We start from the raw sequence: 144,179 nt of genomic DNA on the forward strand, positions 1-144,179 counted from the left end.
CGGCTGCGCGTGACCGGCGTCGTTCCGAACGGAGTATAAGATAACGCGCTTCAGAGCATTTCCCCAGCAGAAGGGTGCTGCGTCTTCGGCAGTGTTGTTTACAAATGATCACGTCAAAGTTATCGGCGAGGCCGCAGAAGCGATAATCTGGCAACACTGATAAGCACCAAAATGGCCGCCGTTGCTCCCTTCCGTGCCTCAGTGACGGCACTCTGTACCTTATATAGTCACGCTCGCGTAGCGTCTTGCTGTCGCCCTGGAGCCACTATATTTTCGGGCAGTGGGCTACCATCAGAAAAAAAGAAACCGACCTGCGGCGCCTTTACTCTGGTTAGGGGATTGCTTCATAATCTCACTTAATGGATTCAGAATCTCAATTACCCCGAACACTTTGGAAGACGCGCCGCACGCAGCCTACCGATAGGCAGGCTATAGGAAGGCAGAACAAAAGGGCACGCAGCTCATGTGTTAATGGCTTTTTAGCGCAAAATCATTAAATGGCCCATTGAGAGAAAAATCTGGCGTCAGTGTCAGCGTCGGTAAGAGCAATGACAGCGAAACTCCCATTCGTTGCCATAGAGCATGCATCCGACATAAAACACAAAGAAAAGGAGCGTGCCCATAGGCTGCGACGCAGAGCATGCATCAGAAATAAAACACAACACATGGCCATGACGTGGCACCCAAAAAGGGAGCATGCTTTAGCCCGCAGTCTCAGTTGTCCGCTACCTGCTGTGGAAGTCCCGGCAGCACGGATAAGTGAATTTGCAACAAGGTAGCTGCAGTGAGTCCGACGTCGAAATTGCAAGTTAATTGGCGTCGATATCAGCAGAAGACTCGTCAACGAGAAATCCATACAAAATAATCGTTTTTGCGTTATATTTTTGTTGGATGACGTAATTTGTGACATGCAGTTCCAACGAGGGAGATCGCGAGCTTTCCTGACGCCTTTTGCGGACGCCAGTTGGGCAAGCGGTTTTGCCAATCTAGCCAATAAACGCTTTCTCGTCAAAACATACGCTGATATAACACAAATAAGCTCAAGTTCAGATACGAGGGCCCAAATGCTCGCTGTTACTCACATCACCTTACGTCCGTCGCACCTCTCAACGCAAAACAAGTTTGAAGATCCCGACCGAGAGCAGGCCAAACAGCTTCGTCATTCTGTTGCGGGTTTTATTGTTTTCTTTCTTCTTTTTTTACACCTCTTACAGCCGGAAATGCGCTTTCGTCATGTGCATATGAGGCCAGAGGCAACAGTCGACGGCCACAAGCCCAGAACCTGTCTTCAGAAAAATCGGTTCGAGAGCAACTTAGACAAGCGCTTCTAAAATGACCCGATTTTAGTGCGTAATTGCGAAACCTGGTCACAGTGGCCGAAAGTGTGCCTCTGTTGGGAGGAGTAAGGCTGGCAACCTTCCTCTTGAGCTTTAAATTTCGTACAACGTTAAAAAATCCACGGAATTTCAAGTTGTCCTTACGTTAGGATACGGTGCGCTGAAAACAAATGATCTGGGTCTGTTTGCCACAACGCCCCTAAACGGCTAACCTTTGCTTCCGAGGAGGCAAGTTTGTCAAATAACCGTGCCACTCAGATGATATGGAGCAAAATGGGGCGTGCGCTGTGGCACCAGGCAATGCAAAATGTCGCGCTTGCATTGTGGCACTGCGCAAACCACATTTAAAACACAAATCATACGATGGATCTGTCGTTGGGCCCATACGTTGCGCGCATGATCGCAATGGTTGATCGTTCTGGTGCGTACTGCTAACGTGAATCCATTGTTCTTTTTCAAGAGTGATCAGAGAGAAAGGTCGCCATACTGCCAATACATCAAGCTTAGGGTTGCCTCCTGTCCGGTTTTGGACCACCCCCCCCCCCTCTCCGAATAATCTTTTTTTTTTTTTTTTGCGTGGAAAGGTGGAAGCTCTAAAGTTGAATGGCGACGGGTAACCAGCAAAGGTGCTCGACCCTCCACATCGTAAGGCTTTAGGGAAAGCGAAAGACCTGCACCTGTAACCCCCAAAAAAGCTAGGGGGCGAGAACTCAATTTTAAGACAGTCGTAGTTCGAAGGCTACAGTGTTGCAAAGTCATTGTTGACCTCCAGAGGGATGATTTGTGTTCTATTACAGGCTTTGTACTCTGTAAACTTTGTACTCTCATCGAAGTGGTCGTGAGCGTACCGGGACCAGTTTTCACGGTCGCTAAAAATTGCCGTAAAGATGTCGGAACAGGCGGCTAACCGGAATCTGTCCTCATTACAAACGAGCGAGCAATCAAACAAGCTAAACAAACATGCGAGCGCATGGTCATGCGATGACACACGAGCGAGCCTTTTAACTTGACAAGGCCTTTTATGGTAGGGTTGCATCAAACCCCGTACTCCGATCTCGTACTTGGGATGTCTGAAAACAGAAGCTTACGCTGAAGGACGCCGCTGTTTCTCTTTACTAAGCTGCATAAATACCCTTTTTTTAGCTCGTTCATGTTAGTACACTTAACAATTTGGCAGGGTCGTTGGCATTATCTAGGGGGTGGGGAAAGGCACGGTCGTAGGCTTGAAAAGCAGCTCTGATACATCTTGTTTTTGTTCTGAGTGCTTGAGGGGACGCTGGGTCTTTCTGAACTTATCGAAAATGAAGGAATCCGTGCGCTTTGTGTCCAATGAACTATAAGGCACGGTTATCACGCTTCACGCGCTGTTTTAATGCATAAGGCGACTTGCTGCGGGTCTAAAAGTCTCGTCGGCCTTAAGCCGCCCAGCCAGGCACGCCTCGATGGCATTAAAACACACAGTCTACTTCACAGTGGCACAGTGGTATGTGAGCACAAAATTTAGTCCTCAGTCGGTTTAAGCAAAGACAAGTCGCCGCACCACTACGCCCTAGATGGCCGCGAGTGCTTAAGGGCTGTGTAAAGGTGCGACACATCATGAGGTGCGGATCTGCGAAAGCTGTGAAGATTCTTATGGGCCATCGTGTGAATACTGCACTCACGATCGCAGCTCTGGACTGAGCCTCAGCTTGGAAAATTAACCAGTTCACTCCTAAACCTGTACACTGCGGTAAACGCTGGCGCGTGAACGTGACGTAGCTTCGCATAGCGCACTCGCCGCCACCTTCTCAAATTTCTCTCGCTGCGCTTGCTTTCTCGTCGACGCACTTCAGCTGAGATAAAGCAGGCGTAAAGACAGAAAAAAAAAAAAAGGAAGGGAGGAACAAAAAAAGAAATGCGACGAGTTTCGCCTCTTCCCCGAGAGGGCGCAACATCCGGTCGACAGCGTACGCCTGCGAACGGCGAGCCGGCTGGCCGGCGAGCTCCGAACCGCGGCTGCAGCGCTACGTGCTGGATTTCTTTCTGCCGGAACTTGCTCCACGCTGCGCAAAGCGAAACGTACCCTCCGGCGTGTGGAGAAGCAGTGTTTTTCGGTTGTGGTCACAGTCCTCCACTGTGGGAGAGAAGTTTTGCTCACCGTAATCGAGGCGACACACCTCCATCCTGACCAATCACAATGGGCCAGTGCTTCGGAAAAGAGGCGCCACGCGGCGGTCGTGAGTACCACGAACGCCGGAACCAGTTGGTGTCTGGCCGCGGCTTTCACCGCGCTCACGCTTCGCTCGCCTCGATGTCACGCGCTAGAATGCATGCCAAGGATTTGACGTGCTTGGATGTCAGAAAAGAAAATGTATACAACTGTCGCGAGCCCTCACTGCCAGATTATTCAGCTGAACTGGCTCGATAAGCGAAGCTATGTAGAAACTCTAATTTAATGTTGGGCAATGAATCTTCTTCCATTTGGGAATCGGAACCTTCCAAGCGATATGTTTTTCAAGTTGACTATTTTGGGAAGCAAACTGGTATGAGTGATCCCGTAACATGTGTTTCTTTAAAATCCTTGCATACATTAACATACATACTTAAAACAAAACCGCCATCGCAGAGTGAATTGTGGATTGTGTCTCCATATATAGGTCAAGTTGCCGTTTCGTGTCTCCGGTTTGCATAGCAAAGGTAAAAGGTACTGGGGCACTGCCTGTTGATCTCTTTATTGTTGGCCGATTCCCAGCGATGTCAGCGGCTGCGGCTGGCACGTGAATCTATGGCCACCGTAGATCACCGCTGAGCATTCAACAGGCGGCAGCTATTCACCCTGTCAACCGCGCCATGCGCAACCGGTGTCAGTGCCAACCCGGCTCGAGGCGGGCGCGTTTTCGGTGAAGCTTTTTTCCGTTTGTTGTGGATTACGTCGGGAGAATACGCCAGCCGCCGCATGAGCTTCTCACGACGTTGATTCCCCATGAACGTTCACCGCGAACACGGAACTCGCTTTCATCCCACAACTGTCACTGCGGTTCTGTATGAGAGGCGGTCAGGGTTCTGGGGGAAACTTTTCCTCGACGGCTATAATTTATCAGGGGTGCGGCCTTTTTATATCGAATTTCACCTATGTGCCTCGCATGAAATTTCAAACATGTGTTTTCCACAATTCTCAGGCTGCTATGTATGTATGTATGCATGTATGTATGTATGTATGTATGTATGTATGTATGTATGTATGTATGTATGTATGTATGTATGTATGTATGTATGTATGTATGTATGTATGTATGTATGTATGTATGTATGTATGTATGTATGTATGTATGTATGTATGTATGTATGTATGTATGTATGTATGTATGTATGTATGTATGTATGTAATATTATATAATTATATATAATAGAATATATGACACCCGTGTATATAGCGCTAACTCGGCCACATAAACACGCTATTATTTACTTTCCACTCCTTATTAATTAGTGGTGGGTACCGAAGCTCTTAGATTAGCGTCGCACTTACAAAGTACGTGTGGTTTTGTTTCCCGACGAGTCGTGCCAATGCATTGACGCTCCCTTGAGGCACCTTACGATGAGGCAGACTTCAACAAAATATACTGCGAGTGCGGAACAAAGACCCACGAGCCGCCGGCAGACATCACACGTCCGACAGCTCGCTATCTCGGACAGCCTCGTCGTACTGCCCTGTTTACATCGCGGCAGTAAGGAATTGGCGGGCGATACGGGGAAAGCAAAAGAAGAAATCGCATCGTAAGTCGAAAGCGGGGTGAAGAAAAGGCGTACTTCAGTGCTACAATAAAGGGGCGCGGCGACCTTTGCGCCCTTCCGCAGTAACCGCGAGCGGATTTCCTGCGCGCGTGCAAACAAACACGAGCCCAGCGCCTGCGTGCCGCCGCTCCTCAGCGGTGGCCCCGCGAGGGGCTCCCGTGCTCGACGGGCCGTTTGTGGAGCCGCTTGTCAGATCGTCTGCGAGTCGTGACCCTTCGAGAAAGGGATGCCGGCGAAACGTAATTAGCGGGCTGGGCGGCAGAAAGAAGAAGCGCCGAAGAGAACAGGACAGACGGAAAGCTTTGGAATTCACAAGGCGAAGTAGCGCTATTTTCGTTGTTTTTAGGATAATAAACGCATTCTTCCGCGAACAGGATCACGGGTAATGGGCCCAAGAAACCCGAATGGGCATCCAAACAAAAGCGAAAGTGATGTCATTTTAACCGCAAATCCAGGCTTTGTTCATGATGTCCAGGTCCTTTAGTCAACCCCAGTGATTACGCGATAGTTACGAGCAGAACTATGCTGATTCTCATAAACAGGAAAAAAAAATCTAGTAAATAAAAAAAAATCAACCAGCAGTAAAAAAAAAAAAAACAGAGTGAAGGAGTTCAGGTTGCTTCCTTCAGAACAAATTCGCAGTCGTAAGCGAGGATGAACATAGCGCAGACGATCTGAATGATAATTTATGACACTCTACGATTCAGCAGTAATTTGTAGGGGGAGGAGAACCGCGAAAAGAATTTGGTAAACCATCTTAGAAAACACAGGACCTAATCTAAGAACTTAGAAGTATAGAGGGACCAAGCGTGTAGGATGAAATCGAATTGACGGAGTTGCCAAAATTGATTTAGAAAAGCAGCAGGATTTCGGACGTCCGTGCATACAACGTGTCAAAAATTGATGTAGCACTAAGACACAGAGAAAGTTTACAAGCAGTCAACAAGAAATTTCGCTATGGGTAGGAGTAAAACGTATGCACTCAGAGACGACAAAGGCAGTGTAACAAACAACATGGATGACATATTGAAACAGCATAAAAAATTTATGCGAATTTTTACCCACCCGACCATGATTCAGAAAACACTTTGGAACCAACTGTCTCCGTTATACAAGCTCCAAGCATCACTAAAAATAAGGTGGAAAAGGTCCTGAGATACTCGTTCACTCTAAAATTACAGGCCCATCAGCCCGTTCTTTGTTCTGTACAAGTTATTTGCAAAAACGATACTGTAAGGGCCTTGGTTACTCGGTGAGGTAAGGCATTTATTGTACGACTAAGCCGTCTCGGAACACCGGACCAGCCACTAACGATGATGATGATCAGTCTCGTAGAAGACGAAGCGTTGCGGATAATGGAGCAGTGAAATAAATGATTTCCTACGCTTCGGAGTCTCGCGCTCACACTTATCCCCCCCCCCCGCCCGTTAAGGCGGCCTCCCGGCCGCAATCACACGGAAGGACGACGATGGAACGGCTTGAGCCGAGACACGTGCACAATCTCGGTGCCACGGCATCGGCGGTCGGCAGGTGGAGTTACGGGGGTTATGCGGAAGTTGACCGGTGAGGTTTTCTCTAGGACGGTGTACGGTCCAAGGAAACGGTGAAGGAATTTTTCGCAAAGTCCAGGAACCCGGAAAGGGGTCCAAAGCAAAACTTCATCGCCAGGTCGGAAATCAACAGTCCGGTGAGATGCGTTGTAGCGCTCTGTCCTGTCCTGCTGACACTCAGTAGTGCGGTCACGGGCAAGCTGGCGGCAATACTTCACGCGAGAGATGAACTGTTCAGTGCTTGGAGCAGAACGTGATACAGGGGCGGTAAAGAAACATGTGTCTAGTGGCGAGGACGGTTGGCGGCCGTATACGAGGAAGAATGGGGAATAACCGGTGGTGCGTTGGGTAGCCGTATTGTAAGCGAATGTTACGAAAGGGAGTATTTGGTCCCAATTGCTGTGATCAGGTGCAATGTACATTGAAAGCATGTCAGAAAGCGTGCGATGAAATCTTTCAGTAAGTCCATTAGTTTGAGGGTGATATCCGGTGGTCAATTTGTGAACAGTTCGTGAAGCATGCAAGACTTCTGCAACGATGTTCGAGAGGAACGTTCTCCCCCGGTCACTTAGCAGGACACGAGGGGCGCCATGCCGCAAGACGATGCGGTGCAAAAAGAAGCTAGCGACCTCTTCGGCACATCCAGTACGCAAGGGAGCCGTTTCAGAATAGCGTGTCAGATGGTCCACAGCTGTGACGATCCAGCGGTAACCGGTAGGAGTTCTAGGTAGCGGCCCGTACAAATCAATCCCCACAACCTCAAAAGGCTCAGCGGGGCACGAGATAGGTTGTAGCTGTCCAGCCGGAGGTGATGTAGGGCGCTTGCGACGCTGGCAGGAGGTACAGGACGCGACGTACTTGGATACGCTGGTGGACATGCCAGGCCAAAAGAAACGGGCTCGGATGCGGTCATACGTTTTCTGATATCCGAGGTGGCCAGCGGTCGCATCGTCATGAAAGGCCTCCAAAATTTTCTGCTGCAGTGCCCGGGGTACAACGGGAACCCACTTTTCTCCAGTAGGATGGTAATTTTGACGATGTAACACGCCATCAACAACCCGAAATTTTGTTTGCTGGCGGCGCAAGCGACTGTTTGGAGGCTGTGTTCTACCACTCAGTCTGTCGACAATGCTTTGACAATAGTGGTCTTCTTGTTGGAGCTTTTTAAGCTCAAAGCGTTCACCGACCGCAACGGAGCTGACAGGCGCAAGCGGCAACGCTTTTGCCGGCGGCGTTACGCAAGCAGTATGTGAAGACGATAGCGGGCAGCGCGATAGCGCGTCTGCATCGAGGTGTTTCTTGCCCGACTTGTATGTGACAGAGAAGTCGTATTCTTGTAAACGAAGAATCCACCGTCCAAGGCGTCCAGTAAGGTTCTTTAAAGTCGATAACCAGCAGAGTGCGTGATGATCGGTTACGATGGTGAAATGCCGGCCGTATAAATATGGCCGAAATTTCTGGACAGCCCAAACGACGGCAAGGCATTCTTGTTCTGTGATGCTGTAGTTTTTTTCGGCGGGCGTGAGAGAGCGACTGGCATAAGCAACAGGCCGCTCTCTTGATTGGTCGTCCCGTTGGAGGAGAACGGCGCCAATGCCGGTCCCACTGGCGTCGGTATGGAGAAGTGCGGGTCTTGTCTCATCGAAGTGGCACAACACTGGGCGACAAGTAAGCGCACCTTTAAGAGCGTGAAAAGCTTTTTCACAGTCGTCCGACCAGGTGAAGGGAACGTCGGATTGCAGAAGCCTGTTGAGAGGTGAAGCAAGGGTGGCAAAACCGGAAATAAAACGGCGAAAGTAAGAGGCAAGGCCGAGGAAACTGCGGAGGGCTTTTTGTTGTAGCGGTCGAGGAAAATTGAGCACAGCTGTTATTTTGTCAGGGTCTGGTTGGATGCCTTCTTTGCTGACGACATGACCGAGGACTTTGATTGTTTTGCTGGCAAAACGGCATTTCTTTGTGTTGAGCTGAAGTCCAGCATTTGCTAAGCATGTAAGTACTTCGTTCAAGCGCTCAAGATGTTGAGGAAAAGTCGATGAGAAGATCACAACATCATCCAAATAACATAAACATGTCCTCCATTTGAGTCCACGCAGGACTGTATCCATGAGACGCTCAAAAGTAGCTGGGGCATTGCATAATCCAAAAGGCATAACATTGAATTCATAAAGTCCGTCCGGGGTAGAAAACGCGGTTTTTTCTTTGTCAGATTCATGCATCGGAATTTTCCAATAGCCGGATCGGAGGTCAATGCTCGAGAAATATTCCGCACCTTGTAAACAGTCCAGAGCGTCATCTATCCGGGGCATGGGGTATACATCTTTTCGGGTAATTTTGTTTAGTGCACGATAATCAACGCAGAAACGCACTGATCCGTCTTTTTTACGAACCAAAACGACGGGCGACGACCACGGACTAACAGAAGGGCGAATGATGTTGCGTTCAAGCATGTCTGAAACGTGGTCCTCGATGATCTTTCGTTCAGACGAAGATACACGATACGGACGGCAACGGATGATACGAGAGCCATCCGTGTCAATGCGGTGTGCTGTTGCGGAAGTCTGCCCCAGCTTCGACGAAGAGAAGTCAAAACAAGCTGCGTGTCTTTCAAGCAAAGCAAGGAGGGACTCTGCCTCTTTAGGGCTGAGGTCAGAGCTAATGGTTGCGACAAGAGCGGCCGATGACGATGCAGGATCCGAAAGGCGCTGGCCTGCTGACGACGAGCAAATCGGCATAACAGACATGACCTGGCTGTCAGCAGCAGCAGTAGCAATAGAAGCACCTTTGGGCAGCAAGATCGGCTCTGAACTGACGTTCGTTGCAGCAAGTACCGCCGACCCATTCGAAAACCGAACGAGGCAGGTGGGAATGACGACTCCTTTAGGAAGGAAGGACCCTGCAGGAACGGCTAAAATGTCACCATCTTGAATCCTATCTGAGCACATTGTCATTAGTGTCTCTTGCCCAGGAAGCAAAACTTGATCAGCTTGTGCCACCAACCGAGGCGGCTCCTCATCATCAACGCTGGAGAAGTGGGTAGCCGTGAGTTCGACAGCCGGTAAATTGCAGGAAATGACAGCGGACGCCGAAGATAGAAAGTCCCACCCCAGAATCAATTGGTGTGCACACGGAGTAAGCACTGCACAGGGAACGTGATGACGGCTTCCATCTATGAATACTCGAACTGTACACTGCGCGGAGGGTTGCAGTACGACTCCGTTAGCATTGCACAGTGAAGGACCTGTGTAGGGAGTTTTAACCTTACGGAGACGCGAACACAAATCTGCATGAATAACCGAAACGCTTGCACTGACTCGAGTAAACTGATCCAGCCAGTCTTCAACGTCTTCATGGTAGAGCCCGGCGAAATGAGGGGGATCGCGCTGGCAGCTGGTGATAGCAAATGCCAGAGGCGCAGCAGGGGAGGTGCCAGCGGGACTGCTTCCGGCCTCACGCTGCATCGCTGCTACAGGCAATCGCCTACCTGAACGGAGCTCCAGGGGTCTGCTTGGAAGGCGTTGAGGACGGGATCGAGCGCAACCTCCACCACTTGTAAGGGCCTTGGTTACTCGGTGAGGTAAGGCGTTTATTGTACGACTAAGCCGTCTCGGAACACCGGACCAGCCACTAACGATGATGATGATCAGTCTCGTAGAAGACGAAGCGTTCCTCGATGTGTTTGGTGATGCGGATAATGGAGCAGTGAAATAAATGATTTCCTACGCTTCGGAGTCTCGCGCTCACAATACTTAATCGAATGAGTGGCACGCTAAACTTTCAACAACTATGGAAACACGCTGGCTTCAAGGAGAGTTTCTAAACAGTGGATCGCATTCATGCATGCAATCAACCAGGTAATGAAAACACCTGTAGATTGCAATAAACCTGTGTATGTCGCATTTATAGATTGTGAAAGCAGTTTACTCAGTGGCCCCCACCGCGGTAGTGTAAGCATGGAGAGGTCACGGAATAGAGGATGCTTATGCGTTGCTCTGTACGAAAACACATACGAAGGACGCACGGATGCAATTTTCATTCACAAGATGATTAAAGTTCCCTGTCACAATAGGTGTCGGTCATGAAGACACAATCTCACCTAATTTATTTACAATTTGCCTAGAAGGGGTTTTCAAAAGACGTAATTGGGGGATATCAGTATTACGTATAAATGGGGAATAATTGAGCCATTTGAGATTGGCGGATTACATTGTCATAGCAAGTCAGCTCCACCTGGACTCACGCAAGCCTTCTTCGGGAACACTACTTGAAGGTTAGCTCTGGTGTTAAAAAATAAACACAGAGAGATCAAAAGTAGTGCTAAACAAACCTGCTGAGAAGCGCCCTTTCAAGGCATACGCGATGCAATACTAAATCAAGTAGACGAATATAGCTGTCCCGGGCAGATACGTAGCGCTGATCCAAATCACCAGAAAGAAATAAGGCGCAGGAATTATACCGACTGGGCTACGTTCAGTAAGTACCTGGAAGTATCCTGCAGTGAGCTACCTCTGTCGCTAAACGAATGGTTAACAACTAGCGTCGTGTGCTTGCGGTAATAATATGGGGCAGAAACTTCGGGTCTCCTAAGCACCTTGAAAGAAAACTTTGGTCCCCTCAACAAGCCATGGAAATAAATGCTGCAGTAATTCTTAGGCATAACAATACAGCAGCGTGGATTAGGGAACAAATTAAGGTGGAAGATATTCTATGTATTGTAATGTAATGTAATGTAATGTAATGTAATGTAATGCAATGTGGATCATGTTATCCGGATGTGTAATTCGAATCATAGGGCCATCCAATAAACGGAGTGGCTAAGAAGAGAAGGCCAATGGAATAGGGGAAGACCAAGAGCTCGATGGAGGGATTAACTAAAAAAAAATTCTAAGCAAAGAATGGACTCGCGTAACTCGCGATAAGTGCGGCTGGACATCTTTGAGTAGGGGCATCGTCACCACAGTGAGGCGCCGTCCGAGTCGTCGTCTTCTATATACAAGGGAGTGGTAGGGGCGGGGCTGTGCCGTCCGGTGATTCTTTACCATATCGCCGCCGCCACTTGTGCCGGACATCCGCGACGCGCCACAAAAAGAAGCGAGTAATGACTTTCTCACTTTGCGTTATTATGAGACACGGAACGCAGTGAAAAGTGTTGGTTGTATAAGTGTACCGTAAAGAGGCGCACCTACACCACTGCGCTGGACGTTGAGGGAATGATTTCACCGATTTTTCCAATTGGAGTATTCGCCATACACCGATAGAAATCCGGGATGGATACGCGCTGCGGACCTACAATTATCGCACTTCGAAAAGTAAAGCGCTCATATGCAAGGGCTTTCTAACCAACGTCGTTTTATTTGCATTCGAATGGAATACATTCAGGTGTCTTTGTGAACTGGGCACCATTTAAATGGTGGTTTTGCGGGTCTTTGAGGGCTGCTAAATCACTCGAAACGTTGCTAGATAATAACGCGTTTTTAAGCTACAGTCCGCGATCCATTCCACGCCAGTGTTGCACAAAAAGAAAATCTTGCGGTTAAGTGGTTTTCATGCCACGAAGTAGTTATATTCACTTTCTTCTGCATTGAGGACAGGGTCATTGATATTTTAAAACACAGTTGCTGAGTTAATTTTGCTACGTTTGTCACAGCATGTCATCAGCAGTGTCTGACTTTTGGGGCAAGAAATTTCAATGTAGATATTTTAACTGGTTATTTTGGCGGCTAAGGTGTGTCTGTATTCAATTTTGTGTTGAAAATGAAGCGGTTGCTCCCGGATTCCGTGGTTCGGCTGGGTTTCCTCTTCCGGGAAAGCGTAACGGGTCAGCGACGTCGGCAGGAGTGGTGGCGACGTACTATCGACCCCGTCTAGAGCGTCCCGTACTCAGCTGGGTCAACGGCCTGCCCTTTCAATGAGCCGACAGCTCGAGGTCGGCGGGACGAAGGTCCCAAATAAAAGAAAAAGAAGTGAGAGGACACATAATATCGTAACGAGTAGCTGACCCCGCTTGCTCAGGGAACTTACCTTTTTTATAAATCACCTCTTCTATATAATGATAAAGACACGAAATTACAATCATCAATGGACGTATACGAACAACTTCTAAATGGGCTGAAACTATTTTGATAGTCTCTGTCCTGTTTTTCGTATTGAGGTTCTACGAAAAGCATGGTAGTGCATAGAGGTTTATTGCTTCCGCTTTGCACGATTATCCAAGTGGAAATACAGAAGTATGAGTATACGTTTTTCATTAACACGCATGTGTAGCAGTCGACGGGTCTCGGAGAGCGTTATACAGATAGATAACGTCATAATGGGCAGTGATTTTATAAGCAGTGATTTGCTTGATAATAAATAATAAAAATCTTAATGAAAAATCTTGCAATTATGCGTAGCCCGTATTTGTTCAGATAGCGTTATCGATTCGCTACACCCTCGCGCGCCTGATGCGCCTGTGCGCAAGTGCTAATTGCTCTGTCTGTATGCTTGTCTGTCTGTCTGTCTGTCTGTCTGTCTGCGTGCGTGCGTGCGCGCGCGCTCATTTTGTCATTCTTTTCTGCCCCTCACGTCGTTACTTTTAACGTCCATCTACTTCTAATAAGAAAGCCAGTAATTTTTTTTTATTATCCCACACTTCCGCCGCTCCTTCCCCTTCATTCCACACCAACAGATATCTTAAATGCTAGCCTCGGTGAGTTTGTTCAGCGTCTTTCAAAGCTCCTTGCGCTGGACACTTATCAGGGCTGCTCAACAGCGTCAAAGCATACACTGGTCGCGCAAAAAAGGACATAGAGCACAGCAAACAGAACACAGAAAAAAAGCAATGGGCATTTTCTTTCGCGATTTTCTTCCAGTATAGTAGAGGAGAACTTCAACGTTAATCTACGTTTGAATACTAGGGCACAACCGTTAACAAAAGAACGATCTGAGAGCCAACTGAACAGGCCAGCCCTGATAACGACAGAGCTTCTTTCTTTAGACAAGCGCGATATGGATAGAATCAGCAACTAAGGTTAAACGGGAATCATCAAGACATTAGTGTGCAATAAAGGTCCTCTTAATGATCACGATCGGTAGCAATTCTAGCATAAAAATAAACACAAACTCCGCCATTTCAATTTGACCAATTCTGTTTATTTTCTATTCATTTAATTCTTTCTTTTCTGTCCGCGCCATGCTTGCACAGCTTACGTCTCACCTGCATATAGAGACAAGTCTGCACTCCTGAGGTCGTCGAGCCCTGAGGGCTGATTTTTCAACCGCATCGCCTGGGCAGTCATGGCCGGCTAACGCCCAGTCACGGTTCGCGCGTCACGCGTCTGCCGATGTCAATATCGCCCTCTCTCAGAGGCGCTGAATTTAGAATTGGCCCTGAATGACCCCCATCTACGTGAACGTGGTGTTGGTTGTCTCTTAGAACAAAGGGTTGCGTGTACGGTGATGTACGACGTCGCATTTTCAGTTGTTTTAATGGGCCTTGTCGTTGGGCTGATGAACGCGTTCTCTAACGCCATCGTGCCTAGAAGCACTGCGAAAGCCATCGTTATGCCAGTCCACGCGGAACTGAACTGCCTAATTTGCTCGCAGCAGCAGATACCTTTTATAGCCTCTGCTTTGCTTTCGTTGCGATTTGCTTGAAATAGAGTATCAAATGCTCCTATTTCTTCAACTGGAAGGAAGTCGGCCAATAGCAGCGTAATACTTGTTTATGTGACCTGTCGCAGAAGCAAACCAGAATGCATGGAATCGGAAAAACGCGGGAAAGAAAAAAAATTACGGGAGTTTGCTTAGAACTTTAAAAAAATATTAATACGAAAGCCTGGATGGACCTTCTGTTGATCTGCTGTCGGGCTTTCTGTTGAGCTTAGCGGCCGCGCCCGCCACCACCTGACCAGCGCAGTGGACATCACCCTTCGAAGCTGGACATCACCCATCGCCAGCAGCCTACGCCCCCGTCGGTATCTTCAAGGCGGCTCGTATTGCACGTGCAGCGGCGGCCTACCCAGCTTTGTCGCTGCTGTTTTCCTCTCCATCCCTTTAGCTCACCTTCAAACCTCCCCCGCGCGCGATCCTCGGCTGGCGCCTCGCGCTCAGATGTTCTGTGCGATTCTGTGTACCTCGCATCATTTTTTTAAAGACGATAGTCTTTCTTGAGATACTTAAACCCAGAACTTTTGGTCTGTGTGTCTGTCTGTCTGCCTGTCGTCTGTGACTCGATTCAGCCACCCGGCCAAAGTGAAACTGAAACTGCATATCAGACGTACACCCGCGTCCTAAACTTGAATGCTGTTTTTTTTTTTTTTTTTCATCTGGAACCATTCCCAAGCATATCTCGCTGTCGACTTCGAGTCCATTCAATACTAAGCTGCACAGTTTCCCCGGTCAAGTTTTTCATGCGAAACCATGCGTCGTCACTAAAATAAAACACAAACAACGCCGCCCTATGTCTTTCAATCGCGCCGTGTTATCTCGCGTCTCTGCCTCCTGCATTCTTTCTACTATCACCCACAGACATGGCACTTCCAAATGAATGCATAATGTCCCTGCACCTCGGTCATAGTCCACCACTTTCGCACACAAACTAACTAAATTGAGGAGATCGCACTCAAAAGGTACACAAGGGCCAATACACGACACGAGGGCAGGAAGGGATGTAAACCGTGCGGTGCGCGTAGGGTATTAATATAATTCTTTTTAGAAGTGAGGAATCAGTTGGCTTGGCACACCTACTTCTCCGGGCGCTAAATTTGTTCCATCACTTCGCGCCTCAAATCGGCAAAAGATACTACACGCTACACTCTAATGCATTCAGCTGTGGTTCAGCTGCATCGCAGTGCGCCCGACTAACCAATCCTCGACATCAACAAAGCGAATTCGGCCAATGACAGCGACGTTCATACCATGTGACTCAAAAATGCGATCTGCGCTGTGACACTGCGCAATGTAGAACGACCCGCTTGTAATGCGTGAAGCCACAGCGCAGACCGAACTTTTGAGTCAAATCTTATACGCTTAGCATCTTCATTTCTGAACCTTTCATTATTGGTGGCATGAGTTGGTCAATCGAATGTATTGTGGTGAAGCTTTGTTCAAAACTAGACGTCCTGTCTATGAGGCGGCACCCGTGCGCCCATTGTGGTGGAGCTGAAGCACAGGATTGTCTTAGATATACTAACGATGTGAAACCTCGATAGCCCTGTGCTCGACAGTGTATGTGAATAGATGCACCGCGCCTTTATATCACTGATTTTACGAGAAATGAGGAACATTTCTGTCATGACTGCACTGTGCCATCGCGATGGCATGCACGGCGGAAAAAGGTGAGAACTGAATTGTTTGTGCCCCTATTTCAGTAAAAATAACAACAACAAAAAACTAGAGATCCAAACTGCGGCGTTCGCTGTTCACTGGGATCCCATTGCGAAAGATTTTTCGCTGGTATAAGGAGCAAGATTTGCACAAAAATAAGGGTTACAGGCTTCGAAAAAAATGTTCCCTTGTTTGAAAAAGTTTGAAAGAAGTATTTTGTATTTTTGGGTTTTCTTCGGAGTGCGAGTGCACACCAAACATAAATGTTGGTGTTATAGTTGATTCAATCTAACTTTTTACGCAGGGCAGATTATGTACTTGTTAAGCACTATGCAACTATTGTGTATGATCTCAGTGTCTGTACGCCGTGTACTATCGCGCTCACTATGGCCTACAGCGCTCATTAGTATTCAGATGAGTATATCGTCAGAACAATGACTATGGCCATACACGTTAGTATAAGGCTTTATTCATTAAGACGTTGGGCTCCTAATGCGTACTTGGTCTTTAACCCCGGATACCAGATAAAGGTTGTACAAAGCGGTGAATACTAATGTGCAGTGTAGGTCATAGTGAGCACGATAGTACGTCACTAGCGGCCTCGGAGCAGGGGTGTGGCGTTAGACTTAATTGGGGCAGCGGGGTGTGTGATTTTCGAAATTTTATTGGCAGTCTTTCAGCACCAAAAAGTTATACAAACCTTGTTTGTACCCGCATGCCTAGTGCCGGTTACAGCAATGAAATGAACTTTTGTTAATCACTTTTCCAATCGCCTTGTTTTTAGCTACACACCCAAAGTGGCTTTTCTGGCCCTGCTGTACATTCCCTGTTTGCGGTTCATGATCTCTATTGCGCGATCCCCTTTCTCCCGCTCCAAGATATTTCCGACGCAACTGCATAACGGCACTTTTGCGCACTCGAGAGAAAAGCGTCACGTTCGGTTTGATTGTGGCTAATAAAGAAGCTCTTTCCCCGCAGCTCCCGAAGAAAAATGGACCGACCGCAAAAAGGGACATAAGAAGCCGGAGGGTGGCGGTAGTGAAGAGGAAGGTGGCAGAGGCGGCAGACGCAGAAAAGGCGGCAGACGTGAAGAAGGTGGTGAAGAAGGTGGTGAAGAACCCGTTATTAAAGCCCCTAAGGACGGCTACACACTGTACGATGGGGTGAGGCCCGAATTTCAAGCCTTCAACGAGCATGTTTCAAAAGCGATGCAATATCTGAAATGTCCTAGTGGCCCGTGTGTTCTTTTCTGTTCGGGCATCCCTGTGCCAAATTGAAGTGCGCGAGATTAGGAAGTCGTCAGAACTGTCTTAGCACTCAGTTTAACTAGACTTGAGTAGTTTTAATGCGTCATCCACGTTTTGAGCTGGTCATGAGATCTGCCGCCAGAAACGAATGAAACTTGAGCGGATAAACATCAGCACTAACGCGAAAAGTTCATTATATTGTTTGACAGAAGCCAAATAATGTCGTAATTCTGGCACGTCTGCCGAGTTCCGTAAGCCTGCTTAATATCCATAAATAAACCTTCTCATTAATTCCACTATAAGGAAGGAAAGCTTGAAGTTTCTGATTCGGGGTGTATGTTTTTATGTACACGTTTCATTTCCGGCTGGCTGCACAGCCGGTGAAATTTTGAAGTCGCACCATATCGCGCGAGCATGGACTGGCCGGTATGTCAGCACCTTCTCAAACACAGAGCGACAAAATAGGCCAGAATAGGCATGGACACACAAAGCCGAAGCTAGCGCGACCACTTTCTGCGGGCGCGTACTGCACACGAGCTCATTCCTGCCAACCATTTATTGCCGTGTTAAAGCGCTAGAATTATTCACTCTCCTTCTAAAAGCGCTAAGGTACCCCTTAACGATACTGTTGAGAAATTTTCAGCCTGCGCGTGAAGTTCCGTGTAATTGTGGCACAGATGCCTAAGAACATAATTGCCTTTGTTAAAATCAACACATGAAATCACAGATAAAACGTAAGCGTTCAGTGCGTGATCATTCTTGGTAAAAAAAATAGGACAACACTTCCTCTGTTCTGATGCAGATGTGGAAGCAGTTTTATTTTTTATTCAGAGTGCATGTGTAAGAAGTAGGAAAACCAACTTTGTCGATTTCGTACCTAAACAGAAGGGGTAGCTAGAAATCTGCCGCACCGCTGGAAGCAGCAGCGGCCGCCGTAAATGGGATGACAATTAACCTCGTCGATTGATTACTTGAGCACAACTTTATTGAGGACGTAAACAGGTGTGCAATGAAGGAAGAAGTAAAATTACGAACGACACGAGCAGTATAAAGAAAGCAACGAAAGGATTTTATGCTGGGTGTCAGTCCAGAAGGCGGAACTATAAAAAATAATTGGTTGACGAAGTCCCAATAGTCCGTAAAGACGGAGTAGAGAAAGTGCTAGAGGGGATAAAAAGAGGAAAAGCTGCAGGAGACGACAGAATTACCATGGATCTACTTAGGGATGGAGGCTACACTATACTAGAAAATCTCGCAAAACTATTCTCAGATTGATAAAGAAAGTTTTAAGCTACCTATAGCCTGGAAAAGTCCCAATATAATTCTGATTCACGAAAAGGGACCCAGGGCGACACCCAAGAGCTGAAAGATTACATACTCGTCAGCTAACTCTGTGGTTTACAGGTAATTTACCAAGGTAACAAATAACCGCATTGTGGTAAGGCTACTTAACAATTTCTCCCATTCACATCGTTAATCAGGTAATAGAGATATCTTCAAAGTATAATAAACTTTTTAACCTCGCGTTTGTAAATTACGAAAAAGAGTTTGATTCTGTGGACATCGCTGCAGTACTTTGGACACTGAAGGACCAGGGAGTAAAGGAGACGTACATAAGGCTCTTAAAACATATAAAAGTGGTGCACGGGAACGATAACCCTTCACAAGATGAGTGAAACGTTCCCCAGGGAGAAGTCAGGGATGCCAATGAATGGAGAATACTTAGCCCACTAGAGATAGGCGGATGACATTGTCTCGTTCAGTGATTCAGGAGAACAACTGCAAAAATGCTTAAGGAGCTGCATTTAAAACTATCAGATAGGATTAAAGATGAATATGTAGAAATATGAAGAAATTGAAAGTAATCTTAAACAGACGCGCAGAATCCTCACCTTAAGCGTAAGTAGTGAAATACTTAAAGAGGCGGAAGGACAAGTTGTCAGTGCTGATCCCAACCACGACAAAGAAACCCAGCGTAGAAATAATGCGGGCTGGGGGAATTCGGCCAGCACACGCAGATAATGAACAGCGGGCTCCCTTTATCGCTGAAAAGAAAGATGTTCGGCCTGTTTACGCGCACTGCCAGTCATAACTTACGGGGTGGAAACTTACTTAGTCACTAAGCTCCTTGAAGAAAGAAAAACTTAGGTCAGCCTCACGAGCACTGGAAGGGAGGGTGATAGGAACGATGCGTAAGGATATATATATATATATATATATATATATATATATATATATATATATATATATATATATACATACATACATACATACATAGAAATAAAACTTTGGAGAAGGTAGCGGCCTCAGACCTCTGCCAACGTTTCGGCAAGGAGACTTGTCTTTTTCAAGGCCTTGAAAAAGACAAGTCTCCTTGTCGAAACGTTGGCAGAGGTCTGAGGCCGCTACCTTCTCCAAAGTATTTTTTCTATGTATGTATGTATGTATGTATGTATGTATGTATGTATGTATGTATGTATGTATATATATATATATATATATACATATATATATATATATATATATATATATATATATATATATATATATATATATATATATATATATATATATATATATATATATATATATATATATATATATATATATATATATATATATATATATATATATATATATACAGAAAGCAATGCCGGCAGTCTACAACGCCAAAGAAGGCATAGGGGAATGGTTAGACTATTTTTTTACCGTTAGTGACGTTACATTATTATTTTTTTTATTAATTACGTGAGAGAAGAAAGAAAGAAAAACACGCGCCCAGAGTGGGGACCGAACCCACGCCTTTCGATTAGATCTCGAATGCCTTACCAATTCGGCTATCTGGGCGACTGTGTTCTCCTTCACTGTCTGGGGTATTTATATTTTACTACAACTGTATCTGACGCTTGAGGGTGGTAGCCAGCGCCACTCAGACTACACGGGGCGAAGGGGACCTTCTTTTTAACCCCCGGGGCGTGACTTGAACGTCTACAGCTTGTCATAAGCGGGTAACTGGCGGGAATACCTCTTATGCTACCTTGGCATCAAGGCTGCCAGAACCGAGGCCCTCGCTAAGCTTTCGCACGATAATATGGTATGGAAATGAGGGGCTCGTTAGGAAATACAGAAAGAAATGCCGGCAGTCTACAACGCCAAAGAAGGCATAGGGGAATGGTTAGACTATTTTTTTACCGTTAGTGAGTTACATTATTATTTTTTTATTTTTTATTTTTATTTTTTATTTTTATTTTGTTGCCAGTTGCCAGTTTCTTGTGCACTCCCACTGGTGTTCATTCCGCTAAGTGCTCATGAGGTGAGAAATACCCGCATTCTGGTCTCTGCAACGCCAGCAGCTGTGAGCCAGACGCTAATTGTTCAAGTTCGAATTTGAATTTATTTTTGTGGAAGAAATTCCTATTGTACAAATGAAACCAGGAACAAACTATGGGAAGGAAAAACCTGGCCATCGCATGGTTCTAACTCAAGCGAACATTAGCTCCATTTGCCAATTCACCCGGAGCCTGCAGGCTGGAGCTCATACGTCGTCTGCTGGGCTGCTTTGGAGCGACAAGCGAGGCAGATGACACCCGTTACCCAATTACATATATGAATCTCCGTGGTGTTCAGGGAGTCAGCAAATATAAAATGCGTCTTCCTAGCCACCCTTGACCGGCGTGGCTTTCAGACAAACCAGCCCAACTAAAGGCAGAAACGTGCGTCCTCTTCGAAAAGCGCAGCAAAAACCTCACCAACGCTTTCACCGCCGCACAATCATGCTGTTTATGTTACTTATGAAGTGAAGCGCTTAGTAAGCGTGGTCTTGTTATGTGTATGGTGGGCCCTTTTCTTCTGCGTCTGGCTTCACTTGAAGCGCTATTTCTTCCCTCCACGCAGGCTATCACCGGTGACGAGCCAAAGGACTTCCGGGGCGAATTCACCAAAGCCATGCGCAGGCTTCAAAGACAAGTTTTGAAACGCCACAACAAGTGGAGGCGGTTGCACGGTGTGCCACCTATGGAACATGATGAGAAGGTGAGCAAGATTTAAAGGGTTGGCACCAAATTTTTCTGTTCCAATTTTATTGCTTTTATGGATGCTCAATGGGCAAGCAACCCTGAACCAGCACGCAATGGTGGTTGATCACCGATAATTAATCACACAGAATTGCGGGAAAATCAATACCTTAAAAAATTTGGCAGCGTACCTGCTCACTACGTTGCAAATGCCGTCGAAAGACGATAGTCGCCTGCCGCCCCTGCCACGTAAGTCTTTCTCTCCTCTTCCGGCTCACCTCTCGCGCTACCACCCCCCTTTCGCTTCTCCACGATAAACATAGAGGAAGTTTGTTAAAGTCAATTTAATTTTCCCTCGTTCCAGTGCTCGCGTCATCTGCTGGAACATTGGGTTACTGTTGGACTTCTTAGAATGCCACCAGGAGGGGTAGCGTAGCGCGCGGGCGCTTTTTGTATTTTTCGCCAAAACATTTTTTTTTCAGTGCGTATTTTTCATTTGCTATCGCAAAAACCAAACAGCTGTTTATTTTTAATTAAAAGAACATTGCAAATATCACTTATGTGGCGAGGCTTTGCCTCAGATAGGCCTAATGTTTTCTTTTTGCTCTACAACGTTGACAAGTGTGCACATTGCCACCAGATTTATAGTTTGGAAATATTTTGTTTACATAAACGTCTCGTTCAAGAATTTTTTAAACTTTTGGCCGGGCGGCTGAATCAAAAGACAGACACACCGAGAGACCAAAATTTTCGCGTGCGTTTTTGTAGCCCAATACAGACTATTGTCTTTAAAAAAAGGTTTGGGGGTTTACGCACTGAAGCTACTCCTGGGCTATGAGGTGCGTAGTAGTGGAGGGCGCCGGGTTATTTCCGACCACTTGGAGATCTTCGACCACTTGGAGACCGAAATATGGAGACACGGACGTTGCCGCTTTTCGCGTATACATTTGTAAAGCAGCCACTGCTGCCGGTATCGAACCCGCGTCTTTGGGCCCAGCAGCACAACGCCTTAGCGACTGAGGCATCGCGGAGGGATCGTCAGCTTAGTTGTCCATTGCTTTGAGCCTGGAGGGTGCCTACGACAGAACCGCGGCACGATCTCACCGTTTTGCGCGGACACCAAAACGCTGTGAAGGCCGGCGGATGCGTTGTTATGATGGCGCCGCCGCCGAATGTATACCCTGCATGATGGCGTTAGGCCAGTTAGGCCCACCATCGCGTTGTATATTTGATTACCGATTTCATAACAGGCGCGAATGGCGACTTTTATTGCCATTCCTGACTATATTACCACCTCCTTCCCCTCACGGAACTTCTTTTTTTTTTTTTCTCCACGAGTTCCTTTTTGACAAGCGGCAAACCCTGCAGTACTGGCTGCGTGACTCAGTTCGTGAACGCTGCCAGTGCATTGCCGGCCTCTCGCCGACCCGCGTGTGTGAAGATACGTAACGAGTTCCTGCCAAACGTCGGAGCATCTCCGCTACATCACCTAGTTTCCCCACCAGGGGGACGTCACGCTGATGTCCATTTTAGCCTCTACCCGAGTTGTTCTATCGGTGCAATGACTGAGATGAAATTGAAATACGTTCCACACATCGCAGACCGTTCATACTTCAGCCAGGGTATTCTGCTAAGTAAAGGAAGCGAACTGTATAATAATACTGACCCAGATGTGACACGTTTTGTTAGGAAAGATTAGACTAACCCGGCGGAAAGGCACGAGGCGTGGTGGCGTTGGACAAAGACAGAACGTACGACATGTATTAACATGAAAAATACATGGAAAAATCTATAGCTGAATTTCCAGAACAACGGCTTCACCAACGAAACTGTGAGTTCAGGTGCGCTGGCCGAGCTTCAATGATGGTCAATGTCGTCGGCGTGGCTGCCGTTTCCGCGATGGTGGCCGGCTGATGACGCAGCTTTCTGGCTCGTACGATTGCGATCGAGGCCAATGCTGCGTTGCGGAAGTCACCACGTCGTTACCAGTCTTGAAGGTCAGGAGGAAGGCGTGGTTCGGCATTGAGGTATGTATCCTGGCCGTTCGCGTCCAGCCGAGAACTCGCCGAGCACCATGCTTCTTCCTACCGCCGCACTTGTCACCTCTCCCCTCGGCTTCCTTGAGCTCAGGCAGTCTTGAAGACCAGGTTGAAGTTACGGTTCGGCTTTGAGGTTTCCTGGGCGCTAGCGTCCAGCCGAGAACTCGCCATGAACCGCGCTTCCCCTGCATCCGCACACGCGACGTTTCTCTCAGCTTCCACGCACGTTCGCCTCTTTCTTCCCATTTTTAAAGATGATAGCCTTTCTTGGGCTACTTAAACACAGAAATTTTGGTCTGTCTGCATGTCTGTTTGTTTTTCTGTCTGTCTCTCTGTCTGCCTGTCTGTGACTCGATTCAGCCGCCAAAGTAAAACAAGGCCTGCGCAATAGTCTTATATAGTCACAGCTAAATCCACCCGTCTAAGTCTGGTGTAATGTTCATACTCTTCAACATTGTTGAAGAACAAGACATTACGCGAATATAAGACAACAAATTAATACAGAAGTGATATTTGCAGTGTTCCTTTATAAAAAATCATACGTTATTGATTTTTGCGAAATAAATACTTCATCAACTGCAGAAAAAAAAAGAATTCACTCCGCGGTCTCCTGCTGTCGCCCGCGCCACTATATCTTCTGGCGCCATTTTAAGAAATCAACCGGCAACAGTTACGAAAGGTTCCACTAGATAGGTTCCACGTTCTGCTTGGAACGCACGTGGAGTAGGACAACGTGGTTCTATCAACGTTGAAGTAGGGCACCTCGATTCACGCGCGTCTCCGCCGTACGGCAGCGTTCGCATCGACAGACCCGGCCTGGAGCAGTGGAACGCGGTAAATTTAAAATTATTTAAGCAAACCTGTGGCGTCTTTACCTGGGGAGGAGCGCGACGCAAGAGGAACAACATGAGAGGTGTGCGGGAAAGCGAAGGGAGGCATTTACTTGGAAAAAGTCGATAAAGACTATCGTGTTTTGTCGGAATTTGCAACGAAAGGAGCAGATACGCGGCCATTTTTTTTCCTTTGGCCTCGTTCTCTTCGCTGACATCGGCGCGAGCGCTTCTTCTTCTTATAATATTGCTCCACCGCAAAGACCACCTGCCTACACCCGAAGATTGGTGTCAGTACTCCTTTCGCCCTACGAGTTAAACCACCACATGCCGCGCGACAAGAGAAAGGGACGCCACGCGAGTAGAACAGGTGCCGCAGCGGCAGGGAAGAGAGAAAAGAAGTTTTATTACGCAGCCGCCAACTGCGCAAGGGCTCAGCGTGCACGGATGCAGCGCATCTCACATCGGGGCTATGCGGTGTCCTCCGCTGCGCGGGACAGTTCCTGCAGAAAGAAGGCAGGGTCAATTAGGGCGGCCTCCCATGAACGGGGTGAGGTGATGCGGGGATTACCTCGGAAAAACTGGGAGCCGCCCACTCACACTCACACAGAAAAATGTATTTTTCCTTATGCACTCACTCACGCTCACGCTCACCAGTCGCCCTCAACAACTCGCACCCACTCACGCTCACTCTCACCACTCGACGTGACCGCTCGCACTCACTTGCGCTCATGCTCACCCCTGGCCGTCACCCATCGCACTCACTCACGCTCACCATTCGACGTCACCACTCACACTCACTACTTCGTCGTCTACACTCGCACGCGAATGTGTGCAGCAGACCCTCCATGGGTCATGAAACCGAACAGTATTAGTGCATTACGGTGTCAGAAGGCCATCCAAACCATATTCTTAAATCAACACGCCACCAGAGAATTAGTTCTAGGGTGCCCCATGGCAGGAGCTCAATGATGAAATATTTCTGAAGCCAGCGAGTGGCTTTCTGCGACGACTGGCCAACAGCGAGTACAAGCTCAATAGTGGTGATCACCGCGGTAAGGCCCGCAAATGGCGCAAGTCGTGCGAGTGCACTCGCGAGTGGTAAGCGGGGCTCACGGCGAGTGGCACTCGCACTCGCGAGTGGTGAGCGGGGCTCACTGCGCATGAGGCTCGCACTCACTCGCACTCACACTCGCCAGTCAGAAACCATGGGGAGGCTCACTCACCACTCATGAGTCGTGAAGGGGGGTATGTGAGTGCACTTGTGAGCGAGTCTGCCGAACTATGATGCGGGGTGAAGGCGCTTGAGCATGGAGGGGTGCATAGGCATGCCCGTAAGATATTTTCAAGTCAACGAGATGGGAGAATGCAGTATAATTGTATATTTAAGGGAGTAAACGCTAGCCTGTCTCGGAGTGACGAGCAATTGAGTTCGTAGTCTACTGCATCTGGTGGCCTGTTCACGCGTAAGTGCTGTGTGTGGGGTGGTAATTGTTGTCTGGTGTATGTGCAAGGATGTCTGAATAGGTGAGGAGGCTATTTATGCTGGACATGAGAGGGGATCATCGGGCGGGTGGAAGTCCACATTGAGCCCTCGGGTGACTACTACTCGGGCGTTCTCGTGTGATCCCGTATTTCCGGGTCGGTTGATGTGGAAGGGTACCCAATTGATGATGATGTTATTGTTGGAGTGTGGTCTTGCCTTCAGGAGGAGCTGGATTGGCGACTAGGGTATGGTACCGGAGCTGTAGTTAGATATAGGAGTTTTTGAATCACTAAGTACGGTCGGGGGGGGGGGGGGGGGGGGGGGGCGGAGGTATACGGTGTCTGTGCAATTGCCATTGTCTTCTCCGGCAGTCTTGTTCTCGGTTTGAAAGGGTGCTTTTGAACGATAAGATGTAGCTGGGAATCTATGACTGCCACTGCTACGACACATGTAGTAGGTTAGGTTGCTGCATCTGTGTAGAGTTAGGGGGAACTTGGTGAGTATGCTTTTTCGAGCGTCTTAGCCCTTGCAAGTCGCCGTTCTTTATTGTATGTAGGGTGCATGTATTTGGGAATGGGGATTTGCATAGCAGGCCCTGGTGTCGGGTGGAATGGTAGCATTGGGGCTGGTATGGGTAAATCAGTAAGTGGTCATTTATGTCTAGCTGGTGTAGTATGGTGCAGCTGGCGTGGCTTTTATGAGGCGGATAAGTTGCAAGATACACTTGGCTTCAAAAAGTTCGTTCTCTGATTCTGGAAACGCAGTGGCGTGTGCCACCGGTCTGCCTGTTGATGTATTTCGCGCCAAAAAAAAAAAAATACGAGGAAGCGAAACCGAAGAGACGTAATCACAGTGTAGCAGTAAAGAAGTCTGTCGAAGTCATTCGCGACAAAAGACGAAGAAACGAAAGCTAAGAAGGAGACGCAAATACGATGTAGCAGAAAAGAGGGCGTTGATAAGTATTGTCAGGCTGTATCCTTCAAAGAACGTAAGAATACTTAAAGGAGCCATGAAGAGAAAATACAACATCGTTTAATTTGAAAGAACTAAGATTCAGTATCTCACTCAGCTCCATTACAGCCACAAAAGATGTTTTTTAACGAAAAAAAGCAAGAAGTATTTAAAAACTTCAAATTTTGCGCCACAGTGACGTTTTATGAGCAAGAATGACGTCATACGGGCCAACAATAAAACATAATTTTCAGTGCGTTAACTACACGTTAGCATTCAAGTGATGCGGTCAAATGGAACTAGAGGCCCCATTACAGACGTCCAGTCATGTGTCGTCGCGACAGGTCAGTTAGGCGGCCGCGAATCGCACAAACAAGGTTCTGTGACGTCATAGAAAAGGTGCGGGAAATTAGCTAGGAGGTCGCGACTGCTTCGAACGTTTTCTTTAATATCTCCGTTATTTGTTCGAAGATTGCGATGATATTGGTATTATTGTTATCGGGAGTAAGCAGTGTTTCTAATAAACCGAACTTGTATTTTGTCTTCATGGCTCCTTTAAGTGCCCGAGAGATCTTTTGACAAGTCTGCAGTATTAAGGGCCCCGACACCATCAGAAGCTGCCAGGCGTGTATATTACCCGAAAGGGATTTACTAGAATAGGGCACCAGTTGTCAAGGTAAATTTTAAAAATCGCTTCTTAAAAATAATCTACTGGCAAAGTCACCATAGAAAACAAGTTATTTTTTACTTAATAACACATAGCTATTTCGAAGAAGCATACCATGTAATTCGAGAAGTATACAACTTTTCGTGGTTTTTTGGTGGTCATGTAGACATTAGGAAATGTGATAGTACCCATTTACTCAGAAATTAGGTGGATCAACTTGTACTGTCTTGTATCTGGAAGCTCTCAATGATGTTATTATTTTCTTCCTTCAGGCTTAACCATCGAGTTTTACTTAAACTTATCTTGAAAGTCCTTGTTCACATTTTTACGGTCCACATTGCGGCCAGTATACGGGTACGCTAGAACCTTCTCATTTGGGATTGTACAGTTTTGTGTGGGAGTTTAATGCCTTTGCAGTCATAGACGCTTTTCTGCATCATCGTGTGCCGTGCAAAAACTAATCGGTGACCGAATACGAAGCCTCAGGTAAATTTCGAGTCGCTAAAATGAGATATCCTAAAGCTTCTGTAAGACGACCGGCGCTTTTTATTAAGATGCGTGAAAGAAGTTTTACATTTTAGTCAGGAAATCTTCCATGTAAGTTCTAATCCTTTCCCACTCCTCTTTCATGCAGTTCTAGAGCACCTTTGTACCAAATTCGAACCTCCTAGCACCAATAGTTTTACGGACATAAACGTTTATTGTTTTGAAGGGTGAGGGAGGGGGAGGGAGGGGGGGGGCGCGCTGAGTCACACCTCGTGTCAAGGCAAGTAAAACAAACCTAGCTAACTTCCGCGACAGTGTGTCCCCTTAAAGGCTATACTCGCGTTACCGCGGGACTGTTCCGATAGTTTGACAAGAAGTTAAACCAGCTCGCTCGGCCAAAAGCCAAAATGTAAACAAAGTAGTAAACAAATGTAAACAAAGTAAACAAAATGTAAACAAAATAGGGAAATCGGGGCTAAACTGTGGACTCGAGCAGCGCAGGACAGGAGCGGTTGTAGGGGAATAGGAGAGGTCTTCGTCCTGCAGTGGACCTTAGTAGGCTGTCTATGATGATGATGATGAAGACGAAAGGATTTTGCAAAGGTAATTTACATTAAGGTTGGAACTTGTAAAACAAAAGTTTTTTTTTTTTTCAGTAAACGTGCGTTTTGTGGCCTGAATCCATTTTATAAATGATAGGCCAAAAGTATTTCCAGCCGAGCTGTTCGGGCGATGTTGCAGCTTAGTTTTTTTTTTTTTTTTATTGCGATAGTATGCCCGTTGGCATAAAATACTGCGTTACAGGTATAGATTAACCCCCGTTTCGCGAAGGAACTCAAGCAGGGAGGGATGATAAGGTCCCCAAATCCACCGATGAAGGTCAGGTGGTCTGCCAGGGTGGAGACCTGTGCTTCGGAGGTGTCTTGTTCTCGCCGCTTCCAATGAAGGGCAAGTCCACAGAAAATGTTCAGTGTCCGCCTCTTCGGCAGGAGCCGTGCAAAAGGGGCAGTTCTGTGCGAACGGGGCATGGTAACGTGGTGGCCACTCCCGGGTAACGCCGGGAGAGAGGGCTACACCAACACGAAGTCTTCGCAGCAAGACCTCCTCCCAGCGAGCGAGTCTGCTAGGGAGGTCCGTTCCACACGGTGGAATAAGAGCTCGTGTGGCGCGACGAAGATCTTCTTTCCTTTGGAGAAACTGTTCTGGGGTGTCTAGTGGCAGTAAAGGCAATGGTCGTGGAATAAATGCAGTGTGGCAGGCACCATCCGCCGCAATGTGAGCGGGGAGAGTATTTTGCCGGACCCACGAGAGCCGCAAATGGCAGGGGTACGTGTCCAGTATGTCGTGAATGTCCCTCGAGACAGCTGAGTTGTTATTTACTCGACGTAAATCACGTATGGCCGCCGTGGAGTCTGTGTAAATTTGTAAAGTAGTAGCTCCAGGGGCTTGATGAAGTGCAGCAGTTAGTGCTTGCAAGCCGTCCCGGATGGCCGTAAGCTCGGCCAGCATAGACGGCAGGGTGCGGCGTGTTTCGTAGAAGCACGTTTGACAGGACTCTGGTTGGGAAGGACATTGGAGTGTTGTGGTCACCACGTCGCCCTTGGCCCCAGCTTAGTTGATCGGATGGCTTCTGCCTTGCATTTACCACTTTCGCGCCTGATACTCAGTGACACCTACGCTAACCGGTTTTAACCGATCTCTTGATACTTACAATGAGACTTCCTACAAAACCCCCAGATTACTAAACGCGTACTTGTGCCTTAAAACATGCCCAAATGAACTCAGTCAGTTTCCCAGACACTTCGCTGGAGTCTCGCACTATGCTCAAGAACTATGGGGAATGATAAAAACATCGTGGCTTATGTGCTTTCGCGCTAGTGTGCTGGCATGCGGCCAAAGTGTTTCCAGCCGCCTTGGGCTTGTCAGGGGAGCCAAGCCAAACGGAAGCCACAATGTTGCGCTGTTAATTTCATCCTGAAAGCAAAAGATTGTAGCTGTAAACGGCGTTGTTAACATTTACCCCGCTTGAGCATTTATTTCCCTCAATTTCAGAAGAAAACAGCCAACGTGGCGTGATGGTATTCCATATGGCGTGATCTATGCACTACGAGAGGTAAAAAAAAGTCTACTAGAGCAATTTCACTGCTCGACAAATGCATCTCAGATAAACCCCTCAGTGAGCGTTGGTTCTAACCGTCCAAGTACATTCTGTAGTCGCACCAGGTTCGATTTAGAGGTGCCTGGAGCTTTATTAAAGGCATCGGTTGAAGTCAGTGCTAAAACCGTTTTATCACGATGCTTATTAAATTTTTAGATCTTTAAATACTTTCAGAACGTAGTCAACAAACACATCCATTACTTAGAATAGGGGGTCACAAAGTACCTCAGCCAAAAATTACTGCTCTATGCCCATCCGACAACTTGGAAACCTGCTTCTCTCTTTCCCGAATCTTGGTGCCCTTTTGCGCTCGAATTACGTCCTTACAGCAATGTATTGGCACCTTTCTTTCTGTTGTAGCAATAAACGCATTCGATAGACACTTTAGAAAAAAGCCACAAAGCAAAGTAGAAACGGGAGACGGATAGTTCTGCTGCGACGAGCAAATCATGCAATGCCGCTAGGTGCTGTTTATAACTATAGCTTTGACAATGCTTCCAGATGTCAAGGAAAGAGTGGAACCGTTTATCGGAAGTGTTGCAGAGTCCCTTTAAGTAAACTAGCCACGCAAGCCGGTTTCGAACTTGTTCTAGGTTCTACAATAACCGTTACGGTCAGACAACTTGGCCACGGTTCGGTATTGCTATTGCTATACATTAGACTTATTGGGCACATGACGTAGAATGACGCGGTCATGCTTGAAACATGGCTTCCGGTAAAAAATACTGCTTAACAATGAGCGTTCTCAAACTATGCGCTCCAGGGCGCGATGAGATCCGCATTGATTTCCACTTCGCTATCTGCAACCTTTCCACTCACTCACTCACTCACTCACTCACTCACTCACTCACTCACTCACTCACTCACTCACTCACTCACTCACTCACTCACTCACTCACTCACTCACTCACTCACTCACTCACTCACTCACTCACTCACTCACTCACTCACTCACTCACTTACTCGAGATTTCGTGGATACTTTTGACGAAAAATGACAGGAACCTCGCGCTTCTTTCGTGAGTGAACTGCATTTGTGATGTGTTCATGCTTTCCGGGATTATTTAGACGGGAAAATTAAATGCACTGTCTCTCCTGTATGTTTATTATTTACTGCATGTTGTTCATTATCTACTGTTTCTGTATAATTATGACAAAAAATTACATTTCCCATTTACGCTGGTTTCGACAGCTTCGCCTCGTCTCACGGGGCGGCATCAAAAGTGTCCCGAAATCGTGGACGTGCGCACTAACGATTAGCTGAAAGTGGCAGCTCGTATGACATGTCTGTCACACTAAAGAGTTCATAGCCGCTCAGCAATAAATTAAACCAGACCTAGCAGTCTGTTTGAGTGAACGGACTTCAAAGAACAAGATGGTGATCTGCTCTAACGCCTTTAACTGCGTCTTTTGGTGTGGCACGGGAGGAGACCAGGGCTGTAGGAAGCGGAGCCTTAATATGATGCAGCACTTTAAGCGCCTTGGGCCAGGCTACGTCACTCGACGACTATTCGTTTTCACAGAACTTGATGCATAAAAGAACTAATTCCTGCCTTCTTTCCGCTTTTTCGCAGCTGTGTCGCTACGCTCAAGCATATGCCTATAGGCTGGCTCAAACTGGAGTTATGAAGCACAGGACTCGCAAACAATACGGAGAGAACCTCTTCGTGGCCGCAGGAGACATTCACAGCATGGGCTTCAAAGTGACTGGTAATTTAAGGGTTCCTAGCGCCTTTTCTTATTGTCTACGCCATCGTCCTGTGAATATTTTATATAACTGAATTTGGCTTTTTTTTTCACAACTGCATTGTCATCCTTCCGTTTAAAAATGTTTAGCATCATCGTTATTACCAGCCTTGACCTTTACACTGTGCATTTTTAATACGCCATTTTGCCATAGGCCACAAACTATTAGAAAGCTAGGAATAAAACAGCGCAGTATCGATAGAAGGGGAGCGAGCCCAAACGTCACAATCGTCACAACTTGTCACAGCTTTATTCGTCAAACCGGTATTTTGGTTTGATATGCCATCTCGATATAGGAAATTTCAGGGAGGGTGCCTTTCCGTCACTTGGATCCCGTTGCTCCGCGACCTGTGAGCGAAAGCCCTGACCAGAAATGGGGATTTAGAGTGGATCTGAACCTCGTTTTATCAATTTTTAGCAATAAGCGATTCGTTACACTTGTAACTTACGCACGGCGGGGAGATAGAGAGGGAAATTGTGGTGAACAGAGAGGGCAGTGCGACCGGCACCTGTATTTGAAACGCTAGGCCAGTATCAGAGCAGACATTTCACTCAGAAAATACTGTTACGGGACTTAAGTGAACAATGCCCCTTGGCGCCGTGGCCCACCATCGACAACGACGAGGAAGAGGCGGGCGCGCTGCCTGCGCGGACTCTGATGGCCGTCATGTACACACTGTAAATACGGCGATCGCATCTCTTTGTAGATAGATCACTTCACCATCAACGATGGACCGTCTCATCCGTTCCGCCGCCACGTAACATCTTTGATGGAGGTGCGGCGATATCGATCCCCGTACCTCGATTTAAAGAATTTACGGTGCCGGGAGGGTGTCTTTTCCTCGCTTGCACTGCGTTGCACTGCGATCTTATGAACAAAAGCACCTACCGGAAATGCGCATGAAGAGTGGGTTGGCGTCAAATCACTTAACTCCCGTCTTCCTCTTTTCCTAAGGCCCATGAATCTAAATAAATGTTGTTGAAAAGTCCGCATTAGCAAGTTATCACAGGCATTTCAGTTTAGAAAAAAAAAGAACTGCAGTTCCGTCAGGCTCCCGAAAGCAAATTTTGACCTCTGACAAAGATTTTTCAGGCTATGAAAGCTGTTGTCCCAGGACGATTCTGTCCTCCATTCCGTTATATTTGTATGCCTTCTTTAGCGACTGGGGAAACATGGAACTCACGAAACTTGTCATAGCGCCTCTCGTCAGACGAATCGTCGTGCTATAGGAATATTCGTCATACGGAAAACTCGAGTTGAGAGCTTGTTTTACAATGTTGCAGGGAATGTAGTCGGCCTGCTATACATCCCCTTTATAAGAAGGAAACATTTAAGCGAGTGTCTATCGAAATTTCTAATGTAGAAAGCTAGGTGAATAGACCGCAATACGTACGCGCACCTTGCTTTCATTTTCAGCAGACGATGTCCCCGAGACGAGCCGCTGGGATTAGTGGGTAATGCGTTTGAACGCGCAGCACTCCAGCGGAGGGGAGGGTTCGCCCATTTAGGCTGTGTAGTGCTGGTAGCTCAAAAAGGTAGCCTACAAGTGAGCTTCGAAACCCAAAGTTGGTGTTAATTGTATTGAAACAATAATTGAGTTCGAACCTGTATTACATATGACATGCATAAAATTCAGGAAACGCCACAAATGACGCAATGCTGTACATAAAATGAGGGATGCTGTTTATTGTACTAGCACACTTTGGCGCACCTTGAACACTTGATATCAGTCGGGTCCGCAGCTTGAGTGCGATTGCCAGCGTTATCATCTTCGCCTTGCAGTGCTTTCTGTCCCTACTTATTCCCAGCAAAATACCGATCTACTTTGCATACTGATAGAATATTAATATCCCTGGTATAATGACATCGATGCACCTCGTTGAGATTTCGCGAGCTTGAGGTTTCTCCGACCACTAAGAAAGGCATACAAACCTAATGTAATGGGGGATATAATCGTGCTGGGACAGCAGCTTTTATAGCCTGAGGCATCTTTTTCAGAGGTCAAAATTTTTGTGTGGACGCCGGCGCCTCAGTTCATTTATTTTAAATTCAGGATCTCCCCATATCTTGTGTAGTCTAGCTGGAGTGTCCAAGCTGCCTGTTTGAGCTTGTCTTATTAGGGTTGCTTGGTGTCTTGGGAGCGTGTCAGAGGGCTGTGGGAGTTCCCTCCTTCCCGTGGAGTAGTCCTTCAATTTAGGTGCTGTCGAGACCGAGGTTTGCTGTCGAGGTTTGGTTCGAGGTTGGAAGAAGCCCGGGCTGCGGCTTCTCGGGCCAGCTGGTTAGCTTTCTCGTTACCAGCCATTCCTTCGTGCCCAGATATCCAGTATACTGTTACAGCTCCCTTGATGCTGTTGTTAATGGCCGCAGCTATGGGTCGTGTAGTTCCATGCTTAGCAGTTTTTGCCAGGCGCTTTTTGAGTCCGTGTTTATGTACGTGTGCTTCGTGCGGATGGATATGTGGGCAATGGCAGTGGCGATGACTGTGAGTTCAGCCCAGCTGGGTTTGATAGGGGGGATGCACTGCTGGTACTCCAATTTTCCTTTGAGGTCAGCATACGCTATACGTGCTGCTGTGTCTGTTACTGCTGCATCTGTGTATACGTGGTTGTTGAACTGCTCCGCAACTGCTTATTTATCCAGATATTTGGCTCAAATGCTTCTGACCTTTTTGCGTTGGCCATGCATGTGTCTTGGTATGGGTGCAACTTTGAGTAGATTGGCATGTGCGCGTTTAGACGTTCCAGGCATATAATAGGCTACCGGGGTGTGTACCCTAGACAGCGAAGTATCTGTTGCTCTGGGACTGTTGCTTGGAGTCTGAGGTGCTGGTTGTACCAATGGACAGCTACAAGCTACTCCAGCGTATTGTGCGTTCCTGTCTCAACAAGTCGCTTGGTGCTGGCGTTGATCGGAATGCCTAGAGCAATCTTCATCGCCTTCCTAATCAGAGCGTTGATTCTTTCTTCCTGACTTTTGGTGAAGTTGGTGTACGCTGTATGGTACGTTGTTCGTGAAATAAGGAGTGCATCCTGTAGTCGTAAGAGCTCTTGTTCCCTGCGTCCCTTTTGTCTGTTTGTGATTCTGCGCATCATGTTCAGGACTTGTTCTCCTTGCCGACGAATGTGCTGAATTGTGGCATGGCCTCCCCCGTCGCTTTGAATGTGGTGTCCAAGTGCCCTGATCAACTTTTTGCAAGGAAGTGAGATGTTTCCGTTTTTGGTGACAATGGGTGGAGGCTTCCATCTTGGGTTATGTATGAGAAGAAGCTCCCACTTTTCCGGTGAGCACTACATTCCGATTTCTTCTGCTGCCATACTATGTTATCGGCTGCGTGTTGTAACGTAGCCTGTATGTCGCCTAGTGAGCCTGTTTTAACCCACAATGTAATATCATCGGCGTGCATCATGTGTCCGATATTTCCAATTATCTGTATGCCTCTGTGTATTCTGAGCACAGCAAAGTTGAAGAGTGGTAGGGAAAGTACGGAGCCTTGTGGGATTTCCTGTTGTGCGTGTTGCAATTGTTGTTATTTGATTTCTCCCAGGTGCAATGTGTCCATTCGACCCTCCAGGAAACTTCTGACATAATTGTACATGCGTTGCCCATAACCAGTCTTGTGTACGCTGCATTGCATCATGTGCCACATTATCAAAAGCCTTTTTCAGGTCTATGGCCAAAATCGCTTTGAGCTGAGCTATGCTAACCTGTTTATATGTGTCATAGTATAGTGCAAGTACAGCATCCTGCGTGGATAGGTGAGCTCTGTATCCAATGATATTGTGTGGCAGAATGTTTTGTTGCTCTATGTGCTTTTGCAGCCTGTCCGGTACCATTTTTTCCATTATCCTTCCAGCGTTCGAGGTCAGAGAGATGGGCGTGAGTTGCTATATGGCGATGTCTTTTCCCGGTTTTGGGATGAAGGTGACGTTCGCACTCTTCCATTCAGTTGGCACTGTGCCCAGTACCAATGTCTCATTGATGGTTTCGAGCAGGAATTCCTGATCTGCTTCAGAAAGGTTCCTAATTTGAGCGGTTTTTAGTCGATCAGGCCCTGTTTCCCTGTTTTTTTTTTCAAATTTCCCCTTATTCTGTGAATAGCCCATCGAAATTCAAGCAACGTAAACGGTTCATCGATGTCATAGTTGGTGGGGCCTTCATACTCTTTGTAGGCAGGTTCTTGTCGTGCTGGGATGTACGTGCTTTGTAAATATGGCAGGAGATGTGCGTCGTTGTCCTTGTACTGCAGGTGCTGCAAAATCTTGTGGTTGTTTATGGTCCTGCTTTGGTTGGGCTCTATGAGTGCTTTGACAATGTTCCAGGTGCGGGCGAGATTGAGGGTGCCATTCAGTTCACGCACGTCTCGTGCTGTTGTTCTCGGCTGAGTTGGCCTGAGTACTCTTGTGTCTCTTTATTTATTCTGTCGATGCACGCGTTCAGCCTACGGTTTGTTTTCTGCTGTTTCCATCGCCTCGTGAGTCCTAGGTGCAAAAGGTGGTTGTCAGTGCTTGGCTGATCCTCGTGTTGTTGCAGGTACTCTGGGTGCTGTTTCTTGACTGTTTCTAGTTGTTGTGCCCATTCTGATACACTTCTTGCCTGTACAGTTTGCCGTTCCATGCCTATTGGGTGCCAATTTGTGATACCACGTTTCGTTTGCCCTTTTGCGACTCGTATGCCCACTTTTATTTGTATGAGTGCGTGGACACTTGTTAAGTGTTATGCGTATTCGTCCACTTGGTTTGCAGGGTCCCTTGCAGGAAGTAAGGTCTGGGTTGGTATCCCTTTCAACCGAGTTGCCTGTTCTTGTGAGTTCGGCGATGTCGTTTAGGAGTGTAAATCCCGCTCCCTGCATGAAGTTGTGCAGCTGTCGACCTTTTGGCGAGCCTCTTTTGTAGCCCCAGGCTGTGGGTACATCATTGAAGTCACCAGCTATAAGGTGCCACATTCTTTTCCCAGCTGCTACTTTGATTGCATGTATGACATGGTGCACTTTCCCCTTTGGTGGGCTTTATATGTTTTTAATGCGCATATCACACTGATTGTTGCGTAGGAGCAGTGTATGTGCCTGCTCTGTTTCTTGTATTACATCGAGATGCTAGTCTTTGTGGCAAGGGTTGCAAATCTGTCGTTATTTTGATACGTTATGTACCCAATAAGTTGTGGTTGCTTGTCTGGCTGTTGTCCGATGTCCGATGTCCGATTTGTCGTTTTGGGCTTGTGTGCATTTGTGTAGCGCTCCTTTCTTGTTCCGGAAACTTCGGCAGTTCCATTGCCATGCTACAATTCGTTTAAGGCCACGGGCTCCTGGACATCGACTGACGAAGCGTCCACCTGGAACCTCCCTCTCGGGTGGTTACGCTCAGCAAAGATGGGAAATAACGTTTTTGTAGCGCAAGCTACACTACGCTACCTCGGGCAGTCTTCGCGGGGTGACCAGTTTTGTCCTTGAGTACTAGAAGTCAAACCACACCCTCTTCTGCAAGCGCCCAGCACGGAGCAGCGGTCCGATGGCGGGGTGAGATAGGCGGCAGGGGAGAGATAATCGAGGAGCAAAAAGAGACGTGGTGGGACCCGTGCGCGGGACGTGGCGGAGGAAGGTGAGGAGGCCGCCGACATAACGATAAGCGCGCGCCACGAAGGAAGGCCAAGAGGCTACGTGCGGCACAGAACCGTGTGCGATAGAGGAAGACGAACATCCAGCTGTGGTTCCTCGTACAGCGGCAAGGCTCAAACAACGCTGTGAGGCGAAAAAGAGGAAAAACGCTACTGTTGCGTACAGCTTCGCTACCTTCGAGTCTTGCGCATTAGTGTGAGCTTCCTTCATTTCTCTCTCTCTAAGCATGGTGGGCTTCCTTGTCCACTGTGAGGCCTTGTAGATTCGTCTGGATTTGGGTTACTATTAGGGGAGTTAGGAGTGCAATAACCTTTTCTGCAATCACTGGGATGAGGCCATCGATTTTCCTTTGTATTGAGTTTTCTATATTCTGATCCAATTCAGTTTGCTTTTGCGCTATGACCTGTAACTCTATTTTGAGGTGGGATATTTCTGTTGCGGAGTCTGATGCTAGTGATCTGCATCGCTTGGGCGTCGGCAACATGTCGTCATGTCAAGGAGTGCGTTTCCATTTCCTGGTTTTCGGTTGATTCTAGTGGTGTACTGGCTGTAGTAACCGCGTGTGTTTCCATTTCCTGGGGTTGGAGTGAAGTTACTGGTGGTCTTGTCTCAGTATGTGCCCTGTAAACTGTGTCTGCCTTGGGCTTGGTGTGCATAAGTATGTTGCTGTATGACCTAGCTGCTTCCTTTGGTGTGGGGGTCATGTGTAGTGGTGTTATGGATTCCTGACCTACCTGCAGCGTTGCGTTGACTGCAATTGATTTCGTCTTGATTGGCTGCGTCGTTCTCTGCTACGGACGCGGCTACGTAATCTCGGTCTGTGGTCGATTTTAACCGTCTTGTAGTTTTCTTCGTGAGTCTTCTGTTGCATCTTGCGTCGATGAACACGTTTTTGGCAGGCCATTTGTCTTACTGCCTTGTCTACTTCTCTTCTTACTTCACACGTGATGTCGTCGGCGCCATGATTCCCTCCACAGTTGGTGCAGCGTGCAGCGTACTTGGTGCAGGCATTCTTGGTGGTCTGTGATGTCGGTGTTGTATTTACCGCATTTGGGGCATCTTGGCCGACCCGCTCTTTTGCAAACGTCTGCTCTGTGTCCGATGGCGAGGCAATTCGTGCAGAATTGGGCCCTTGGTCTGTGAGGAAAGCATCTGTAGACTCCTCCCGCGTACACAACTTCTCTTGGTATGTAGCTCCCTTCGAAGGTGCTAATAGCAGTTGCTGTGTGCCCCATCATGCGTGCTGCTAGGATGCGGTATCCAGGAGCGGTCAGGTGCCTTTCTAAGTCTTCTGGGCTTGGGCCCTGTCGAATGTTGTGTATGACTCCTTTGCATGCGTTTTCTGGGCTCGATTCATAAATTACCCACCGCGGTGGCTCAGTGGCTAAGGCGTTGCGCTGCTGAGCTCGAGTTCGCGGGTTCGATTCCTGGCCGTGCCGGCCGCTTTTCTGATGGATGCGAAAAGCAAGAACGCCCGTGTGTACGAGATCTCGGCGCACGTTAAAGATTCCCAGGTGGTCAAAATTAATCCGGAGCCCTCCACTACGGCGCGCTTCATCGCTTTCTTTGCGTCGGCGTGGTAAACCCTACAATCAATCACTCAATCGATTCATAAATCGAGATGGTGTAGGGGCTTTCTCCTTCGTTGAGAGATGTGAGCTTTTTCAGCTTTTCCGTCGCATTCCCGTTCTAGCTGGTGATTATAAGGCTTTTTTGTTCGCAAGGTCACTAAGTTACGGAATACAAGCGAGGAAAAGGCGCTCTCGCTGGGCATATTACCTGTGTGCCAAATACCTCTCCCGGATACTCTCTGATATCGGAGACGCGTTTCAAACGCAGGTGCCCGTCGCGCTGACCCGCCTCCACACGCTCTGCGAAATTGCTCGCGGAGCTATGAACTTTACAGTGCAAAAATGGTGAATTGAGTATAAAAAAACATGGCCAAAAAAGAAATAAATCAACTTCAAAAAAAAAAAAAAACATGCACTATCGGGAATTCGAACTTGCGACTTGCAAAACAATACACCTAGTGCTCCAGACCACTCGGCCATAGGAGTTTTTTTTTTCTTGAATACCTGGAAATTTTAGAAAAACTCAGACAAGACAAAAAACACACAATACAAACACTAACAGGCAGCAAAGGGTAAGGACGTCAGTCTAACAAAGATTGGCACCATTTCAAAACTCAGGCAAGCAAACATACGCATCCAAAAGCGGCAGCCACTCCGGTGGATCACTCAACCCAGCATTACACACTCCGCACCAACGCCGCCCGTTCCCGAAAAATGAACTTGGTCGGCCTAGGGGGTTCCGCATGCCGATCAGTCATGCGGCACGCCCTGAAGCTAAACAATGCTAGGAGAACAAAAGCGTCAGTTTGCACCCGATTAACATCTTCAAATGGCAAGAAGCGAATGGTGGTGCTAATGTCCTTTTTTAGTGTCCGTTGCAGAACGTTCCAGAAAAACATCGCGTCATGGCACAGCACAAAACAATGGTCAATAGTCTCTGGTTGATTGCACAAGCGGAAATTGTTTGACCAAGGGATAGGCATTCCTTTTTCGCGCTGCCATGTTTTAACTGGAAGCGTTTGCGAATTAAGCTGAATGGGACCCTGAAACACTTTCGATGAGCGCTTTCACTCTTTCCTTCGCGTCTGGAAGCACTGCGAAAGCTACAGTTATCGCCGGCACTGAGCGGCACTGCGTGATTTTCTCGTCGCACCAGATACGCCTTCCGTTTCTGCTTTGCTTGTGGGCTTTTTTTTTTTTTTAAGTTGCTATTGAAAAGCGTTAATTGCTGCAAGTGGAGTAAAACCGGTCAAGAGCCGCTACATGGCCTCAGTGACGTAATTCCGGCCGTCGAAGAACGTCAAGACCGGGAAAGAGCGAAAAATCATTTGAGCGACTTTCCAAGTTATCTAATGAGCATAGAGCAGTAATTTTTGGCTGAGGTACTTTGAGACCCCCTAATCTAAGTACTGGGTGTGTTGGGTGACTACGTTCTGCAAGCATTTAAGATTTCAAAAAAAAAGTTTAAAAAGGTGTTGCAGGGTTCCTTTAAAGAATAACGTTTTGGCATTTGGCGGCACGCACATTCGCTTGACACTGTCTAAAAGATTCTCATGGTCCCGCAAGTATAGCTGGTGATCAAGAGGCACGGGGAACAGATTATGAATTAAAGTGTTCGTCATAGCCTTCCTTGAAAGACTAAAGAGGTACTCCAGCAAAAACCGCGCAGTAAAGAAATGAAAAGTATCCACTACTTCCTTTAGAAAACCCCATGGCGGCTGAACCTTAACATCACCCGTAGAAACAAGGAGAAAAGGTAAATGGTAACTCATGCGCACCTGGAATACAGTAAGTAAAAGTGGATGATCCGGCAACTCGTACAAGAAAAACCGAGACACAAGTTGGTGCACAAACAAATGCATTAACCCAACACCACCAAACCCTAAAGGAAGAAACAAATTATCCCTGCGCATTGACTCCCATTCAGATCCCCGCACGAAAATAGCAAATACTCTGTGTAGATCCTGGACTTTCGCCTGCGTACAGTTAAGTACCTGAAGCACATAAACAAGCTTTGGTACTAAGAAGAGGTTGCACACCTACGCACGGGCAAATACAGAAGGTTCTCGCCCCATCCATGCCTGCGAGGCGCGCTTGACATGCGGGAGTGCTGAAGACTAGTGTGGCCCAGAGTTCCTTATATGGTGCAAAGACACGCCAAGGTACTCAAGCAGCGTAATAAGCTAGCGATGTCAGGGGTGGAAATATAAAATATATAATAAATAGCCAGTTAAAATTTTTATTTAGTTTTAGCCTTTAAAGCAGCTTAGACGACTAGTTCTTGTATAGCGCTCGTGCAGTGAGCGTCCCCCAAATTCCCACAATATCTCATGTCTAGCGACTGCATCCCTTAGACGCAAAAGCGTTCGCGGATGTGTGCTCGTGCTGCTTTCCGCTGTGCTAGTTCACCCAGCGCAGAAAGTGCTTCCCGAACCCTGGTTTTAAGCTGTGAGATAAAAATGTCGCTTGATTTTAATTCCTTAGTACCTATATTAACTTCGCTGACTCTTCTCCCGCCTTTAATTCGCCTTCGATTTTTCTATAGTATACTATAGCTACCAGTCAGCGAAGCGTCGCATGTGCGCTTGTGTGGAGCGGGTTGAACTCAAAGCTTGAAGCAGCCTACAAACTAACAAACTAAAGGCGCATTCTTCCTGGCACAAACGTGCCATCTTAATTTCAACTAAGCGAACATACTGCGGTGACCCGCCGGCCGCCGGCCGACTAAACGCTGGGCCGACTGATCCTGTCGGAGGGTTGGCGAGCCGTGCAGTAGCGCAGTCAAGCGAAGCCATCTTGTCTTGATGTCATACAAAACGTCATAGAAATCCGCAAGGAGGACTTAGAGAGGAGGACAGCATTTCCGAGTTAATTTTGCTGCTGAATAAAGTCGCGTAAACGTAGCGAGAGGGGTGAAAACATGGCCTAGAGACTCCGGACTATATGTATACAATTTGCGCTAGTAATCCCGCAAATGTACAAATGAGTGTCTCTTCAATCGTTCGTCACGTTGCTAGCGCAGTGTGCTTACCCCGCTCCCTTTCCCCACTTCTGTCCTCTGCAGGAAAACTGGTCGTAGACGCCTGGTACGACGAAATTAAAATGTGGGACTGGGGAAAGCGCCTCAAGAAGGGCTGCGGCCACTTCACGCAAGTTATATGGAAAACAAGCAAACTGTTGGGCACAGGAATCGCCACGCACGGCAACAAAGTCTTCGTCGTGTGCAACTATGACCCGCGAGGAAACCAGAATCCCTATTTCGACATAAATGTCCCCAGAGCCCGTAGAGACGACGATGACAAGTAGAAATGCGAGTGATGGCGCACCGCGTGGGTGTCTCCAAGTTCAATCTCAGCGGCAGGGAACGGCACCTGCGCCGCTACGAGTTCAACGCGGGTGTCTTGGTTCATTGTGATAAATAAATAAGTGGCGCCTTGCGCTGCTGGCAAAACAAATGATTTTCTTTTCTTGTCATTACTGCATCGCGATCAAGCACGTTCAAACTGGTCACGCACACACCCAGCTACCATACGCCCTTGAGTGCAGCTGTTTTTTCGCGATTTTCAAGTTACCGGTTGTCAGGATGGATGCCCGGTTTCACGCACGCGCCGTGTGTCCCGAGATCTTATGAGAGCTTTTCGGGCGACTAACCGGTATACGTGGAAATGCACCAGCTTTTGACAAGACGTCATCGGTCCCAGTAAGAATGCTTTCGCTTAACGCCGTGGCAGTGGAGGGAACTGAACCCAGCGACGTTCGGAGAAAAGACAGCGACTTAAAGGGACCGTGCAGCACTTACCCCCGACTATTCAAAATGCATATTGGAGAAAGTCTATTGTTCCAGAAATCTCCTCCCGCAAGAATTGTAAAAATCGGTTCAGTATCACCGGTGCTACGCGAGGAGAAAAATCGCTCCTAATATTTCCCTCCCAATGCAACGAAGGCAGCGCGCTCTTTCCCGGTGTGGTCCGGTCGAAAGGGCAGTATTCAGTTAGTCGCTCCAACTCCGCGCGCGCGCGCACACGCACACGCGCACCGACCCTTTAACCACTACTCTACGCCGATGACACGCGCAACACGGACTTCGAGGAGGAAGTAACTTCTGTCCAGAGGAAAGGCCTAGTTACGGCCGGTGTGCTTCAGACGACGGCCAGTTGGTCTTGGCTCCTAGCGGCGTCTTCGGCCCTCTGGACGGCCCAACGCTGGATGACAGGGTCCTCGCTAAGCAGCACGGTCTCCCACTGCTCTTTGGTGTGGATAATAAATGTTCCCTCTGCATTGCTGAAGTTTTTTCTTTGTATAGCAGGGCATTCCCAAAGCATGTGTGCCAAACTTGCAAGCTGGGGGCAGTGCTTACAGTTACCGTCACGAATTTCTGGGTGGAAGTGCCTGTAGAGGCCTGGGTTGGGATATGTATTAGTCTGAAGACGCCTCCATGCAACTTCTTGTTTTTTGGTCCTGTAGAGGCCTGGGTTGGGATATGAATTAGTCTGAAGACGCCTCCATGCAACTTCTTGTTTTTTGGTCAGCGAGGGGTTGGCTGCAGGGTACTTCCGTCTTTCGCCTCTGTATTGGTCGAGCACGTCCCGGTAGGTGCACAGGCGATCCTTGGTGTTGTCGGCAGGGTGTAGGGCGGATTGCAGGGGCTCTCGGTAGGTGAATGCTCGAGCAGCCTCGTTGGCCCGTTCGTTGCCCTCCAGGCCCGCGTGTGCGGGCGTCCATATTAAGGTGGTTCGGGTGTCTACGTTCTTGTCCTGCTGGGCAAGGACTCGCAGTGCCGCACTGGAGATTCTCCTCTTTGTGAAGTTGCGAATTGCAGTTTGGGAGTCGCGGACAATTTTCCTCGCTCGGGTTGTGGCTAGGGCTAACGATATGGCTAACCTCGCAGACGAAGAGTGTGAGCTCTTACTCGACTACTTCAACAAGTGCTGGCACGACGCAACACTGTCCAAGCAATGGAAGAAGGCGCTAGTACGGCTCATACCTAAGCCGGGGAACGGACTTCAAAGTATTTTAAATATGTACGAAAAGACACGCCGAACACGGACTTCGAAGTATTTTAAATATGAACGAAAAGATGCCAAGAGCAGATATAAAACAAAGAAAGTGAGCCCGCACATCTCGTGACTTCATAACGCGTGCCCCAGAAATAAAACGATAAAAGAAAATGCGCACCTTTTGTCTTTCTTACTGGGGTATAGGAGAATGACCATATGGACGAGTTCGGGCGCTGCCTTTCGGGCGATTGAGTTTGAGCCTGAGCTATTCGCTCTTTCCATCCCCTTTAGGTGGCGCTGCGGGAAACGCCAATGGCGCACCGGACGGTGATCGGGGCGCCGTAGCAACGTGTGTGCCAGGATCAGTAGCGGCCTCAAACCACGCAGATCCGCTAAAACAGTTACTTTATTGGAAAATGGCCACAGTCGTCCACAGGCGATGCCCGATCCGGCGCCATAACCGAATAGTGCGCGAACAATACGTTCGCACGCTCGCAGATGACAAGGCAGGCGACGAAATTGACATTTACACCGAGAATTGAACCGTCCATTTTTCCCGAACATCACGGCGACAAATATCCTGACCACGATACGAGACCTACAAATTGAAGGATTCAAAATTCGCATTGTTTGGACTCCGGGACATACTTCCGGCGCACAAGGCAACCGCATGGCTCACGACGCAGCCAGGGAGAGGCTACTATCACCTCCCACGGTGCCCGCCACGCCCGTCCCCTCTCTCCAAGCAGATTGGCAACTCCGGCTACGTCTCCTCAAAAAAGAAAGCAGTAAGCGTTTGCAAGCTGAAACTCCGGTTGGCATCCTTGCGCCTCTCAAGCCCTTTTCACGTTCGGGCGAGGTATTTGCCAATAAAGTGTATGCAAATGCAGCGTACACACCACACATTGTACATAAGTGGTCAGCCCCGGCAGGCTCTCAACTGCACCGATGCCCCCACTGCAATAGTAATGCCATACCAAATCTATTCCACTTAACTTGGGTCTGTCCTATATAACTGCTAACTGTGGGTCCTGCACCCACGACTGAACTGGAGCACGTTAGTCGTGTCCGTGAAGACCCCGCTACTCTAGAAATAGTTACCCAGTACGCGCTTGAAAACGGTCTGTACAAGGTGGTATAGCGGTCTGACAGACTTTCCCGGACTGGCCATTCCCATCCACGACCAATGTCAACAGTGCAAACTGTGCATTTTGGTGCCACTGACAGAGTGAAATGTGCATCTTGTGAATAGGACCTTACAACTAGAAGTGTGTACACTGTGTGAATTGTGATTAATTGTGACCTCTCCCTTTCTGCTCCCCCTCCGCCATCCTCACTTCCCCACAGGGCCTCATGGCCTCTCGTCCTTAATAAAGTATTTCACTCACTCTTAGCTCAAACATTATATTCGACTTTGGTGCCGGATATCTTAAAAAGTCCGACGAAAAACTGTTCAAACGAAAGTGGACGACTTACATCCCCCCCGTGAACTGGAAAGAAATGCAGTACCTGTGACTAAATTGCCTTACTTTGATCCAGCTAAGGCGGTGGACGACTCTACGTTACTGAATGCGAGACAACGTTTCATTCCTTTTGGGTGCCCGCTGTGGCACCCATTTCTCTGCGAAATGACGTTCTCTGTAGGGGGTATTATTGAAGAGTGTAGCTGTCAATTCCTTCATTTGGCAACACTGGAAACAGCCACGGACATGGTGCGGCTTGCGCCACTGCGCCCGCACGCCGGAGAAAAAAAACACTCCGGCGTGCGTCGTGTGCTCCGTTTCAACCCAATTCTCAACGGTAGTGTCAACAGGGATGTCATTAATCGCACGCATACTGCAGTCCAGGCATTACTTTGCGTTCGGTGGGGTAGAGTTTCGAACGTCCAACACAAATCATGTGCTTAGCTAGGAGAAGTACCGCCATCCCGCGGAGCCCGACGTAACCACTGACGGCGCACTCACGGAGTTGCCTGCATGCGTGCCTCACCAGTGAATACAAGCTATACGGCGTGAAATGATCCGCGTGCAGAGCAGTCCGGCCCACAAGGCTCAGGCTGCACCTCACACTGGGTGAACAAACTGCAGTGGAACCCCGATAATACGGCTTTCAAGGAACCGCGTGGAAAGTCGTATGACCGGGGGGTCGCATGATCGGGCACGGGTAAATGTCGCCCTAATAGACGGCCTCACGTGACAGGTGGGCTAAGAACTTATTTAAAGTACTATATTTTGCGCATTCTCGCGTAATTTGCGCACCCCTAACTGAACTCTGAAGTTTATAAAAATAAAACGCCTATTTGTTGCCCCCTCCTCCCCTCCACGGCGTCTACGCTAGCCCGCCAGCCATGCACCGCTGTTGCGACCGGGCGGGGGCACCCGATCCGATCTCCGTGGCCTCCGACATACGAGTGGTAGCGTGTATGATGCGAGCGGCCAGCCGCTGTTGCAGCCGTGAAGAAGTCCAGAAGCCGTAGGCTAACGTAACTGTTTGCTTCATAGCGAGAGGTGAGCCGAAGCCAAAGAACAATGCCCCGACGGGCGAGTTCACAATACAGGACTCGAGCAGAGCGACAACATCGATTCGCTGCTCTAACAGGAATGGTTTACAACGCTTGGGCAGCTCTATTTATACCCAAAAGCGATAACGGTCAAACGCAACAGGCTGGAACACGCACAACACTCTTTCCATAGTTCGTAAGCCGTTCATAGCCTCGGGCACGTTGAGTCCGAGAGAGGGGAGAGGAGGACTCCGTTGTGATCGACGGGGCCTCTGTGTCCTTGAAGGGCGTGGAGACGAGCCACGCAGGCAGCCGCCGAAGTTCAGCCGCCGCAGGCAGCCGCCGAATGCGCAGAGAGCGAAGCGTCTGACGCGGCTTGTCGCTACTTGTCACCGACATGATTGCGCCTGTTTTCGAAGACGCACGAGTGGCTTCGCCGCACAGCCAAGGAGTGATGCGGGGAAGTACTGCGGCGCTGGCCCATTCGTAACAGCTTCTCCGCCGGGGGTCCGAGATCCCGATGGATAAGGGTCTTCAACCGTTGTCCGGAGGGATACTGTCGAAGTGAAGTGTTCGGCAGACGCTCGACTCCAGGCCTTGTCTGTACGACACCGTGCTGGAGCTTCACCGGGCGGGTCACTGGACGAGTAGTGGCTCCCCAAGAACGTCTCTGGCTTGGTCAGGCAAGCAACAGAACAACACTGGAAGACACAACCGCATCACCGGCAAGTGCGAAGACAAATCAACACTGAAGATCTACCAGGCTTCACGTCTTCCTGCTCGAGTTGAGTTTCATGCTCTAGGTGCTTGTTCTCCCGTTGGAGTCTCTCTTTTTCGAGCCTCTTCGCTTCCTGTTCAAGGCGCTCGAACTCGAGGTCGTACCATCGCATCTTTGCCTCGTGCTTGAGCTTGCGTTCCTGCTCTTGTTTCTGCCACTCGAGCTCCTCTACTCGCTTTCTTTCCTCGCGTTCCTGCTTCTCGAACTCCTCACGCCGGCGCTCAGCCTCTGCCTTCGCCTCTGCGGCCTGACGTTTCGCGGTCTCCCTGCCATTGATCCGCTCAATGCATTCCGACAGCTCCTCATCGCCAGCACCAACAGAGAGTATAGCCTGTATCAGCTCTGGCTTTCTCAGCGAGTCCGTAACATCCAAGCGCAATTCTTTTGCAAGCTCCAACAACTGCGGTTTTTTCAACGCTTTCAAATTCATGGCCGGTCTAGAGTACTGCTTTCCCACTGCTCCAAAAATGTTTTGCGCGAATAACCCACGCGACAAAAACACACGCCCTACCAGCTATCCTCAGAAGCCTGGTAAAACTCAGTGAAGAAAAGTCCCGCACTCACCCTTGACCGCCGTGAATTCTGCGAAGTCCGAAGCCGCCTTGACGTCCGTGGTGTTGGGTCTCGCACCGCTGGCTTCAGGTGTTACGAAGTTGCCATCCGACCGCTGCCAACCAGTTGTTGCGACCGGGCGGGGGCACCCGATCCGAGCTCCGTGGCCTCCGACATACGAGTGGTAGCGTGTATGATGCGAGCGGCCAGCCGCTGTTGCAGCCGTGAAGAAGTCCAGAAGCCGTAGGCTAACGTAACTGTTTACTTCATAGCGAGAGGTGAGCCGAAGCCAAAGAACAATGCCCCGACGGGCGAGGTTACAATACAGGACTCGAGCAGAGCGACAACATCGATTCGCTGCTCTAACAGGAATGGTTTACAACGCTTGGGCAGCTCTATTTATACCCAAAAGCGATAACGGTCAAACGCAACAGGCTGGAACACGCACAACACTCTTTCCAGAGTTCGTAAGCCGTTCATAGCCTCGGGCACGTTGAGTCCGAGAGAGGGGAGAGGAGGACTCCGTTGTGATCGACGGGGCCTCTGTGTCCTTGAAGAGCGTGGAGACGAGCCACGCAGGCAGCCGCCGAAGTTCAGCCGCCGCAGGCAGCCGCCGAATGCGCAGAGAGCGAAGCGTCTGACGCGGCTTGTCGCTACTTGTCACCGACATGATTGCGCCTGTTTTCGAAGACGCACGAGTGGCTTCGCCGCGCAGCCAAGGAGTGATGCGGGGAAGTACTGCGGCGCTGGCCCATTCGTAACACCGCGCGCTACGCGACCCCCGTCCCCTCGACGCCCCGCGCCTCGCGCGCGCGAGATAAGGCCGACGTGGTAGAGCAAATTGAGAGGGGAAAAGGCGAGAGTTGGAACTGCCAAGACCAAAAATGAACAATAGTACGAGACGGCGGAGTACGAGACGGGAGCGGAGCGACAACGTGGCTTTGGAAGAGACTGATAAGCGGAGCAGAGAGAGGGGGCGAGAGCGTGTCGCGAAAGAGAGTAACTTGAATGGACCAGGCGAAGAAAGCGGGTTTTGGGTTGCGTCGTGTGTGTTTTTACGTTCGTCGGCTCGATGGTAGCTTCAAATTAGCGGTCCTCCGCACCACTTGTCTGGACTTTCACTTATCGCGGTTGGCGCGTTGGTTGACTCCCGCCGACCAGCATCCGCCTGCTTGCTTGCGTCTGCTTTCCTGCGGGCCTTCGCACATCACGCAGCGTCAAACGAAGGTTAAGAATAAAGAAAGATCTGGACGAGGCGGCGAAGCGGTGTAAAAGATGAGATAAACACCGGTTTATCCCCTCCAGGGTGCTTCGTATGAAGTGGACCACGTGCACCCGAGCGTTGTATTTTCAGGGTTTTTAATGCATTGTTTCTATGAGGAGTTTGCCGGGACCGCGGTGTTCCGTCGTAAGAACCGGGTCGTCGTAGGACAGTGGGACGTATTATCGGGGTTCCACTGTACTACCGAATGTGGCCCTATAAGTTTTGTGAGATTATAGCAGCTGCACGTTACCCCAGTCTACGGTACAAGGACTCTTCACGCGTCGCTATTGTTTTCTTGCGTGCATTCGAAGCAAAAGACCATGCGTGTAGACTATGTACAGCCGGTAAAAGACTTGTCTATAACACAGCGTTTGTACTCTCAGCCCTATCCTGCCCCGCCGGAGCGGGATTTGAATAAAACTACTGCGGAATTCGGAAGTCTTAGCCCTTCGCTTTTGCCTCCGAAATGTTTGGAACGAGTATGTTTCGGCATTTTTCGGATGTAGCTGGTTGAAGTTGAAATCGCTGTTATAGACAAGTGTTTTACCGGCTGTACTATCGTGATAAATTGAAATGCGAACAACGGTACGCGTTGTTTCTAGTATATGATCCGCATTCTAAGCGAGGGGCTGCGCCTGCGCAGTAAGAATAAGTTACCAGAGGGCTTTCCCAACTTTGTGCCTGCTGTGCATACACAGCCCGTCGCCAGGGAGCGCAGCATGTACTGAAAACCACGCGCACTGTTGTTTGTATTTCAGTTTATCACGACAGTACGTGCGGCATATGCACATTGCAGTGTTTTGCCTGGGTGCAGACTTGGTGCGGTAAAACCGCGAAGACGGGGCTACTGTTACGGTGTATCTAGCGGTCAAACAAACCAACATGTTCGCACGATGTGCAAAAGGGAACGTATTCGCGAGCATGCAGCCATGCATTGGCACGTGATATTGAAGTGTACATGAGATAACTGACGGTACATCACACGTGCGCTTTTGTCTTGTTCGAGGTAATTTATTACCATTCTCCTGCCTCAAAAACAAAACGTAATCTTCATTTTTGACCAAAGTCAGGTTCGTATACGCCCATTCGTAAGTGCACTTATCACCTAGTTACACTTTTATAGTCTAGTTGTTTTTTTTTTTTCGAGAGTTACTTAAAGGGGCCCTGAAAGGCGTTTTGAGCACACTAAATGAACTAGCGCAATCGTTAGATTGGGTCGTCAACGTCATCTGCGCCAAGTATTACTCTTTTACGCGCAGCGGAAAGCCCACACTTTTGTTGCAAAGTTTGTCGCTTTTTTCTCACCTTTTCCTTCGTGTTTTTGGACGTCGCCATCTTCACATGTCTACATCATCGATTTCCAGATGTTCGTCATGAGCTAGACATCCTGCTATTGGGCGGCTTTTTCACGCACTTCCGGCAAAGAGATCGTCTGCTCAGCGTCGTCTCGCTGGCTGATCTGCCAGAGGAGTGCCGGAGTGCTTGGACATTTTACGACAAACGAAGCAAGTGTAAACAAACGCTTAACCGTTTGTATTGAATGCAACACGGCCATAACACGACATGGATATTCTCTGAAGCCCCGTGGCACTTCTTTCATGCAATCGCAGAGAACGCCCTGAGCCGAATGCCCGGGTTTGACGCATACATTTTATTCAACTTCAAAACAATCCAGAGATGCGTTTCGAACGAACACAACGTCACAACATGCGTTGCAAGTCTGAACCGCGATTGACAGACGATGGGTTGCCTCCTCCTGCCCGTCGTAAATTCGGCACTCACCTCGCGCGCGGTTTGCGGGGACGAACAGCAAGTCACTTAACTCTGGCGCACAAGCCGAGATGGCTTTTAGCCATTCACACTGCACATACCCCATGCGAGGTTGAGTCGTACGTCGCTCGGGAAAGATAATCCAGACCATGGGAAGTACTATCCACCCGCAGAAGCACAACGTCGCATTTCATCGCGAAACAAATGCGTCCACAACACACACACCATCGCCTCCTGTAATGCCAAACGCATCTCGCACTTCCCAATGGGAGTGAGTGGTACGCTTGCAGTGCCCACATATCGCGAGGTGGGGCTCCGAGCTGAACCGGGATCATGCAGCCGTAACTGACTTCTGGAGCGGTTTGTGCCTTGTTGCCAAGGCAACCGATGTTTGAGATTGTCAAAGAAATTATACTGTCTAGAATATACTGCGCTCGTTCCAGCGCTAGAAAGCTCAGAGCCGTGGCGGAGCATGTTTTGCCAACGTCGCCGCTCTCCACCACGCGTCGCCCCAAGCTGAACTGGTCACATGATTGAAGCGTTTTGTGCACGGGTTCTGTATCGGTTTAAAATGTCTTTTTCACATGCCGCCGGCAGGAATTACCACCGCCACTAAATAAGACCCGGCACTAGCGGGGCCACATCTGATACGGCGCTTTTTGGATAAACAGTGAGCGGTGCATCAAAGGGAACGAGCGCACGATCCTCCCCGTGCGGCTGCGAGTTCGCCGCCGATAAAAAGTCACGTGCCGCCGATAGCAACTGCACCAGCGTACACCGCGAAAGGGCAAGGCCAGGCCGCCGCACACATGCGGCCAGATTTTTCGTTCGCTTTTCCAGCCTTGAGCAGAGTGCGGCATTCATGGTTTCAACAAAGCTTGCCCGTAGCAGACGGCAGTATGAGCAGCGCAATAGCGGAAGTACGTCACCGCTGAGGAGCGCAGCATCATGGGAGGGAACGCTCTCGCGCCGTGAACAGCGAAGAATAAGTTGAAAGGAGGAGGAAACGCGGCGCGACGATAACGCGGTTTATTTATTTACGATTTCTCAGCTAATACTCATCGCTTTAACAAAATTCTTGCGGGAGGACATTGCTAATACATTGCTTTATTTGGTTACATGTACATCCATGCATCGGCGGAAGGTATTTCAGGACCCCTTTAACGCATTTGAACTATCACAACCAAAATTATTGTTACTGCTGAAACATCTTGATTTTCCATTATTATTATTATTATTATTATTATTATTATTATTATTATTATTATTATTATTATTATTATTCTTTAAGTATGCAAAAAGCGCATGACCACATTACCTTGTCGCCTCCGCTCACAAAAAGTGCTCGTCTATTCCTTCATCGAAAATGAAAGCAAAAAGCATGGACACCTTCAGCTGATCTGCTTGTGCGGAGCCCATTTAGTAGTGTTTAAAAAGAGAACGGTTGACACATTATGCGGCAGTGAATGTAAATATCTGTAGAAAAAAAACGATTAAATGGCCGTGCAAAAAGAGCTTTCAAAAGCGGCGCCCTTCGAGTATACCACTGGCACTATTCATTTGTGTCGGCCGTATTTCAGCATCGCGTACACATGGGTAGGTCGGAAGGACTTGTGTTTTTTTTTTCCCGCAGCGGACTCCCTTGAAATCCGTGACTTTGTTTTTTGCCCGCAACATTAATGAACAAAAATTCTGTGTCCTCAAGAGAATTGAGAGACTGTGAATGCTGCAGGTTTTGGCTTTATTTCCCTGTAATTAAATTGTCGATTACTACACTCGCTATATTTCCCTTCTGCTCGTACGATGCCGCACGGAGGGTTGAACATCGTCGCTCGAAAAAGAGAACAGAAACGCCTCGAATGGTACGAGTGGCGCCGCTGTCGGCGTTACGGAGTATTCATCATGCGATGTTCAATTGCACGCTTTCGCGTTCTCATATCACATACTTAGAGATCCCCTGCAACTTTTCCTGATGAACGTGTGCAGCAACAGCCCCGCGTAGGCACGCCGCAATTCTGGCGTATGTTGAAGCATTCCCGGTGATCTTAAAGGACCCTGCAACACTTTCTTCAACTTTTTTTTTAATCTTAAATTGCTTGCAGAACGTAGTCACCCAACACACCTAGTTTTAGATTAGGGGGTCGCGAAGTGCCTCAGCCAAAGATTACTGCTCTATGCCCATCAGATAACTTGTAAACTCGCTCAAAAGATTTTTCTCTCTTTCCCGGTCTTGACGTTCTTCGACCGCTCGAATTACGTCACTAAGGCCATGTAGCAGCTGTTGGCCGGTTTTCCTTCAGTTGCAGCAATTAACACTTTTCGATAGCAACATTAAAAAAAAGCCACGAAAACAAAGCAGAAATGGAAGGCGTATCTGGTGCGACTAGCAAATCACGCAGTGCCGCTCCGTGCTGGCGATAACTATAGCTTTCGCAGTGGTTCCAGACTCGAAGGAGAGAGTGAAAGCGCTTATCGAAAGTGTTGCAGGGTCCCTTTAAATCCGTGGCCCTCCACCAGTGCGCCTCGAGCAGGGCTGCAACCTTTTCGTGTGTTTGCGTGCATGTGCGCATGCGTGCCTGTGCGTGAGCGTGTGACTATGGATGAAGATCTCCTTCCCACTCCTAGTGAGACCAAGGCGCCCTGCAGTCTGCTGTAGCGCGGCCTCCTATACATCCCCGTAGAGAACGCCCCCGAACGCCCTGAGAAGAGCTAAAGAGCTAAAGCTTTCTCTTGATTTATTCTCTTTCGCTCTGTTTTAGAGACGCATATATGAATGCACACGCATATACGCGCAGCCGCTTGTGTCCATAGCTGTTCGGCATAGCAGCTTTCTCGCGGCTTCTCCCTTTCCTCAATTTTCCTCTGGCCCTCCTTGGGATTCTGCAACCAAAATTTGTGAAGCGCCTGTGTACAGGTAAGTTTTGGCTGGAACTTCACATAGGATAAAACTCATGTTTTAGGTTGCGAAGTCCCTCAAGGTTCACGTAAACGAGTTCCGAAACGATGATAGAATTTAACTCGGCTGTACTTTTCGGCGTTTATCGGTACATGCAGAAAACACGGACAGGGGCGTAGCCAGAAATTTTGTTCGCGGAGGGCTGAGATTGCGAGGTGCATGCACCTCGACCTCCTCCATATGATTTTGCAAGGGATTAAAATATGAATAATAAATAGACAACTATTAACTGATAATATACGTAACTATTAACTGAAAGTAGTAACTGAAATTTATAACTATTAACTGGAAATACCCAACTATTAACTGTCAAGACCAAGTAAGAAAATATTTCGTAATAAAATTTATTCGCATGTTTCCAGAATTGTGGCAGAATCGCTATCACTACTTGCAATTTTCTATTTTGTTTGCATAAGAATAAATAAAGAAATATGGAAATGTAGAACAAATATAAACATATATGCTTAACAAACATGGAAGTAAAAAACATGGAAGTAAAGAACTAATTCATCTAAAACTAAGAAAGCACGGAGGGGACATTTTATACGTGAAAAGTGCAAAACAAACAACTTGTGAGTGGACGCTTTATTTTATTTTCGCTTTGTCATTCAATAATATTTTTTTTTCATTTTTGCACACATGTGACTGCTAGGGAAAAATCTTAACAACTCTGTTTTTATGCCAATATATTTCGTAGGAGTAGCTTGTACAGCGGATAATTGCACCAAAATTACTCACACAAAAAATACGTCAAAATACATAGTTGTGGTGAAAACAGCGAAATTATACTTTTATTAGGGCAACAAAAGTGCCACTGGCAACAAAGTGTACATTTATACAGACAACCCGTTCTACGTGGTGCGAATAGCGAATTCGCTGCTGCGGCGCCGCCCGTGCGGCAAAACGACCATTTTTTGTAGCTGTGGCAATATATTTTTTTGCCGCACGAACGGCACCGCAGCAGCAAATTCGAAGTAAATTCGCAACATTTAGAGGAAGGGGGACGGGGTGGAGGGGGAGAGAGAGACGAAGTCCGCAGTCGTTAGCGCACTGGTTTCGGGCGGCGGCCCTAGTTGCATGGAGGTACTGAAGCAGCCACGGTTATGGCCTCGCCCATGAATCTCCCCGAGTTTGTTCTGAGCAGCAGCTCTCCGTCGGGTCGTCACAAAGCGCGCGATCCCAGAACCCCCCGTGGAAGAAGGCCTTGCATAGGAGTTAGTCATGCCAGGAGGGAAACGGGCCACCATGGGAGGGTATGTGCGCTTTCTGGACAGGATTCCTGTAGTTGTAGACAAAATTCTAGAATGGTTTCAGGTACAGGTGGTTGCCTCGGTCGCCGTGCATGACAGCGCTACAAAATTTCGGGATGAGGGGGAGGGGGGGGGGGGGGGGGGCTGAACACTGAATCTTACGACGTACCCGCGTTTGAAAGATATGCCAGTTTGAAGAATGTGTGCAGTGCGTATACAAAAATAAGCATGAAAATCCTACTGAACCTCTGGGTTTCATGAGAATGTCCTTCTGTTAAATGTCTTTCGCGACTACCGCAGTTTCAATTTTCTTGTGCCGCCTGAAAGGTGACGGTTGTATTTGCGCCTATAAACGCTCGAGAGGCTGCGAACAGTGCTTTAGTGCGTTTTGCCCAGAGCTCGAGAGCTGTTGAGTGCCCATGTTGGAACCTTTGTCGCAAGCCTGCACACTGAACTTTCTTACATCCTTTTTGGCCGAAAAGGGTGTAAGAATCTTGTCCCATGGCGAACACCTTTAAAAGGTGTTATGGCAAAAAAAAGGTGTAAGGATGAAAAAAGGGTGTTTGTGTGAACAGCCTAAAAAAAGGGTCTAAGGTTGTTCAACGCCTTAAAATGAGGGTGTGGGCAGTGGAGCTGTGACGGTGTGGATGGGCCGAGAGCGCAGCATGACATACAGACACAATCATCACGCACAAGTCACACTTGACCATGAAGTGAATTTAGCAAGAAAAGCAACGGGATGTATGGGAACAGCGAGTACATACGTACTTGAAAATAAATCTGCTCTTCTTGCTTTTATAGCCAGCAGAGGAAAGTCCTCCGATAGAGTCGGTGGGCTTGTTCCGAAAATAAGATATTTTAGCGCTAATTTCGGAATTATGAATTTTAATGTGAGCATATGCAAAACAGCATGCGGATTTGCAAAAATTTGTGAATTGCGTGGTAGTTATTATGTTCAATAAGTCATAAAATTTTATTAAATACCAGTCAAATATTACCCGCCATCTCAACACCCTTCAACAAGGGTGTTCATTATTTCAACACCCTTTTTCCCAAAAGGGCGTAAAGCTACAAATTAGGGGGTTGTAAACTAAGAAAAAGGGTGCAAAGAAAAAATGGGTGTAAGAAAAGGGGTGTAAAAAAAGACCGCCAACTCAGATAGTGTGTAAGAGACCTCCAACTTTGGAAGTATTTCATACCCGTTTACACGGGTGGACAGAACATTTTCGACAAGCGGAGTATGTTTCATACCTCACCATGTTTCACACAATATAAATTGGCATAATTTATTACAAGTGAAGCTGTTTAAGCTTGAACTAGGTTCGGTGGCGTTAGCAAAAAAAATACAGAAAAAGAACTGTGCCCCCTGTAAATGGTGCACCAATGGTGCAGATTAGGTATTATAACAGTAAAGCCGGCTTTGGAGCCTGTTCGTGCGTGATCACAGAAGGCGCAAGCGTATGCGCACATCTTACTATACCATTTCAAAGGTACTAGTCTTTTTGCATTCTAAAACGCAAAAGAAAATGGCGCAGCTTGAAATGGTGCTGAAAGGCTGGATGGGGGTGCAAGGCTGGAGAAACAGCATAGCTGGGGATCGACCTAGCTTGTTTCCCCGTTGGATCTGCTGTAGGTGTGGGGGACACACTGGAACTGCCTTGTAAAATCCGGTTAAACTTGGTCTCACCCCTTAGCGCTTATCGTAGCTTAGCAAGAACATCGCAAAGCCTAGCAAACGTAGAAAAACTTAGCATGAAAAAGTAGGTCGACCTCCAGCTCCGCTTTTCTCTTTTTTTTTTTTTTTGCAACTGAACACATATTTCACAGCGTTTGAACACCCTACAGAAAGCCAAGCATATTGCAGTCGGTCAACAACCTTTTCGCCACACAACTACAGTATTTTTAATTTTAAAAGCTCAAATTGATGTTTCACGTGTCAAAGCTAAGCTTGGTGCATAAAGCGCACCGTATATGAAAACGAGCGATAATTGCACACGAACTTTTTTTTGCGTTTGAACATTTCTTACGAGTAGACGAGGGTATGAGGGGATGTCTTGTTCTTTACAGTGCAATTATACATGCATACATGGCCTTATTCAATAAACAGCTGAAAGTTGATCAACACCCTTTTTTTTTATACTAAAAAGGTGTAGAGCTAGAAAAACGGTTTTGAGATTCAAGACAAAAGGTGTAATGGGTTCCCAACACCCTTTTTTCACTTATGCTACACCCTTTTTCGCCAAAAAGGGTGTAAAGAGTTTGCACATCGTCACAAATTAAACCGCTTTAAGTTGGCCTCTGGCTCCTCATCGCCCTCGCGGAGACAACCTTCACCCGCAAGGAACCCGCCAGTCCCATTATATCGACGTGAGCCGGTATCGGGGGTTTGGTCGCAACACTTGGCTGGCAGCGGTGGAACGAACTTCGCGGAATTCACAGTGGTGTAGAAAATGGGTGCTTATGCCTTGCTTCACTCAGTTTGTAAGACTTCTGAGGATAGCTCGTAGAGGGTGTCTCTTTGACGAGTGGGTTAGTCGCTCGAGAAAATTTGTGTGCATTGGAAAATCAGCACTTTAGAGAACTCTTATTTTGAAGGGCGAAATCCTATTTCTGCAATTACCATGGCCAAATACTCGTGTATGGACCCCAGTACCAGCCACGAACACATGTTTCTAGATCGAAGGCCACAGTGCAGTCACCAGGTCCACCTTAGTAAGCTTGTCTCGCAGTCCGGATGCCTGGGTTCGATCCCCATACAGACCCAATTTAGCCCAATATTCCTTTCAGCACAATCACTTTACTTTCGTTCTCTTTGCGCCGGCAGCCGTTTTGGGCGCCATCTCACGGTTACGACGTCGACGACGCCAGGTTTTCGACTTACACCGAGTCAATAATGGTATTGCATTAAAAACTTGGGTACAAGATCGTGGTTTCTTTTAAGCTTGCTAGGTACATAACTGCCACCTCAGTTCACGCCCAGAGAAAATAGATCACTGTTTTGAAAACTGTAGGGATGCTGTCCTTTTCTGGGATATTCTGCGAACAACACTCAAAAAGGACGTCTGTATTGCGGCGTTTTCAATACGATTTTTGCAGTTCATATTTTTACTGAGCCGCCCTATGATATGTTTATTTTAATTGGTCTGCATAGTTGATGGTGGCGTCGACTACGTGATAGGCAGGCCAACGCAGAGCACCGTCCTTTGCGCATAGCGGCAAGCGGACACACCAAAACAAAAGTTTCACCTGCGGGGGGATTATTATGCGGCACGGAACAGAAAGTTAACCTCCCTATCTGACAACTTGAACATTCTTTGTGTCAGCCAGGCCTCAACCAGGCTGTCAGGTATGGGGATAACTTTCTGGTCAGTGCCTTATGACTATCCCCGCGCACTTTGTTTTCATATGCCTGCTTGCTGCTATCCGAAAGAGACTGCGCTCTGTGTGGACTGCTGTCTACTTATTTATTTATTTATTTACAATACCCCTTAAGGCCCTCAAATGAGGGTATTGCATAGGGGGGGCTTTGATAAACAACCAGAATACACGTACATTCAGGGGCAGCATACACAAAGAAAAGAGATAAAGAGGTCAACAACAACCAGAAGTTTTCTTGCGTGTGCGTTGGCACGCAACAAAGCAATGCAATTCATCACTGCATGTGAAAGTGAAAGAACAAAAAAAGTAATAAAATAAAAAAATAACATAACAACGTATATAAAAACGTGAAGAGCAAGCAACAACTTACTAAGCATATCAAAAGTATCAAAAATACATAGCGAACAAAGGAAAGACAACACTGTTATCAGCACGTCACTGTAGTGCAAATTAATTCCTTAAGCTTGGCTACATCAGTTGCTATGGCTATGTGTAAGGGTAAATCGTTCCAATCAATGATAGTGCGTGGTATGAAGGATTGTGCGTATGTGGATGACCGACACAAAATGCGTTTCACTTTGTTAGGGTGATCGCGACGAGGAAAGATTAGCGGAGGGGACTGAAAAAAACCATCACGCAGTGCGCAGTGGTGGAAAATTTTATGGAACATTGAAAAGCGTGCGTGTTTGCGACGAAGGCTCAATGATTGCAAATCGGCTCGTTTCTTCAATGTTGTAACACTGGTGAATGTAGAATAATCTGAAAAAATAAAACGGGCAGCACGGTTCTGCAGGGCTTCCAAATTAGTAGCTAAGTATGCCTGATGGGGATCCCAAATGGCCGCCGCGTATTCAATTTTGGAGCGAATGATTGTGATGTATGTCTGCTTTCGTACGAGTGGAGGAGCTTGCTTGAGGGTTCGTTGAAGTAGTCCAAGGGTGCGGTTAGCAGCAGCCAGGGTTAAATTAATATGGTGATGCCATGTAAGGTCAGACTGGAAATGAAGGCCAAGATATTTGTAGGAAGTCGTAAATTCAATCATGGTGTTATTAATGAAGTAAGTGTTTTCAGTTTGAGACTTTCGGCCACTAAATGTCATTAACTTTGTAATTGCATCAAGGTCAGATTGTAAGCATTGGCGATCTATATCAGAGGAAACTGTCGGTAAATTACTACATCATCGGCAAAGAGACGAACCCGGGACGTTAAGCAAGAAGGAAGATCATTAATATAGATTCAGAAAAGCAGAGGACCAAGTACGCTTCCCTGGGGGACACCGGAAGTAACATGGGCAAAAGAAGAACTGTAGTTGTTCGCGGAAATAAACTGTATTCTGGAAGAAAGAAAATCTTTAACCCACGCGAGGACGTTTGGGTGAATGTTGAGGCATGTAAGTTTGAGAAGTAGTCTGTGGTGTGGAACGCGATCAAATGCGATCACTGTAAAAAGAAAAGAATAAATGTTTTTTTAGGGTTCCCTCGTCTCCGAAGTGCATAAAAAAATCGGTTTTTGCTCGCATGAGTTACGTACCCATTCATTTTGTATACCTCGTGTTCCGGAAGGAAGGTTTGGTGGCTCATTTTTCCTCTCAAATTTTCCTCTCATGCTGTCGATTGCGGCATGCGTTAATTGCTGCAATTTTCCGAGGAAATACTCCTCCTCATTGAAGCGCTGTTACCTCTCTGTACAAACGTGTCGCTTGCAGTTCTCAGCAATAATTTCCGGGATAGAAAGAACACTTTCTGTTGCTGAATAGAAGGATAGAAGAGAAAAGAAACACAAAAATAAGGATCGGAACATTTTTATCTTGAAAGAGCTCTTCAGTTGAGTCCTGGAGGCCTCCGTGAAATTCATATTTTCCCGTTATTAGCTAGTTCAAACTATTATGAAGCGAGGTAGCGGAGCAAGGAGATCATAATGGCAGGTTGCGTGAGCTATAAATTTAGAGCTTTTCAGTGCTGCTTCCTGTCCAATGCTGAGCTTGAACTCAGGTCACTTTTTTTAAACGCTGATTCCGTGTGCTACGTCCGTTTTATTTTGGGATACATGTATGAATACAGCCGCCATCAGGGCATGGCGTGTCGTCAGTCGAAACACGCGAGACACTCATCGTCCCTGGCCTTGACGCGCCGGAAATGTTAAGACGTTTCCTTCTGCCCTTTCTGTAGCACAAACTTCGTTGCCCCCCTGGAAAACTATCGGGAATTCATTTAGAGCAGAAAAGATGTTTAACTGGAAACATATGCTAGATAGAAGACGAACTTTTGAGTATCGAGATGATAGCTTCAGTTGTGTATTGGCGCAACTTGATTCCTGCCTTTCGTGTTTTTTTTACAAGAATCAAAACAAGTTACCTATTCTCTGATCGTCATTTTGGATTGATATATAAACAAACATTTAATAGGACGCGTCAAGTTTAGAGGTGGCCATATGACGCGCAACGTAACGTTCACTTTCTGCTTGACCACAATTCAAGCCTTGCTAAATTTAAATAACTCTTGTCCTTTTCCGGGATACTTGCTGCTTAGGTACTTTTTCCCTTCTTTTTTTGGTGCCTGAAGGCAATGCATAACAGACTTTCAGTTTTTTCATTTCTGCATCTGGTCTACATATTCTAGACTACATTTTTCTGCTGATGCCTCCTATATACCCTACATATCGAAGAAGGAAACCTGAAGCACGGAACGCCCCTACGTCGAACGAATTACGGTTTATAGACTATTTCCCGCACATTACCGCGCCTGTTATTGACGTTTCGCGAATATCATTTATAAGTTCGCTCAAAATGCTTTCTCAGTAGATTAATTTGCTTGTGCGAGTTTTTTCTCTTGTATTAAGGTCATTTCGGTTGTCATTACAGTTACTCTCGCTTTATATTTTTTTACACGCTTAGAGATCGCCGCAGGTGGGCTTCACCCCAACATTACAGAACTACCAATCATCGTGACCAGATGTGCAAACTTGGAGAATGACGAGGCCCAGCATGCCATTAAAGCCAAATATAGTATCTGTGCAAGGCGTGCATCTTCGCAATTTCCACAGCGCAAATACTACATTTTTATCTAATCACATGCTGGGCCTCGTCACTCGTCGAATGTGCACATTTGGTCACGCTGATTGGTCGTTCTGGAGTGTTGTGGTGAAGCCCACCAGCGGCGATTTCTCAGAGTGTTCTTTTTTGTGGGTGCTCGCCACAAATAGGTCATGTTTGCCACAGTTTGGCGTTTGGTTAGTTTAGTTGGCTGAACATGAGTGCTTCAAAAACAGCGCGAAGGCTGGGTTTGAAAAAGAGACATGCACGAGTGCCGTGTGTATCAGCGCCCTTGTGTGCCTTCGTGCATGGTCGCGTCTGTCCCAGTATCAGCGCACAGTTTCCTGATTGGTTATGCAGCAGTCATGTTCGTGAAAGCTGCCATACCTTCTATACCGGGTATGTCAAGTTACCTTGAACAGCTTTTTCCACGCCCCTTCCCATGGACGTTGCGGACAAATAAATTGAACTGAATTTTAATTGAATTGTGTAATCTACTTACGCGAAATAAAAGTCCTACAGTTAGCAAGGCTGACTTGTTCAGTATTGATTAAAGACCTCTCTCTCTCCCCCTCTCTCTCTCCCTCTCCATCTCTCTGTCTCTCTCTCTCACTCTCTGGAAACTGCTATTCCCATAAGTTTCAATCTTCTCGGTCATATATTTTTTTTTAAATACATGTTATCATGTTAGCAACTGATACCTTCGAAGAGCCGCGTCAAAGACAAGAACCGTGCTCCACCACTATTAGTGCGACCAAACAACCTTGTCGCAGGCTTAAGGTATGCGTGGTCTTATCTAAAGTAATTATTTCTCTCTCCGACAGCGGCGAAGCGGCAAAACTCGCCATAGAGGCCGCATGCGTCCGCATTGAAGCGAGGTTGACACTACGTGCCGTCAATTTGATGGCCACGGGGGCACAAAAGCCTTCTGTCGTGGTCGTTGGGGCCGGCCACGTGATTGCGTGTGCACTTGAAAAACATCTGCCGGGCCAGTCCACGGCGGAGATCGGGAGGAGAGACGGCAACCGGGGACACCGCGGCACCGTGCCTTAGCGTTGCCCGCGACTCTTCTGCTGCGCACACGTGAGCCGAGCTGGTTGAACCTCGCCCTCGTTGGCTGCCCAGGCACGTAGGACGCCATTTTCATTGTCGTCGCTATCGTTGCGCGCAGACATGCATGCAGAGTTTAGTTCCGCCACCGGAAGTCGCTCTACAGATACGCATCTCCCACAGCGACCTCATGGGCTGTGTCACGGGCAGAGAATCTCCTCGGGATGTTCGGCGTTTGTGGGCCTCGAAATTCCCGTCATAGAGAGCGAAATATGGTGCGAAAACCAGAGGGAGGAGGAAACATAGATTCAGAAAGCTAATTTAGAATTTGCTGTGCCTGCGCCTCGTGAAACTAATCAATTGTTACTTCTCTGCGCGGAATAATCCCGAAAATTTGATATTGGTCGATTTTATTCTTTACTCGAATTTATCCTGATAAATTTGTAACAATTAAATGGCGTCATGTGTTTTGGGAGGGCACGACCGCACACAACAACCAGACAGCACGCACGCACGGTTAAATGCTGGTTTTGTGTTTTTGTACAAAGATTAGAAACTTTCAGCTACAAAGGACAAAAATGGCATGAGTTTTTTTTTGCTGTTGTTGTTTGTTGTTGTTGTTTATCCGTCGTGGTGATGGCTTGGCTAAGGCACTGTGCGGCTACAAACGAGGTCGCAGGTTTTATTCTTGACTGCGGGCGCAGGTTCCTGTGTATCAGTTATTATAAATGACCCTCCCTGCCGTCATAGGTGCGTACGCCCTGACCGCCATTCGTGCTCTTTCCGCTTTAACTTGCATCTAATTATAACTCTTGCCTGAAGCATATCTGAAGTGAATGCAAAAGCAACCATATTTGTCAACTTATTTTGAATTTTTTTCACAATGCATTGACCGATAACAGCCAATGCGACAAAATATGGCTGTTGTAACGCAAGCATTGAACGTATGTATCTGGTCAACGTACCGATACTCTTCGCTCGGGTGCATGATAGCAAAGGCAGCAAGGCATTGGGCCTTCGAACCCTTTTTTACGAATAACGCTGAGTACTACCCCCACCACTAGGATTAACGCTTGGCGAAGTTCATGCTTCGAATTTCTTGCAGTGCCTTAACAGGTTAGCGAAAACACGTAGGTTACGGACTAGACGCCGGCTTTGCATGGTTTCTGGCTAAAAAGGGTTACTCAATCTGCGTGTTCTAATATTTCCTAACCAAGGGTGCCTTCATTCAAAACTTTTAACATTTGTCAGTAGAGCCAAGCTGAAGCCAGAAGGTCCAATCCCCTTATGATATAGCTCGAATCCCAGTGATTTAAACGGCCATGCTAGTACATCTGCGCGGTCGCGCCCTTCGACGCTTCGACCATCGGAAATTCCTTTTGTTGGAAGTTCCTCGACAATGGCAATTTCATTGTCGAGGCCGCGAGTGTGAGGCCTTGAGCGGTGGCTCTTTTTCCGCATTCGACACAGCCGCCAGGCGCGATGGGACGTCGCGTGAGCCTGCGTTACACCGAGAGCGCAGCCGCGCGCTGCGAGGAGTTGCAAACGTTTCCAGGGTGGCTTTTCATTGTTTTCCGCCCAAGTGCAGCTCACGTCAAGCGTATGTTAAAGGGGGCTCATTATTACGAAAGAATCCTGGACTTGGAAACTATCCAGATATTCTTGCCGAGTTCCTACTTGCCCGGCGACAATACTTAAACAGGTAGCTTCCTGTGGGGGTTATCGTCAGGATCATCTTCAAATGTACTGAGAAGTACGCCGCGTTGCTCGGAGGAAGCCCCGCTCATAAGTATTCGTATCTCAGTTATTCAGGCCAGTTACAGACCAGTTACAGTTGCAAGCTTACGGACGACACAAGCGCTGGTTTCAGTCGCAACGAGGAATACGCGTTTCTTCAGCGTCTCGGCTCGTCGCAGTGAAGTATCGACTCGGTGATTGGTGCGGCGTGCCATTGGCGTGACAGAACGAGCCGATCCACACAGCAGTGGTCAGATGGGCGATTTGTGCGTGTTAACCACGAACACTGCTGCACGTGCAGGTATGTACTGTAGAGATAAAATTTAAACCTAACACGGAAGTAGTAGTACTGGTTCGAGGGAAAGGCAGAGGAAAGGAAGTGTACTGCGTATATTATTGAGCAAGGGGGGGGGGGGGGGGGGGGGGGCTCACCTGCATACAACCAACTGCGGGGGGAGGGGGAGTAGAGGAGAAATGAAACGCAAATATGCGAACGAGGACGAAAAAAAAATTTGCAATGCATGCAAGTGTGAAATAATTCTCCGCAAAGGAGTTAGCCACAGAGCACCATGAACGCTCTTGAGATTTATAAGCTAGTCGTTATACGAGTAAAACATACCAGAATATGGCCATTAATTCGTTCTTGATTGTTCTGACGCGTTCGCGTGTTTGCCCCTGTATACGCGAACTTCAGCAGGCATATATGCGCGTCGATATTGCCCAGCTAGATGGGTGTGATCCTACACGGACGTGATGACGGAACGATCTCTATTCCACGTCGCCCTTACGTCTTTGGTATAGCAACCACGAAGACCATTCTTTTGAGTCGGCTGTTCCGCTCAGTGGCGGTTGTGGTGTGTTTGCAAAAATAGCTGTTTTTTTTTTGTTGTTTTTTGCCTAGACCCCACCCTTGTATTACTTGTATTCCGTTGCACACACCTAGTCTTGAGTTCGCAAATGAGTTCGTTGAGTTCGTTGCACACACCTCGTCGTTGAGTTCGCGAATTACTGGTGCACAAGCGCAGCATATATATCTGGAGCGTATAGACAACTGTGCATGCTGGGAAAAACGTTTCGTAGACGGCAGCATAGGATAAGGTGGTCAAAATATAGGCCAGTGGCTAAATAAAGCCCCTACATGAAGATGGCAGCACTAAGAAAAAGAAAAAAACGACGAGTACATAACTGTGTGGCGCCAACTGTGTGCTAGTGCAGTGATCAGTAGGTTTCATCCTCCTGCTGCGCTGTTACCAATGTGATTCGTTGCTTATGATAATCGTGCCTAGAAACTGGGATTGGGTGCTTGCGATTTCATATGATTTAAGAGAAAGATTAAAGTGCGAGGAAATCGGTTCTCTGCAACTTTTGTAGTGGGCTTTCGCGAAATGAAGGGGAATTATGCACCAGTAGCGAAAATAAACATGATACGTCCAAAATACCCATAATATGTCACTTAAAATTGATTGATTATGAGGTTTAACGCGCCAAGGCTACACAGTGGATGAGGTGCGCCGTAGTGGAGGACTACGGATTAATTTTGACCACCTGGGGTTCGTTAACATGCGCCGAAATCTCGAACACACGGGCGTTTTTTTTGCTTTTCGCCTCCACCAGAAAAGCGGCCGCCGCGGCCGGGAATCGAACCCACGTCCTTGGGCTCAGCAGCACAACGCCTTAACCACTGAGCTACCGCGGCGGGCATTTCACGTAAAATAGCTTGAATGGATCCTGTATTTTGCGCGATTACACAGTTAGGTTAGCGTGCACGAGACTTAAGCCCATGTTGAAGAGCTGGTCTAAATTAATTCGTACATCTCTGCGCTACAGCGCGACTCGTAGGTCACGTGTAGCTTCAAAGCGGAGGACCAGAAATAAGATATATATTCGTTAAATATGTGGTTTTGACCCTTTTGAGCTCAGTGAGGCGAATTAAACCCGGGTTTTTCAAAACACCTTTGTTTCGGTGTGTCTTTTTTTTTTCGTGCACGCTCAGGCTCCTCCGAGTAAATTTTCACTGCGTCAATGGCTGTAGCACACACTTTAAGCACAAGGCCACGCGTTCGATTTCGGACTGCGGAGACCGTATTTTTTTTATAGCGGCACCACAAAAATACGGCCGTGCATGCATCCTCGGGACAGCGACGCCTACTGTATTTAGTAAGCCTTGCTGCAATTCGATTTTGTAAAACTCGGAGAAAACGTCAGTGCTCTATAATGGCAACACCGACTGACACCGACCGCCTAGATAAGGGCTCGTACTGCCTCGTTATCTCGGCGCTGAGAATGGGAGTGGGTCAGTAAGAAACAAAGGGAAAGTTCGCATGGGGTGGAAGGGGTGCGGTAGGGGACCAGCCGCTCTCACAGCACATATGTACTATACGATAAGGCGGTGCACGTCAGCTATACTCCTGCTTATTGAGTAAAGGGCTTGCTGGCGCGGCCAGACTGTAGCATGCACGTCGCCTTTTCGGGAGTCTTCTCCCGCTCACTTCACGGCATACGCTACGGGGTTTGCGTGCTTGGGGGCGCAGGCTGTTCCGAATTGCTCTATGATAGCGATGATAGCGATTTCAAACGCTCCGGGTGCCGTGACCACTGGGTGAAAAGGCACCCTATAGGTGTGGCCTCTTGCGTCACGCAACACCACGCGATGCCTGTCGTAATGTTCGTCGTTTGGAGTGAAGGCAGCGCCCAGACCTTGTTTGCTCGCGCCGCTTCAGGGGTGCAACGGGGCGCATGCCGTAGCGGCGAATTTGTGATAAGGCGCCTCCCGCTGTTTCCCCGGAGCAGTTTACCACGGAGCGGCTGTCGCTATTATATAAGCTCGTGACCGCCAGTGACGCAACGGGCTGCCCCTATGGGCGTGGCTGTGGTACGACATTCCGAGCGAGCGCAATGCTAAGGCCTCAAAGGAAATGGTACAACGTCAGTTGGCGCTCCTAGTGTCACTAGATAATATACCTTATCGAGCGACACAAGGCGCTCCCAGTTTGCAGATAAATGTCCGTGCAATACTCAAGATGCGTACCCCAGATTATCAGGTTGTCTCTCAGCGTTACTTTCAAGCGCTTGAAAGTAACGCAGCAAAGGCTCTTTCCGCTTTTCGTGATTCTGGTATGCATGATCATCCTTCCTGAAAAGTTTCCCGAGCGCCTTTTCTTAGTTCTATTTATTGAAATACCTCAATCTTTGTTTTCTGCATATGAAGACGTGCTTGCTCGAGTGGGAATTATTTGCGCAGGTGCAGACGGGCAGGTGTGACCAAATCCTTTTTTATGGCACTGTGTCTCTGTAAAGTCCTGCTTCACAGCGATCTCGATATGAATAATGTGTATGTGGTAGCCGACGCTGTCTAGTGTACAAAGGGGGTAGATAACGTCACGAGCCGCACTTTACTTACAGCATTTACTTCTTTGGACTCACCCTGTCCGTCCAAATGCATTGCATGAAAGGCAGAAAGAAGCAATAAAAACAATAGCGTTAAAATAAATTCGATTTTTTTGCCTTCATTGTCAGTGCAATGTGGGGGCATGTGCGCGTATTAGTCGGAGGTACCAAACCGGTTTTGCAGAAAGACCGGTTATCCGGTTATTCGATTCACCGATCATTCGAATTTGAAAGCCGGATAGCGGGATAACCGGAGTGATCTGTTAGCGTACATTGTTAACCGGTTTTGTATACAGACATCCGGATATCCGAATTTCTGTTTGATATACGAAAGATATCTCCGTGAACCAGACCAAGTTCTCGGCGTGATTTTATGGCGTCACCGTTTCGCCGTCGCTTTTTGAAGCCAATCCTTTGCCGTGGCTGCTCCATTGCAGAATACATTTCGCACCCGACCGTTCGAATATTACAATATCCGGTTAACCGGCTATTGAAACCGGATATACTGACTATCTGTTGTTGAAAATCCGGATATCCGGATAACCGGCTTTCGAGGCCGGAGCCGCTGCCCAGCCGGTTTAACCGGACAACCGATTTGGCCGATATTTGGAAGCACTAGCCCGTATAAGAGTGTGTATTGCACTGCCCGCATAACTGTTCCTCTTTTGTTACCTTATATTTCAATCGCATCTATCGTGTAATTTTCTGTCGCTGATATCAGTCGTAAGGACCCACAGAGAAAAACTAGTCATTGAAGTAAAAAAAAAACGCGGCCATTTTGATGAGTGCCTAGGAAATCGCGGATTCGATTGGCGGCAACGGCTCCGGAGCTCGTGACGGAAGTTAGATGGGAAAATCACCGTCTCGCGTCACTGGTGAATGAAGCACGAACTCGGAAATGCAGACAAGCACGTGTTCAGTACCAGTTTTAGTTCTATTTTCATCGCATAACGGCCCATCTTATTCATTACGGCGAAGTGTAGTCATCACACTTCAAAAGGACGCCACACCACCACCCCCACCACCACCATCATCATCATCAGCAGCAGCAGCAGCAGCAGCAGCCTCACCCTACTCAGGTCCACTGCAGGACGAAGTCCTCTCCCATTGACCTCCAACCGCTCCTGTCCTGCGCTGCTCGAGTCCACAGTTTGCCCCCGAATTTCCCTATTCCATCACTCCAACGGATTACTGGCGTTCGCCTTCTTGTAGACCTATCTCTTGGTATCCACTCTGTTATCCTAATTGTACACCGGTTGTCGGTTCGCCTCACTACCTGACCAGCCCAAGTCCATTTCTTTTTCTTTATTTGAACTATATCTTCTACTCTACTTTGTTCCCTAACCCAGACAGCTCATTTCCTGTGCCTGAGTGTTATTCCTAACATTATTCGTTCGCAATTGAGCCATTATTTGGCCACCATCAGAAAAAATATTCAGTAATATGTGGTTCGGTCAATATTGTTGCATTCGTGTTTCACTTATCAGTGGTTGCACGAAAGCTCGGTGAGCGCAAAGAATGCCTTGCGCTAGATTACATACCACATATGTTGGTGACTCGCCTTGTCCGGCATCTGTCACGGCCGGATGCAGTGCAATCCCGCAGAACACGTATTGAATGGGGGGGGGCGCATGGCAGGCTTGGTAGAGCTATATTGACGGGGGAATTTGATTGGTTGATTGATTGATTGATTGTAGGGTTTAACGCGCCGAAGGAACTCAGGCGATGAGGCGCACCGTGGTGGACGGCTCCGGATTAATTTTGACCACCTGGGGATCTTTAACGTGCGCCGAAATCTCGTACACACGGGCGTTTTTGCTTTTCGCCTCCATCAGAAAAGCGGCCGCCGCGGCCGGGAATCGAACCCGCGTCCTGACGGGGGAATTTGAGGTGGAGCGATCGCCTTCAGCGCCGCCCCCCCTCCCCCCCCCCCTTTCCCCCTTCGCCGTCTCTCACCCCCTCGATCCGCCACTGGCGTTGAAGTATTGTCATGGCGTATTTGGCTCACTCTGCTGTCGGAGCGGAGACCAGTAGAGAGAGATTCAGTCTGACGGCACGGATCGCATGGGGAATCGGCACGTACTCGTTTCATTTTTATTGTGGCAGCCAAAACGGAAAACATGCGCCTACATGACGTTTGATGCTGGTTAAAGAACCGAGGTTGATCCGCCCGAATCAGGGCACCTATTTGGGGCGCTTCAGATTTTGAGAGTTGCTTCGGTGCGTGAAACCATAAGCGCAAATGTCGATACGCGCAGCTGGAAAGCATGGGAGTGGCAGATAGTACAACGGTATTTTGCTGACCGCGATCGCTACATGCTGGTTGAAACGGCAAGTGGCAATCGCTGATAAAGGCTTCGCAACTAGTGACGTGCACCCATATCGTATTTAGGTATTTTTACCCAAGGATTGCTGACTACTTCTCCGCTCCTGTGACGACGAAAGGAGAGGCTGACACGAATACATGCAATCCCAGCCGTTTTATTTCGCTATTCTGCTGTATGCGCTATTGATAGGAGGCGAAAATACGGGCTACCATATATTACGGTGACGAAAGATAACTACTCCTGGAAACGCCTCGGTTTCGGCTGAGCGGTGCCGCATTGCGGCTGACGTGCTATAGCACGGCATGATCATGGCCATTGCAATGTCACTGCAACATGTCTTTATCCCGTTACTTTACTTTTTAATTTTTGTTTGTACTTGCATCATGCTTTTAACCAAGCCCTTTAATTAGCTACCGCATGGTCACACACTTTGTGAGGTCCTATGGTCAAACAGAACTCTGGCCTCCACGAGGGTCAACCTGTCGTTCTATCTAAGCCCTTGCGCTCAACAAAAGTCTATATGTTCCATTGCTCACTCTTGTACACACCCAAACAAACAAATCCGTATCCACTCCAATCACTCTCTGTAAAGCGGTGTTTCAACTTCCCATCCAAACCTAGATGTAACGTTTCTACCACACCGGATTATTTCTCCCTATACGTTCCCTTCTTATCTTCACGAGATGGCCAACTTGCGCGCCCATCCTCAGTACAGCAAGGCAGATAGATCCTGACTCCCCTCCCATGCCCTTAGCCCTTCTCTGCTCTCCAACGTATCTCTAACTTCGACATCACCATCATTTCCCGAAACATGCCCCAAATTTGCACTATTTTGGATGAAGGCAAGCCCAACAAGTTTGTCCCCCCCCCTCCTTCTACACACCTACACTTTGGCATGCACCGAAGCCTCCAAACGCGAATCCCTCGGTGACACCCTCACATCGGTCGGCTAACCCTATCTTCTACCAGTGGTCATGATGTCGGTCGACCGCACAGTACCCGTTTCTCCACTGCGCTGTTGTCCATTCGTTCATCTTTCCCGAGCTCGGATTAAGTGGTGAAGGCACTGGAGAGAAGGCGGTGTGGGTGGAGCACTTTCGACACTAAAGCTGCCTGCGGTGCCCGCTAGGCTTTAGTTGACAATGACAATTACTCGTAACATCCAGCACTATGTGTACCGTGTCGCACCAAGGATTTACGGGGCTAGTCTGGTGCTACAGTGTCGCTTCATAAGACGGCGAGAAAAGAAAAAAAAAAAGCCGCGTAAAGAGTGCATTGCTTTCTCCTCGCCTTTTTTTTTATCTATTATCTAAAACCTGATTAGTGGGCTACAGAATTTCTTACTAACGCCTTGTGATGTACGCCACTCAACGAATCACCTGTCACGGGATCCCTTATCACGACGTTAACGTAGATGACCTCTTCTTGTGGGCGCCGGCGACTTGATTGCGGTAACCGTGGCTGTTGTTTGTATGTAGATTCGGGCGCCGACGCTTACGTAAATGAAATTTCACGAACAGGGCTAGCGGTAGGCAACCAATTTTTCGCGAAAAAAAAAACGACGCTGATAAACACCGTGATGCGTAAAATGGCGCTGCTGCTTTGCTTGACCGGCAAACTTCAGCGCAACGTCCCTGTCACAATACACTGATTCCCACGCCGCCCCTTGTCTGTTCCGCAATCGCATCACACCCACGGATATGAATACGAATCTTCTGGATCTGAAGGCCCGTACAGTCACATCACACGGATTTCTCGGTATTCAGAAATTGCTAGCCTAGCTGTGTAATCAGCTCGCTTCACGATACTTTTGCAGCAGATCCAGCAATCCATTCGTCGCGCCCGTCATTGTGTAAAGAGGGTCGCCTAAGCCATAAAGCCAAGTGCTACCTCAAATTCAGTCAGGGGCTTACCCTAGAAACCGGATTTTTAGGCACTAAAAAAAAACGCATTTTCAACGCCAAAAATCAAAACAACGTTTTAGGCCTCTAACGTCGTAAATATAGGCACCATACATTTTTACATAAATGCAAATAATTTCAACCGAAGACGTGCGCGACCTGCATTTACGACAGGAAAACCAGAAATGTTTTTGCTTGGGGCGGCACAAAGGCGCCAACAGTTGCACATAGCCGTTCAATTGTCCCATAAAACTACCGGACTAATGACGATCGGTTAGCTTATTTCAACAAGCGCATTGCTTACATTCATGTTCAATGGCCACTGTAGCTTGCTCGGGCGTCGCATATGGTGAAACAGGCATGAAAAAGAAAACGTAAAAGCTCGGAATACTGATTTATAAAACACGCTACCTTATGTCCGCCTGACGCAATTAAGTTACGACATAACGCAAATAATCAACGTATGAGTACTGCTAGGTGTAACTCTGCCATTTTTTTTCTATACAATGATCCGAACTGTAAAAGAAAGATTTCAAAACAGTGCCAGATACATTTCCATTCGTTTTAGTGGCATATTTGAAAAGGTGTTTGACAGCCTTACAGATTTTTGATGGAAAAGCGTATTTTAGAGCCTGCCTAGAAAGTAAATTACAAACAAGCAAAAGCCGCGTGAACAACTTTTTTTTTTTTTTTTTGCTCTTCACATTCCTTCCCCCTGGCGGCTCTCCGCTGTTTCGCTATGGTGGCCCTTCTAGCCACCATAGTTTCGCGCTCGCCAACCTCTAGTGCCAGGTCAGCGCGGCGGCGTATGCTGGACGGCGCGTCCCATTTCACTGCTGCTAGCTAGTGTTTTCCGGGAATCGGGTGAACTATCGGACTAGGTTAAACCCCATGTAGTTCAGAACAGTCAATTCCGCCCTGTGACATGAATAACGATGTCAACACGCACTCGGAAGCGAAACTGGGGGGTAAATAGTGTTCATATAGGTGCCGATTTCGAAAATAAGCATTTACAGGCATATAGGCATCAACGTCGAAATAGGAATTTATAGGCGCTATAAAAACCCCATTAAGACCTCTCTTAACCTCTAATTTATGCTCACATATCAAAGTGGGATGATAGGAGGGCAAGGAACAAAATAGGCATTTGCCTAAAATCCGGTGTCTACTTATCGCTCTCCCTGCCTCGCGACCCGGTCTCTATATTTCCTATGCCTATAACATCCGTGAAATTCAGACGAACAAACCACTACTTAGTAGAGTGTAGGTTTGGGCTGACTGGTGTCTGTGATCCATGGTTTCGTTTAGCGTAAAACAGCAGACAAGTAGAAGTGAGACGATCGAGCACACGTGCCATAGTGCTGGTTTGTCTCCCTCCAGTTTGTCTACGTGTTGCGCTAAACGAAGCCATGTATGCAGCACTCACTACGTCCGCAAAACTGCATACCTTTTCCGCTCTGACCCTTCCAGATACAGGTGCCCTGAATTCCATGCCGTTATCGCACACATTCTCTTCATTTGGCATCTCGCTCTTTAATCCCCTAATTCCCTCCTCCTTCCTCAATTCTCCCCTGCCGGACTTCCCCACTGTAACGGGACCTGCTTGGTCTGGCGCGGCAGAAGATGCTCATTTAGGGCAGTTGATCTTTGTTCTGAAAGGAATTATCTCTGTGTAGGCATTAAAGACCGTCTTGCTACAAGCATCGGTGGAAAGCATCACACATGTAAAGAGCATTTCGGGCAGGACACAAGTGCAGAGAAGAGGATAGCAGTGTGATTTTAAGTTTACTATGCGACGCTGCAGATGTCTGTCGAGGGGGTTCTCACCACGTGATGCGATGTGAGAGAGAATGCAACACTTTCTTGTCGCTGTAATTATAAACAATGAGTCACAACACTCGGGCCCTCAAGTACGGGGCTCGCGTTTAGCGGATGTCCGGGGCGTCCGGGCTTCCGCTGGCGGCCCGGTCCTCGAGCAATGCCTGGGAACCTGTATGCGTGCTAAGCAGGGTGGCCTCCACTCTACGGTTGATGTTCTGGCTGGTTGTGTGATCAGGACCAACACATGTGGAGCAAATCTCCCGTGTGATCGCAGTGCAGGAATTGGGCCGTTGGGCATTGTGCCATTAATTGTGGGCAGGACTGCCGGGACCCGAAATGTGTTTGTCTGGACCTGTCGGAGCGACACCGCCTCCGTTCTGGTGAGCAAGGGGTGAGGGGTTGGGAGTCTCTTCTTACAAAGGCAGAGCTCGATCAGGATCTCTCTGTACATACTTAAAACTGCGCATTCGGACGGGACAAGGTCGGACGGGACATGAGTTGCCTAACCATGACTGCTTGCAGTTTTTAGACATTAACATCACACTTTTATCAGACCACATGTGTTGGGTTTATAAACCGAAGGTACGAAAAGGGTTGTTGTCTTACCTGTCTGCGCACTCGAAGACAGTAAAAAGGGCAGTTGCTTCTTCTTGCTTTCAAGGAGCACTGACAAAATCTTGCCATCACAAGATTTAGGAAAGTTTCGATGCTCAGGTTGCCCGATTGATTGCTGCTTGGTTTCCCTTAATGGTTGTGACAGCGGTGGCCAAGTCCTTGCTTCAGAAGTTGAAAGGGAACACACCCCACAGGACAGACGGCCTTAGGCGCAAGAAACCGGTGGTGGTTCCATGCATCCATCGAGTGGCACACAACCTCAAAAATGTGGCCAACAGGCACAAAGTGCCGATCGTTTTTTCTGCGCCTAATAAGTTGGCTAGCCTGTGCCCCAAGATCCTGAAAGGAATGGAACAGACAACAGGTTGCCTAAAACGACATGCGACGCCATACGTGAAGTGCGCAATCGGCGTGGTGCACATGATCCCGCTCGCATGCGGGCGGGTATACATTGGACAAACGGGCCGCTGTCTTAACGACCGTTTAAGGGAACACCAGCTGAATATGCGTAATAAAACTGGATCCCACCTTGCGCACCATTGCATGGCTTGTGAAAGCAAGCCATGCGAGCCAGTTTTGACTCAGACAAAGGTGCTGAGCAAAAGCAGAGAACAGCTGGCAAGGGAATTAATCGAGGTCTTTTTCATTCGAAAGCATGGTGACCAGTGTGTAAGTGAACCATCCATATCTTTGTATAGAAATGAATATGAATTTCTAAACCGTTATATCATGTGATAAAGGTGGTGACATGTGTGCGCCCGTGCTGGTGTGGGTATATTAGCATGCTCCATTTTTCAATAAACTAGTTGTGAGTCTGCGCCCTTCCTGTGTCTTCCTTTCCTTGTCCCGTCCGAACGCGCAGTTTTAAGTATGAATATGAACCAACTAGCCAAACAACATGCTTTGCTGATCTCTCTTTACGTCGCGTGCAGTAAAGGGATTGAAGGCGATCGGCTGGTCCCGGGGTTCGGGGAAAGGGGGGGAGGGGGCGGCCGGCGGTGGCATAGGCCGTGGGTAAAGAATAGCGGGCTAAGGAGTGCGCGTCGACGTTCCCTCCGGCGGTCTGTCCCTGATGAACCGGAAACAAAATTATTTGCGGCCCTTCAGGAGGCTGATTCGGAATTATCCGAAGAACCAGGAGACAATGGCTGCTCCTTGTAAAGCCTTTTGAAGAATGTAGGATCGCGCTGCAGAACCGATATTCAGCTGTTACCGAGGAAGCAGAGTTCACGACACAGGAAACCAGCTACAACCCTACACGCATTGTCACGGAGTGAGCAGTAGAAGTCGGGGGCATGATGGCTAGCCAGGATACTGGTAAACATTCCCAGGAGACGAAAGATCTAATTAGGAAACGGCAAACCATGACAATCTCCACCCCAGCTGACAGAATAGAACTAACGGAGCTTTCGAAGTTAATAAGCGTAAGACAGCTGACATACGGAAGTATAATATGGAGAGGATCGAATATGCTGTAAAGAACGGGGGCAGCCTGAAAGCAGTGAAGAGGCGTCTAGGCGTGGGGAAAATCAGATGTATGCGCTTAAAGACAAGCAAGGCAATGTTATCACAAATAGGGATAAAATGGGCATAGTAGCTGAGGAGTTGTACAGAGATCTGTACAGTAGCCGGGACATTCAGGATAATGCCGAACGAGAAAGTAGTTCAGAGGAGATAGACATCCCATCAGTAATGACAGTAGAATTAAGGAAGGCTTTGAAAGAAATGAAAGGGGGCAAAGCACCTGGGGAAGATCAGAAAACAGCAGACCTCTTGAAGGATGGTGGGAAAATTGTACTAGTGAAACTGAAAACCTGTACACGCAATGCCTAATGACCGCAAGTGTACCGGAATCTTGGAAGAACGCGAACATCATCTAATGCATAAGAAAGGTGACATGGGCTTGAAAGATTACAGGCCGATCAGCTTACTGTCAGTAGTTTACAAGGTACTTACCAAGGTAATCACTAACACAATTTTTGCCATCTTAGATTTCAGTCAACCTAAAGAACAAGCAGGGTTCCGTAAAGGCTATTCAACGATGGAACATATTCACGCGATCAATCAGGTGATAGAGAAGTGTGCGGAGTATACTGAACCCCTATATATAGCCTTCATAGAATATGAGAAAGCATTTGACTCGGTCGAAACCTCAGCAGTTATTCAGGCACTACGGAACCAGGGTGTAGACGAGCATTATGTTAGAATACTAGAGGATATTTACAATGCGTCCACAGCTACCATCATCCTCCATAAGTAGAGCAGTAAAATACCTATAAGAAAGGGCGTCACACAAGGAAACACAATCTCTCCAATGTTATTCACCGCACGTTTACAAGAAGTATTCACAACATTGGATTGGGAAAAGGTGGGAGTAAGGTAGTAATGAAGAATACCTCAGCAACCTCAGATTTGATTGATTTTGATGATTTGATTGTAGGGTTTAACGCGCCGACGCAACGCAGGCGATGAGGCGCGCCGTAGTGGAGGGCTCCGGATTAATTTTGACCACCTGGGGATCTTTAACGTGCTCCGAAATCTCGTACACACGGGCGTTTTTGCTTTTCGCCTCCATCAGAAAAGCGGCCGCCGCGGCCGGGAATCGAACCCGCGACCTCGTGCTCGGCAGCGCAACGCCTTAGCCACTGAGCCACCGCGGCGGGTAGTAACCTCAGATTTACTGATGACGTTGCCTTGCTAAGTAACTCCGGGGACGAATTGCAAAGCATGCTTGCCGAACTGGACAAAAAGAGTAGAACCATGGGCCTGAAAATTAATATGCAGAAAAGTAAAGTAATGATCAATAACCCCGGGACAGCACAGCGGTTTGAAATAGGTGGCGAGGCAGTGGAAGTGGTAGCCCGGTGAGCCCGGATCCCAACCATGAGACAGAGATAATTAGAAGGATATATATGGGGTGGAGAGCATTCGGCAGGCATTCTCAGATAATGAGTGGCAGCCTACCATTGTCCCTGAAGAAGAAAATGTATGACAGCTGCATCTTACCGGTACTCACCTACGGGGCAGAAACTTGGAGGCTCGCTAAGAGGGTTCAACTTGAATTGAGGACGACTCAGCGAGCAATGGAACGGAAGATGACAGGTGTAACATTGAGGGACAAGAAGAGAGCGGAGTGGGTCAGGGAACAAACCCGTGTTGAGGACATATTAGTATAAATTAAGAAGAAATGGATGTGGGCAGGGCATGTAATGCGAAGGCAAGATAACCGATTGTTCTTAAGGGTAACAGAGTAGATCCCTAGAGAAGGCAAGCGTGGCAGGGGGCGGCAGAAAATTAGATGGATAGACGAGATCAAGAAGTTGGCGGGGATAAATTGGTCGCAGTTAGCACAGGACCGGGATAATTGGAGATCAAGGGGAGAGGCCTTTGCCCTACAGTGGGCGTAGATAGGTTGGTGATGATGATGATGATGATGTAAAGCTTCGGCAAACCTCTTAGAGCGTTCATTGTCCCTACTTTTAAAAGACCCGGCGTTCGGGAATCTCGCTCTAATGCGGCTGCTCTTCGACGTAGTGCATTGCGGCTTTTCGCCATAAGTGAGAAGCTTTATGAGACATGCGCTGGAAATGCTAAGTTCCAGTTTAACATCGACGCTTCATTTCGCATCGAAGACCGACGTTCTCTGAGCCTAATCATGCCGGGTGCTCGGAAGCATTGTGAAAATCGAGTCCTATTGCTCATGCCATGCAGCATGATTTGGTTCAAAACGAACTTACCATCTCTCACGATAAGTACAATTTACGGGATTACGCGTCCCGTCCCTTAGCCACCGTTGGAGGGACCTTTTAGTAATTGTGCTCTTAAGTAACTCACACAATTTTCGCATTGTTTTGCTAGTTATTAATCTTACTAACAAGCGGAGCCGACAGCGATAAGAGATTCGACAAGCTTAGGTCGAAAAAATTTGCTAACCGGTTATGTTTCTGCTCACGCCAGCCGTATACATTTTTTTTACTTTTTACTTCGTATGTACACTTGCGTCGCAAAATGGCAACTCTGCGTGCTGCTGTGTAGGCACCAATAAACCACGGAATGATGAGATCTGAATGTACCTGCACAGTGTGGCTGGAGCTGAAAACACAGTTTAATACCATAGATAATATGAAGTGCCGTTAGAAGACGAGTTGCATTCGTTAAATAAGACAGCACTAAGGAGTAATCCGACCAGACTGTGTGCACTAAATTTTTAAAGACACCTAAGCACTCTAATGACGTAGTTAACGCGAAATCATTGCGTACTCATGCGTACAGCAAATGCATTGGTACGCATCTTTGCGCACTGCACCCGCGCGTAACGCGCGCTGAAACCGTCTTGCTGAGTATACAGGCTGAGCGGGATGGAAATGGGTTGTGAAAAAAAAAGCCCTGGTTGTATCATTCCCCATTCAGATGAACTTTAATGGTCAGAAATGGTAAACGCAAGCTTCGGTTGAAGCGGGTCCAGCGGCGTACGGCTTGGGCGTTACAGCGGCCGGCGTAACGACGGCCGTATGGGGTCGTTCGCCGTGGCCGCCGCAGTGCGCGAGAACACCGATGCGCAAGTACGTTGAAGATAACGCCCCCGTGTGGTTGGGCTTTAAGAGGTAAACGAAGATTTGACATCCCCCTGAATGCAGGTATAGGGCTACAAAGGAAAGCTGTACAGCTTTTTCAGAAAACTTCGCAGCCGAAAAAAAATTCTTTCTGGCCAAGCAATGCAGCCGTATGGCTGCTGCATTCACGTGTATGTCACATTTTCCTTCACGGAAACTTCTACCTTTGGGGCTGTGCCTGCACGTGGTCGAATATTCCATGTGATGTTCGCATTGCCTTCTTAGCAGCGGCGGGAGGCCTCCCAGGGACGCCACCGGGCAAACGAGCGGCGCACTTAGGCACGATCATACAGTGAGAAGCTGTGCCCACGTCTTATGACGAGGAGGCCTACAAGCCACTTATTAAAAGATTAGCCTATATGGATACCACACGGCTTGTACATACTGCGTGCTATGCTAATTAACCAAAGTTCCGACGGCGAGCGGAATGCGCAAGGAGCACGCTTTCCCTCACCGGAAGTGCACAAGAAAGCTGCTCAACAGCAGGAACTTCTGCACCGTGACGTGTGAACGCAGTGATGACGCGTTAACGCGCAGAGTGGTGGTAGGCGTTCAAGTAAGCTGAATAGGTGCTACAAAGATTGCTGTCAAACCGTGACCTTTCCAATTTGTGTATAAAAAAGATATACTTGTCTCAGAGACCGTTGTCCACGCAGGCTAACGACTGCGCTATTGTTCTTGCTCTGTCCGGAAAGTGTTTCAGGGCCCCTTAAAGGTTAATTTTGCTGCCAGCTTTCGGTGTGTATATCAAGTGCGCGCAGGCAGGTGATGCAACGAAGCATTTCGGTCCCAGCTCTTCATTAAATTCTGGAACCGGCAGGGAAATTGCACCTTCGAAGGAGCGCGCGTAAAAGTAGGCGGAAGTGTGCTCATCTGGAAAATGCGTAAAATACAAGATTAAAATCCCTGCCAACTTATCAGAGTATGGTCATAATATTAATAGAGCGTAATAAGAAAATATAGCTACACACGCTAAAATTTCTCTTGTTTACAAACATTGAGTAGAAATCTGGGAGGGTATATACTACTTAAAAACGGCAGAGACATTGACACCCCATTTTGATGGCTAAATGCTACTGACACGCACGTTCACAGGTTAAATCCTTAACAATTGGCTAAAATGAACTATGGGTAAATGGGCAATATAACGCCCCACTTTACCCCGTTGTTTTTGAAACAAACATCCCACGTGAGTTCGCAAAAAGTCGCAGTGCAAAAACATCTTCATCAATAAAAGAAACTCCTCGCTCAATATCTACCTCAAGTATGGGCCGCCTGCGCAGGAACAATGCTGCTTGCGACGACAAGAACTTACATGTAGTTAAACAGAATATCTGATCATAACTGAATATATAAATTATCAAATGCCGATTACGAGTCAATAAATTCCATTAATGTTGTTACGTAGCCGCTGTACTTGTGAGACGAACCATAGTAGATGAACGGCGGTAATTAATGGGTGGCCATGAGAACGCGAGCACAGCGCTACGCGCCTGTCTCAGATTTCTGCCTCAGACGAGGAGGATGTAGAATTAGAAAAGAGCCCTGAAAGAACGCAAGACGAAGGAGTAACTGTACAAGACGAGGTCTATGAAGTCTATGGCGCCACAAATGAAGGAGGAGCAGCTGGATGACCCACGTACGGCCTTGGAGAGAGAGACAAAAATATTTATTGAGCATTAGGTGCGGGATGGCCCCTTATTTCAGGTGCGCCGGTACCCGTCAATGCAACTAAGAACCATTCAAGGCCTTTGGAGATGCACCGGTGTACAGGGCGTCGGGGAGCGGCATAATCGTCTGCCCTGGTCACGGCGAGGCACAGGCTGGGGACACGAAGCTGGGTGCCTGGGTGCGTCTATGGAGGGCCGCGAATGGGGCGGGCAGTCGCGACCAAAGCACCTTCAGGAGAACGCTTCGTGAGCGGGCCGTGATGGGAAAGACTCAGCAACCTCCACCAAGTCACAATGTTTTAAGTTTTTAATATTCACACATCTCCGAAAAAAAATATCGCTATCAGAGTGCACCGCGGGGATATTTAGAAACCCTTTAGAGCATTTTTAATTTATTTTTTACCCATTCTGGCTGGCACTGTGGAAACGAAACAAAATCGCAATGTTTAAGCATCACGTAACAATTCTAGCCCTTGTGCCTAAGTATGTGGCTATGCTAGGCCAAGTTCTTCCGGGGACGTCAACAGAGGTTAGCCTGCGATGGCAGGCTGCGTGACGTCACGCCGTTTCTAAATTTTTCACCCCGGGGTAACGCGTTCGCACTATTGCCAGAAAGAGCCTGCACTTTCGGAAGTGACCGGAAAGCAGGCTGAAAGCATTTTGGCTGGCCTAACGCCTACGTCGTAAGTGGACTGATTCAGTCAAAAGTAAATGAAAAGGAGGCGCGGCAACAACACAATAGCGTTGCCCTCGAGCTCTCGTTATTATCGCGTACGTGTATGTGGTGTACCGGCTTGTATTTCCCCGTTCGAGCGCAATGGCTGACGCGAGCGCCAAAAGCGGTCTTAATCTGTAGATAGCCGAGCCATATAACGCGGACCGACAAAGGCCCAGAAAGCACAAGTTGGCGAGTCCGGGCAATTGTAAGCAACGAACACCGCCAGAGAACGGTCGGCTTACGTCTGTCCCAAAAGTAGAGGCACACGCCGTCGTTCACCAAGTGAGTACTGAATTCGCTATGCAGAACTTGGGGCCGCTGTTTCGCCCCAACCCCGTAACCTTCCTGCGCGATGTAATTTGAGGCTGCGGGTTGGCATTAAAATAACAGTGAAGGCCCGTTACAACGAAATCGCTGTATTCGAAGCGCGTCATGGTCTTTCTGCCATGCAGAGAGTGCAACGATCCCCCTTTTAACGAATTATCGCTTATAACTAAACCAGTTTCCGGTCCCGATGACTTCATTATAACGAGGGATTACTGTATGTGTGTTGGCAGCCAGAAGAGAGAGGCAGTTCGCAAAGATTGAAGGATTTACCCCTGCCGAAATTCTAGATAAAAGTACGGCTGCTCCACATCTGAAAAAAAAAAAGGTAAATTAAAGGAGAAAAGCGGATAGATTGAGAAGAACGTTGGTGGGGGAAAAAGATAAGTCCTATGCAGTCATGAATCCTGAACAAATGCGAGAAATAGCTCAGCTGTGTGTAATTTACTTACGAGATTAACGCGTAACACGATTTTAAAAGAGCTTGGGGTTGGCTGCATCGCGACTTACCTCCTCTCGCGGGTTTCGGCCCATTGTTTACTCATGTTGCTGAAGTCTTCTTTCATAACTTCCTGCCATAATTTGTGCATTCTTCGTAAAATTTTATTGCTGACTTGTGTAAGAGTACAACTACCTGCTTTTACCAATTTTCTTTTGTCTACCGTAAGGAACATCTTCGAACTGTTACTTCTTTTTTTTTTTCAGTCCACGATAATTCAGTAACATATGGAAACGGTTGGCGGAAAAAAAAAAATCATTGTTGAAACTTGGCGACCAATTTTATGACCGAATGTGATACATTTTTGCCTTCATCTAGACGCTACCGGTGCGCACGTAGGAGCAGGTGCTGCTGAATGAGACAGACATCTGTAGATCACTGATATTTTTTTAAAACTTTCGGCTGACTGTACCAAACAATGGCACAGGAATTATCGTTTTTTTTGCGGCACTGCTACCACATGATGTAGCGATGCTGGATGGAACCGAATAAGATAAATATGGGGATAGGGGAAAGTCCCTGTCTCAATTTAACTCTTTGAAACAGCACGTGAGCCAAAGTACTTCGCCTCCGAAAAAGAAAAAAAATGAAGCTAATACAGTGGTTAACACAAGGAAAAAGGGGTCCGAGGGCTGTTAAACAACCTTTTTAGGCTGACTGTCCGCATGTTCCGCACAGAATGCAGACAGCCTGGTGCTGTTTTCCTGCGTAGAAACCTCTCGGTAGACAACACCATCTCCAGTCGTTCGACGCACCGGTTAGCTCCCTTCCGAATGTTTCGGCTTCATGAATTAATCCAGGAAATCTGCGTCTGCCGTTCTAATCAACCTGTGGAATTAATGTGGTACTTTGCCTCACAGATTCAGTTTTAGGGGGGAAGCGGGAGGGGAAACATCTTTGCAAATTGCTTGCTGAGCCTAAAATAGCAATTTTTTTCTATAAAACGTGGTCAGAAAAACTTTTGTTGTGTGTTCATCAGTAAGAATACTTCATTAAGATTCCAGCTGAGCACTTAAAAGACGTACGGTACTCCGCTAATTTAGCTTCTTGGCTCGTCTATGCAGCGCCATTGGGGTAATGCTAAGCATCAGCGTGTGCTAAGTGAACATTCGCTACGCTTTCCACTGGTTTTTTATGCCCTTGCCCTCCAGCCCTCTCCGTTTTTTTATGCATCTTGACCATTCTAGACAAAGGACCATACGGCTATAGCTAGGGCAGTACTCATGCACACCGAATCTTCGAGAACACCGGATTGTCGGGTTGTTATGTCGCGTTTTCTCTCACTTATTTTAAACTCTTCTCGCCTTGAAGAAAAAAACCGGGCCATCTCCACTAACGTGAAACCTGGGGATGGGCGAAGCATGCAGTTTATAAATGTATTCTTGGCGCCTTGGCTTTTGTGCCCAGGGAGATGAAACCGTTTGGGGGTAGAGGTACATAGATTTGCTGTAAAAGTCTCGTGTCCTTGAAGCACGAAGCGTTCTAGGCGAGGCGTTGGAAAACGGGTGTCCGGATGTGTACGCGTTACGTTCGATGTGTCTTTTAGTACGCGTTACGTCCTAGCGCGAGGCGTTGGAAAACGAGTGTCCAGGGGTTTTAGTACCGTGACTACATGAAACGACGTCGATGACAGGAGGCGCCGACAGCCCAAGCCCCTAAGGAGCTTTGCCCCTTAAGAAATTGGCGCAGCTTGCACATTTCTATCAGCCTTTTTTTCGTTGCAGGTGTGGCGCACTTCCTGCCAACACAACCTTTTTTTCCTTTCCAAATGGCTGTCCCCGCCGCTGCTAACCCCGTACCCCTCGGGCCCTTTGGGGTGGCCCAGTAGTTTGGTTGCTGGTTTCATGGTTTAAACTTACCTAACCACATTTTTTAAATGCAGAGCATTTCATTAACTCACGATGTCACCCGCGTTGACGTCCGTAGTCCGCAACGCACCCCTCCCTACTATATAAAAAAGAAAATACTATCCGGCGCCCGGTTTCGATCCCTCGACCCTGCGGGCGGAACGCAATGTGCATTGTGCTCTACCCACTGCGCCACAAAGCCGACACAGAATGGGATCGCTACGAACGCGCCTTATATCGTTGACTCATTCAAATTGCTGCTGACGAGCGCTCTCTCGTCAGCAGTTGCCACAAGTGCAACAACATTAACGTAACGCAAACTACTTAACGTCGTGCGCCCCCGGAAATGCTCTGAATTTGATCGTGCCCCTCGCGAGGGGGATGTTTTGTTGTTGTTGTTGTTGAACAATGTCCGAAAGTATGAAGCATGCATTTGGTTCTTCGGATATGTTTTAATTATATAAACGCCTCGTTCAGAGTACTTCTAACTTTTGGATGGGCGGCTGAAGCGAGGGACGTACGCACAGGCAGACAGTCCAAAATTTTCGCGTAGTGCTGACAATGCTTTTCGTGAGGCTTCGGGGTTTTTTGGTGCGACCACCGTGGAACCACGGCGGTGAACAAGATATCCACACAATAGTTACGATGATCCAGCAACAAATGGTTTTTACTTCCCTTGGCGCTTCAAAACCAGACAGACCCTTCGCTGAAATTTGAAACTAATTTCGTGATACACCTTAATTTAAGCGGCGTCAGGTGAACATTGTCACATTTTGCCCTGTGTCCATTTTGCCTCACTTTACACTAGGTATCAACACACGCACAGGTACACGTATACGTCACAAAATCATTCCACTAAAGCGCGGGGCTTTGAACAAGGTTACGGGTTCGATTCCAGAACATGGAGGCTCCCCCTGTGACGGAAGCGATCGTCATACAAAGGCTTACTAGTGAACGTGATCTCGGAGAAAATGTCAAAAACCGCGAGCGGTTTACTTCTAGTGTCCGTGTTTTTCTTGCGCCTTAAAACCCTGTGCTCATGTCGAACCAACTGGCCCACTTTAAGCTATTGCTAGTTACATTATTACTTAGCACCACACAAGCCTAGCAGCTCCAATCGAGCTTAATCACGCTGAGCCCGAAATTAATTCACGTCGATGTCTTTGTGTCACCATAATACTCGAGGGGGCGCTCCCTACGCACTTGCAGCCATGTCTGCACTTCGCAGGTCTGAATAAAGTCGCACAACTGGGAGCAGGCTTGTGGTGACCAATGAATCACCATCCTTAGTATCAGGGGCGGTATTGAGGTAAACTTAGGTGTGGTGAGAAGGCCGGGAGAAGCTAGCTCTAGAGTGTTGCGTGCAGAGGAAATTTCATGTAGTATTAATACACCCACGCACATACATACATACATACATACATACATACATACATACATACATACATACATACATACATACATACATACATACATACATACATACATACATACATACATACATACATACATACATACATACATACATACATACATACATACATACATACATACATACATACATACATACATGTAGCGAATCAGAATAGGAAATGAGGGGCTCGTTGAAAATAACACAGAAATAAGGGTTGGCAGTCGAGAAAACCTCGGAAAGCAAAGGGGAGGATGTGGTAGATCATTGAAACAGATTGAGAATTTGGAAAGAAAGAAAGAAAGTGACGAAAAAAGGTGGGTTCGGATCCCACCTGGCGGGCATTTTTTCTTCACTTTCTTTCTTTCTTTCCAAATTCTCAATCTGTTTCAATGATCTACCACATCCTCCCCTTTGCTTTCCGAGGTTTTCTCGACTGCCAACCCTTATTTCTGTGTTATTTTCAACGAGCCCCTCATTTCCTATTCTGATTCGCTACATGCATAGCGAGGGCCTCTGTTCTGGCAGTCTTGTTGCCAAAGGGAGCTTAAGAGGGTTCAAAGCTGGTCGACCACTCTGGACATGTCGTAGACACTCGAGTCACGACCCGGGGGTTAAAAAGAAGGTCCCCTTCACCCCGATTAGTCCGAATGGCGCTGGCTACCACCCCCAAGCACAGGAAACAAACATACCTAACATAAATACCCCAGAAAGTGAATGGGAAAATCGCCCCGCCGGTAGCGTAGTGGTTATCGCACCAGACCGGTATTCTGGAGGTCGTGGGTTCGGATCCCACCTGGCGGGCATTTTTTCTTCACTTTCTTTCTTTCTTTCCAAATTCTCAATCTGTTTCAATGATCTACCACATCCTCCCCTTTGCTTTCCGAGGTTTTCTCGACTGCCAACCCTTATTTCTACATACATACATACATACATACATACATACATACATACATACATACATACATACATACATACATACATACATACATACATACATACATACTCGCATACATACATACACACATACATACATGCATACATACATACATTTATTTCTGATAACTTACAAACTCAATGAGAGCATTGAGTAAGGGGGGTACAAACTTCAAAGAGCAATAGGGCGGTCATCAACAACAAGGAATACACAGAAAGTAACACAATATCGCGACAAAACATGAGTAGTAACTACACTCAAATAAATGTAATAACGCGAAGGTTTGCCGATATGCAAAAAGCTTGGAAAACAAGAAATTCAGGGTACATGAAAGAAACACAGTAAAAACATTCGGAAGGCCAAGGTATAGAATTCAAGTGATCAGCAACGGCAGTGCGACTGAGCGACAAAAACTGGGAGAACAATAACATACATCAGAGGTAAAGCATAGTAAAAAAAATCGGAAGGCCCAGGTGTACAACATACACAGCATTGTCCAAAAACATACATACATACATACATACATGCATACATACGCACGTGTCTGTGTGGTCTAGGAACAAAGGAAAATCGCAAAGAGCGCATAAAAATAGGATGAGTTAAATCTCTTACAACCGTGAAATAACAATGACGTTTACACTTACGTAGCGGTCAGTGAACGGGCCTTCATCAGAGTAACATACAATACTGACGGTACATTGCTTGATCCGAAGTGGCCTCCGTCGGATCAAGCAGTGTTCCGTCAGTATTGCGTGTTACTCTGATAAAGGCCCGTTTAATGGTCGCTATGTAAGTGAACTTCGTTGTTGTTTCACGTGCATCCGACTTTTCACTCCTGTGATATATATTTGATTGATTGATTGTAGGGTTTAACGCGCTGGCGCAACGCAGGCGATGAGGCACGCCGTAGTGGAGGGCTCCGGATTAATTTTGGCCACCTGGGGATCTTAAACGTGCGCTGAAATCTCGAACACACGGGTGTTTTTGCTTTTCGACTCCATCAGAAAAGCGGCCGCCGCGGCGAACCCGCGACCTCGTGCTCAACAGCGCAACGCCTTAGCCACTGAGCCACCGCGGCGGGTCTGTCATATATATGCATGTCTGTAGATGCATATGGAAGAGAAAGGAAAGCCAGCAGTCTAGAGCGACGAGCAAGCAGACGGGAGTAGTTTGATTTTTTTCGTATGAGTTTAACATTTTTTGAAAATGTTGGTGAAGAAATTAGAGAATAAAAAACACGCCCGGAGTGAAGGCCAAACATATTCCGTGGGAAAACGCGCCCGATGCTTTACTAGTTCTGTTAAACCCAAGCTGAAGATACAGCTATGAAAACAAGGGTTTGACGAAAGCCCGACTGGTCAGGATGGATTCCGAACGTTAATAGAGAATAGAAAATGCCGGCCAAAATATTTTACTCAAATGAAATACATTTTAGCTCCCACACGGGAGACTTGTTCATAACGAAATTTCAGTACACGAAGTACATTTAAGTACGGCCGAAAATATGACGTAGGCAGCGCGAGTAAACGAAAAGGGACCCCACCACCTTTTTCAACTTCTTCAAAATCTTACATGCTTGCAGAACGTAGTCAACCAACACATCCAGTAGTTAGATTAGGGGGTCGCAAAGTACGTCAGCCAGAAATTTCTGCTCTGTGCCCATCAGAGAACTTAGAAACTTTTCCAAAAGATGCTTCCCTCTTTCCTTATCTTACGTTCTTATACCGCTCGAATTACGTCATTACATCGCTCTACCGTGTATTTCCCGGCTTTCCTTCATTTGCAGCAATGAACGCATTCGATAGCCACTTTAAGCCGCAAAAGCAAAGCAGAAACGGAAGGCGTATCTGCTGTGACGAGCAGATCACGTATATAGTGCCGCTCCGTGGTGGAGATAACTATAGCTTTCTTTCGCAGTGCTACCAGACGCGAAGGAAAGAGTGAAAACGTTTATCAAGTCTTGCAGAGTCCCTTCAAGGCATGTCGCGAACGCGACATGCCTTCGCGAAGGCATGTGGCGGCGTTACAGCGGTGATGGCGCTGGGGCTGAGTGACAACTAATGAGTGCGAGTGCGGGCCACGCGGCGCCGGTGCGCAAGCAGCCACGAACGCCACGAGCGTGGAATAAAACGGGGCCCCAGTTTCTGGGTGCACGGCATAGCGTTCAGACTTGTCTCGGCTCGTCTCTCTGTCGCGTTCGCGACAGGCATATTGCCCTGCGTTCGGTTCAATATCTGCTGCGTTGTCTGTGTTATCAATGATTCCTTATAAAGGCGTGGCGCCAGACCTTTTTCTCCTCTCCAAGTATGCGTGCCGCACCCTAGTTTATCTCGTGTCCCAAGGTTTGCATGCTCAGCGGGGTGTGTTTGAAGCCACGGGGCGTTTCCTGACGTCGTATCATGATGTTTCATTTGTTTTTCGATGTTGCTGATTTCACCTACGTAGCCGTGCTCCGATTCGCCGCATTGAACAGTGAACACCACTCCAGGGAATTTTTGGTTAAGCAATTAAGGTCGACCAGTTCACCCTTACGCTTGTGGTTAAGCGCGTGTGCTATATCTGGAAACCGTACGTCCGCATCACACGGGATAAGGTATCGTTAATTCCAGGGACGAGCGAAACAGGGGAACTTTCCCACCTCGAAGGGGCCGGAGGAACTACTGGACGAGACAGCTGGCTTTCCACCGATCAAATGAAGGAAGGGGGGTAGCCGCAGGCTCCGAGGTCCTGGCAAATTTTGGAGGAGTAATGGCGCTGTCCCTTTGTTCAGTGCTGATTATTTTAGCCCGTTGCAACGAGGTGGTTGCCACGGGCTTCTTGTGCGACGCAAGATCTACAGTTCTAAGTGAAGTGCAGCCAGTGTGCCTCGCCTTCCTGTAGACGCTGAAAGAGAGCTTCGCCCATTGCACTTCACAAGTATAGCTTGTGGGAATCGTGGAGAACCGCGACCTGCGATCCCGAGCCAGCGCGCGCTTCGGGAGAGACGCTTGTGCGCTGAAACCGGTCCGGCGCTTTGCTGGTTCGTCGGCCTCCCCCGAGAGATGGCACCACCTATGTGTGCGGGGATAGGCGCGCGGGCGCGGGCGGCGCGAACGTGCGCGCAGGGGAGTCGGGAGAGTCTCGTCGGAGACCCGGTTGGGGCGAGATCGGCGGAACGCGGCGGTGATGGATACATGCATCTCAGGTGGGAGCTTTGTTTGTCGCGCGCCGTGAGTGCCTACCTCCCGTTCGCGGTCACGACCCGGACGGCGTGATTCGTGAACGCCGTCGAGCCTTGTGCTCGCATGCTTTGGGATTCCCCAAATAAACGGCTGTGCTTCGGCACTACTGTCTACTGTGTTCTCGTATCGGCGAACCTCGCTGGGCTGCCGTAGCCATGGGAGCCCGCGTGGTTGACACGCCGGGAGCTAGCGTGGTGACCTTACGCCAGGACTGGCTGAGGTCCCCGAGGAACCCCTCGTATATCCCACAAGCTAGAAACGCCAGTTACCCTTTCACTTCCTCTTCGACCATGAATTTTATAGCCGCTTGCGTGCGGTGTAAGTGCGAAGTAATACGGGCCAGTGCACTTCTTTCTATTATGCAAAAATGGTCGCCAACGTAGTGCACGAAGACTTTTGGAAGCGGCGGGAACGTTGCGGGAGCCCGCAGCTCGAGGGATTCAATGGTTAAATTCGCGGCCGTGACTTAAATAGAGACACCTATAGCTGTTCCTTGCCGGTGCTTGAAATATTCCTGCTGGAAACTGAAACACTGGTTTGATACGCATGAATGCAAAAGGTTTTGTCAGGTCGGCTACTTCAATGGCGCACCTCTCGGGTGACGCATCGTCCGCTTCAAGGGCGACCTCGCAAACTGGCACATCCAGATCAATGGGAACACTTGTGAGGAGGAATTTTACATCAAAAAGCATGACGTCACTGTTGCGGGATAGTGACGTCCCCAACCTCCTCAACAATATTTTGAGCATGCGCACATGAGTGCGTGTTTTTCCAGCCAGATGGCACAGAATTCGATGCAAGAAACCAGAAAGTCTGTGATGGGGCGAGCGGATATAGTCTACTATTTGGCGCAGGGGCAGATTGCGCTTTTGAATTTTAGGGATGCGGTGCACTGTAAGGGGATCACCATAGCGACAAGGAAGCGAGTAGTAGATAGCCACTTGCGTCGCTAAAGAATGAATAGGAATACATCGGCCGGCAGATTCTTAGACTCATTATCAAGTACCATTTGAAATTCCTTTGAATGTGCCATTGACCCTGCCATTGAGTCCGCCAGTGACTGCTCATGTTTTATCTCTTTTGTGTACGTTTTAACGAGAGGTCCCCCCACAGTGATAAACTATGGGACCTCTTTCTGTATTCCTTACCAATTTATGTACTGTATTATTTTCAAACATCCTAATAAACTTCAACTTCAAGTGTTCGTCTGGATATACACCTATATATATATATATATATAAGTCCGTGTGTATGCGTGCGCGCGTGAGTGCGGCCGCACGTGCATAGATATAGATTGTGGCTTGTGTTCACGTCGAGTGTCTTTTTCCATTCATGAGGAAGAATATTAGCCTTGCAAGTTTCTAGCGCACAATTGCTGTAGCATAGGGTCGCATTTCATGGATCTTTTTTTTGTTTTTCAAGTCGTATGCAAGTAGTCGGTGACAGAAGCCACAATTCACTCTTAAACAAATTAGCACCAAAGAAACGTTCTGGTACGGTTCTTGTGTGTGTGTGTGTGCGTGTGCGTGTGCGTGTGCGTGTGCGTGTGCGTGTGTGTGTGTGTGTGTGTGTGTGTGTGTGTGTGTGTGTGTGTGTGTGTGTGTGTGTGTGTGTGTGTGTGTGTGTTTTGACGATTGTATGTGTTGACGATTCTTTTATCCTTTCTTCATCGCAGAAATGAACACCGGAAACCAGACATTTCAGCAAACAGTGACTCGAGTTGATGGGGTAAGTCAACGCCACTAAATTTTTGCCTTTTTTGGAAACTTCTTGGATAATAACGTTATTCTATTCAAATTCTGCTTTTATGAATCTGTTTCTTCTTTAAAAGGGGCTAGAACAATACGTAATAAAGGAAAAAAGCCCTTCAGGCTCCCTAAAGATGGTGCAAGTTCGCTTCTGCGCAACACTTCCACTGGACGATACGGAAGAGGTCCTATATTAATGAGAGTTTTGTTGTATTTAGTACAATTAAAATTTTGATGACAGCAGACATGTTCTGTTAGTAGGTATTTTCTCTACCGATTAGGATTCGAAGGCGGCCTTTTTTTTTGCTTGCTCAGCACCACAGATATGAGGCCCAAATTGAAAGTCCGATTACTTTTTGTACTTGGTAAGCTAGTATTCAAGGTCATAATAGTGTGCTTTACTGGTATTTTTCTGGTTTTGCCTGTCAGGCATGTATACGCACAGTTTACCGATGGAGATCTCACAAATTCTTTGGGTAAAGATACTCGTACTGGCTCTTGGAAGGAGTAAAATTTTGGCTGCGAAAACTTCTGGCAAGCATGCGCGCAATTTAAGGGGATGAATGCCACAGCCAAACACGAAGGACAAGAAGGACGCACACAGACATAGTTCTCTTTGGCTGCGCTATTCACCCCCTTAAATATGCTCGACAAACTCGCCCAACATCAAAACTTATTAGGCTGTATGTCACCTTGACAAGACTCTTTCTGCCATCAGGCGCGGGGTGTATTGCTTTAAAGCGGTGACGGCAATGCACTGAAATTCCGGACAGGTTACACTCGCGAGACACGGAAGCCAAGCATGTGAGAACGCCATCACTCAAGAAAGTGGTAGGCGTAAACTGCGTTCGCTAAAGTATAATGAGCTAGATTGTTTTATTTTGCTGTAGCTGCACGGCTCCCTCAACGGTGTGCAGCACATCCAGATTTCCAATGCGGTGGCAGTTGAGAGTCTAAGTATACTTTTGTGGGGGAAGGAGCACCGCACAGTCAAACGACCTTGAACTCGAGGTGCCCTACGGAGACACACCCCAGTGCTCCAGGCAGGCGCAGACCGCAGTTCGTTTGTAGCCTGCGCTGTTTGGTAATCGCGCACCGATGCCTCTGGAGCGGGCTCAAGCGTTAGCAAACTTTTTTGGGGGGGTTAGCGCACCTTACTAAACACGTGTATGAAATAAACATGCAATGGTGGTTCCAACCTAGCGTGAGGGGAACCCGAAAAGAGGCCGAAGAAGTGTTTGACATTTCTTTTTTTCTCTTTGTCGACTGTCACGGCCGGGCATACAGTGGTTTTTACCAGTCCTCTCCTCCCAACCTTTTCATCCATCTATTATCCGCCTCGACATGTGGTATAAATGCTTAGAAGCCAAAACAAGTGCAGCGAACAATGGAGGAGCTTTCCGCTAGTCCAAAGCTTTCCTCTTCTTCCTCGCAAGTTCCAGTTGATTGCCTTCTCTCGCCATCGATGCTTCGCGTGCGGCTCACAGTTGGTGCACGTCTTTGTTTCACTAGGGCGTGGTCACGACAACCAGGACGACGCAGCGCGTCGTCCAGGTCTCTGAGAGCTCTTCGGGCTTCGATACGGGTGGTCACGTGGTGAAGCGAACCGTAGTGACGCGGACCATCAAGCAGAACGCTGACGGCACCGAGGAGGTCATCGAGGACTTGGTGACCGACGACGGCAGCGGCGGGGCGCAGGACAAGCAGCCCAGGAAGGGCCTCTTCTCCTTCCTTGGAGGCAAGAATAAGGACAAGGACAAGACCATCCATGAGCCCACGCGGCCGTCCAAGCCGACCAGCGACAAGGAGTTCCGCCAGGAGAGCCTCAAGTGGCACAACCACTACCGCGCCATCCACGGTGTACCGGCGCTGAAGCACAGCGACGAGGTGAGAGAACCTTCGAAAGCTTCGCGCAGGCGTCTACGAAGCGCCGCATTCATTAAGCGCTCAAGAACTCAATGAATGAAGTAGTATTAGAGTAGACACGCATGTGAGATGAGAACACGGGAGAGAAGGTCATTATGAGGCGGACTTGCCCCTGTACGCCGAGCAGGTGCTGAGCGGAGGTGCTCAAGTGGCCCCGACATATTATATGCAGTTAAACCTGGATATAACGGAGTTGAAAAAATTCCCAATTTTTCATTACATGCAGGTTTTCGTTGCATGCAGGTACCGAGTTAAGGCTCGAGTGAGTGAAGAAGGAACGAAACCAAAATGCTAAAACATCAGTGATGGTAAACTCACCCTTCAAGAATTTATTTCAGAGTGAAAACTCCGTGATTTTCGCCAGCTGCTTTCCCATGAGCTTACTCACTACACGGCACTCCGAAGAAGCAAGGTCACTTACCCCCGTGTTCTCAAACGTAACTTAACATTCCCGTTTGCCTTCTGACACTTTTCGGTGCCTTAGCACGTTCCAAAGTCCGAACTAATGCTGAAAGGGTGCCTATTTGTGAATTTAATGAACATGGTGCTCTTTTCCGTAGTCAACATCGGTGAGAGGGGGTTAGATAGGATACTGTACCGGGTGGCGACGTTCTTCTTTCCCGCCGCCGGCCACGGCGACGAAACGAAACCCCAGGTAGCAGTGGAGACGCGCGATATAGTATAGTGTACTAGAATTAGTACACTATACGCGCGAGTGTACGCCGGCAGGCAGGCCTAGCACCTAACTGACACCGCATACACACGTGGAAACTCACGGTAATTTGCGGTGTGGGCGAAATTAGCTAAATTGGTGCATTTCTCCTGCCGATTTTTCAAAGAAAGTGCAAAAAAAAAAAAAACAATGGCTTATAAGCGCGTCAAATCCGTTACATCAAGGTTAACCGTCGCAACGTCTTCGTTACATGGAGGTCACAAACGCATGGGCTTCAATGGGGCTGGTAATGGGGAATTGAAAAACATCGTTAAATCCAGGTTTAACTGTAGTCGAAAAATAAAAAAAGGAAAAGGCTGGAAATAAATGTAATGGGCAGAGAAATAATTGTGATTATAAAGATAATTTTGAAAAATCAGTAATCAAAATTAAATAGCTATCGCAACATGAATTAACTGTAGAATGGTCACAAAAAGGGAAGTAGCGAAGTAATGCATTTCAAAGAGAGAAAACAAAGTTGACTTTAACAAGCTTGTCAATAGCAACAAAATATAGTCGTCTGAAGACCGTGTATATACTAACCCGGCTGTTGGCGTCGTAGGGCCACAAAAGTAATGTAGGGCTAAAGGCGTTCTAACACAAATTATCCGTGAAAATCTAGTTTACAGCTGCTGAAGATGCCACTAATTGGAACGGTAGAGAGGGAACTACTAGTGAGACAATGTGTTGATGTTTTAATGGAAAGCTGTAGAAGCACGCCTGAAAGCTATTTTTTGTGTGTGTGAATCAAAGCCAAACATTTCAATGCCCGTGATTTCGTGTCACGCGAAGGAGGGTTTTAACGTTCAGCAAATTATAATTCAATGGATGGAAGCGACATGCCTTGCCTACAAGGCATGCCGTATCTGCGGAATGCGATTGAATTTTGACCTACTGGATCTATCAAACGAGCGCCAGAATCTCGCAGACATACGGACGATATTTTTTCGTCTTTCTCGAAGAGATACACCCGCCACCTCCGAGGTATATAGCACGGGGCAGTGCGCCGCATCAGCATAGCCTAGAAGCGACTGTGAAAAGAAACCGTTTTGCTTGAGCTCATTTTACGAAGAGTGTGAACGTACGCGTCCAGAGCTCGATTGCTGCGAAGGAGCCTCGCCTGAAGAAGGGAAGGAAAGGAAGAAATAAAATAAGCCAAATAAAAGAATCTAATCACGAATTGACCTATAATAATAAGAGAATCTAATCACGGCCGGTTAAATTTTCATTCAAAGCGCAACGTGCAGAACTGTCTAAGAAGGATAAAATTATACTTCACATATGTGTCTCCCATGCAAGCCGAGAGCATTGGCAAGCGAGGTGGAATGGGCCGTGTCCGTATTTTCGGACGCTCTGCTGATTGATTTCAGAATCCGTAAATGCGCCGTATAGCCCAAGTGCAGCTTCGGCATGCAAAACCTCAATTTTATTCTTGTTATCTCATGCGTTAACGCAATCCTGAACAATTAAGTGGATGGACATTGTGTTGTAATTTTTTGCGGACAATGTAAATTAAGCATGCTTAAAAGAATATTTATGCTCGATAGTTATTCATTAACAAGCTTATCGATGGCGTCATGCATGCTAACAGCTATTGCCAAATTCAAGATATGGGAAACATATCTGACTGTGCAGAACTGACATTCAACATTCACTAATGTTGACCAACACACAGAGCCGTTCCGCCAAAATACTACATATAGTGTGTTGCATCCCTTCCACTAAACATTTTGGTGATGGCCACAGTAATAATGGTGGCTTTGATGGATTTATTCGAAGTCGTGTTTGCTAGTTTGCCCCCTATTATTTTGGTAAAAGAACGCGCGTTTACAATATTACCGACAAAGAATAGACGAATGTATTGAGATGGGTTGCGGACAACTTTGTTGTAATTGTTTTAGTTGCGGAGAGACAACCGGAGCGTCTATGCTTATGTGCTCTGTCTCTGTCTCTCTCTGTCTGTCTCTCTCTCTCTCTCTCTCTCTCTCTCTCTCTCTCTCTCTATATATATATATATATATATATATATATATATATATATATATATATATATATATATATATATATATATATATATATATATATATATATATATATATATATATATATAATATAGTAAAAAGGGGCGCAATAAAAAACATAACAAGTTTACTTCGAAAACATAACTTTACATCGACGTTTCGGACGGGGACCGTCCTTTATCAAGAGTCTTATCAAGATTATGTTTTTTATTGCGCCCCTTTTTCCTATTTAAACTTCACTAGCCTAACCGTTTATCTTATATATATATATATATATATATATATATATATATATATATATATATATATATATATATATATATATATATCATATTTTTAATTTTCACGGAGGCAAGACATTTGCCGCAAAGCGGGCGATGTGCTACTGTGTCAGGGAACCTTTGCAACGCCGCGTAGTTCTGAAGAAGAGGTATGGCTTTACCTTGGCAGCGTAAGCCAAAAATAGACCCTGGATAAGAGGCCTTGAGCAAACAAATTTGTTTCTGTTTTGTTCTTGTTTTTTTTGTTTTTAGGTCCGTATGACGAACGGGTTGTTTGCAAGCTTTCTTTGTTACGGTTATAATGACTTTCGCCTGTCGTTCGGACCCAAACTTGGCTCATACTTCTATTGTTCTCTTTCGTCGTTGCTTGTGCAGGGGCGTCTTTCTAAGCGCAGTTTTTTTTATGATTTTTTTCCCACATATGACATCTATGTTCCATGCCTCTTTCGCTAAAGTAAAAAATAATTTTGTTCTTGGAATGCCTTCAAGGACACCATTTTTCCCCCTTTAATGAAGCTCATTTTGTGCTAGGTAAATGAACGTTGTGAACTTTCAGTGCAGATATAGGCTTCCCCCTCCGCCATAGACCTATCCGGAACACCATTTCGGCGCTGTTCAGTGTTCATAGGCACCACACAGCCTGACGTGGCATTCTCAAGGGCGCGGATGGAACCTCTCGAAAGCTAATGCTCTAGTTTCAACTCAAGACCACCTAAAGCGGAATACTGCTGTTCAGGTATACAGACCATGGGAGCTTTCCTATGCCTGTTTGCATGACCATTGAGCGTAGGCGTCACCCTTTTTTAAGGTTTGGCTGGGCAGAGGTTTGTACGACCCGTAGCTATATACGCCTCGGCTATCCCGGGAATGTCAAAGTGGAGGCCCCCGGATTGTTTCACGCATCGTGCAGTTTCTTAACGTGCACCCAAACCAATGTGAACATGGCGGGGTTCTTTACAGCGAAAATCTTTACCTCTGGCCCCTCTGTGCATGCCCTGCATGCATTCCCAGAGGGGGGACCCGGGCCAGGAAATGTCCGTGTACAGAAAACCGGGTAGCGAGATAAGACGCGGCGATAAAGTTTCATAGCAGAAGGCGTTCCACGGCGTGAGCTAAATTCTACAGTAGCGGGAGGTGATCGTCAACGCCAGTACAGCGCAGATGAAGTAAGGGAGTGGATGAATGCAGACAAACGAGCGAACAGACAGGCGGCGAAATCCACCATAGTCGCCAACTCCCATTACACGGCGGCAGGAATCAGCAGCGGCGCAACATGTAAGAGACAGATCGAAGCCATTGTGAAGCGCTAATTATCATCCTCATCATCAACAATAACAACAACATCAACATCATCATCAGCAGCAACAACAACAACAGCAACAACAACAGCTATTCAGGTCCACTGCGCTGAGAAAGCGTTCCACGCGGCAAGATTGCTAAGCCCTTAGACAAAGCGGCGAGGAAGAAAGTGTCTCGGGCGTTCAATTTGCATTAAATCGTTCGCATTTACAACCCATAAGGGTTTCGGTGTCCTCGGACCTATCTTTCGTGAATGTTGGCCACCCAGCAAAACTTGAATTTTTTCACACCAGAGACAATTTTTTCACACCAGAGACAATTTTTTCACACCAGAGACAACGTCTAGAAGGCCTAATTTATTCTGTGTTGTTTGTTACGAACGATAAATGGGAAGTTGAGCAGTTGGTGCAAACGTACTGAGGAAAGAACTGGATCGCCCGCCTCCCCAGTGACGGTGACGCCGCCGTGAATGCCAGCGTCCCCTGCTGAGTATACGCGCTTTTAACTGGCGTTTAGGACGCAATTAGGGGTGGTGGTGACGTTTCCATTCGTGTGCATCCTCCCGCCTGGGGGCAGCGAGCTCTCTGCCGAGCGCAGTGAGTTCTGCCAAGGACGTGGGTCGTCAACGTCGGCACCACCAGAAACGCTGGCCAATGCGGTGGCGGCGGCTAGTCCACGGTGGCCATGGCGGCGGCCCGTTTTGCGCTTGTCCTTTCGGGTGCGCGGAGGCGGCACCAGCACGTACATCTCCTGTTACGGCATCGTGCTCACCTCGGCACGGAAGAGCGTTACCAGGGCCCGGGCCATGCTGACATTGTCCTCGCCTGGGTTGTTGTATGTGCCAATGTTATTGAACATGGCGCTGAAATCCTCGATGCACTCTTGAGCTGAGGAGTTGCAGTTTTATCGCCGCTTGCGGATGGCTTGCAGATCCATGGGGCGGCGGATGGACTTGTGGTAGTTGGGAATGTTCAGCTTTGCCCCGTCCATGGGGCGCCTGAAATGCCGAACGAGGCGATGTTTACACATGGACTTCATCACCACAGCACGCCAGTGTTGCGGCTGGTTGGTCGTGCGCTGCGGCCAAAATGCAGGAAGGAGGATAGGGCGACTGCACCACCCCGTTGATGAGATCCAGGAACTGTGCCTCGCGGCCCTGGTTGCGGCCCTGGTTCCATCTGGTTGCGGCGCAGCCATTTCGTTTTGACGGCTGTCCCTTTCGCAACAAGCTTCCAGGTTTCTAAGCGCGATTCTGGCGGTTGGCCAGCGCGTCCTCTTCTTCCTCACAGGCTAGAATGGCAAGAACTCGAGCACCGAGACCTAATTGCGGGGTAGAGGAGTAAAGCTGACCAGACGTCAGAATTGCTTCTGCGAGCTGCGTGCATGCGCACGTGAACATGGACAGGACAGTGAAGGGAATGACCAGGGATGGAAATGGAATGCGCCATTAACACCGCTACGAAAAAAGAATAAAGAGGTACCGTTCGCGCTAGGGCTGTCGCGGTAGACATGTAAATACATCGTCTCGCTTGCCCTGCCGCCACGTAGCAATATTTAATGCGCTGATGCTTACTTGTGCTAAAGTGAACACGTGAGCTTTTGCTGCGGCTTACTAAACCACAAAAAAAAAAAGAGATGAAGAAGGCGTCATAATAGCGTGTATTGCACCTCGCATATTTTTTTTATGTGGTCCCACAGTGGCCCAGACATTAAAAGAACATTTGCCTCTTCCAGCTCTCTCAAAGCGTTTTACTCCGTAAACCAAAATAACTAGTGAGAGAGAAAAAAAGCCTGTGGAAATGGGAAATCATATAAGAAAAAGAGGGTTTCCCAGAGTGTCGTAGCCTGAGGGAGGGAGGGCGGGCGGGCGGGAGGGGGTTTGGTGTGAGAACTACACCCGAAATTTTCTGAGCGGAGGATTCCCCCCTCTGTCCCCTCCGCGTTTCGGCCTTTTTTTCGTCGCAGTGTCTACAGTGCCGTCCGACGGCACTCTAGTTGATCGTTGCCGGCATGGCTAGAGTGCCGTCCGACGACATTCGAATATTTAATACTAGGCTAGCACCACCCAAAGAGTCTGTCGTTGTAGTGTAGAGGATCCGTCTTAGCTTATTGATTCCCGATTCGGTGGTTCGACGCCGGCTCGGTTTTTTGTTTTTTTTTTTCATTATTTATTTGAAGTGTAATTTTTGTGCCTTAGGTTATTTTTGGTGTTGTAAATGATTTCTTTGTGTGCGTTAGGTTAGCTTGTGTTATGTTTAGGTTAGGTTGCCTAGCTTTATGTTATCTAGAGCGATGTACTGCCAAACGCGGCAATTTTGTCATAAAACGCCGGTGGACGTCGATATAGCGGAGTGCTTATAAAACCGTCGGACGGCACTCTAGACACAGCCTTTTTTTCGTCCACGCAGTTCACACTCCGCATCTGTATATTATTATGTAAAAACAAAATAAGAGAATTAGATACGAAAATTAAAATGAAAATGAAGTGATGTTTGCGCGCAGGCTATCTTTCATTTCAGGATTTCCTTTTTTTTTTTTTTGGCCGGTGGCGTGTAACACCCGCAAAAAAATATTTCTGGTCACGCCACTGGTTTCCCATGAAAAAAGCTCACACTCTATGCTGAGCTGAATTAACAGAAACTGCGCAAAATGTAGTTTAAATTCAATGAGAAAAGTAACTGGTTTTTAAGACTTCGGAACGCTGTCTCACTGAGAGTAATAAACCGAATAAACCGACAAGCGACCGCTGAGACTTCAGGGAAAAGCCTTGGTTGACGAAGTTATAAATAAACGATTTCTCAGCGCTTTCCTCCCCTGATTTCTTTGCTTGCTTTAGTATTCACTGGAAAATCCTCTACACTGGAAGTTCCTCCAGCGCGGTTATATGACGCATCACGCGTTAATAGTAATGTCGCTCACCTCTCCTCGCAGCTCTGTCGGTACGCACAGGAGTGGGCCGATACGCTGGCCAAAAGGGACGCGTTCTCTCATCGCCCAAACAACAAGTACGGCGAGAACATCTACATGGCCTGGTCATCGGACCCGACCAAGGAAGTGACGGGTAGGTAACTTCCCGCTTGCCTCTCTTCCTGATGCTTTTCCGTCCAAATAGCCCTTGCTTAATCGACCCATCCATCAGGAGTGGCTGACGGATCGCAGATAAAATTACAGCGATGGCTATAGGTCCGACGCCGGTTAGCTCTTCCGCTTGGCCAAGAACACCAGCTGGCTGTACGCAGAAAGCGTTTGAAAAACCTGGCTTGTACGGCCAAATCACAAGCATTCCCACAAGCATAATTCCTGTGGAGGATCCAAGAGGGAAGGACGACCCAGAAACCCGTTCTCGTAAGACGATGGAACACACTGTAAGCGAGGCAGTGGGCGCAGCTTCGTCTTCCTCTTCACCCCATCGCCCTCTGCCTGCGCCCGTCTCCTGCTTTATTTATAACAAGTTCCGCGTTATGTTTCTGCCGCTGATTACACATTTTTTAATGCGATAGAAGTCACGTCCATCTCACATCTGCAACTTAAATTGACTCTCCCCCCCCCCCCCCCCCTCCGCAGATTACTTGCCTTTCAAAGCTCGTGTTGTGGTTCCAAATGTGGGACACCTGACAAGAGCCTCGGAGGAGGAAAAAAGAGGCGTGTCCTTCCTCTCCCCTCGCCAGGTTTTTGTAGCGTGGAGTCTTGCTCCAACAGCGTCTCCGTAACATGATATCATCATCCTCCACAACATGTGCGGGCACTAATGCTGTCGCGACGGTAGAACGGCAGGGTGTCCTCCCACTGTCACAAATGCTCGTTGTTCGCTCGTGCTCAAAATTTCTCAGAAAGGTTGCATTTCGGGGTAGGAGGAGGAATAAACATTTATTCAACTGTATTAGTTCCGTTATGGGAGGCCTCCTTAGTCCAGGAAGCCTTGGTCCTTGGCTGCCCGGCGGGCCCTGTCCACCAGTCGTTGCTGGTCTTGAGGGCGTGAGCTGGTCAGCTGGTCCTTACAAAAATAGGCCCCGAAGATTAAAAAAGGCTGCCAAGGGAACCTCCGAATGTAATAAAAACGAGTTGGAGCGCTAAAAAAGGGACATATAGTGAAAGCTGTTGATGCCGTAGCGAAGACCGTTGCATAATTAGGCATGCTCAAAAGCAACGATTAAATAACGATGTTTTGTATCCTCACGTTAAAGAAAAACCGAAGTAGAGTGTCAGCAACGTAAATCGCATCGAGGGGAAACAAACTCTAAGTTTTGCAACTAGTCACATTTTAAACCATTCATTAAGTGCGCGTATATTACATGAACGAACGTATTTCACGAAACGACATATTTTCCAGGAGCATATGATGAAACTTTGAGGTAACTGTGCGGTTAGTTTGCCGTGATTAATGCATTAGGAAAAAGGATAATCGTGGAGGCTACTGAACAGGCTGCTATTTGTATTTGTAGTGCTGTTTGGAAGAAAAAAACCTTCTAATGAATAAATTATGCTTTACATCATCAGTCGCGTTGTTTCGATTTATTTTATTACAGTGGTAACCTTAAAAACAGCTCTCTTGTGATTCGTGTAGATAGTTGGGTCGCCTTAATTCGAAACTGATTCTTGGATGCAAAGTCAGTACAATTTTTGCGCCCCTCACCATGTCTCGAGGGGAATGCACTGCCCTACTGACTCCGAGATGCACAATCAGTGCAACCGAAATTGTTGTAGCAGGCCCTCTTATCACTGCTTGCGAACGAACCGGAAATCGTTTCAGGACGATGTGGATGTGACCCTTTATAAATCAACTTCACCATCATCACCTTGACGTTGTCACCATTATTATTATCATCATCATCATCAGCAGCAGCAGCAGCCTATTTATGCGCACTGCAGGACAACATACTCTCCGTGGTTTCGCGGCCACCTAAATAAACTTGAGTGGCCACTACGCACGATCTGTATACAACGCCAGGGTCTCAGATTTCACTTGTTTTTGGTGCGTCGGCAGGTAAACTAATTACTACCCTTGGCGAGCCAACTTTTATGGCGGTATTTGTGACTGGCTAGCAGGCACCGCCAGCGTGCAGTGGGCGAGAACGAATGGCAACGGAGTGTTTTAACCGTCCGTATTTTGTCTGTGGGTTCCCGTTGATGAGGATGGCAATACACTGACTGCCCCGAACGCTTCTGCAGCGCTCTACAAGCAGGCCCAGCTTGTACAACGCTCAGCTCAGCCTAATCAAATGTGCAACGCGTGGCATTGGACGCGTGTCGGGGGCACGGGTGACAATAAGGCGCCCCACCGTGCGCTCCTCTTGTCCGCAGGGCGTGAAGCGGTGGACTCGTGGTACAGCGAGATCAAGCAGCACCAGTTCGGCGGCGAGCCGCGCAGCCTGGGCTCCGGCCACTTCACGCAGGTCATCTGGAAGGGCAGCACCGAGCTGGGAACGGCGCGAGCGCGCACGGCCACCGGCAAGCTGCTGGTCGTGGCCAACTACAACCCCGCAGGGAACATGATCGGCAGCTTCGCCCAGAACGTTCCGCCCCCTAAGAAGTAGGCGCGCTGTCCCCTCAAGACGGAGCCGCCGTGACCGACGGGACCGCAGCGACACGACTCGCCCAGGCTGCAGGCTTGATATAAGATTGCGAAACCCTCCCGCTGCCAGTGCCATCCTTCTTCGGAAGACCTATGCATTTCTTTCGCATCTTCGTTCGCGTAGTAACAAAGTGCTAAATATTTCGTGCGGTGGTTAAACCAGCAGTGGTGATAAGTTGATCAAAACAAATTCAGTGTTGCACAGGGTCCAGGCGCCTGAAGCTCTGATAATTTTTTTATCGTTGCAAAAGTATTTGAGTGTCTCTACAAGTCGCAACAGTTGGTTCACGGAAGTAGCAGCTGCGGCGCAACTTCGCGCTTCCACAAGAGGAAGTAACGTTGGGAACAAAAAAAATGTGTTCAGGTCCCGACTACTGCGAAGAATATAAGAGCAGTCGTCAGTATTTACAACGTGTCAATGTCTTGAACTCTATGTGCGAACGCAGTATTTGTATACGGTAATGTGCTGGCGATTAGCGGGTCTATGTCTGCCACTCTGACGTGTGTTGCCCAAGCTTGTCGGCTTCGGACGTGATACTTGCTACGCTTTTGTAGGCAGTTTCAACGTGTTTCGATCAAACATTGTCACCTTCCCTTTTTAATACGTGGGTGCCAATCATGTTACCGTTTCACTCGCCTTCATGACGCAGAAGTTCCGATTTGATAGACAGAACTGGAACAAAGCTCAGTCAAACCAGTTCGTCCTGAAACGGGTGCAGTCAACTTTCTGCAAAAATGTGGATATCTTTGATCACCCCAAGAACTGGTTTGTCACTGAGTTAGGCGTACAAAGGCCTGTTTCTGTGTGCTGGTGGTTATAGCGTATATTCTACATGTTTTCACCAGACTATTTTTATTAAATATATAATTTTATCAGTCACACAAACACACCTATAACGTCTGAATAAATCAAAAGTGTGGTGTGGAAACATAGCAATGATGGTAAACAAATGCCAGAAAATTCATCTTTATGCGTGCATTTTTGAACTGCGGTGTTTTTTTTTTGTTTTTTTTTTTGTTTTATTATTTGCGCTACGTTCCTTTGGAAATCGATAACTGCATGTCGTCGAGATCCGGGCTAAACATTCCATACGCCAGTGATTTCAGTTTCTGACCCTTAGTTACGGTAATAGTTCAACATAGATTGACTCTACCGTTGTGTGTGTGCATTGTGAAGCTCTATATCTATCAATAGCGTTATGCAAGCAAGCGACTTAATATATTCGGAATTTGCATTTACCTTATCCACCAGAGCGGATTGGTGACTTGTCCCAAGTTCGCAATGAATAAGCTCGACTGACAGGTTTGATAGATACTGCAGCGTGTCATCGTTAGAAAAGTGAAGAAATATCGACGTTGATAGCCTCAACTTTTGGCATTTTTCGGAAATTTGTCACCTTGACCGGCAATTTTTATTACCATTATATATTGCATCATTTGCTTTTAACTGTTACACATAACACGTTGAGTATGCTCAGAGGAAGTGATACAATTGAGAGCCAAACTTGAAAAAAGACCATCCTCTGGTTATGATGGCGAATTCACGAATTCATAAAGTCGGGCATAGCCCCCCGAGGGTTTATGGGACGCCGTTCCCGTGGAACCAATGTGAGGTCAGCTTTTACAGTGTTTTTTCTAAACTTGTGTTTAGTCTCAGATGTCACCACTCTAGAAGCTGCATTTTCTTTTGCCACGCGCAAAAGAAGCACTTTCAGCCACGCAGATCATGAGGGTAAAAAAAAAATTGTCAACACATCTAAATGGAAAGGCCTTTCCAGTGCGTCAACTATATACGCGTTATCGTATGTTCTAGCACTCTTGTACAGGTGCCGTCAAAAGTAACTGGAACCAGTGGCGGTCCCAAGGGGGGGGCGAAGGGGGCGATCCCCCCCCCCCCCCCAAACAGGTCATCAGCTTCCTATTTTTTTTTTGTTTTTTTTAAAGCATTCCACTTGCGCGAGGTTAAATCCCGCTTGTGCGCGGCCGTAAACATGTTGCGATTATCAGAAATGCGGGCTCGAGCCAGCCGTTGCACCGCCTAGGGGGCGCTAGAAAGCACTGTGTCGCCAAGTGATTTGTGCGCAAGCGGGTTACACCACATACGCGCACATGTCTGCATGTTTATCACTTGCTCCGCAGAATTTGCGCAAAAAGGAACCCCCCCCCCCCCAAAAAAAAAAAAAAAAATCGCCCCCCCCCTAAAACCAATTTCTGGGACCGCTACTGACTGGAACACGGTCTTGTAAATTTGCCGAAATTTCTTCTTCCGAAAACTTCCTGGCTGCATTGGTGTGCGTTTAATGGAGTCCTCCCTAATAGAAATAGCTTCCTGGAAACCGGTAACAGCTGTCATAAAGCCAGTAAGACAAATATTTCGTGATATTGACAAATCCTTGTTCCAATTACTTAAGACGACACCTGTACATATTACGCTTGAGCACGCAGAAACTCGCCCAAACTCCGTTCCAAATTGCAGAGATAAAAAAAAAATTCGCGTGTATATATAAGCGTCATGTAACTAACGCCTGACGAGAACGACTATACTAACGCGACAAACCTTGCAGCCCATGTCACTTATGCAGTACAAGCAGCAAAGGAAATCGCAGAACTTGAGCGACGGAGGCTGACGCAAAATTCCACCGGACATTGTGGAACACGCGGAATTGTCGGAAGGGATTTTCGTTTTTGAAAAAATTCACGACCCTCCGAGTTTGGTGTAGGTCCGTAATATTTAACTTGATGGTCGAGGTCAAATTTACTTTCATGTCTGCCTTTTTTATGATCCTTGGACGCTTTTAAGGTCCCTCTACACATGGACGAGTTCCGATTTAGATACGTAGACAGGTCTCAGCCAACAGTTTTGTTTCGTTTTAGAGAATGGGAAACATGACGCAAGCACCACTGAACAAACGAGCGTACGCTGTGAAGAAAATGAACGGGAGAAACTCGCCATGCACGGGACTACTTTTAAGGCCAGCCATATAGCATGGAAAGTCTATGTCTATTCCTCACTATGGCGCACAGCATTCCTTGTTTATGCCCACGTGATATAACCTGTGCACAACTTCATGGCTTGTTTTGATGTATTGTCACAAACCAAAGAAACCTGTATTCTTTTTATTTTGTTTTTTTTAAATAAACTTGTTTTGTTGCATCAAGCTGGGATTTCGTTATTTAACCACACGCCCCACCATTTTTGGCCGATGCAAGGCGGTTGGTATTAATTTGTAGCAGAATTAGGCGACAACGCCGTACTAGCAAATGGTCCCGTACAGACTTGTACGTGTTACTGAAAAAAAGAACCGATTACAATTACTGCTAATGCATTGTAACAATTAATCAATTACAATTTCAATTACAGCCGCCAAAATTAATCGAAGAATTACTCTAGAGCAATCGATTACTATCCACGTTACTGTTCATACTTTTCTTATTACGACCCACCGCGGTGGCTCAGTGGCTAAAGTGTTGTACTGCTGAGCACGAGGACGCGGTTTCGATTCTTGGCCGCGGCGGCCGCTTTTCTGATGGAGGCGAAAAGCATAAACGCCCGTGTGTACGAGATTTCGGCGCACGTTAGAGATCCACAGGTGGTCAAAATTGATCCGGAGCCCTCCACTACGGCGCGCCTCATCGCCTGCGTTGCGTCGGCGCGTTAAATCCTACAAATCAACGAATCTTTTCTTATTACGGTAGCACGTATATACACATATATCGTTATATAAATAGCTAGGCCTTCGGTAAATCGAGTCAGACCAGTCGGCGCCTGCACGTACTCCTCATATTTTCGTCAAAGGTAATTTTGACGAAGTACTCCAGCATATCTAACGCCGCTCGCAAAAACAAAAATTCTAGAGGAATATTGTAATGGGTAATTTCGCAATCGATTACAGGGGAAAGGCATTTAAATTATAAGGTTCTTTACTCCATAAAGGAAGCACTCGAAGTAATCGATCATCTGTAACAGGCTACGTACAAGTCTGGTCCTGTCAAATGATATAAGACGCCTTTTAAAAACTTGAGGCACTGGTAGCATGTATGGTATGCCCGCAGTTCCTGTAGATAGTTTCCCGGCAGTATGTCGAGAAATTCTCGGTACACGCAATGCATTGCTTGCACATGACGTCTCCACCGCCCCTTCTGGTGCACTGCTCTCAGCTTTCTCAGAGCTGTTCGAGGTAAGAACGGCAGATGACTTCACAACCCTCCACTGTGCACGCAGTGCTCCAACATGCGGCTTCACTGAACCCATTGCAAGCTGTGTGTACGTATACAGAGCTCACGTGGTTATGTTTGTACTGCTCGATCTTAAAAATCAGCGAAGCTAGACCGGACGTCCCCGAGCTGCGACAGGAAAAGCGAGGCCAGAGAAGCAGGGAGTCTGAAGGCGGAGAGGAGGACCTCGGTTAATATTGCACTCTGCTTTTCAGCCACGCTGAATTGTCCCGGCACGCCCCGATAAGTTGCTATGGAAGCGAAACCCTTGTTTTCGAACACGGAAGCCCACCTCGCGGATTTCTTCGTTCGGTAACCGACGACTGGCGCTCATTCCACACTTAACTCGCTATGCACGGTAGCATTAAAAGCCGTTAACTTGTGAGCTGGAGAGATCCAGCAGGTGGGGCGATCTCTTGATTTTTTAAGCTGTTGTGTTTTTGCCGACTGGCATTCCTCCCACCTGTAGAGCTTTTTTTTTTTGTTCTTGTTTCAGTATTTCGCTGATGTAGTGCTGAAACGTGTCGTCTGCAATAAATACACAGCTGAAAGAAAAAAAAAGAAATTGGCAGACAGTTTGGTTTTGTCAGCCACGGAATTGAATGTTGAGGTTTTGCGTGCCGAAGGTGCACGACCAAGATTAATTTTGACCGCCCGGAGATCTTTAACGTGCACCGAAATCTCGACTCACGGGTGTTTTTGTTTTTCGCCTCGGCCAGAAAAACAGCCCCCGCGACCGCTATCGAACCCGCTTCCTCGGTCCCAGCAAGCATACATTCCTGCTTACAGAGCGTCCTATACCCCGCGGATATGTGCTACTCTGTGGTCTCCTTTGTGACGGGTGGTTAATTGACCCTCGTGGTCGAACACGCGTACGTGGACCCTCGCGGTGCTTGCGCTCAAGCGCTGTCGATATGTCATTGCGGATATATGTGATTTCTGTGGGCGCGTATCCTTTGGCAGCAGCAGTTGTCGAGTATGCGGCTGACAGGCCTCTTTGTAAGGTCTTACGATGTCGAGCAATACCCACAGCTTGACGTACAATGAGTCTTCTTTCCAAGGGTATAATGTTGAAGACGTTCAACCTCAAAAAGTGACTTTAGGCCTAACGTCTTGTGTTTTGACCTAACGCTAGGTTGAGCCTAAGTTGAGCCTAACGACGCGCCAAGTAGCGTATACTCATTGCACGTCGAGCTGCGGGTACAAGTTGAAGTTAGACCTCAAAGCGCAACGCTAGTCGTAACGCCGCGCCGTCGCACGCCATCGTCGCATAACATCACCAAAAGAAAGTGCAGCCCCCCAAATGCTCGCATGCTACGCAACATCGCGAGACTCCGCACTTACCTCCCAAACGCTTCCATTGGACCTCCGCCCACACGGGCCTTGAGGGCAACGAGGCAGCTCATGAGCTGGCCTGAGAACTTACCAACCAATCAGGCGTCAGATCATCCTACCACTCACTAACCACCCTTACTTAGTTTTCAAGATGTTTTAACTCACTACAAGGACACAAGACGGATTTACCCCACCCGCACATCCTACTCCCTCTGTACAAAGCTACCTTATTACGGCAAATCCAGACAAACACCCTCTTTTCCCCAGCACTGTACAGCAGAACACACCCTCAAATATACAGCCCGCTTTGTCCATCCTGTGGAGTCTGGCCAACATGCAACACACATAATAGCAGTGCCCCACCATGCAGACCAACAATTTTATTCATGAAGAATCAGACTGGGAGGCGGCACTGCTCAGCCCCAGCAAGGACATCCGGATGGCTCTCGTGGCTCTGGCGATCCGGGCCGGTCCTCTGGTGCTCTAGCGGCACCCGCCACACCAATCACCTTCATGAACGGCACGGCGACAGGCGCCGCCGTCGGGTCCCCTATGGACTTGGCCGCCGACCTTGTGGGAAACTATTGGGCCACTCAATAAAGTTCTCTCTCTCTCTCTCTCTCTCTCTCTCTATATATATATATATATATATATATATATATATATATATATATATATATATATATATATATATATATATATATATATATATCAAGGTTGCAGTCGTCATTGCCAGTGCTATTCGGCTGTTTCCGAGATATTTAATAGTGCCGAATGACGTGTGTTTGTCATGTTTCTTTAATACAGTGCGAAAATAGGCGAAAATATAAGTCGAGAAATATCTCGGAAACAGCCGAATAGCACTGGCAATGACGACTGCAACCTTGATATGTGTCCTTACTGAGTCCCTCGTCCCGTATCTTTCTGTTCTACTACATGCATTACGAGGACTCTGGCTCCAGCAGTTCGGATATGCCAATTGCTAACCCCGACCTCCGACCACGTCTTACGTGGCGGCCGCTGGGAAAAAAGACGTTCTACGTCTCCCGCGGTAGTCGAGGGGTGGCGCTAGTTGACCGGCCTCAGAGCACTTGTAAATATAAAACCCCCCGGTAAAAGTCGAGAGGGGAGCCGCTGCGGGGTAGCGTAATTGGTTAACGCACCGCACGCGTTATGCGGAGATGTGGGTTCGACTCCCGCTCCCGGAAAAACGGCGGATTTTTTCTCGACTTATATTTTCGCCTATTTTCGCACTGTATTAAAGAAACATGACAAACACACGTCATTCGGCACTATTAAATATCTCGGAAACAGCCGAATAGCACTGGCAATGACGACTGCAACCTTGATATGTGTCCTTACTGAGTCCCTCGTCCCGTATCTTTCTGTTCTGCTATATATATATATATATATATATATATATATATATATATATATATATATATATATAAGAGAAGAAAAATTTCGAACAAGGTAAAAGCACGATTGTGGCCTACGTTTCGGCAAAGAGAACTTGCTTTCCTATATATATATATATATATATATATATATATAATATACACAGACATACATACATACATACATACATCCCAGTGTTGCGTGTCCACCTCTGCTCAAGGGCGCTACAGAAACTGGAAAATACGGGAGGCGTCACGAAAGAAGATTCATCAATGAAGCTTCCCGGCACAGGCTTCACGAATTTCCCGCGAAACCCGTAAAGGTACGTAGGCTAAGAGTACTTTTGCACTAAAACTAAACAAAAAGTAGACATCTCTATCTCGGTCTAGGCCAAGGTAGTAATATAAATTGGAATGCACGAATTAGTTTTCTCTCTAGGTGGATATTTCATCAGAATCTACCTCTATATTCTCGTGATTCATCCCACACAGCGCCACAACGATACAGGCGCTGTCACGAAAGTGAAATCTGTTCCCCCAGCAAAACAAGTGTACACACTGGCAGCCGTTTATAGCGAGGACGGTCTTATCTGACGTGCAAATACAAGAAGTTAAAAACTAAAAAAAAGGACTGCGTCTTTATCTCGGTTTTGGTAGAGGTAGGACTAGAGAATGTAGTACATCGGTTCATCGTCCTTAGCTTGTTTACAGGTGTTTATTGTACCTTATCTTCCGTGATTCAGAGCGACTGCTGCCGCCCATCTACGTCAGTTGTGTCGCTCCATCGTTATTTGACTTATTTGACGCCCCCAGCGCCGGGATTCCTGCTTGACATCCCTATACCGCCGCTGCGTAGCATTCTTTGCCGAATACCCCCGAGCAACTTCCGTGCAACGCCTATAATATTTTTAGAAAGATGATACGACGAAATCAAAAATATGCAACTTATACATATCCTCCAAAAACCGCACGCTGAACAAAGGCATCCCGCAAGGGAACGTTCGAAATACGATTAAAAAATAACGAAAGCGGACCAACCCTGCAATACGTATTGCATCTGTAGAAAAATACGTAATTGGCGAAGTAAGGGTGCTTAATCGCTATAATGGTATAAATTGCGAAAATAATACAAAGAAAAATAAAAAACAATAATATAAACCAAGGTCTTTGGCTGATTGATCCTAGGCTTTAACGCACCGACGCAACGCAGGCGATGGGGTGCGCCGTAGTGGAGGGCTCCGGATTAATTTGGCCACCTGGGAATTTTTAACGTGCGCCGAATTCTCGTACACATGGGCGTTTTTTGCTGTACGCCTCCATCAGAAAAGGGGCCGCCGCAACCGGGAATCGGACCAGCGTCCTCGTGCTAAACAGTCACCGCGGCGGGCACGTCTTTCGCTACTCGTAGCCAAATCTGGCAGCAAAGAAATCACACTCTATAGACAAGCGGCTTAAGAATGCTACGCATCAATTCAGTAGACAATTGTCTGAATTTCTGGAGATTTCTTTTTTCCCTGGGACGAGTTTTCGGGCTTTCTTTCTAACCTGAGTCACAGTGGCAACCTTATTCTGACATATTATTCATTCTAGTTCCCTCTAGTCACTCAGAGCGAACGTGACCCCCGTCTTTTTTTCCGAACGCGAGCTTCTAGCTTATTCGAGCGCAGATTGTTAGCACTTGTGAAACCATTCTTAGCACCGTGAAGAAGAATGCTAGGGCGTAGTATAGCGTGCCATATGGCACACTGCTCTTTAGCACACTACTTGAAAATTTGTGCGATAAGGAAGACTGCTTACTTCAACCAAGCTAAATATCTAAAGTAATATCCATAAGGTTGTTTTGTGTTTCTTTTGCGCTGTTAGTCCGCAAAGACGGCCGTTTATATGTGCCACGACGACAAAAACAATACGTAGAACTAACATTTATGTACGGTATATATCCGGGATTTTATAGTAATGCAAAGCAGTCTAACCGGTCAGTTCTCTGATGGGTGTCGGAATTTCGATATACGGGCGTTCACGTTTTCTGCCTTCATCCCAAAAATGGCAGCCGCGGACTGCATTGCACCCGTGCGCTTGGGCTTAGCTGCCCAACGTCTTAACCACTGAGCTACCGTGTTTTTGTTCTATTGCCAGTTTCAAGCAATACCCGAATATTGGGCTATAGGATACAAACGATGGCGTCGCCTAAGCCAGCGTGGCATGTATAAAAACGGGGCATAGACAACAACAGAAGAACGGCGAGTCGGGCGTGTTGGTATATGTTCATGATGGGCACAGCGCAAACAAAACGTGGAAAAGAAAGAACACAGGACGGAGCGCTACTAGCAACTGAAAGTTTAATCGTGAACACACATGCATGTACAGTGGACTCCCGTTAAGACAAACTCGGTTAAGACGAACTATATTTTTGCTCTCTTTAAACGCCCACAATGCAAAAAACTTCTGCTTAAGACGAATTTCTGCTAATACGAACACATTTTTACGGTCCTTTCGAGTTCGTCTTAACGGGGGTCTACTGTATACATATAATCAAAGCCACCATAATCACATCGTGTACATTACAATCTGCCACCCGGCAAGATCACGGGGAAACAACAAACAGACAAGACTAGACAATAGACAACACTTTCTCGAACACATATCCACTCGGGGCTACATTACTGTATCTTCCGTGGCTCAACAATGCGGTGGGCACTCTTACAAAAATAGTGCCTTGTATGCCTTCCATCTGCGTCCGAGTGAAGGGCCGCCATGTTATAGCTCCATATTCCGTGGAGGACCAACATCATCAAAAGGTCATAAGGCACTGCGCCATCATTTTACACGGCTAAAAAAGCAGGATTCCATGACGATCCAAAGGGGGCTTTATTTTTTCAAGGTTCTTTGAAGAACGTCTAGACGTTCTTCTCGTTTCTCGTGGGATGCGGTTTTCTCGTGAGCTCACGAGAAAACCGCATCCCAACAGCCCAAAGATACATGTTCATCCGTTCGAGGTTTTTACACAATAGACAGACAACTCCTCGAGGCACAGACAGACCGTTTTCCATCATCCATGCCTTCACAGGTAGCACGCTAGCATGCAGTTTACACAAAAACGTCCTTACACCAGGCAGAACAGCCATTGCCTTTACCTTTTTCGAAACATTTCATCCTGGCCCCTCTTGAAATACAGATCTATAAAAAGGAGCTGGAAAGCACATTTTGACAAGGTCTTCATACAGTTTACCCTTGGTCACAGTGCACTCCAGTATTCTATGCCTTTACGACCTCCTTAAGTATTCGTGAACTTCTCCAGAATAACATAGACGGCACGTAACAATAAATTGTTGCAATATTTATATTTTACCTAGCCTAATTTGATAACAGTATGCAGGAGAGGCTCTTTCACCTTACGCAAAAAATAGAACCGATTTACTTCTTGTCTAGATGCGATAGCGACAAACCACCATAGCGCAGAAGTCGAAAACAATTCTTTCTACTCGTCCTTTCCCAGGACGATACCCAAATAAAAACAGCCCATACACGATGTAACCTCCATAAATTCGAACAATAGATAACTTTCAAGACAAATACCTTAGTTTTGTAAAAAAAAAAAACGATTGCACGATGGTGTCAAGTCTGTAGACTTAGAGCTAAACAGCGGCCTGTTGCCAGCCAAAACAGCCTTTATGGCTGCCTCTCTTTAGCTTTAGGACCAATTATTTTCAATAGCTGGCAAAAGATAGCTGAATGGTTTTAAGGTTGTAGACTTAAAGCTAAACAACGATCTATAGCCAGCAAAAAGAGGTTTGTCGCGGCTGGTCTATAGAATTAAGCCATACATATTTCTTTTAGTGGATAAAGTAACCTGAATGGCTGCGACTCTATAGCTTAAACACTCTAGGATGTTCTATAATCGTCTAAAGATAATTTTATGGCTTAGTCTTTAGCGTCGTGTGCATAAAAATTTAATAGCTGGCTCTAGCCGATTTTATGTCCTTTTATGGGTAGCCATAGGGAACCATAGTGGTGATAGCTCACCATAAATATTTCCATAGGCGCCCATAAGCCATTTTTGTGTGGGAAGGTTCAACAACCCTCGCCGGTTGACGCGTGTCCGCACTCTAACCTACTGTGCCTCTGACTGAGCCCATGCGATCTCCCAAGCTGACCGCATGCCCAGATAGGCAAGCCGCCCTGCATGAGGTCCCTCATGAATGATGAGCGATCCCGTAGCCCCTAATGAATCGCACCGCACATAGGTCACGGGTGCATAAACAAACCAGCTACGTTGCGTGAACTGCAAGTAAAAGAGGCCCCCGGGTCAAGTGCCATGGCCAGCGTGCACCCATCCTTAAGCGCAGACGTCAAGGAAGCTTCCATTTTCAGTGGGACGCCAGAGGGCTGATGTAGCACATCTGTGATCTCCGCCAGTTTGGGTTCATGAAGTCAATCCCCATCCTCGTCATTTGTGAGCCAGCCTCCATAATAATCTCAGGCTATTTCGCTGTGAACTTTTAAACCACACGCCGAAAGCCCAGCAAAGTCGCTGTTTTCGTGAAACCCCAGCTCACCTACGTACACCATCCTGTGCAACCGTACAGGGAGGGGTATTGGGTACGTCTGGCTGACCGTCGGAAAGCGCAAGCTCACCTTCACACTTGTGGGTGTGTACATACACTCCAGACTTCCCTTTAATCACAAAAAGCTAGAGACATATGAAGCACAGCGACTGGCCCGTGGGCCATCACTGGTGGTTTTAACGCACACCACTTGCTTTGGGGAAGCTCCAGCAGTAACTCTAAGGGCCGTAGCCAGGCTATCCTTTGCCTCAGAGTATAGGCTGTGCTTACTGAACGATGTGAGTCGCAATTAAAACACTGGAACATTCATTTTCCCGTGGCACGCGACCTTGAAAGTTTTCGTGTTTACCTTGTGCACTGACTGAAATGATTCAGCTGATCAGCCGATTTACCCAGCTGTGCCCCGTACACCTCTGCGGGGACGTGCACCCTGTGGGCATTAAAACACCGGCATACTCGTCTTACCATGGCCCGCGCCCTTGACAGGCTTCACACACCGTGACGTAAAAATTGCGAGCAGTCATTCCGATTGATGCAGCAGCGTGATCTGCGCTAGCAGTGCGATTCTGGTTGCGCGGCTGATCTGTGCTGACGAAGTGAATTGACTGCACCCACCATTCCACCACCCCTCCAGCATTGTCACCACTCTGTCCTCGCGTCCTCTTTTGCCGAGGCTTCCAATAAACAACTGCGACGTAGATAGCTGTAGCGAAATAAAAATACCCCCTCTATCGCGTTCAGACGGTCGCTTCTTGATCACCATGCGAGTCGGGAAAGCCTTATGTTTTATTTTTTATGAGAAAGGATGCTTAGAGCCATTTTACTACACATGTAACAAGCAGAGCCACTGCACACACAAAAAAGCCACACTGGCGTTTTAATAAAGAACCACAAACATGACAAGTCCTTTCACACGAGCACAAACATCAGCACAAACCTCAAACCTAGGCACAAACATGAGCAAGTTCATGAGAAACGTGTCAAACTTCCAAGCAAAAGAAAAAAATTGAAAAAACAAAAAACAAAAAAGACAACCACCGAGTCACATGCGGATTGTGCAGCCGCTTCATTTTCGCAACTTAGAGCTGCAGACCGCAAAGCGAGCACTTAAATGTCCTCATCGTCCGGCGCCGACCTCCCGTCGATGCCCTGGTGCCATGGCAGGTGCATGGTGTGGCAGTGCAGGCCATACCTGCACCAGCCAAGCACCTTCCACTCACGGCACTCCTCTACCTGACCCAAGCGTACCGTTTCGAACGTGAAAGAGCCCAGGCCGCTCTGTTCCCCGACAGCACCAGTGGCACTGTCGACTGAAGCCCGGTCTTTACTGCCGCCCAGTTGGACGTTGTAGGCTTCGCAGTGCGCACTCCTCCGGCGGACGGGGCGCCCACGGCGCGTCCTCGGAGCGCTGCACCATCGCTTGGCCGCCTAAAACCTTGCCCTGCATGGATTTCATGGCCACCATCGCCGAATCTGGCTTGCTGAAAGGGATCAGGGCGCAGTTCCGCTCGTTGACCAACTGGACGCCCTCGAAGGAACCGTCAGTGGCTGTGAAGTCGATAACTGCTCGACGCTCACCAACTCTCCTGAATCAGAACAGCGGCAGAAATTAACTAAATGTTAAGCTTACCGTGTTTCACAACAAAATCTTGCTAGAAATAAAATATTCAGAGCATAGTTTTTTTTCTTTTTTGCATTCATTCGTAAAATCGGAAGTTTTGAGCTTGTGATGTTATTTAGAGGGGGTAACATAGCATCATAATGTTCAACTAATGGCAAGTTTTACCACTCGATACGTTGATGTGCGCTACTACTCGCGATGGAATGGAGACGACGTATCGCTGCCACGCTGCGCAGAGAATTTTAAGTTTTAGAATTTTAAGTTTAAGAATTTTAACTTTGAATTTGTTATATTCTGAATTTAACTATTTTTTACCTTTATTTCTGTCTTCTGTGAATGTTATATCCAGAATGTAACGCCGTAGAGTAGCGAGATATTCCGTCGGTAAGCAGCGCTTCAGTTCACAATAGTACGTTAGCATAGGATCGTCGTCTCCGTAAAATGGACACAGACACAGCACCGGCCAATGAACAGCTCCTAAAACGAGCACGGGGTGATCAGACGCTGAACGCGGCCTCTGGCAACGTCCAGTATGCGCATGTATACGGGATCACATGAAGGCTATGTTAACGGGGGTTATGGACTCAATGGCAGGAACCGCTTTTTCGTCACTAAGTATTGCCAACTCCTTGTGTTTAGATTTCACTGTTAACTCGCGTTTTCAGCAATGGAGTTCTCGTTTATTGTGAAAGCGACCGTTGCACACACAGTTCTCGTATATGTGAAAGGAAACTGAGGGAAGCCTTAGATTTCAAATTCCGATATACATGTCTATGCGTTGCCTACATGTGCTTGTCAAGACACCTACATCCAAGGGAAGAAGGCGTAAAAAGACTCGAGGAGTTTTTTTTTTTTTTTTTTTGTAATTGAGCGGCTACAAATTTTGGAACGCGCCGCCACGCGCAGCGATTTCGAGCGCAGTTCACATAGGATACGCAGGTTTGGCTTTTGTTTTTGTCCGCAAGCAACCCGCTCGGGCTTCAAAAAGCAATGCACTCCCTTTGGTATTATCGAATAATTTTTCCCTTGTGATCTCCTGCTTCCCGATTCTGTAGATATCTAAGGACTTCTTCGCATCCATCCTCTTTTTCCAGGTCGTTGTTTCTGTTTCTTTCACTTCATTTTTTATTGCCTTGGTCGTTTCCCCTGCACTTCCAGGTTTCATATACTTTGTCCTGAGCCTTCTGGTTCTTTTCCTCCACTGTGTGTCCACGCTTTTCATGTAAAGATACCGTAACACTTTGGCCGCCCATCTCTGGTCATCAGTATTTGTAAGTCGTTCTTCAAAACATATTTTGCTCTGTGCTTCTCTCACTTCGAAGGATGCCCAACCCTAGTCTCCCTGCACTGCCTCATGTGTTGTTTTACAGTGTGCTCCTGATGCCAATCGACCTACCGCCCTCTGATTTACTTCTAGCCCTGATTGAATCCCTGATCTGACACATACTACTGCGTTTGAAAAGGTGAGTGCTGGTACCATTACTCCCTTCCAGATTCCTCTCACTACTTCATGTCTGTTATATCCTCACAGTGCAGTACCCCAGAACCCGCATCCTCTGGCTTATCTCGTGGCGCCCAGGTTTTTCTCAACGGGCCCGTTCCGGCTTCGCCATAACCGCTGACATCGTCGCACGGTGGCGGGGGCGGCACATTCACTTTGACCCTTCGGGCAATGAATCCCAACAAGGCAACAACATACCGCCGGCAGGTTCTCCAACGTCAACCTCGGCGGGAAACTCCCATTCTGTAGACCTCGCAGGACCTCCACAGACCGGATCTGCTCCCAGTTCCTCCCCTTCTCTATTGGACCCCAATGTGCTCTGCTACGCATGCCATGGCACAACGAAGCCTGACCTTCCGCACCTCGTTTGGTCTTGCCCGGGCCTTGCCGTGCTTCGCGCCCAACACCGCCCGGCGTGGGTTCACTCCTACGAAGAGTGGATTCGGCCCTCTTGGCGCGTCAAGGCCACCTTGACAGCACTCTGGAGCTTCGTCTGTGCGGCGTCGATGGCTGGACATTACTAGCGTCCTTCCTACCCGAGCTCCCCCTTCCCCTGCGGCTTCGGGCCGTCTTTTCTTAATAAAGTTTTCTTCCTTCCTTCCTTCCTCACAGTGCTCTATGCGTTTCTATAGAGGCGTTTCTTTTGCCTTTCATTCTTAAATGCTCCTCATGAGTTTTTAGATACGCCTGACCTTCGTTTATCCATATGCCCAGATACCTGTATTCCGTTACCCACGGTATTGCTGCTTGTTGAACGAATATCGATTCGTTACGGGCGTCGTCATTAAAAACCAGAACTCCCGACTTTGCTGTTCAGTGGCTTCTTCCCCGCAGATATCTGTGAGCTGTTGCAGACACTGTGTGCTATCTGCTAGTAGTACTATGTCATCTGCATATATCAGTCCCGGGGTATGTTGTTCCACTCCCTGTTCTTTGCGGCTATAACACAGATTGAAACCTATTTTACTGTCTTCAAGCTTTCTTTCTAGTCTAGCCATGTACAGCATGAACAGCAATGGCGACAGAGGACAACCCTACTTTAAACCTCTATTTGTGACTACCGGTTCCATGCACTTTTGGTCCTCCCAGGTAATTTGCACCTCGTTCTCATTAATTCCCTGCAATAGCTGTATAAAGTCCTGGCCTAATCCCTCCCGCTCAAGTATGCTCCATAGAAGTTCTCTATAGACATTGTCGTAGGCTCACTTTATGTCCCATAGCGGTCGCTTTTGAGCCATTGACACCTCTATGCATTGGGTTAGGACAAATAAATTGTCCTTGAATCGTCTGTCTCGTCTGAATCCATTTTGTAGTTCTCCCAGTATGCCGTTCCCCTCCACGCCTGTAGTTCCGCTTTTATAGCTTGCATTGCCAGCCTGTATGCCACTGAGGTAACTGTAATGGGCCTGTACGAATCGGCATCAGCCCTGTCTTCTTACCTTTATATATCATCTTCATCCTGCTCTTACGCCAATTGCCCGGTACTTGCTTAGTTTTTATCACTTTTTCGATCGCTCGAATCAGTTGTGCCTTGCTATTTGGGCCCAGTAGGTTGTACCAGCCGTATAGGAATTTCATTCGTCCCTGTTGCCGTATTAGCTGGAACATTTTTTTCGGCTTTTTTCCAGTTTAGATTCTCCAACTTTAGTTCTCTATCTGTACGTACCTCAGTTGCCCCACACTCTAAATGCCGTAGTCGTCTCTCCATTATTTTGAACTTCTCTTGTATCATTGAGCGTATGTGAAATACCGCCTCTTCCCCTTTTAGTACCCGGCCTTCACCGTTTATGACACGATGTTGTACTTCTTCGGTCTTTTTCCTTAGTTCCTTTACATGGTTCCAAAACTTTCTCGGTACGCCTTTATCCTTTGCCTGTATATTCGAGACCCATCGCTCACTTTCTCGTTTAAGTTTTTGCTGTACAAGTTTTTGTACTTCCAGCTTCTTTAGGCGACACCAATTCCACTTCAAAGTTATTTCCTCTGCTTGCATTCCCACTCGCTTGGCCTCCCTGTGCTCTCTCGATGCTTGCTGTCTTTGTGTTATAGCTTCCTTGATTTCCTCGTTTCACCAGCTTCTAGGTTTTCTTTTTCCTCCAGTAGTTGCGTTCTTTCGCGTTCCTCATCTTTTTTTGAATGAAACCAACCAGTTCCCTGTATTCCCAATCTTTCGTAGGTTGTCTCTCGATTTCCGTCTCCAGGCTTTAGGAAATATTAGCCATTTGCTGATCGCAAAATTTCAAGTCGTGAACCACCGTTTTCGGGTTTTGACCTTCTATTTTTCCAAAAGTCAAAGTTATCCGTTTATGGTCACTTCCTAAGCTGTGGGCACCTATTTCATCTATTTCCATTAGACTCAACCTTTCATATACTCCTTCTGAAAGGAGGGTGTAGTCCATACTGGACTGCTTTCCCCTCGTTCCCAAGTAATTTGTCCCTTACATTTATTCTCTCTGTTTATTTACTACAATGAGCCGAACCATCGGCTAACACCGCCACCTCACGGCGCGTTGCGGAGTTCGCCAAATTACGGCACGGCCGGGCTAGAGCGGCGGCGTGCGTGCGTTGGTACGGCCTTCGCAAGGGGCTATAGTTCCTGCCTGCGGCCTCTGCGAGGAGCCGGCGCTGCGAGCCCACTCTGCTTAAGGTCATACAGGGGCCTTGACTCTGCTGATGCGCGCGTTTCCCACTCCGCGGGCAGGCAATGCGCCGCTTCGGCTCTTATTTTATTTTTATTTTTCGCTACAATCCTGGCTACGAGCCAACGCAAAATAGGGGGAAGGGGGACGGGGTAGGAAGCAACCGGCGAAGACAACAACTCCATGCTCATCAATGAATAATGACTTCCGATAATTATTTTTGTGTCGCACGCTACGCACCAGCCATATACGCGGCTTCGATGTATGTATGCAATTTCTCTAAGGAAATGATTGAAATAGTTGGAAAATGAGGCAGAGCAGAATCACCCGCATAAATTGTTACCTTTGGCTCTTTCTGTTGTCTTGTTTTATTTAAATCGGCCAGATTTAGGGGAAAACCCTAAGGCGGAGTAAGTTCCTGGGAAGAAAAATTTTACCTCAATGCAGCAATCAAATTTTTCTTCACTTGTTTTGTTTTATTTACTTTTGTGGTCCTTCAGATCCCCTCTCCCCCCGAACTGAAATCCTGAGTACTCAGCTGTTGTAGGCACCCGCCACTGAGAGCAACAGATTAATCGCAGCAAAATTTTACTAATCCTGCTTTCAACTCGTAACTGATTCGTCTTTTATAGTTTCAATATTTCGGGTTCGTATGCAGGTTTGGAGTGCATTGCTTAAAGAATACTTTAATTGTCATAGGTTACTTATTAAAACTAGCACAGCGGCTGTTAAGATACCATGCCGGAGAAAAAGCATCGGTGGATTACAACCTGCGAGCTGAAGGGCACGAGGCAGACGGGAAACGAGTTTATTCGGACAGTTTATTTGGGGCGTAAGATTCACAACCCAAGCCAGCTATCAGCTTCGCGATTTATCCCTGAACGTAAGGCAAGTATGAGCAGCACAAAGAGGCGGGTGCATCGTCATCCTCTGGCGTGGAGGCATTCTGGTACCACGCAGCGCCGACTTGAAGCTATGCTCCGTCAAGTGTGTTAATTCCACCAGTTCAGGTCCAGCAACTGGCAGCAACACGTGAAAATTACATCATATTGATAGGTTGTGTGAAACTATGATCATTTGGTATGAGAGCCGTTTGATTATTCTTGTGTCTAATTTGTTGTATACGTGCTATAGTGAATTGCTCATAGCTTATATAATTTTGCCCTGCTCGTTTGACGGACAGAAGCAGTGGCTACGCGCGTTCACTCTTTGTTTTCGTAGACATGTGACGTCCCGGAATGTTGCTACTGCGTACTTTTGTACATTATAAGTAGTAAAAAAGATTTTTTATTACTAGAGGTGGGCGATTGGTCGATTAACCTTCCGATTAATATATTAATGTTCTAGTCGCTATTATTTTTTAAATCAGTTAATTGGTTAATTGTCCAGGCGAGCCAAGCGCCAACGACGATCTGGATCCCTAGGGTGCCATGCGCAGAAATCCCTCCGTTCTGGAACTAGCACCCACTGTAAGACTGCTGTGCGTCCCGCTGACCTCAACGCCATTTTTAACCCCATTTACTTCCTGTCCTCAACGCGAGCGTGTATTCAACACACGCTCGCGTGTTGTGCTTATCAGCACAGCCGGGATGACTGTCAACAAGAAAAGAAACTCCCTGCTGTCGGATCGAATTTTCAACGAATTTCTCGGCCTCCGCAACTGCATAGACGAGTTACTATTGATCGCATAAAATGACCTGTATTCAGTAGCATCGACAATTCAATAGAAACAACCATTAAAAATGGCCTCTTTCTAAGCCATTTTTAATGAACACGTCCGACTAATTGGTTAATTACTAGTGCTCAACCAATCGAATTAAAATATCTAAACGACGCCAAGCCCTATTTATTACATTATAATAATACAATAATGTGCATAGTAGTTATAATAACAGTATTAACCATTTTTCGGCGGCGGCGAGAAAGGCCCATTTACAATCCCAGGGAGCGTAGGAAAACACGATTGAATAATGAAATACTGTTATTAATATTAATATTAGTATTATCGTCTAGAGGAATATCATCGTAGTCCGTACAAGTACCTCCCACCTTTCTAGGGCGCACCCGCAAATCCGCCCCTGATGGCGAATAGGGGGTCAATATCGTTCGTTGTCCGGCGTTGTCTGGCCCTGACGAAAATTTCGTCGAAGTCCTGCGTCCGGCGTGCAGGTTTTACCTCAATAATATAACAGAGCTACGAAATTCTGCTCCGATATGATCTCTGATAAATCCCACAAGCACGAACGCTGCGTAAACAGTCCGCGCGTGCGTAAAACAGCCTACAGATGCAAGCGCGCATGGACCAGGCAAGGGTTAGGCAAGAATAGAGTTCCTCTATATAGCTCCCTGCGGGAGCTATATAGAGAAACTCTGGGCAAGGGTAAGGTTTACAGGCAAGGGTAAGGTCCCTAAGGGTAGGCTCCCGCGGCCCCACGCGGAGAGTGGCGGAACTTTACGGCGAGACTGGTCTGCATTGTTCTCGCCGCCGCTGCGAAGGCCGTATCAACACAGCGCGCGCCGCCGCTCTAGCCCGGCCGTGATTACGGGTCTATTCGTTTGGTTTCACCTGCACCACGATAACCTAACCACAAAAACCAGTTCAGGCACCAGCATATCGGGCCAGAAGACGCGGCACCCTGATTGGTCAATTTAAGCTAAGTTGATTGGTCGGTCTACCAACGGACGTGACGTAGTTATGTTGGCTCATTTTTCATTCAGTGCCATTTCCTTCTTTTTTTTTTCGAAATGGCGCGGATGTCGAATGCAAGTGCTTCCAGCTTCCAGCGATGAAAATAGTCCTTGCTGCTCTGTATGCGTGTTCTCGCGTCGAAAAAACATGCTTCAACTCGAGAGGAACGTGCACCGCGCAACTTGGACGCCGAGGTTGTAGTGCTGCAGTTTTCGGCGGCGCTGGAGGTAAGGAAATGGACAAGTTCGCATTACGCTTTGTGTAGTGCTGGGGTCACTTAACTATCGTACGAAGTGTCCATGGGTAGCGCTGAATGCATTGAAATGTAGATATGAGCTTATGTATATTGTTATTTCATCGAGTAAACGTTATTAATGTGTAAATGTAACGACTGTTTTGTTTCATGTCTCGCTCCGTTTCAGATTACTACCGTTAGCGTGGTACTCAATTGGTGACAGCTACGCGTTTCAAGCGTTGATGCAACGCAATGTGATACATGTTACACTGTGCTAGATACACCCGCACGAAATGCCTTGCTTTTACAAAGCTTTTTTTTTTCTTGTCAGGGCGAGTACCCTACCCAGTTAAAAGCCCATCACGTTTGTCATGATCGTACTAGCGTGCTAAATATTGTCACGGTGTCTCAATTTGAGCTTGTAATGTATCCCCAGCCTGAAAGGCGCAATAAAGTCTAATTTTCATCGGTTCCGTTAAGAAGCAGCACAGAATTCGCGCAGTTACTGTCGCATGTAAATATTAATCCCTAATGCTGCTACTGCAGTTGACTCACTAGAAAGTTTAACTGTTCTTGTGTGTTGGCTCTAATGTAAATAGTAGCCACGCATGCGGAGGTGTTATGCGCAACGCGCATTCTGCCTTTTTATGGCTCAGTGGCTAAGGCGTTGCGCTGCTGAGCACGAGGTCGCGGGTTCGATTCCCGGCCGCGGCGGCCGCTTTTCTGATGGAGGCGAAAAGCAATAACGCACGTTAAAGATCCCCAGGTGGTCAAAATTAATCCGGAGCCCTCCACTACGGCGCGCCTCATCGCCTGCGTTGCGTCGGCGCGTTAAACCCTACAATCAATCAATCAACCTTTTTATGGCTTGCAGTCATTGGCTGTCATGAGGCAGCATGATGTCTTGTGTTCATAGTGTCACAGTTACCTGTAATGAAAATTGCGATTATGCTTCGTCCCTGTCTAATGCATCTGTATACTTTTTTTTTCCCTTGCTGTTGCAGATATTACACAAGGAAGGCCAGTGCTTCTGCTTTGTGAAACAGGCAGGTGCGGTACCTCAAGCATTGCCAGTGGCAAGTTACAGTGGTCAAAAGTGGCTGAACCCAGCAAGGCGATGCAAAGAAGTTTGATAAGTGGGAACCTGTAAGATTGACAAGACCTGTCTCTGGCCTTCATAACCTTTACCGAGGGCATTATTTACACCTCCAGGGCTTCTATTTAAGCATCGTGTCAAAATCACCACTATGGGCATAATAGAGGTATGACTCCTGCTGAAGGAGCAGTGAATCACAAAGGAGCTCGAGAAAGGTGTGCCTATCAGCACCATTATGAACAGGATCAGTGCAAGCTTATCCGAATAGACGAGGATGTAACATCTCTACAGTATACAGAGCACAAGCAGTTGCACAACATTAGGCGCGACTTCAACCATTTTTCATTAGAACGGTGCCATCTTAAAGGCGCAACTAGTGTGCACATGTGGGTGAAAGCCATGAAGATCAAAGATGAGCCAGTTGTGTGAGCAGCAGGGGGAGCAATAGAAAAACAACTTTCAACGAAGGAAGATTTTGCTTTGAAGAAGAAAATGTAAGGGAAATGGATCTGGTATTGTGGGCATTGACTCCGTCCATGCATCAAACTACTGAGAACAGTTTTCAGCTTAGTAATTTATTGCTTTACAAACAGTGCAGTGCAGGGTTGTGGGTTAATTTAGACCAGCTAGGAATACTTACCTTGCATGAAAATTTGGATGTACAGGCATTTTGGGGTGCTTTTTGGCATCCATCAGAAAGGCTGCCACTGCTGATGGGATATCATGTTTCTTTTTATTGTAAAGAATCCTTTATATTTACTTGTATTGTTTTGCTGCCATGGGCAAATGCATGTGGGCTCGGCTGCGAGTTCATGTGCTGTTTAAACGATTGTTTCTTCCCTGCAGTTGAATGATAGATGTCTCCAATTATCTGTCCTATACTGTTCTTTGTGCAAGTCGACATTCATTATTTACGTTGTCTGAATTGACTGGCCAATCAAGGGCGCATGGTTGCATGGGAAATTCATGCCTTACAGTAGGCAAGCGAGTTTTCTTGAAAGTCCTGCATGACGTTTAGGTTTAGGTCGCAGCATGACGTTTAGGTTTCCCTAATGTTGAACCCAGTCGTAGAGACTGAGAGAATGTGTGAATGTGGAGAGCTTGTTGGAATCGTCGAGCGGAAATTGACTGCTTTTTAAGTTGTGCATACTTTTCTTTTGGCATTGACTACATGGTACGAATTTCATAATCAGTGGCATACTACAGGCCATTTTACAGTTGCATGCTAAATAATGCCCCCCACCCATTTAAAACCACATGTCAGACTTTTTGCTCCGTATGTATGCTGACAATAAAAGTGTTAATATTTGTTTTAATTGGACTATTTCAGGTGTGCCCTTCCCGAGTATGATCGTTCTAAGTGTACTTATGCTTTTGTGCCCTGTTCACTGACTCTTGGTTATTTGCAGCATGCTCTTAGGCAGGTGAGTGGCAAGTTATGCAGCACCCTCACCACTTTCATTCCGTGGTGTGAATGCAGCGCAAAGGCAGTTGAACCACAAACAGCTTTGGCAATGGGCCCCACTCTGTGTTTGTACTACCCCAAATAAACAAGTTTTGCCTCAGGCTGTCTCTACTACCGCTATGCAATGTTGGGCAGGTTGGGAAATAGGAACAGTTAGCATAAGGTGCGTGCTGAAGTATAGCACCAGATGACACGTCGATGCAAGCACGGTCAGCAAGCAATAGCACCTGTCGGTACCCCGCTTGGGCAATTGTTAATTCTACAGGCAGTGTTTTGCACAGCACTGCAAGGTCAAGCCAACCGAACCAAAGGCATGGGGTGAACAATGCACTTGTCTGGCAAATGCAACTTCCATGCCCCACTTCAGACTACTTTTTGAGGTGTGGTGCACTGCATTTTAACAGCTAACTATACTCGGTTAAAGGTGCATATGAACTGGAGTTACTGCTAAGCAAATTGCCTTGGTGCATGTTGGTTGTCGCATTTATTTTGAGCTACAATGACTAATGTTTGTGTATTGTCAGCCTTTGGCCTTTGTCCTAGGTGGCCATACTTCTTGTGCACTGTGTCCGGTGTACAATATGCTTTGGCCATACCGCCTGCCATGTGATTTCACAAGAGGCCTTCCAGAGCAAACAGAGGGTCAGTTCGATTCACCTGCAGTAAACGAACCAGTTCAGGCGGTACAGCACTTGTCATTCGTTTTAGTAGTGCAGATTGTGGCACCCGAACTGCACCATTAAATTCCCTGGCTGCAATGAGTGCAAGACAAGTGCATGGCTTTGTCTGCACTCCCAGACAAGGATGTGCAGAAACAGACCAAGAGTGCGGGTCTAGTTCCGCTGCTCATGCAGGATTTTTCGCAAAGAATTGATTCAGAATTGGTGCAGGCTGAATCGAACAAACAGAGAGAAGGCTTCAGTTTTCTGGGCACTTGCAAGTGGTGTTTTGCACAAATTCAGCAACTAAGCTAACAGGCTGTTGGAGCAAATATATGCACAAATGAGCAAAGAACAGTTCTGAGTTCAGGTCGGTAACGACAGTATATAAGCAAAGCACGATTAAAATATCATGTCGCTAATGACAGTAAATTACAATATTAGCAGGAAAGAAACAATATCAAGCACAGACTCACAACTACGTTTTTATCACTATATGCACATATCTATAGTGGTATTCAAACTGCCAGGGACAGATCTTCGACAGACATGTAGACATAAAAATAATAAATAAGAATCTATCGCCATATATTGCTAGCTTTACAGGTCAAATTTCACACAAAGCAGAACATGCGTTCATTTTGTTCCACTTTTCTGCCTGTATTCACATATACAGTTTTTTGCGACAGTAAATGAAAAACACTGGCAAAATTTCTGTAATTTTCTGCAACTTCCAGGCGCAGTCAAAAAAGGTTACGAGCTGTTACTACTATACACATACGAACGTGTCCTTTGTTACCTCTGCGTTCAGTGTGCGAAGGCCTACACTTCAGCGTCGTCGTATGCTTCTTGCTGAGAGAACAGCGCTTCGAACCCGCATCTGCAGAGTCGAGGTAGCGGGCATTACCTTGAACCTAAGAACCACGCCGCGCTAAAGCTATATCAACAGGGCAAAATATTCTGCGGGCACACATCGTCGCCTGCCAGTCGTGATGCGTTCTCGAAAGCAAACTGTGCCCGTGCTAACAAATCACAACAAGCGGGGTCGATATTAACACAATGGCTCTCTTTGCCCTTAGTCGGCCGTGGACCATTAAACACCAACCATCATCATCATGCTAACACAATTTTCAGCAGGACATCGCTAAGGTGGCTAGAATGAGAAGGTGTGAAATTCGCGGAGCAGCGCCCTTGCCCGCCGGTGTCCCATTTCGCGGGTCTGCCGCTAGAGGAGCATTGGGCGCCTCGGTGACAGGCGCGGTAAGACGAGGCGCGCGCCGGAGCAGTGGACGGGCTAGCTGGCGGTCGTCTCCATGCGCGTGCATGGTGATGGTAAAAACGCGTAGCCAAAATTTTTTTTCGAGGGTGGCTAAGGTTATTCTCATGGAAGGGGAGAGGGCATGAACAAAAAAAGCAAAAGCATGAAGCAAAAAAAAAAAAAGCGCGGGTGTTTCCATGCGCCTTTGAAGGCTATGAACACGTATACAAGAAACATGATTGCGCAATTGTAGAGGGGGTTTTCATTTGTTCCTGTCATTTTAATTCTAACGTGCAGTTAACACACGGAAAGCTACGTTTTAGTGCTGACCTATACTGCATCCCCCCTGCCCATATTACGTCACTGCAGCGCGAAATGTGAGAATTTTTAATATTTGTTGCATTGCTTCGGTTGAAATGTATGTAGCTTTCTGTGGCAGGAATGGAGCTGAGTGAGTTACCAGCCGCTATAGCTAGTTCTTCAAAATTGAGGAAAGTTGCATTTTGTCATCACTTCGCCCTTTTGAGGTCTCTTTCATGATATTGATGTTGATTATGGCTGTACTTATTGACAGGTTAAGTTGTAAACTGGGAGAAAATCCGCAAACCACGCGGTGTGAATCTACTCCCGTGATACGAAACGTGCTATGTTAAACGCGCAGGTGCTATGTTAAAAAAAACGACAGGCTATGAATTATGCATACAATTAAGAAGCGTTATATCACTAGCAATCATTTCAGCAAATAGTACACTTCGGTTATCTTGGTCACTGAAATAATGCTCACAATTGTTCAAAAATTACTCCATGGAACAGATTAAAAATGAGCAAGTCAGGACCCAGGCAGACCAGTGCCACGCGTGTGCGGGAGGGAGGACAAGGAGGGGGGGGGGGGGGGGGGGGGGTATTGGTGCGTTTGAGAGGACCTGTGGTCTGTACCTGTACATTTTTTTTTAATTACGACATTCGTTTGTCATGCTGGGCTGATTGCAAGCGGAGTAGAACGCTCCTGGGCGGTTGAAGCCTTCGATAATAAACAAAAAAAGTTGGAGGTTTACTAAGGTGCACCTCTATTCCACGCAATATTACAGGGTCCCGTTGGAGAAAGTGGTGGGTACCGGTCTTGGTAGGGAGGCTTCGAGATATGAACTTGTGTAATCCTCGGTTTAGCGTACGGGCGAATTATGTGAATTCTACGTATCGATCTGTGTATTTTACAAGCAACATGCTGCAACCATCAATAAGAAAGTAAAATAAGTTCGTGGTAACCATATTATTTGCGGATAGTTAGGTTTACAAAATATTTTTACATGTTTGCAAAATATTTACAGATACAACTGAAGCAACTATATGCACTTCTACTTCAGCTCTTTTAACTTCCCAGATATTTATAGAAGAAAGCTACTTTACAAGACACAGGGCTACAGCCTCTTGCCTTTCTTGGCATTTTCTTCTTGGTTGAGGCCCTTTAATAGGAAATGAATTCTCGTGATGCAAAAAAAAAAAAAAAAAATCGCGCAACTTTGCCAAACTGTGTGCTTCACGCAGCCACCACCAGAACCATGTGCAGAATTAAAAATATATTTGTTTTCGCTGCAGGTTTAGTTGTTTGCTTTAGCCGCAGGTTTAGTAGTAGTAGTTTAGCCGCTGTCGCGTGGTGTGCCCGTTATCGGAACTTTTCCTAACGCTTTTCATACCGACGCGTGCACCAATTGTTACACTTAATTTTAATATATCATATCAGCGTGCGGAAGTGTAGTACTTTCATACTGGTGGCGAGGAAACGAACCTGCCTTTCTGATAGATTTTTCCTTGAAATTTTTCTGGCCCTCTTTGAAGCTTCGTGGGAGCACGAGTATCGTTCTTTCAATGCTCGTGGTTCACAAGGATTGGTGCAAAAATACGCAGTTCCTCTTGGTGGACTGCTGAGAAGGAAACTGAGTACAATGTCCGCTGACCAGAAGTATGAAATATCAGATAGGTTGCACATTAAGCAGCCTCAAGTGCGTTGAAAAAATAGCGTGCTGTGAAACACGGCAGCGGCACCGGCAAAATCGAATGCGCGCTGCGGCGCAGCAGACGCCGCTGTTCTTACCGCGCCGATACCTACAGCGCCGTCACGCGGGAGGCACGCGCAAGTGAGCCAGCTTCGGGCGGCCGGTTTTCACACCTCTCAACATCGCCGACAAAGATACCGCACAATGAAAACTTTCGAGACAAGAGCAACAAGTGTGACCGTACACCAACGCTACACCGCCATGATAAATCTGAACGCAAAAAACAAAAAGAAAACAAGTAACGTCACATCCTGTATATGGTCAATCAGGGTGCCGCGCCTTCTGGCCCGATATACTAGTGTTCAGGTATAGTTCAGGCGGTGCAGCACTTCGCCAACTTCGCCGTTCGTTTCGGTGGTGCAGCTCGCGGCACCTCAATCGCGCCGTTCGATACACCAGTGGTGCCGACGAGTGCAGGACGAGTTCATGGCTTTGCCTGCACTCCCTGCCGAGGAGGTGCAGAAGCAGACGAAAAAAGCGCAGGACCGGTTCTGCAGTGGCGGCACTTGCGCTGAACTGGCTGAACTCATGCAGAAAGTGGAGGCCAAATCGAAGAGACCTTCAGTATGGCGAAACCGGCTTTGCACCGCTGTTACCGCTGTGAACTGGTTCAAGAGGTGCAGGCTGAATCGAATAGACCCTACATATATTTTTGCTAGGGGACGTCCGGAGCAACCGCGCACCGCCGGCAGCCGATCATGGAAGCCATGGCCCATGGTGCTAGGGTACCATTCTAGCCACCCTCACGGTACCACCGGCCCGTTCATAAGCGGTGTGGCGATTGGCCGAAGGATGGCAATACCTGCACGCAAGTACCGGCTGAGGCCGTGGCAGGTATCTTGATCATCGATTGCTTAAATGGCAATCACCGCGGATACAAAGTTCCACATATGAGAAATGGGGTGACAGTGGGTGAAAAGTTGTGTTGGGGAGTGTCATTCGCTATTGTAACGATAGTGGCGATAAAATATCTGCCGTTACACTAAGCCTAAACTTCCCAACAAACGACTCCGAGCATCTGAAGCCGGCTGTGAATTGTTGAAGACTCTCTTCTAAAACTCGTCGCACGTGAGTGTGCTGCGTTTGGGTTCCCCTAATTTCTAGGGGGCCCCCAATGCTTGGTTCTCCTATTTTAAAACTCCCCATTGCCCCATGACGTGTTTTGCCTCGTACACAGCCTGGCCTTCTGTGAGCAGTCGTGAGCTCTTGAACTTGACAATAGATAAAGGCAGGCTCACTGTAAACAGACAAAAGCCCACGTTGCCATTATAAATTCCCACAGCGAGGTCCCAACGAAAACTAAACATAGCATGTCTAAATCCGCTTGAAGGTGTTGAAAACTCGCGTTCATACCATTCATACGTTGTGGACAAGTTGTCCCGAAAAGTAAAAATAAAAGCTGTACAGAGTACGGCAGTGATTGTTAATAAAATCAGGGCATAACTATAAACAACATTGGAAAGATAATAGGCACTGCTCAAGCCAAACTCGTACCAGGCTACCAGCACTTTTAACCGTGTGCGGCGAAGCAATTCGCTCACCGTTCTTGCGTAGTCATTCATTTACCAGGCAATGCGCACAGTATGCGCGGTGAGATCACAACTAAGTGGCATGTTTCCGTCGCTTTTGCAAGGTCTATTTTCGTTTCACACACAGTCTCGTACATGTCACGCCGCAAGTATTTCATGATGAATTTACAGCGTACTTTTCTCAGCACAAGTTCTGTCGTCCTTGGCGTTAGCTGGCTGCGTCCGAGCTGTGGGCCGCGGTGGTGGCAATTCCCTAGACGCGGCGGTGTCGCTGGGAACAAGTGAGTTGCTGATTGCTTACCCGGATTATTCGGTCTGTAGACAACTTTTTTGTGTAATTTGCATTAAAACCACGAGGAAAGGCACAGGGGGGCCACAAAAAAAAAAAAAAAAAAGAAGAAAAGACGCGGTCGGATAAGCAGAGGATACATGTTCTAGGCGACAACAACATAACCTAACGTCCTATAAGTGACGTCACCCGCAGGTGGCGCTGCGGTTTGTCCCCGGGGCCAATAGGTTAGTACTGACTACGGCTGCTGCATATGTTTTTTGTGTTGCCTCGTTTACTGTACACTCCCGTAGATGGCGCGACGATATTGCTCAAGGGTATCTTCCCGCACTCGTCTTGTTTTTGACCGGATTTGTACCTGGCTTATTTTTTGTTACAGTTTATAGCAATCGTTACGTAAACATTGGGTATGCTCGACAAGCAAGTCACATAAGTGGCAATGCCACTTATGCCAGTTGACCAGTGTCGTGCCAGACAAGCCCAATGCGTCCGACGGCTGTGCAGCTGCTGTATGCACAGGTGCTTCTATGTTTACATGTTTGTTCGAAACTTCCATTGTTTACCCCACCATTTTACTTGCTGTAAGAAGAATGTGCAATAAATTTGAGCACAAATAGCTCATTCTCCAAGCTTATAATCCCGGTTTAATTTGTGTTGGAGCGCACATAATACATTGTTAATTACGTGCAGAAAACTATCTAGGGTGTTGCATGGCTATTCTCTTTTTTCCTCGTTACACAGCTTATTTGAGTGAAGTTTTCATTAAAGGTGGTGTCAGTGTTATTCTAACAAGGCACTCTTTTGAATGAACCAACCTTGCATTTTGTCTTCGTGGCCCCTTTCACTTGACAGTCAGCCAGCGCCGCCAGCGCTGAGACGAAGTGACAGGTGACACGGTACTTGATCTACGTCAGCACCTCACAACACATCTTAAGAGAATCTTTGAAAGCACGACATCCAACAAAGGTGACATCCAAGAGCTAGCTAGCCCTGCAGGGATGCCGTCAAGCGAAGAGGACTCGGACATATGATCAACTACCAATGGGAAATGCCGCATCAGGTCCTCAAACGTGCGCTTGTTCGCATTGGGGTACACACAGCAAGTGGAGTCGACGTCATTCCTGCAGAACTGTTGAAGTGTCTGGTGGAAAAGCGCAAGGACACCTTGCAGCAGTCTTCACCTGCATAATCGAAGGCGATCCCATTCCAGAGGCATGGCTGCAGGGAAAGGTGTCTTTAATACCAAACAAAGGCAGTGACAGCAGCCTTTCTTAGCGATTGCAGGCCACTAACAGTCACCAGTGTGCTGTATAGGCTTTTTGCCGAAGTTATTAAGGCTTGGCGAAGAAGTGGTCACCTGACAGATCTGCAGGAAGGATTCAGACAGAATCATCGAGGAGAGGGCAACCTTTTTATACTAGCTCAGTGCATAGAAATTGTACAGAAAGATTCATGGGGCCTAGTGGCTTGCTTTCTGGGCATTACAAAGGCGTATGACAACGTTCCATATGACCTTATCTTGCAACGCATGACAGAGCTGGCTATGCCGGCCAAATAGATTGACCTCCTGCAACGCCTATACACCAACAAGGCAGTGACTTGCTTTGGAGAGGTCCACACCGAGCCAGTGGCAACATACCAATAACTCAAGCAGGGGTGCGTGCACTCTTCCGCTGCTGTACATGTTATACGTAGCGGGGCTGGAGAAAACCGCTATTGCGTCGGGAAGTGGTTGCACATCGCCCTATAGACACTGGGCTCCTACAAATGCGGACGCTTCCGGGATTAGTTTTCGCCGACGACCTTGTACTACTCACTGGAAGTGCTGCCGAGCTACAGGGGCTTGTCATGGCCTCTGCTGAGTACCTTGCACCAATGGAACTCACCTTCAACACACGCAATCACCAGTCCTGTACTTTTCATACCCAGAGGACAAAACTCGCGCTGTGCTGCTGTCTGGCGGCGAAGAGGTCCCATCTATGCAAGGCTATAACCTTGCCGTCACATTCAACACCACCAATAAGTACGCTACACATGAGGTGCTGCTGAAAGAAAAGTTGAGACGCACCATCTATATCTTGCACAGACAGTGCTTATAGGGGTGTAACCGACACCTGTTGGCCCGTGACGTGTAGAGATCGGTGCATGTTTCATGTCTCACTTCTGCAAGCGCCGTGGTGTGTGTGTCGGAGCCGACAAGGGGGAGCCGCACGTGGTCAGCGAAAGGTGGGCTGCCTTGCCTTGGGTTGCCATGGCTGAGTGGCTGTGGAGGCAAGCTGGGTGAACTGGAATGGTGAACGTTTGAGGCTCATGAGGTCACCAGGGAGGTCGCGTTCGATTAGCGACTCTGGGCCACGAACGATCAACGCTGGGCGCGGCGACATAAGGTACTGACACAAAGGTGCAACTGCCTCTACCACCTCAGTCGAAAATTCAGCTTCAGCTCATGGTGCCAGTTCACCAAGAAGGTGAACTCCAGAGTGGAAGAAGAGAACACCCACTGGCTGCCTGCACCAAAAGGCCACCCTGGAACTATATATACCTCAGTCACGCGCAAGAAATAGGCCGGATGTGTGCCTACGACAACAGCAGCGGCAACGCGCTCCTCTTCGAGGCCTGTGTGGGGGCCCTGCACACGTTGCGATACCGTCGGCGTTGTGACAAAACACAGGAAGTGCAATCCACAAAGTGCAGGCCATGCGGCGAACATAAAAAAGCGTCGAGTACCTGGTGCTGCACTGCCATAAGCTGCTTCCACCCGTCAGAGTGAACACCACTTAAACGACAAGCACTAGTGTTCGATGATGACATGATGAAAGTGCAACTGAAACTGTGTCAGCGATCAGTTCGGCTCTGGTGACGTTACAGTGAGCTCACGAGTGAACTGCAGTGAGTGGTGACAGTGCAGTGAACGTGCATATATTCAGTGAACCAAATACACAAAACTCCAGTATTTTTTGTCGATGGCGACGGTGCAGTGAGTTCAGGCATCCAGCCTCCAGTTTTTTTTTAACCTGGCTCGGACACTTGGGTGCACATCCACTCGTTACAAAGGGTTTTCGCCCACAATAAATCATCTGCAGTTCTTTCTCGATAAACGCTCTGCGTCAGCATATGCACCGTTGTAGGCCCAGAGGAATGGTTTTGGGGCACAATGCACGACGCCAGTTTTGGGGGCAACCCCGGTGCGCGTTTATCAAGGACGCTACAAGTCATGGCCCTAAAGCAAAAAAAGAAAGGAAAAGAAACTCTGGGTGGAGTGGTCGAAAGCACGAGGATCATTTCCTTCTCATAACTTTTTTCACGATTTCGACGTATCGCGCATGAAGGCACTTGCAAGTGCATTTTGAGTGCCACGCAGGGGTAGGATCAGTCTTCCCTAATCAAACAAATTAATACATTAGGCATAAGATGCTTGATCTCGATAAAAAGCTTTTATTTAAAATAAATTGTGTTTGATTAAAGATTCACTTGGAAAAGCCAGGGCCGACCACTGTGGAAAGCTATTCATAGGCTGAAAAGAAATCACTCTGGTTTCTAGAACAACGAAATTCAAAAAGGAAAGGCAAAAGATTGGAGCGCATAAGATCCGAGTAGAATGAAAATGAAAATCGACCAAAGGTGTCCTTAAAAAAGTCGTCATCATCATCATCATAAGTGGTTGTCATACTCCCCCTACATGACACCTCCAAAGCCTCTACGGGCAAAATACCTGTATTTGACAAGGGGTACTGAAAAGAATAGTTTAACAATTGTTCGGATGCTCAACTCTTCAGTAATTAGATCAAAGTCGAATTTCCTGAGCAACTTGCAAATGAAGACACTAAATAACACAAGGCATAGAAAACAAGAAAGAGCCGAAACCCAGAAAAGGCTTATTGTGCCAGTTAATTTCATGAAGTATCTATGACAGCAATGCTCCATTCCTGTGCAACCCTGTTCTGCGGGCCAGAATGGCGAAACTGGTAAATGCAGCTCAGCTTGCCTCAAGGGTGGTATAAATACATGAGCACATTGGTCACACTTTTAAGGGACACCGAAGTGTGAAGGCTGTAGTTGCGTGAATATTTTAAACTTAAAATACTTCGTGAATAGTACTATATCCGTTGTATGTTCAGTCACCATTGTGTTGCTCGCATCTGTCATGCATCCTGCTTACGTTGCGGACACAGCTATACCACCGCTGTCCCTCTTCCCCATCGCTTTCTCATGCATATAAAAGCACGCATATAAAAGGGAGCCCAACTTCGAAAATCAATACGATCTCCTCGCCTGTTAACCAGCATGGCTTCTGTTCTTCGGCGCGCCTCAGGGAGGCTCCTGGAAATGCTACTCTATTCGATTCGATTCGCAGCGCTGCAAATTTACCGTTCGATGTATGAGGAAAGCTCGTTAATTCGAACTTCAACAATCTGAATTTATGGATAATTCGAACTGTACGGTTTGGTCCCGTCAAGCCTCCATAGAAGTCTGTGTATAAAAAATCCCGTTAATTCAAACGCGAGTGGCATCCGCCACGGATAATTTGAACTACGTGCCACAGCGCCGGCAGCTTGGGGCCTGGCCCACAGCCATTGGAACACACCCGCTGCCTACGCATGAACCTGTGTCGCCACCAGAAGGCAGAGAAGAACATAGAGAAAACGTAAATCAAGTAAAAGCATATCTAAAGCTGCCATATGGCGGATGTTTTGGGAGAAGTTTAGTTCTTTGCGGACTACGTCGATGTGAACACCCGTTCAGAGTGTGGGCATGCTGACAGATGGCATCATTTCTGAGGTCGGAAGTGTAGAACCTGTCGCTACCAGTGACTACTTGGATAAGGGCGAGCAAAGCACCAGTGCGTCCACAGCTCGGAATGAATAACCGCATGGAATGCTGCCTGTTTCTACTTCACTTTTGGAGTATACGCGAACGCGAGCTTCCTTCCGCTACATTCGCTCATTAGAGCAAAAAGTGCTGGTTTTCGCCTTCAAGGATAAAAGGCAGGCTTGAATCCGGATTTTCCCAGGCATTAGGTTGCTGGCTTGCTTTACTGCTTTCCAATCGCATTGTACGGCTTTTGTTCTTCACCTTCGTTAGTTCTAACTTTCATTTATTCGAACTGGGGTGGCGTCCATTTGCAGTTCAAATTAAAGAGCTTTTCGTGTATTCGAAATTTACGCGTAATAAAAAAATAGAGCAATAGGCTCTGCCGCATGAAATGCATTTTTTGTGGATGCAACATGCAAATTTGTGGGCTGGCCTTTTTGCACGGCTTCAGCGTAAATTTGTGCAAAAAGCCTAAAGGCCCGTTCACACTTTCAACGAAGTGACGCGATTTCTGTCGTGGCGACAAGAATAGGTCACGACCAAATGACAAAAAACGATTGCCGGGCGACAAAAGCGACAGAAATTGCGTCGCTACGTCGGAAGTGTGAACGGGCCTTTACGTGTAAGCCTTGCACAGAACAAGTGCATGCTAGCTGTGGTGTATGCGAGCCGAAGTGGAACGCTACTTGTGTAAAATGTATAATCTGATTACCAGTTTCCTGCCTTTGTAGTGACAGAAGTGAGGACTCACAAGTTATTACTTGTTGGCTTACAGTAAGAGTCATGCCAGCTGCCAAAATGCTTGATAACTGGAGGGACCAACCAGAAATACTTCCCATATCACAGCATGTCTTCATGGCAATGCATGCGAAATGTTTGTTCCACTGCTTTGCTATCTCGTCTTTTATTTTCACTTTTTGCGTGACATTTTCTTATCAAGCACTAGTTCATGTGTGCAGCCCTGACCAACCATGTAGCTTTTTGTTTTGTAGCTATGTTTTAGAAGCTCTATACACACTAAAGCAAATATATTTGTACTTGGAAATATTCAATTTTATTTGCAGTCAGTTACTATTCGTATTTGATCCAGAGTCCTAAATTTGATATTTGCACATCTCCAGTGAAGACAATAGGTTGGCTTGTATAGGTTGATAACAGTGAAGTGGAAAGGAATTCCCCAAGTAGCACCAAAACATTAGAAGAACGTATTTTTTTTGTTTGGTGCTAACGTTAGAGCAATGTTCTTAATGTCATTTTTTTGAAATGTTTAACTAATGTTATCAAAAACGTTACAGTAATGTTTTGTCAAACATTATTTAAACGTCCACAAAACATTTTTACAACATATTATTAATGTTAGTGTTACATTTCCCTAACGTTGCAGCGATACAAGCTAATAACGTTCAAAAAACGTTTAAAAACAATGTAAAACGTTACATCACATTTCGCCAAACGTTATGCGAACAGTAAGAAAGCATTTCTACAACATATAAATACTTTTGGAGTTACGTTTACCTAACGTTGCAGAAGCACCCTACAAAAACATTTTAAGAACAACTAAAAAACGTTACAGTAACGTTTCGTCAAACATTATTGGACCTGTTAGGAAGCATTTCGACAACATAGTAATTATGTTGAATTTACATTTACTTAACGTTGCAGAAAACACGCTTGAAACAATCTTTTAACGTTGCAAAACCTTTTCAGAATGTGGACCAGGAACGTTACAGTGACGTTTTGCCAAACGTGTGGAATGTGTATCGTGGAGCATTGTTTCTGTTATCCACGTTTGCCGGTTACGATATATTTTAAAGCATTTTCAAAATAACAAGGAAAAGTGAAATTTCAAATAAAATTTTATTTTATTTTTGCATGGTTACAACATTTTTTTTATTTACATTCCATTGCTGCTGCTGCTGTGCAGGAGAGGAGGCTCCATCCAGGGGCTGACTGCGTCTGTGTGGAAAAATCAAACAATTCCTACTTCAGTACGCTGCGGCAGTAGGCGGTTTTTGCGCGAAAAAGTAGTCGCCGCCTAAGGATTTGTTTAGTTAACGAGCGCACACACCCACACACACGCACATGCACACACGCACGCACTAAAAGGAGAGTAACTGAACAAGCAGCTACGCAGCAACTCGTGCTAACCATATGACCAGAAGAAAGCAAGCGCACAAAATTTTGGGTCACCTGACTCCCAACTTGAATCTCCCGAGTCAGTAACCTATACAGGTTAGTGACTATTCGTCAAAATCGCTCGCTAGCGGAGTGTTGTGTCTTCTGCATGGTTCATGTATTTTTATTAGGCAGAGATTAGGATGAAAATCATTTAAATATAAATGCACTATTAAATTTTGAGAATATTAGTTTATTGCTTACCTTGTGGGTTCCTGTAAGCCCAATATTCGCAAAGTGGATCCAGTCACCAATGATGTGGCCCGCTATCGACTGTGACCTGCGTCACACCAGCAGCAGCTGGAAAGCATAGGGCGCGACTAGTTATGGGCTGCATAGCAGTTCATAAATTGAACTACTAAAACAAATCAAAATACGCTCTCAGAAATTTTCTACACTCACCAAATACTATTCGGGAACGGATACTAACCTCTCGGACCTTTTTCTTCTTTTCTTCCTGTCCAACTGTATATAGATGACCGCTACCTCAATCGAAACAACCCATCTGAAAATTCGCTTGGTTGTAGAAGCGACGTTTGCTCCTCCAGTCCGGCAGATCTTTCACCTAAAAAAGAACACAAAGTGCTACAGAGGTATTACAGATGGTTCACACAAAAGAAACACCCATTAAACACGAATGTGTATAATGGTCCAAGTTTACTTACGTAATAAAGGGAACCAAAGTGGAAACTCATAAACGAACAACTTCGATCCTAGTCTTTCTCAGCACTGAAAAGAGTTGTGTGACATGTTTAATACATGCTTGGAACAGGCTAGGGGAAGAAAGGAGGAAGAATTTGAGCATTTTACAACAACCCGGGCATTCTTCTTTTTTTTTTATTTGCACGAATGCAGGAAGGTTCTGTTTTTCAGTCAAAGCCATGCGTATCATTGCAGCCACTAAATTTGTTAGCGTTCACTTTAACCATGGTTTTTGTTTTTTCACGCTCGGCGTTGTTACCTCGTCATATGAAACGCACCCTGTTATTCATCACTGCTGAGCATTTACAGGATTTTTCAAAAGTTGGGAAGAGCGCCTGGAACCACGGCTGTAAAAGCCTTTGATTCAAGCTGTTCGAAACCGCACCACCGATGAACAGTACTAGAACTAGCCTTTTTGCTCGAAGCATGTCGGTTTTATTTCGGCGAACGACGGCTGTGCATGATCAATGCGGCCCCAATGAAAGCGTGTTGGTTCCAAACTTCTGATAAAGTACGCGCAGTAGGCAAAATTCTGTATCCAGAGTGACCTCTTTTGGGCGGAACGGTTCCCTTTAGAGGGAGTGGGTGATCGCTAGCATGACCAAGTACCTCCCACACCTCTTAACCCCAATTCCCCCCTTCGGATCTTTTAGTTGAAAGTGGCACCTGCCCTGGTCATTCCAGCTCCTGTTGTGCTGTGCGTTATCGATTGAATTCGCTTTTCCATTTTGATTCGCTAAACCCGCTAGCCATTTACACAATTGAGCAATATTTACTTACCAATTTCTAGAGTCTCGGGGTTGGCGCTCATCGTCGATGAACTCCGCGGCTTTCCCGGTTTGAGGGTATCTTGAAAACCATAGCCTGCAATGAAAGTGACTTCGACTCTTTACCAGCTGCTATTTACCAGCCTTTTGGGGTGCATTTCTCACAACTCAAGAACGCGCTATGCTGCTTTAATGCATTTCAAAAATGTAAGTCGCAAACGAACGCATGTACTCGAACAGCGCACTTTTTCCCACCCTCTGTGACACCTTCAGCCCTCAAAGTGCCCCTTTCTAACAAAGTTGGCTATATAGTCACGCAGGTTGTCTGGTTGCTTACTCGCCAGCGAAGAAAGCTACGACAAGAGGCTCAGGTTTGCAGCTTTTAATAATATATCCCAGAAGTCTGACGAACTTTTTGCGATAGGTACACCGTCATACCGTCTAAGTTAACCAGCAGCAAAATAGGCTACCAAGGGGTGCATTCTGACCTGTTCGTTTGCATTTGTATCGACTATACGCCTCGAGCGCGGCCTGTAGGGGCGCCACTGAAATCCCCCTAGCGGCCCGTTTCGAAAGCAGGCGCGGGAGTCCCCGGCCCGCTCCCCCTGTCGCCGTTGCTTTTGGGGCTCGTTCAAGACAGCAATTTACCGCTTGTCCGCGTTCGAAATACCGAATAACGTGGAGCAGGCACTCTGTTTGCAAGCCTGGTGTGTTCACGAGAGTATAAACGTTTATGACGCGATCTTAGAAAGATCTATATGAGCGCCGGGCGTGTGTCATAGGCCGGCGTCCCGAAGCCAGTATTTGCATGCAGCTGATTGCAATTCCACTGCCCTGAAATTTAGTGGCAGTGTCTCCGTAAGCAGTGTTTCCTCCGATGGTCATGTTGCGGCCATACACACTATGATGTAAATCGACTTTGTGCACTACAAAATCCAGCGGAGCACTCATACCTGACAGCACGAAAGTTACGCCTGCCAATATCACATATCAGATATTGATCAGTACCCTGAACAAGCCAATGCGGCATAAATTTCGCAAACATTGTACCAAAGAAGTACGATGGATAATGCAAAATTACACTCCGGAGTCAGCACACGACGACAAATTTAATGCTGGGTCGTCTTGTCCCGAGGTGAGCGCTCGCAAGAAATTCATCTGTTACATTTATCCTCCACGAGAAGCGCGAAGATGGGCTTATAGAGTAATCCGCGTCCGCGACCAAAATCTTCTTCGAAACATCGTCGTATGACACTGGGAGACTGCAGAATCTAGCATAAACCGAAATCAGAGACCCTTATCAGATACGACACTCTTCCAACGAGTCCGTGTGTACGAGATTTCGGCGCACGTTAAGGATCTCCAGGTGGTCAAAATTAATCCGGAGCCATCCACTACGGCGTTCCTCATCGTCTCCGTTGCGTCGGCGCGTTAAACCCTGCAAACAATCAATCAACTCTTTCAACGACACCTCGTATTTCTTGTGAACTGCCTACCTTGTATTCTTAAAAAAATGCGTCCGCCGAGTGATCAGCCGTTCGTTGAAGGCGAAAAACAAACGAAAAATGAACACGCAGCTTGTGTGTGTGATAACTAAAACCTTCATTCGTTGATTTCGCTCCGCATTTGTAAATAACGATAGTTGAGCGTCCTCCTCCTCACCCCCCCATGCCTAGCGAAATATCAGCGCATTTCGGATCTAGTTGGTCTGGTGATTACTACCTTGCTCAAACAAACCTCTTTAGCATTTCAGAAGCTGCACTCGGTTTTTTTTTCATTCCCGTACGACTATTCTATTTATTCCTGACTTGCAGACCATTCATTTTCCCGTGGTTTCATTAACATATACCTTGGTTCTTACTATAAGGCATGAGTGAACACATATCTGACAATGCACAGCCTTTGAGTGTACTTAACATTTTCGCGTGGCTTATATTCCCATGAAAGGCACAAGTTTTTGTCAGCTATTGGGTTATCACATCCCTGAAACATATTTTTCTACGACGTACGTACTCGAAGCAAAGCCGCATTTGTTGTCTGCGCTACAAAACGACTCCAACCTCTTACAGTGCCAAATATTAGGTCTAAACGAGGTAACAATAAATAGAATTCACTTGTGCTGACGTGTTCGAAGGTGACAGCGGTGATATGCTGCTGCCGTCGCCGACGCCCGCAAGAGCGGCCAAGAAGCGCGCAGAACCGCCTCCCCGGGTAGCTCTTGTTGGCGTTCGAGCGCTCTACCAAGACGCAGCTGTTTTTTTAAGCACCCTAAACGTGCAGTTAGCTTACAGACATCACCATAACAAGTAGTTTAGTGCGCGGAAAGGCAAAGAGAAGCGAAAGAGAACCAAAACACTGCATGACCACCTATCAGCCACGCAGCGCTAATCCCGCAAACGCCGCGGAGAAGCGGCGGCAGGCGGCGCAGCGATCGCGAATCTCGAGGCGTATACATTCCGGAGTAGCTGCACTGGCTGCACCCCCTCCCCCCCTTTTTTTTTCACGTTAAGGAACCCCGGCGTTCCCAACATAATTATCGCATCGCCAGGCAATTAGGGGCAAACGTAATGCTTTTTTTTTTTTTTTTCAAAATTTCGCACAGCGAACTAACGTGACACGCACATTATTTTGTTTCGCGTGCCCAAGCCGCTACCTCACTTGCCCGGCTGAAGTGAAGATCATTCAAGTGTGGGCGAGGTTAGTTATCCGAATTCACTTTGCTTTGCACAAAGCGGGCAAAAATCGTTTCCATGCAACGAACAAAAATCGTTTCCATGCAACGTACCCGTAACATCGATTCTTCCATCAATACTGCCTACTATAAGGCCCGTTCACACTTGCGACGATGAGACGCAATTTCGGAAACTTTTGCCGCCCGGCGATCCGTTTTGTCGTTCGGTCTCAGCCAATTTGTCGCCGCGACAGAAATCGCGTTGTTCGTCGCAAGTGTGCACGGGCCTATAAGCAAGAAAATACTCACGAGTTGTTCCTGCACACCTTCCTTGTATGTCGCTTACATTGCCCAAACGCCGCCTCTGGCGCTTCGTTTTGAATATCCAGCGATAAACGGGTCTCGGTTGGACAGACCACGGAGAAAGATATAACACCATCGAACAGGCTACGACTGAACAAGCATGCGCTTGCGCATATACTTACGTCTACAACTGCAGTGTTCCAGGTAAACGATCCGGTGTAACGACTGGAGCTGGATGCGCACGGGGTCGGCAGTGGCGAGAAAAGACCCCTTGAGCCCTTGCCCTTTTTTCTTTCCCTCTCATATGGGGCGAGAAGGCAGTGGATCTCCAAGCAACTTTCCGCAGCCGCTGTCTGCGGCTGAAACCTGTCTGAATGAACAAAAAGCCGTGGGGGGATGCTACACAAAGGAACGTCGCACAATGCGACGGGAAACTTCTCCACCCGCCCTTGGGGACAGCGCCGCGAAGTTCGCCTTTTACATCGCAAAGTGAAGACAGCCTTACCTGCTCGTCTCAACGAACAGAATGAAGAGGACTCGCGAACAAGATTGACTTTGAACGAGACTGATCGTGATGCCCGGATCAAGGAACGCTTCATAACCAAACATGAAATACGAGTGGTGTAGGGAGAAAATTTGTAAAAAACACCAGTGGCATTTTTTTTTTGTAAACTAGAACTTAAACGTTTTGATTCACTAGTCAGAAATATCATGCTTCGATGAAAAAGAATTGTGGGCAACTTAACCAGTCCGGCTGGTGCGTACGGAATAACTGTGTGGTCACATAACTACAAAAAAGGTTTTTTTTTTTCGTACATGTATGCTTTAAACAAGCGAGTTACCCCTGCAGCCTTGAGCACTATTAGTGAACACGATTACGTAATTTCTCGCCTGATCGCCGATAAAGCATGCCTTCGCCAGGAATGCCTTCGCACATGGAGTCCATCTCTCTCTCTCTTCCCCCCCCCCCCCCCCCCCTTCTTCCTCCCCCGTTAAACGGCTCCGAAAATTACATAGTCTCACGACTAGAAATAATAGGATACCATTTCACAGTAAATCACGGAATATTACGCAAATTACGGGATATTACGGCTAGAAACTGCTCTTTCTAATGTTTTCTAAAATGTTTTCTGAGTGAATCTAGAGCAATCTCTCCCCTGCCCAAAGAACCACAACTTAATAGGAAATAAGCCGCAACGAGTAAAATAAATCTGCTTTATAATAGGTGTTGCTTGAAGTGTGTTAAAGAAAAACCTAACAATGGACACAAATCGTAAGATAAACTTTTGAAACGCAGCATTAATATAATAAAAAAATTCA

The 144,179-nt window shown here is 47.2% G+C and overlaps 1 protein-coding gene and 1 long non-coding RNA gene across 5 annotated transcripts; one reads left to right on the top strand and one right to left on the bottom strand.

Moving 5' to 3' along the window:
- Positions 1-3,278: 3,278 nt before the first annotated feature.
- Positions 3,279-106,040, top strand: LOC144149071 (Golgi-associated plant pathogenesis-related protein 1-like). 4 transcript variants are annotated; one of them, XM_077680616.1, is made up of 5 exons: positions 3,279-3,553; positions 90,999-91,051; positions 92,584-92,958; positions 100,242-100,371; positions 102,612-106,040. In XM_077680616.1, exons 1-5 carry the CDS (start codon positions 3,514-3,516, stop codon positions 102,842-102,844), a joined length of 831 nt encoding a protein of 276 aa, XP_077536742.1. In that variant the 5' UTR covers positions 3,279-3,513; the 3' UTR covers positions 102,845-106,040. The 4 variants fall into 4 exon arrangements, with proteins under 4 accessions (XP_077536742.1, XP_077536739.1, XP_077536753.1 ...); XM_077680613.1 differs by lacking the exon at positions 3,279-3,553 and adding an exon at positions 64,192-64,333; XM_077680627.1 differs by lacking the exon at positions 3,279-3,553 and adding an exon at positions 73,728-73,848.
- A 32,185-nt stretch (positions 106,041-138,225) lies between these two features.
- Positions 138,226-139,759, bottom strand: LOC144149105 (uncharacterized). Its single transcript, XR_013318186.1, has 3 exons — positions 139,082-139,759; positions 138,847-138,981; positions 138,226-138,716 (listed from the first exon to the last, which is right to left on the bottom strand). It is a non-coding gene; the product is annotated as an uncharacterized LOC144149105 (long non-coding RNA).
- Between the last annotated feature and the right edge of the window lie 4,420 nt (positions 139,760-144,179).

Source organism: Haemaphysalis longicornis, unplaced genomic scaffold (assembly GCF_048455015.1).
Source record: "Haemaphysalis longicornis isolate Haplotype H1 unplaced genomic scaffold, Haemaphysalis longicornis Haplotype H1 scaffold_1, whole genome shotgun sequence".
Classification (NCBI taxonomy): domain Eukaryota; kingdom Metazoa; phylum Arthropoda; class Arachnida; order Ixodida; family Ixodidae; genus Haemaphysalis; species Haemaphysalis longicornis.

Excerpts from the sequence above, each read along its gene's own strand:
- LOC144149071 (XM_077680613.1), top strand. The coding sequence starts at position 64,288 with ATGGGCGATTTGTGCGTGTTAACCACGAACACTGCTGCACGTGCAG. Across the intron at positions 91,052-92,583 it reads CAGTGACTCGAGTTGATGGG|GGCGTGGTCACGACAACCAG; the intron begins GTAAGTCAACGC and ends TTGTTTCACTAG. Across the intron at positions 100,372-102,611 it reads CCCGACCAAGGAAGTGACGG|GGCGTGAAGCGGTGGACTCG; the intron begins GTAGGTAACTTC and ends TCTTGTCCGCAG.